Source organism: Microtus oregoni, unplaced genomic scaffold (genome assembly GCF_018167655.1).
Source record: "Microtus oregoni isolate MIOR12 unplaced genomic scaffold, Mior012 000000F_ref0000247, whole genome shotgun sequence".
In the NCBI taxonomy this organism is placed as follows: domain Eukaryota; kingdom Metazoa; phylum Chordata; class Mammalia; order Rodentia; family Cricetidae; genus Microtus; species Microtus oregoni.
In genome coordinates this window covers 3,106,059-3,250,237 of record NW_024543059.1, presented here as the reverse complement: position 1 = coordinate 3,250,237, position 144,179 = coordinate 3,106,059, and the positions used below count along the sequence as shown (strand labels likewise).

At 45.3% G+C, this 144,179-nt stretch overlaps 3 protein-coding genes across 10 annotated transcripts in view; all 3 read left to right on the top strand.

Moving 5' to 3' along the window:
• Positions 1-41,250, top strand: part of LOC121459150 (teneurin-4) — a 667,715-nt gene extending 626,465 nt beyond the window's left edge. For all 8 annotated transcript variants that reach the window (XM_041669301.1, XM_041669124.1, XM_041669214.1 and 5 more), the window contains 9 exons: positions 298-530; positions 4,513-4,667; positions 10,230-11,107; positions 19,478-19,650; positions 22,687-22,922; positions 26,353-26,649; positions 28,056-29,670; positions 32,923-33,065; positions 35,736-41,250. In XM_041669301.1, the coding sequence (XP_041525235.1) occupies positions 298-530; positions 4,513-4,667; positions 10,230-11,107; positions 19,478-19,650; positions 22,687-22,922; positions 26,353-26,649; positions 28,056-29,670; positions 32,923-33,065; positions 35,736-36,494 (4,489 nt within the window). In that variant the 3' untranslated portion in view covers positions 36,495-41,250. The remainder of the gene's footprint in view (positions 1-297; positions 531-4,512; positions 4,668-10,229; positions 11,108-19,477; positions 19,651-22,686; positions 22,923-26,352; positions 26,650-28,055; positions 29,671-32,922; positions 33,066-35,735) is intronic.
• A 24,968-nt stretch (positions 41,251-66,218) lies between these two features.
• On the top strand, positions 66,219-66,997 carry LOC121449222 (glutathione S-transferase P). The gene has a single exon (XM_041653523.1). The coding sequence runs from the start codon at positions 66,286-66,288 to the stop codon at positions 66,916-66,918; it is 633 nt and encodes a 210-aa protein (XP_041509457.1). The 5' UTR covers positions 66,219-66,285; the 3' UTR covers positions 66,919-66,997.
• A 1,976-nt stretch (positions 66,998-68,973) lies between these two features.
• Positions 68,974-143,917, top strand: LOC121449067 (probable asparagine--tRNA ligase, mitochondrial). The gene is made up of 14 exons (XM_041653273.1): positions 68,974-69,348; positions 73,418-73,527; positions 74,621-74,741; positions 76,459-76,599; positions 83,091-83,171; positions 101,085-101,179; positions 117,821-117,953; positions 125,035-125,133; positions 125,239-125,276; positions 128,472-128,538; positions 132,309-132,446; positions 140,319-140,416; positions 142,502-142,528; positions 143,246-143,917. The coding sequence occupies exons 1-14, from the start codon at positions 69,208-69,210 to the stop codon at positions 143,388-143,390; spliced, it is 1,434 nt and encodes a 477-aa protein (XP_041509207.1). The 5' UTR covers positions 68,974-69,207; the 3' UTR covers positions 143,391-143,917.
• Positions 143,918-144,179: the final 262 nt, after the last annotated feature.

The following is a 144,179-nucleotide window of genomic DNA, read 5'->3' as shown; positions in this document are numbered from 1 at the left end:
AGGCCAGGCAAGTGATTTTGCATTTGTAACTGAATGGGGTGGGGGTGGGGGGGGGATCGTTAGGCAGAGCTCTCAGGTGACAAGCAATAAAGACAACATCCCCATAAGAGCATCTTTCCTAGAATCAAATTGGTTGGGGGTTCATGTCGTAGATCCGCCATCCGAGTACTAAGCAGGCCCAACCCTTCTTAGTTTCTGAGGTCAAATGAGGTCTGGCACGCTCAGGGTGGTACGGCCATTTCTAGCTAATGATGGAGAGAAGAAAAGCGCTCACCCTAGCCCTGCCTTCTCTTGCAGCCACAGCCCAGCACACAAATACTACCTGGCTACAGACCCCATGAGCGGGGCCGTCTTCCTGTCTGACACCAACAGCCGGCGGGTCTTCAGGATCAAGTCCACCACAGTGGTGAAGGACCTGGTCAAGAACTCCGAGGTGGTGGCGGGGACTGGGGACCAGTGTCTCCCCTTTGATGACACTCGCTGCGGAGATGGCGGGAAAGCCACAGAAGCCACGCTCACTAATCCCAGGGGTAAGGCCTCACATTTAAAACCATACCATCTGTTTGGTGTTGAATATATATATATATGTGTGTGTGTGTGTGTGTATATATACATATATATGTATATATATACACACATATATATATACATATATATACATATACATATATTCAGTCAAATATATTATATAATATTAATGTCACAATTATAATATATATTTGACTGAATATATATATATGTGTGTGTATATAGATATACTAGGACATGTTCCCACTGCTGGATTATTGTTTTCTAACATGGGTTCTGGGTACTGTAATATATAATGTTACAATTATATATTATATAATATACATGTATAAATAGATTATATGATATTTATTATGTATATAATAGGCAATCATCAACAAGAGGCCTCGGAGACAGAGAGTGCACAGGGGAACTGTGGTAATTCCACCTGCCGGAATCCACCCCGGTTAACAATGCCTGTCTGTGCTCGTCTTTTTTTCTGAATGTCTGTGCACACTAGTCAGTGCAGTCAAAGAAGAAGAAACCACATCAAGCACACTATCCAGTAGGCTGCTTTTGTCTAAACGACACAACGTGACTTCTCCAGGACAGTAAGCAGCCTCCTGGCTACTCATTTTTCGCAGCCGCGTTGGGTTCTTACACACCGATGCCCCATCCCTTGCAGGCTTTCTCAGTTACTGCCACACGAAGGCACTGTCCTGTGCCTTCCTTGCATGGACGTAGACTCAGTCTCTAATTCTCCAGTTTTCAATGATTTAACAAGTGCGCAGAGCTTTGTGGGACACCGCAAAGCTCACTGGAGCAGAATAAATGAATCTTGGATGGGAAGTACTCTGATAGGAGCAAGGAGACACAGGCCCTGAGATGTAAGAAGGAAGGGCTATGTTTGGGGCTCTAAGCTGAGAGACCTGTATGCCTGGAGACTCAGGAGGCCTGACAGGAGAGACACCATCATTGCCAGCGAGCGTCCTCCAGAAGAGCTTTTAAGATGTTGCAAACAAGATAGCCAGAAACTTCCAGCCTCTAGACCCTCAGGCCCACTCAGGAAAATGAGGGTAATAATACCCTCTGTGCCTACCTCCTAAGACTGTTCCGGGGTCAAAGTTGATACATTTCACATGCCCCCTGTAAAACTGTTAGAAATGGTTACATTGTTAAGGAGCACCAGGTTTCAAGGTCTGGTTTCAAATCAAAGCAGTAGACTTCAGAAAACTCGAGTATGCAAATTCAGGCTTTGCCGTCCAGTAACACACGTCCAGTAACTGTGTGATGTCGGGGGAGTTGTTGAACCTCTCTGAACCTCATTTGTCTCCTTATTACAAGGTCATAATCCAACTTAAATGTCAGGAATATAAATGTCTACTAGGGACAGCTGGGTGCACAGGAAACATAACAGCAGAGGAGATCCCCATTACTGCCATTATAGTGTGTTATGTAATCACGCAGATGCGCCGGGATAGCATCATGACAGGTTGTCTCCCTAACTAATGGAATAGTCAGGTGACAACTGCAGGGGAAGTATTGTGTCATCAACGGTTAAATTCCCTCTTAGTTGAGACTTCTTAGTAAGGAGTAAGCAGCAGAGAACAGGCCCAGGTTTGCACAAGATTCTTCTCTGATACTAGACGGCTCTCAGCAGAGTCTTCTACCCTTTCCAACCTCAGTTTCCCGGTTTGTAAATAAGCAGGAAAGTTCCATCTTTCCAAATCTTACCCTGTCAGATGCAGCACCCTAGTCTCTCAGAATTGAAACGGTTTCTTGCCGAGAGGTTTTTCTCCTCTCCTGGCGTTTCTCCGTTGTTCTGAACGCCTGCAGTCCCCTCCCTCACCCACCCAGATGGAGTGGTGGCACCATTGCCCGAAAGCCTGTAATTAGGCCAGATAGGAGTGACAGGGATGCAGCAATCCGCAGTCACATCGCAACAGGGAGGAGGAAAGATGTCCGTCTATTTAGCACAACAAAAGGAGAAAAATATGAAGTAATTAATCAGGGGACAGATCACTTCTATTAGCCTGTGCGGCTGACTTCGTAAACAAGAAACCCAATTGTTCGTGGAGCGCTCATCAGTCCTGGCAGAGGGAAGGGAGAGACGGGGCATAGCCAGGCAGACAAGCAGACTCATGCCCCGCTGCCGAAGGAAGGAAATTAATTGCCATTCCAGGCAGGACCACAGCAAAGGCTTCCAGCCCTGAAGCTGTCTGCACATGGGTGTCGAGTCCTCTTCCAGCCTCCCAGACCTTTACAGAGGGATGGGATGAGCATTCTGGCCGTCACTCAGATACCCCTGGAGGCCTTAACCCATCCTGCCGGCCTGGAAGAGACACAAGGACCTGAGAGCCCACCTAGGCCCTGGAAGCACACAGTATTGGCTGCTGGTTCCCGGTCACAATGGTCACTGATGAATATTGGGAACTAGCAATTCCAAGTCAGTTGTGCCTCCAACTGTGTGTGTGTGTGTGTGTGTGTGTGTGTGTGTGTGTGTGTGTGAAGAGGAACACAGGGATGGCTCACCAGGGCCGTGGGGCTTGGGTTCCGATACTAGAAGGTCTTCACTTTACCAACTGAGGTCTCTCCTTGGTCTCCAGTCAGAAGCTGTCATCCCATACAGCCACGAGGAGACCCAAGAGTCAGGAGGGAAATCACAAAATCAGGAGCCTCAGAGCTCACCCTGCCCTCTCCCAAGGCCTCCTCTAACCCCTCCTCACATTGGCTGGCCAAAAGAAAACAGAGCCAATCACCCTTTATGTCACCACTGCCCTCCTGGGTCTGTCATTTCCCACGGTACTGCATGTGGTTCTGACCCAGACCTGTGCCTCCATTTCAAAACCCATCTCCCCTCACTGTCTACATGGGTGGCAGATGCCGCCCAGGAACTTTGGATGCACACATGAGCCATTGTCCCTGCCATCTCCTGAGTGGTGTTGCCAGATGTGAGGCCAAGTAGAAGCTCTCCAGGTGACTATGAAATGAATCCCTGGCCAGAAGGAGCCAACTCCTGAGTGACCTTCTGACGGTTTTGTACCATCGTTACCATCACCCAGGGTGTCCTTCGGGAACGCAAACCTCATGTGAGATCTCAAGCAGCCTGCTGGGGTGCCACAGGCTCCTTAGAAGTTCTCAGGCAGGCCTGAGGCAGAAATGCGGGCTGCAAACAGCCCTTTGATCTAACAAGTAAGAAAACAGATGCCAGGCGCTCCAGTGACTTGGTCACAGAGACCTGGGAAGGGTGGTCAGGTGAAAGGGAGGGTGCTGAGTGACAGCCTGGACACACACACACACGAGATCCATGACTGTGTTTGCAGGACTTCAGAAAGAGGTTCCTTTAAATAATTTCCAGGGAGGCTGGCAAAGGTCTTCCTTGACGTTTCTGTTAGTAGCCAAGTGAAAGAAGAAACCTCTCTTGTGGCAGCAAAGCGGGAAGCCAGAACCTGAGGTCTGGGACACTAGATTTTAATCCCTCGCTCATGGGACACTCAAAGCCTTGACACCGTCACTGCACCCTGTTCATCTGTGGAGGGGGCTGGAGGGGCCGGGGATGTAGCTCAGTTGATAGAGAGCTTGCCTCAAGCACACAGAGCCCTAGGTTCAAGCCCCAGCCCTGCATAACACTGGTCATGCTATATAATCCCAGCAGTCTTGGAAGGTAGAGACAGGAGTTCCAAAGTTCCATCTTCTCTATATCTGGAACTCAAGACCAACCTGGGCTATAGGACGTCCTGTCTGAAAGAAATAATAACAATTTTAGATTCTTTTTCTTAAAATTTAAAAGTAAACAAACCTAAGTGATAAACGACATGGTAAATAACAAAAGGGAGCTGAAGGGACTGGGGTGTAGCTCAGTGCTCTGGTGCTGACCTCCGTGTACGAGACCCTTGCAGAGGGACAGAGAGCTGGATGGGAGAAGATGCCAGATCCCAAAGCTGTCTACTGCACGGCTCCTTCTCATCTCCAGTGCTGACCCCTGCCTGGCCTTCTCCACCCTAGGAATTACAGTGGACAAGTTTGGGCTCATTTACTTCGTGGATGGCACAATGATCCGACGTGTCGATCAGAACGGGATCATCTCCACCTTGCTGGGCTCCAATGACCTCACCTCCGCCAGGCCCCTCAGCTGCGACTCTGTCATGGATATTTCTCAGGTGAGAAGACTTTGTGTGCTGGGACCCTGTGTGCTGTGTGTCTTTCCTATCATCTGTCACCAGATGACAACTCCTCTTGCCTTTAAATGGGTCTTACTTGGTTCAGGGCCTGTGCTGAGTTCCCAGAGTTCAAAGACAAGGAAGAAACTACACCAGCCTAACTGCCCTGAGAGTTCACCATTAGGTCTAACAAGTATGTGGCTGGATTCGGTACTCAGAGGACAGTGATAGAATCCTTCCAGGGCCAGCGGACCAGGGTGGACCTAAACTCATAGCCCTGAACCTCCTCTTTGACACCATGTACAGACAGACACCTGTTTATTTTCTGGACCATAAGCTGCACGAGGACAGGAATTCAGCCTGCCGTCTCCTCTACTTAACCAAGGTGCCTGGTATACCGTCAGAGCCCAGCCCGTATTTGTGGGACAGCTGGCTAAACCCTAGCTGTACCACTCAACAGGTCCCTAGCTACCCCAAGCTCTGGTGCGTGTATGAGTTTGTGAGATCTTTTGAACCTCATTTCTCCTAACCATATACCGAAGTGATTGACATCAGCACAGCATGGGATCAACAATGCTCATCACTTGAGATGTAATGATTGGAAAGTATCGTAGCATCCACTTTCAGTAAAGAGGGGGTGTGGGTACCAGGTTTGGACCAGGGATTTGCAGGATGACAAAAAAAAAAAAAAAAAAAAAAAAAAAAAAACAGAGATGGTATATGCAAAGATGTTACCAGGCCTCGTGTGGTCAAAGGACACTGGAAATCTGGGGATGCAGCTCAGTTGATAGAATATTGCTTGCTTGGCATTCACAAGGCCCCAAGTTCAATCCCTAGGTCCATGTAAGTTAGATATGGTGGCACACTCCTGTAATCCCACTTCTGAGACATAAGGTTGGAGAACCAAAGTTCAAACTCATTTTTAGCTTACATTCAAAGTCAGCCTGAGATACATGAGACCCTCAAAAACATTGGAGGATTGAATGCCAAAGCAGAGGGCACTTTGGAGGGAGCTGAGATAGGAAGAATGGCCTATAGCCACTGAGAGAAGAACCTCATACTATAGGGATTTGGGCCTCAGAAGGTAGACATCAGGAATCCCAATGGTGACTGGTTATCCAGTATATCCTCTGATGATTTGGCAAGGGCCAGGTTCTTTACTGCCAGGCCCTGGATCAGAGCTTGGCTTGAGTTCAATTGGTGAGCAACCATCCTGCTAACATTATCGGAGCCTAGGGAATATAAAGAAGCTGATGGTGGCCTCTCCCAGCCTGGCTTGCCGTGCCTTCCTCTGTTATTAACACCCATCTCTGAACACCTTCTCCAAGCCCCGTGACCACACCATTGGCAGTCCCAGCACCCACATCCCCTCCCAGCCCAATGCTGGTGCAGTGTCCGTGTGCCAGCTTCCACGATGATGCCTTCCAGAGAAGAATCTGTTCCCTGCCACTGTCTTTGCAATTTGGCAGGCTTCGCCCTGCTGGCTTGAGAGTTTCTCTCTCCAGTCTGTGAGCAAGCTAGAATTACCCAGAAGGAAGCCGCCAAAACCTAAGGATGTGCAGACAAGTATTTTCGCCTCTCTAAATGGGCCCTCAACCAGCCAGCACAGGGTGCCCAAACATTTTCAATCCACACACCGGAAGGTTGTTTAGATTTAGATACAGGCACTGCCCGGCACTCACACCAAAAGCTCTGGAAGGCAGCTGGCATGTTGAAGGGGAGAAAAACAGAAAAGCCACATCCTGAGAAATCACGGAGTAAAATCTCTACTCCTGGTCCTTGCTGCCTTTGTCTGAATGTAGGAACTGGATTTTTTTTTCTTAACACGGGCATCTGTTTTTACACACACATATGGGAGGCGGCATTTGTTTTCAGGGACCCCTCTAGTGACAACACCCAGCTCGCTGGCTTTCCTGTGGGGACCAAGAAGGAGAGCCACAGAAACCATGACCAAAGCCTACAGAGCAGATAGGCATGGAATGTGGGAGGAGACACGCTGCGGGAGGGCATGCGGTAGACAAGCAGACACCACAGGCCTGGAGGCTGATTCTCAGCTACCCAGGTAGAATCACCACCGCTCCATACGGTAGAGCCAAAATGAGAACTTACCATGTGCCGGGTACTCACTCTGCTGGAAATGAGCTGAGTACAGCTTCTCTTTTCTCCTTTATTTGTCACCATCATCCCTGGGATAGAATGAGGGAAACTGAGGCTGAGCGAAAGGAAATGCCTTTATAAACAGAGCCCTGCCCTGGGTTTCATCAAGGATGGGGAATGAATCTTTCTAAAGAGATCGTGAACATAATTGCCTAGCACAGGGCCACCAGCTGGTAATAGGATGTAAATATTCCACGAAACTCTATAAAGAACTTCCCTCTCTATGTTCTCATTCGCCACAGCTCCTCTGGATAATGTTGATTGCTCTGATATGGGAAAAGAAGTTCGGGGTCTCAGAAACTTGAGTGAGGTGACCTGACCCATTAGTGACTGTGGAGGGGAACAGGAAGTGAGGTGCCCTGCGCCATCCCTCCTTCCCTGCGCACCGTTTGTAGACATTCACTGAGTTATTCCTGTGACAACACATTTGCATACGCTCATCGCTCTGTGGCAAAGCAGTGGCCTCGAGACATCTTGATGGAGATGCAGAGTGCCCAGGACAGCTGGGAAAGGGAGCTCCCTCCACCCCAGGTCCCTTGAACATAGGCTCCTGAGGGCCGCAGGAGCTCTGAGGTTCAGGCCTAACATTTTGGTGATGGGGATTGAAGCTGTGGCGGCATTATCATTAGCCAGAGGAGAGAGGGGAACACATGGGGTCTGGTCCAGTCCGTCAGAGCCCAGAGCAGCTGAGAGCAGGGATCCCCTTTCCCAGGCACACGGTCACATAAACACAGAAAATGCTAAACTGCTCTGCTTGCCTGTTCCTTTCTTCTGTCCCCCGCCCCGCCTCTACTCCTCCCCCCCCCACCCATCTTTTCATCATAACGACAGGCAGAAAGGTCTCTGCAAGGAAGTCCCCAAGGTGCCACAGGACCAGAGGGCATAAAATATTTAGCGGCCAGTGTTGACAAGGAATGGGTTTTAGGAAATTGAAAAGTCTCCTGTCACTTTAAAGCAAACTGTGTGTTCTTGATGTAGCTGAAAGCTGGCAGGACCATGCCCCAGAGAGCACTGGATGGGAGGCGGGGGCAATTGCTCTGCGGGGTCTGTAGCTCTCCTGCTCTGCAGACAGGGGCTGGGGCCAGTGAGGAGCAAGAGACTTTTTGACCCATCCTGAGAAGGACTCTAAGCTAAGGGGACAGAGAGAGGCAAACTCACAAACTGGTTTAGAGGTTTTATTGTTGTTTGCTTGGTTGTTTTTTTGGTTTTTATTTTGGTATTGTTGTTTTACATTTGCCGACAACCACATAGACACTGTAGCAACTTTTTTAAAAAAAAAATTAAAGTAAAAAGAATACTGGCATCATCCTTGATCCCAGAATGGTTAATATGTTGGTATGTTTCCTTTGAGCTTTATACCTCCTCTTTGTCTGTAAAGTAACTTCTGCATTTCCCCTAGCTGGTTTCCGTCTATTCCTGTAGCTCTGTAGTCTGCTCTTTCTATTTAGCAGGTAAGCAAACACTTCCCCCACTTCATGCCATAGCCACCTAGAGAGAGCAGTACCGCTCACCCTGTGGGTTGTGACCCCTTCGAGGTCACACATCAAATATCCTGCATGTCAGATATCCAAATTTCAATTCGTAACAGTAGCAACATGAAGTTATGAAGTAGCAACAAAGTAATTCTATGGTTGAGGGGTGAACGCAGCATAAAGAACTACAAGGGAGGGTTGCAGCACTAGGAAGGCTGAGAACCATTGACCTACAGCATCATGGGAAAAGATTATTCACAGGTTTCTAAATTACAAGCCAAGTAAATGTGCTATCATTATTTAGCTAGTTCTTGTTTTTTGGGCACCTGAGTTGGTTCTGTTTGGTTTGGGGTTTTTGTTGTTTTGTTTTGTTGCCATTATTAAAATGGCCATGATTTAAGCAAAAAAGAAAAGAAAAGAAAAGTTGGGTGGTGGTGGCACACTCCTAGGGAGGTAGAGACAGGCGGAGCTCTGTGAGTTCGAGACCAGCTTGATCTATAAGAGATAGTTCGAGGACAGGCTCCAAAGCTACACAGAGAAACCCTGTCTTAAAAAAGAAAAAAAAAGAAGAAAAAGAAACCACTATAAACACTACTAGCATGCAAGAGAAAATTCCTAGAAGAGAGACTTTCTAATTACATTATTCACATTGTTTGAATAAGCCCCGAATCAGAACATTGATTGTCAAGGGCTTGCAGGAAGCCCAGGAATTTCAAAATGATGGGTCTTCAGGTAGAGCTGGAAAGCCAGCTGCAAGAAGCACAGGTCAATATTTCCAGAATTCGTGCAGCGTGGCTGGGCCTCTTGGGGACATTATTGGCCAAGGGCTTCCCTTGGCCAGCCCTTCCCAGTGTGATACATGCAACAGTCCTTGGAGTAAAACTGCTCACCCCAAACCCTGATGGCTGCAGTCACCTAGGCACCCACTCGAGGCTCCAGCCTGGGGGGGGGGGGGTGGAGAGAGAGAGAGAGAGAGAGAGAGAGAGAGAGAGAGAGACTGACTCAATGTGAGTCTCCAGGCTCTGAGCCTATGTCCCACTACAAGTCTCATTAATCCCTTCTATATGACCTGCTCTCTGAAGTCCTAGAGACACCCCCTCCCCCATGTCAATCAGTCTTTGCTGAGCTCCAGTGTGAACTCGGTCCTCAGGGATTGGTTCAGATTCAGTAGGTGTGGGCAAGCTTGTCATTCTGCGTTTCTGACCAGCTGCAAGGGGGTGCCAACCAGCACTGCTGGTCTGATTATTTCCCTTTAAGAGAAGAACCCAGATATGGTTCCCAGCTCAAGAAATAATCACCTAGGAAGTCACTTTTAAACAACCCCAGTGCGCAGGCCAGCTACACCAAGGACCCGACTGATCTGACTGCTCAGAACATTTCCTACAATCTTGGTCGATAGCACAAATAGGGGGCCAAAATTGAAAACCACTAGTCTAGAATCCTGTGTCAGATGGGCATGGATGTTCTGGCTTTACATCCCCCAAGCCTAACTTTGTGTTAGTCACCTTCATGCGTGAGCCATGTCAGCATCTCATGGAGATCTTTTGAAACCCCCCAAGCAACTCCCATGTCAGCCTCCAGACTCCCATCCTCTTCTCCCTCCTGCATCCATTATCCATCATACGAGTCCGAGCACTTACTGTGTGTCAGGAGGTACAGTGGTCACCCCTATTCTCCCAATATGAATTTTGAAGCTAAGAAAAGCAAAGTAACCTGCCAAAGGTCATGAGTGGATGGGTCTAGGTTCAGAACTAAGCCTGTCCGACTCCAGAGTCTACATCTCGAGGCTGTGGGCCCCTTCTTCTGTTTCTGCCCTGCTGGATCAAACTGAATATAAACACCCTTGGGACACAGTCGTGGGTTATTGGGAGTTTGGGGGTGATGATTAGTGAGCGTCCTGGCGTCATTTGAGTGTCCATGTCTTCATTGTCAGGTTCGCCTGGAGTGGCCCACGGACTTAGCCATCAACCCAATGGACAACTCCCTCTACGTCCTTGACAACAACGTGGTCCTGCAAATCTCCGAAAACCACCAGGTGCGCATTGTCGCCGGGAGGCCCATGCACTGCCAGGTCCCTGGCATCGACCACTTCCTGCTGAGCAAGGTGGCCATCCACGCCACCCTGGAGTCAGCCACGGCTTTAGCTGTCTCGCACAACGGGGTCCTGTACATCGCCGAGACAGATGAGAAAAAGATCAACCGCATCAGGCAGGTCACCACGAGCGGTGAGATCTCCTTGGTCGCCGGTGCCCCCAGCGGCTGCGACTGTAAAAACGATGCCAACTGTGATTGCTTCTCTGGCGATGATGGCTACGCCAAGGATGCCAAGCTGAACACCCCCTCTTCCTTGGCTGTGTGTGCTGACGGGGAGCTCTACGTGGCTGACCTTGGAAACATCCGGATCCGATTCATCCGGAAGAACAAGCCTTTCCTCAACACCCAGAACATGTACGAGCTGTCCTCCCCCATCGACCAGGAGCTGTACCTCTTTGACACCAGCGGTAAACATCTGTACACCCAGAGCCTGCCAACGGGAGACTACCTGTACAACTTCACCTACACAGGGGACGGTGACATCACACACATCACCGACAACAACGGCAACATGGTGAACGTCCGCCGGGATTCTACCGGAATGCCCCTCTGGCTGGTAGTCCCAGATGGCCAGGTCTACTGGGTGACCATGGGCACCAACAGTGCACTCAGAAGCGTCACCACGCAAGGACACGAGCTGGCTATGATGACGTACCATGGCAACTCCGGCCTCTTGGCGACCAAGAGCAATGAAAACGGGTGGACTACGTTTTACGAGTAAGTATCAAGATGGGGCTGTGTTCTATGGGATGCACTGTAAGAGTGAAGATGAATGATTTGGGGGAATGTACTTTTTATGGATTTCCTTTTAATTCAGATTGGGACTGAAGACCCTTACTGGTGATGGTTTGTTCTGCATGGTCGTGCTCTGAGTAATTTATCCTAAAAGGGAAATGGTAGATTATGCACGGTCATGTTCTGAATGATTTATCCTAAAAGGGAAATGGTTTGGACTCATAGACATGGCCTTCAATCCCAGCTCTACCATGGCCTTAATCTCACTAGGTGTCACTTTCCATACCTGTAAAATGGATACAGTAGACCACAGCAACATGATGTCAACCTAAACTACTTCATGTGTTAATATTTTCATATAAACAGGAAGGTAAGGATAAAGGGAACGCCCCAAATGAATGAATTTTCTACATAATTGAGGTTCCATTTTTTTTTTTAATTTTGGATGAACTTAGGGCATTCATTACACTCTCCCTTCTCAAACATATAAACATCGCCTGGCCTTTCTTTTAGGAAGTCAAGGTCATCAAGGAATGGTAACAGTTGTAGGTCATGCTGTGCTACAGAATTAACTTCCAGGAGTGGGGACACAGAGCCCTTCACCCCTAAATGAACCAAATGATTTTGAGCATTTGTTTATGGGCTTCTGTAAGCAATGGGTGTGCTCTGACTGTCTCCCTCCTCACCGCAGTGATGCATTTGTGCTCTACTTTCGGGTGTAATACGGTGTTCACTTCAAGTACCTGCTTCCTCCTCTCCATACGAGATAGGCATCTCAAAGCAGTGCGGCCAGAGGGGCAGAAGTGCAGCTCACGACAGTCCCAGGCAAATTATTCACCTCACATACATGTAGACGACGGATGTGCTGTTTTAATGAATGGGTCTTGTAACATCTCTTTTTCAATATGAGATTTTTTTTTAAGTTTCTCTTCTTTGTCATGTTTGAGACAACTGAGCCTGCAGAATATGTCAGCATGAGACAGGCCGTGGGAGCTGGCAGAGAACTTGGTCTTGTTGAACATCAGCTCTGTGCTAGAAACCGAGTCATTGAGCTAATCCTCACGGCAGCGGGGGCGACAGGTAGTATTTTCTCCTTTACAAAGGCGGAGACTGAGGGAGACTAGTTTGCAGGCTGTAATAGAGCAAGAACACTACAGTGGACCCCGTGTTGGGAGGGGGCTATAATTGATTTTTAAATATAATTTATACTAAAAAAAATGTCATAGCCCCATATACAAAGTTCACCAGCTAAATTCCTTTCTCCAAACAGGGGCCTTGTTAATTGCAAAAAAAAAAAAAAAAAGACAAAGATCCAGGAAAATAGCAATTATCTTGATTAGCTCATTGAAATGGAAATACACTAAATAATTCAATTTCCCCCATTGCCTGGTAGAAACCCCTTATACATTATTTAGCCAATACAGGGGTTTCTTTGTCAGAGCAAATCTGTTCACGCAATTAGTTCCCAAGGTCACTCCCTTTATCAAATCCCAAACTGAATGCAAACACATCACTGCTGTGTGTCAGACCCTTTCCCCCAATATCTGTACAGCACCTCGAGTTTGCAAGCCCCTGGGCCTGACACAGAAATGCATTGACAAGGGTCTCCCCAGTCAGTAAGAATTACCATCTGCGTGTTCCTTTCACCTATGAACACACCAGGCTCAAAGAAAGTGCATGATAAGCTTCGAGTCATGCAGTCGGTATAAAGCCAGAGCATAGTGGGTGCTCCTCCTGCAGCTCTGCATCTCCTGGCATTCATGAAGCTGAGGCAGCCTGGGCTACATGCACAGTGAGTTCCAAGCCAGAGCTGTGCTACATAGTGAGACCCTGTCTCCAGAAGAGAAGCAAGCAAGGAAGCTGACAGAATGAGGCTAGTTCCAAAGTTGACTCTCTGGGTGGGAATAAGCCACAAACTCCCCCATGTCCTGTAGGAGAAAGTGGCTCCAGCCTCCCACAGTGCCCATGACAGCTCCTCTTATAACTACACCAGCAGTAAATATGTGGGTTCCTTACTAATTCTTTAAATTCATTTCTGCTTCAAGTTTAGGGCTTGCCACCTCATAGGTGCTTAGTAAATATTTTATGAATGAAATGTTGACTCAGGAGGGGAAGGGAGATAAAGAAGGCACACACGCTGCCGTGAGAATACTAGATGCAGATCCTGGCTCCGGCATTATCGGTGCACCTGGCGGGACGCAGAATTCAATTCATACAGTTCAAATAAAATACTTGGCTTTTGGTCTGCGCCTGAGAGATATGAGAGCTAAAAAGAGCATCCTTCCCAACTTTACAATGAAAATAAGCCCGACAAGAGACAAATATATGTGTTTTCTTCAAATTCCTTCCCGGGGGTCTCAGGGCAAGCAACTGGCCCAAATCCAAGAACTCAACCCACAGAAAAGGACCACGTCTGTGCTCTGGCTTGCCTGGGTAGACATGGCCAAACACTGGAGTAGAAGTTTAGCCAGAGCTGCAGAAATTAATGTGGGAAGTGCATGTCTTCTTCATGATCCTCCTGACCCCTGCAAACTACAACAGGGGTTTCTACATATATATGCATGCACACGCGCGTGCGCACACACACACACATGCACACACACATACAGAAAATCTTAAGGAACCCACTCTCACAATTGACATGATGGAGGGGCCCAGCAGCTGCTAAGGGGAATCATAGTACCAGCCCACTCCACCCATGCCTTTCTCACCCTATCCCCAATAAGGAGCAAGGGGAAAGGGCATCCGCACATTCTCCTCAGACACTGGTGAAAATCCACTCAGCTCAATGGGAGACAAAGGAGGGGAGGATGGAATAACCGCTGCCGAGAGAAGGGTGGGGCTGGGTCTCCAGTCCAGGACTGCCACCTAAGAAGACCAGGAGCACGGAACAGCTCGGGCACCCTCGGGCACCTCCCCGGAAGCCCTGTCAGAACCATAGAGAATGCGCCCCTACCACCACAACTGCCTGAAATCTTGAAGCAAAAGCAAGCAAATACGGTAGAGGAAAGGATAGGGAGCAGGCCAGCACACGGAAGGAGACACCCCTCTAAGGCAGTACATAGGAAGAACCCAAGGCTGAAGGGGCAGTGACTTAGAGGCAGGGAAAAAGAGTAAATAACAGCTCTGGCAAAGCATTTTCTCAATCAAGGTACTGCTGAGAAGTTGGTGCCTGCAATGCACCAAGGCTAACCATACGGTGAACTTCGAAGCCAGCCCTACTCCTAAGGCTATGACCTCACACCCCCACACTCACCTCTGTCTCCTCTGTGTTACACAAGATGTCACGTTTTCCAGCTGATAGTGCAAAGAGACGAGAGAAAGCAAAAAAAACATAGCCATCAGACCCCCACATCCAGATATGACAGCAATGTTGAAAACCCCTTTCAGGGAATTTAAAACAACTGTAATTACATTAACAGCTCTAATGGAAAAGGTGGGCCGCGGGGCAAGATCAGATGGACGGTTTCAGCTGAGATGTGGGAAAAAAAGAATCAAATGGAAATGCTAAAACTGAGAACCACGGCCACAGAGATGAAGGATGCCTCTGATGGGCTCAGGGCTCTTGATGACAGCGTGACACAGTTGGGTCAATGGAAATTACCCAGACGGACACACAAAGAAGAAAAGATAAACCCACGGAGCGGGGCGTTCAGGAGCCAGGAGAGAATATCAAATGGCCAAATGTGCATGTCATAGAAGTCGAGAAAAGAGAGAATAGGCAGAAGAAATGCTTGAGCGAATAATGACTGATAATTAATAGTGGGCCACCGTCCAAAGACGCTCAGAGAGTGACAGGCCAAATACGCATGCACACACACACATACACAGGCGGAAACTTCTAAGCATATCACATTCAAACTATTGAAACGTAGAGAAAGGGGAATTTTCTGAAGACAGCCTAAAGACGGGGGAAAGATGGGATATTTTATAGGAGGGGGAAAAATGATAAAAAAAAAAAAAACAATCACAGCAAATTCTCACCAGAAACCCTGCAAACTAGAAGACAGGAATGCAAAAAGGAAAGTAAAACTAATATCTGACCACTAAGACGTGATTCCAAAAATGTGTTTAGATGAAGGCATCTAGAGGGACTGGTAAAGATAAGGGATCACAACAAGGAGCTGAGACCCACGGGCACTAAGAAGAATGAACAGCCATTACCAGCCTCCAGGCTAAGGGGGACATAGGACAAGTCACTGAAGCTGTAGCCTCGGTCAGAGACACCCCTCCAAAGAAGATGTGGTTGGCCAGCTGGGAAAGGGACCACAGGAGATAGTGAAGGAAACCATGTCCTGATCTCAGCTCTTTCCCATGCCCACCGCTGACTTAACCCCAATGAAGCAAACCAGCAGGGTGCCCAGTGTGCAATCTAAAGCCGCCAGCCTCTCAGGGAACAAAGAACGTCAAAGGGCAGGTCTCGCAGTCACCAACTGGCTCCATGTTCCATGGAAGAGGGAGAGCCAGGATTCCATCCCTGCTGGACGTGACTCCTAAGTGTTCTGTCCCATGCTGAGACACCTGGCCTTAGAACAGCATCCGTGAGCTTATAAAGTCTGCAGCTCTTATGGATCTCAGGAATCCGGAAGGCTAGAATTCATTGTTTGAACTCAGTCTTGCGGTAAATACTCAGTGTAAGTCATGACTGCAAAACCCAGAAAGTTCTCTGGCTCTGCCAGAACACAGGACCTGAGGAATGCCCGGTGATGTGATGTCATCCATTGCCGTGACTCGAAGCCGAGGGAACTACTGTTATAGCTGGCTTTGAACTCTAATTCTTTACCAACGGCACAGTGACCAGATCCTTTGCTGGTGACACTGGTATTTAGGACAATTACAGATGAAAGCCTTGAAAATCAACATCTTCGTTATCCAACCGAAAAGTCAAGATCAGCAAACGTTAAGTATCTCAGAGATAACTTGGCATATCCCCACCCCCACTTGCTGCACGTAGCGAGCTGCTAGCAGTGGAGTCCATGGTGTGAAGAAAGCCTTGGAGCACGTGTGAAGGTACCCTTTCACGGTCCTCTTCTGAAAGCCAAGTTCGCAGCAGCTCCATGAATCTTTTATGTGTCTTCTTTCACCATGCTGTAAAGATGCTTCGGAAAACTGGCGTGAAGAAAAGTCAGCGGAAAAGAAACCCTGGCAAGCCAATCATCTGGCCCTCTTTACCTCCCCCCTCCCAACGGGGACCTGGCTCTGCAGCAAAGTGAGCTGCAGCCGGAGCCAAGCAGAACCTCTTGACCCACTTGAGACTTCCAAACAGGATTCCATTTCCCCACTTTAAAGAAGAGATGAACACAAAGGTTTTTTTTTTTTTCCTTATCTGAAACAGCATCACTTTTATGGAAAGTTTGTCCAAAAAAAAAAAAAAAAAAAAAAACACAGTCTTTACGGTCAAGCAGACCTGATTTTGAATCTGCATCCTTCTATGACCTGTGTCCTTTTAGGCAAGACGATCATCCTCTCTGACCTCCGTCACTGTCATTCGTAAGACGACAATAACAATCCCTACCCTGAAAGATGCTAATAAACATGATGCTTGATACCACCTGAAAAGCACTCGGAACATTAACAAGCTCTTCTTTCTTCATATAGAAGGGGATATAAAGTAGATGACGGTTCTTAATCAGACCCCAAAAAATCAACAAAAATCGCCAGCATTCCCTTATTCAGTCAGTGAGCATCGCAGAGCAGAATCTCCATGCTCAGTCTCTTCCAGGCACTGAGAAACCGACAAGGCCCCTGTCCTCAAGGATCTTAAATTCTAATGTCAGGAGGCAGGTAAACAAGATAACAAAAATAGTGACAAGAACACAGAACAGTAATGAAGTAGAGAAGGGGGTGTCTGTTTTACAAACAGTCCCTGACTGTTTGTTAGTGTATTTGAACTGAAGCACACCAGATGTTGAAAGGAACTAGCTGGGCTTGTACTCAAAGGCAGCCATCAACCTCTGCAAACAGAAGAGCACCCCAGCACAACCTGGGCATGGGATGTTTGGAGCAGAAGCACAGAGACTCCAAGGAAGCTCAGAAGAGCAAGCTCAAAGAGACACAGGAAGGAGTCGGGTCACGTAGCCAACCTTCATTCACTTTATTAAGTACTCCAAGTTGTGGGCATTCAGCCAGGACAAGCTGAATCCCTCCCTTCAGGGGCCAACATTCCACGGAGGACAGTCCTAGGATATGGAAGGCCCTGCTGAGACGTTCAGAAGTTCACGTCTACTGCGTATTTGTGAGATGAGCATTAGTATGGTCAGCCATGGCGAAGGAAGCATAGCTGCCACAGTTACACCATGAGCCTGCCTGTGTTACTACTGGCTGTGGTCAGACAGAGCCGAGTGTGGGCCTCCAGGCTCACCTCTGTCAAGGGTAGAGACAGGACCCCTGCTCAGACTGTTCCATCTCTCCTGTTTATAGAAGAAAACATACCAGTGCTTCGGGAGTGTCTGTCATAGAAAGCACGACTGTCAGGCCAGAGAGATGACACACACCTGTCATCCGTCACCTGTAAGGTGGAGGCGGAGAGGTCACCCCCCAGCTGCACAGTCAGCTCAAAGCCAGCCTAGGCTACACCAGATAAAGGTGGAGGCGGAAAGGTCACCCCCACCCCAGCTGCACAGTCAGCTCAAAGCCAGCCTAGGCTACACCAGACACAGTCTCAAAATAACACACCAAATCAACAAACAAACAAAAGCCATGATAAGCAGAATTAAGACAATGTCTCAACATCACCCAAACAGACCCGGCGCCCAAAGCAACCACTTGGAGCTGGAGCTGTCTTTCCCTGGTGTCTCTCCCATGCCACAGTGACTCTCAGCAGGTCCATGGGGTCGTGCAGAGGCAGCCCACAGGGCAGAGGGCTCAGGGCCCGGATCGTGGGGGGCTCCAGTTCTCCCCACGATGTGAAAGGTAGAATACTCGGATAGGATAATCGCAGGTATTGATCAAGAGGCCGGGGGATCGATTTCTCAATCCATTGGCATTTCTCAAGCTCTGGGAGACACTGAAATTAATGACTAGGAGACCAAAATTTATAAATTGGCTGTTCCATTTGATGTTCATTGAATTAAGACATTCAGTCCTTCTAATGGAATATGTGAAGAGTGGAAATTACTGGGTTTGGGCTGTGGCGTGTAAAATGAAAACCAGATCTTGAAGGCACAGGACCTTTTCATTGTATCTTCCTCTGGCTCGATTTAATTATGCATTACAATCTACCTTCCATAATAATTGCAATTGTCCACCTGCTGCAAAGCCGCCTTCTGTTTGGAGATGAACACTCGGGGGAGAAGCCTGGGGAGAGGGCTGAAGTACAACTTAATGAGAGCGGTTGCTTCTAGATCTGTGCTTCCAGCAGAAGTTTACCGTGCACCTACTGTGTGCCCACGTCTGCCAAGTCCTGCAGGAGGCAGTGTGTGAATGAACCATGGTCTCTTCTCCCCATGCCCACTGTATTCATTTATTTGTTACTTTCCAACCGTTTCTGACTTTCCCAAATGATGCTGAGGCAGGGATGAACTGAGAGCCAGTGCCCCTGCATCACAGCGGTGGCAGATGACAGGATCCAGGCCGTGTGACTAGAGCTGTCTTGACCTGCAGCGCTCAGTCATGGTCCCAGGAGGGAGCCGACTCGTACCCCAGCCTCCCCAAACACTCTAGCAGGAAGCAAGGCCTTTCCATGCTGGCTGCAGACAGGCAAGGCTATCCTTTCCGCCACATGGGCTCCGGAAAGAAAGATTCAGATAAGTGATGTCTTTTCCTGCTGGATAGCAGCAGGGGAGGTCGCACCTAGGAAACCCCGCCAAGCCCTGGACAAGGAGAAGTTGGAGACTGGGGAGTAGATCTGACCAGAAAGAAAGGGCAGACCGTGCAAAGCCACTGCCTGAACATGGCTCGCACACATTCTGCTCTGATAATCACAACAACGGGTGTTCAACACTGACACGGAAGAGAGACAGGTTTGATTGGTTTTACATACCCACGTCACAGCCCATCCCTGAGGGCAGCCAGGGCAGGAACCTGGAGGTAAGAGCTCAAGCAGAGCCCACTGAGGGATGCTTCTTCCTGGCTGGGTCCCTCCGCCTAGCACAGAGAGCTTTCTTATGCAGCTCATGCCCACCTGCCTAGGGATGGTGCCACCCACAGAGGACTGGGGCCTCCTAGCTCCATTAGCACTTAAGAAAACACTCCCACAGGCATGGTCACAGGCCAGTCTGATCAAGACAATCTTTTCATTGACGTATCCTCTTCCCAGGTGACTCTAAGTTAGGGTCAGTGTGACAGCTGAGGTCAACCATGACACGTCCCATCCTCTTGCCCGTCACTAAGTGCCAACCCTTCGGTCTCTAGGTATGACACCTTTGGTCGCCTGACCAACGTGACCTTTCCAACTGGCCAGGTGAGCAGTTTCCGGAGCGACACAGACAGCTCCGTGCACGTGCAGGTAGAGACCTCCAGCAAGGATGATGTCACCATAACCACCAACCTGTCTGCCTCGGGTGCCTTCTACACCCTGTTGCAAGGTAAGTCATCCGGGGCCTGAGGCCTTTAAGACCCAGAGGTGAAGACCAAGACCAAGACTCCCTCTTGGTTTGTCTCCATTCTGCCTTCTCATTTGCCAAGCATGCCAGGCAGAGGCCTGGAAATCCTCTCCCAGAAACTTGGGGGAGGGGGCGATTGTCCATTGTCCTGTCCTATTATCTTCAGAACAAAGGGGAGAGAATCCTTTGGCCGCCTCCTCTGCTCTTGTAATGGCTCCCAGATTTTTCCCCTCACGCTAGTGCAAGGGAGGCAGAAGACACAAGTAATCACACCTAACTGTGGTGCGGAGAGATCCTCCCAGAAGCCCAGGAGAGGTCTGTGCCTCCGCCAGGACTCACTCTGAGGGAAAGAGACCCTTCCTTCCATGCATCCGTCAGACCGTCCCAAATATGGCTTGTGACGTCAGCTTCAGGTCAATGACAGTGAGGGAGTCTTGCTGTGAATTCCCTACCCTACCTAGACTGTTCCCAAAGGAAGTAGGGACCCCCACGCACTGAAACTTGGTTGGATTTAAGAAAATTCAGCGTCACTTAGGAAAGCTCCGGCTGCCCTTCCCCTTCCTCCCCTGGCTTGATGCACTCCCAAAGCCTCGACTCAACATCCAATAGCAAAAGAAGCTTTGCACTGGGCATCTGAGATTCAGTTCTAGCTCCGTCTTTGCTACCTGAGTGCCACAGTGCTCACGTTTCTTCTTCGGGGAAAAAAAAGGCATGGTGAATGGGTTCTGGATAGCGTGGAGTCCCTGAGTGAACCTGAGGCACCTGTGCCCGCTGCACAATGCGTGTTCCCGTTGCCATGAACTGGAGAGGGGTCAACTCTTCTTCCCCGAGCCTCAGTTTCTTAATCTTGGAAATGGAGCAGCATTATAAGATCTGCCTCACAGAGTTGCCTAGATACACGACAGACAGAATTTGTAAAGAGACCAGCATGGGCCAGGCACAGGGTACTGCTCAGAAGACACTTGCTGGATTAACTCAGTGATTAGCAAGCCGTTGGATTTACCACAAGGAGGCAAACGTTTCTGCTTTCATTACTGGTTTAGTTACCACACATAGTTTCTCCCTTTCAAAAAGCTGGATGAAAAATAGCAGCCATTAAAGAAAGAGAGATCATGCCCAGGAATTCCTTTCTTTTAGTGAGGAGTTGGAACACATCACAGGGTGTGTGCTATGGCAGAGTTATTGCCAAGAGAAGGTCCCAGACCCCATCCAGTAAGAACCCTGCCCGACCTAGGACAGCAAAGACAATGATTGTTAAGATGTGGGGCCTTCTGGCGAGTTTCTTCCCTCAAGAACTGTTACGTCTGCATACTTTACACTGCTATGTCTACTTTAATAAGATTTTTATGGCTAGGCAACTTTTTAAAATTCGAAAGTGCCACATTTCTCAGGTTAAAAAAGTCCCACCATTTAATCCCAGCTTTTCAGGCGGGGGTGAATCAAAATACAATGTCCAGCATACATGCCTAGAACCCCAACTCCAGAAACATCGGAACATGAAAAGCACACCCTAGAATACAGGGACGAGCGGTACCTATTTTCTGCCTGGCACCCCTGCAGGTTGCCCGTCTGTTCTGTGTCCCAGACTCGGATGCTCAGCCTGGCCGCCATCTCAGGAGCCTCTCCTTGTCAGAAATCTGTTTCACTCTCATCTCAGGTCTGAACTACGAGAAATAATGAGAAGGAGCTGCTAATGAGTGGCATCCTTGGGCCGGCACAGCCCACACTAACCAGGACCGCGTGTGGGCTGGACCTCCCCGCACGCTGGTCCATCCAGAGTCAACCGTAATGGACGCATGTGCATTCAGCGAGGAGACGCTTTACGAGATGAATTGACACAGGCTTTCCCACTCTTCAGATGGAAGCAAAATACAGATTGTCGGTGAACGATGCATAGCAACATTGAGGCCGACTGCAGAATCCCTGCAAGCGGTACCGCGTGGAAAGATGGAATGGGGAAGAGAGAAGGAAGGCCTGAGTGGATGTCACCTTAGCGGGGAGATTCAGCAAGGGCTTCCCATGAAAACTATCTTTTTAAAAAGACAGATTGATCTTGTTCCATGTGTATGGGCATTTTGCCTGCAGGTATAAAAGTGCAACACATTCGTGTCTGGTGCCCATGGAAGCCAAAAGAGGGGACCAGATAGGTCCCCTGGAACTGGAACTACAGACTGTTGTGAGCTGCTGTGTGGATGTTGGGAATTGAACCCAAGTCCTCTGCAAGAGCAGCAAATATCTTAACCAGAGATTCGTCTTGCTGTAATCCCCAGCACAATGTTTTTATGGTTTAACATAGCCTGGGACATACCTAATTTAATCCACTGAATACTCACCAAGCACATAGAATAACAATAAAGCTACCTATCATATTTTGAAGACTTCTCAGCTAAAAAAGATATATGACCGCTTGTGTCAGACTTCTTTCACTTAGTGATAATTGATAATATATTTTCTTACAGTTTTATTAGTAGTTGGAAAAACTGAAACAAGCTGGGCAGTTAATCCCAGCACTCGGGAGGCAGAGGCAGGCGGATCTCTGTGAGTTCAAGGCCAGCCTGGTCTATAGAGTAAGTTCCAGGATAGGCTCCAAAGCCCATCACAGAGAAATCGGTCTCCAAAAACCAAAAAGAAAATAACAACAACAACAACAAAAAAAGCAAGCTAAAACAAATTAAACGTCTATCTGGTATTATTAAATAAATTGTATTGCCATTTAATGGAAGACTGTAGTTATTATGAAAAATATTTATTAAAAATATTTAATGGCATGATATGAGGCATTGGATGATGGAAAACTCCACAGTAACCATTTGACTCTGTAAATGCATTAGGAAATATTGTAAATTCTACAGATATACAAAATATTTCCGATGGTTTTGAGTAGTGGGCTTATGCATAGTCTCCTAGTTTTTCTCAGTGGTGATGCATTGCTTCTATAGTTGCGGGGGGCACATTTTGACCCCCGTCCCAGCCTCTGCCTTCCCTCATCTTAAGCGTCTTTGCTCTCCTCTCCTTCAGACCAAGTCCGGAACAGCTACTACATCGGGGCTGATGGCTCCCTGCGGCTACTGCTAGCCAACGGCATGGAAGTGGCCCTGCAGACCGAGCCACACCTGCTGGCTGGCACCGTCAACCCCACTGTGGGCAAGAGGAACGTCACACTGCCCATCGACAATGGCCTCAACCTGGTGGAATGGCGGCAGCGCAAGGAGCAGGCTCGCGGGCAGGTCACAGTCTTCGGGCGCCGTCTGCGGGTGAGCATAATTTTGCAGGCACCAATCTGGTGGGTGGGGGGGGTGGGGTTCAGAGAAGCAAATTCCATTTTTAAGACTCTCCCCAAAACCTCAGTTTCCTCATCTGCCGTAGGGAGAGCTGAGACCATGAACCACATGTAACAAAGGACTGTGGGACATCCTTTTCGGTTTTGATGGGTTCGGGAACATGGCTGACTTTGTGGTTGAGCCTACACTGAGTTTCCAGCTTATTTTCTTCTGTGGACTGAACGTGGGCATGTCAGTCATCTTAGAGCTCCAGTGTCAGTCCCTGGGAGATAAAACCTATTTTACGTGCCATTCCAAGGACCAGAAGTGACATGCACAGTGTCTCACAGAGGGCTTGGCACAGCACACATCAGGGATCAGTAACTTCTGCAGCTTATGTCATTATTGCTAGGATGTTGTTACTGCCCACCCACCCCCCACCCCCCATTTCAAAATGTAAAGGGTTAAAGGGCAAAGAGCATCAATGCAGGAACTCAATAGCTGAGCACTTGTCTGCTGGGTCCTTAGCATGGGAACAAAGAAGAGACCAGGGCTAAGGGAGCCTGGGGCTTTGGGTCAGTGGTTGAGTGTTTACCCAGCAGATTGCGCAGCAAAGCACAGTACAAAGCAGAAGACAAGGGCTGTACAAAGGGACAGCTGGTGACCTGGACCTGGCTCTCTGCCCAGCACCTCGTTGAACACAGGTGCTCAGGAGACAGCTGCTGAGCCGCAGTGAACCACAGAAACATCCACACAGCAACACTGAACTCTCGATTCCAACAACCAAGAAAGCTAAGACCTTCCCATCTTCAACGTGGGGCAAAGTCCAGAAAACAAGTGACTGTTTCAGATTCATGTGATTAGGTGTTGTAGATCCTGGGAAAGAGACCCATGTCAGAAGCAGCAATGGTGGAGTGACTTATCCAATAGCAAAACCCAGAGCCACAAAAGCCAGGTTTCCTTTGCACCCTCAAGGGCTAGCTAGCTAATGTGGAAACCTGCCCCCTACTAGTTCCTGGCTGTCTTTGTTCCTGACACCATCTGTGGTCTCACTAAACACTCATCTGCTTTCTCAAGAGCCCTTCAATGCACCTCTGAGGCAGCGAGCCAAAGGGGAAGTTTGACCTAGGTTGGATTCCCGCTGGGCCTCTTGTGTAGCCTCCAGCAACTGCTCTGAGCCTAAACATCCTCAGCAGCCGTGGGACGCTGGTGCATTCAAGGTACCTAGCTAGCCCAGGGCTGCAGATCCCAGGTGCTCAGGAAAGGGCAGTGATTAGGGCTCTTAGGAGTGCCTCTCTACCATGTGAACAGGACCAGAAGTTTCCCAGGCTTTTAATTGGTCCCTCTCCCAGCCGGAGATAGATGATACTCTAGTCCGGTGGCCACGTCTCTGCTGCCTCCCAAAATAAATGGCCACCCACAGTGGCGGTGTGTGGAATGAGAATGTTAGCCGGGTGTACCTCTCCATAATGGGGCTCATTTTTTATACAGCTGGGAGGTTGTTTTTAATAAAGAAAGATGTAAAATAATCTCATTGCCGCCGCTGCCAAGCACAGGAAACACAAGGTGCTTCCCCCCATGAACTGTTCAACTCGGTTTTATTAATTTTGTCACAGAGGTACAGATCCCCTTCTCCACTAGCGTCCTCGGGTATGGGGGAGGCTGTCTAGGTGGCACCAACCCTGAGGGTATAAAAGAACCTCCCAAAACATGCTTTTTAAATGTGCCCATCGCTGTTGGCAGTGTGGCCCCCTCTTCTCGCGTACCCTCTCTGCAAAGAACACGGGATGAGCTTCCGGCGCCTCTGATTTTTCATGGGAATTGTCTGCCACACAGTTTTTGCTTCTGCAATTGTGTTTGATTACCCTAGGGAAGGCAAGCTTATTATAACCAGGCCATTCACAGCTACAGCCGTCTCCGCGGCATCATTATAAATCCTGATTTTCGGGGCCTTGACATTTGTACAGGGAGACTGGGGGAAGACACACACATATCTCTCCTTCCTCTAGGACTAACCATGGTCATGTGCTGTCATTTAGTGGAAATAATTATAGCCATTTATCCAGCGCCTTCTATGCACCTACTTGTCCACGGGTGCTTATTCATAGTCTAGAGTCTAGCGGGAGACTCAGAGAAGTAAAGGTACTTGGGCAAGGTCACACAGGAAAGCTGGTCTCCTCCTCGAGGTTGGAATTCCAACCTTAACCCTGACCCCTGCCTACACCCAAACCCTCTTCTAAATGCACAGATCCCAAAACGACCTTTGACTTCCTCAAGCCACTCATGCATTTTACATCGTGTGACCTAAAAACCTGAGCCCCTTAGGTCTTCCTGCTTGTCAGACTTACTAAACGACAAGTAGAAGAGACAGCAAAGGTGCCCCCTGTGCCCTGTTGGGCCAGCACCCCTCCCTAGCCCCACCAGTAAACATTAGCTTTGAAGAACCTGTGAACATTTGGGGACAGACATGGTGGTACCGTTTGTAATCCTGGCGCTGGGAAGGCAGAGAGGATAGGCCCCTGAGGTTCACTGGGCAGCCAGCCTAGCCTAAATAGAAAGTTCCAGGTTCCTGTGTATCCCAACTCGAACACACAAACACATACAGAGTTCCAACGTGCAGCTTCCTTTATGGAAGTCTATACTTCCGACTCACAAAGGAAGCTGAGCTAGCGGCAGCCTCACAGACCCCAGGGAGACTACGCTGGGGCTCCTGACCCTGGAGGCAAAAGCAAAGTCCTCTAACAGAGTTAGAACTAGTTCCGACTATAATGAACTATGAGGAGAAAAACACAGGAGGTGTGAATGCCCCTGCCTCCCAGCCACCTCTGAGGAGAAACAGATGCCTTGACTGTGGGCAAAAACAGGAGAGACCCAAATCATAGCAAGTAGAGGGCCCCAGGAATGCCAGGACTTGCTCAGAAAGCCTTCAAGTATCTACTGCACCAGCGAGAGTCAAGTCCACAGATCTGCAGCTTCCCTGCGCTCGGTGACCTCGGAATCCAACACAGCACAGCGTCTGGCTCATAGCAGACAGATCAGGTGTTGATTTGCTGGGCTCACTTGGCAGTTCCGATTTTAGGAGCTAAGAAGGATCTGACTTCCTCCTCCTCCCCTTCTTCTTCTTTTAAATAAGTTCCCATTAATGTATCACATGATAAGATCATGTGTCTTCTACAGCCACAGATGCTGTATGCTCATTACCCATGTTGTCTTTATTCCTACAAGAGGCCAAGAAGTACATTTTTTTTTCCTGTTGTGCAGATAAGGAAACCTCAAAGAGCTCACAGATGGCAGAGTGAGGTTTGATGCCCACAACCCCCGGTGCTGCCTTCTTTTCTCAGGAACTCGACACAGTTGTTGGCCCTCAGGGCCACATCGTCCATGCCCACACCCAGAGCCCCTCTCTTTCTTGTCCCTTTCCCAGGTTCACAACCGAAACCTCCTGTCTCTGGACTTTGACCGTGTCACACGCACAGAGAAGATCTACGATGACCACCGCAAGTTCACCCTCCGGATCCTGTACGACCAGGCAGGGAGGCCAAGCCTCTGGTCGCCTAGCAGCAGGCTGAATGGGGTTAATGTGACCTACTCCCCTGGGGGTCACATTGCCGGAATCCAAAGGGGCATCATGTCTGAGAGGATGGAATATGATCAGGCAGGGCGCATCACGTCCCGGATCTTTGCAGATGGGAAGATGTGGAGCTACACATACTTAGAGAAGGTGGGTGTCTGCCTCCCTTCTTCCATGGCCTTGCCACATAGAAGGCTGATCATTGTGGCTTTATTTTTTATGATGGTACCACTACGCTACCCAAGGTGTGCTTGAACTCCTGGGCTCCTCCACGGATCCTCCTGTCTTGGCCTGCTGAGCAACTGAAGGCATTCTCTAGGGCACCTGCTTTCCTCATTGCCTGTGTGCACATCTGCCTCTGTGCCAGCATCACCCCTTTTCTAGGTACCCCAGTTTACCAAGCCTTGCCTGATGACCTCAGAGGAATGAATCTGACTGTTGAGGTTTCCAAAAGGGGAGATGTGCATTTTCTAAGGGGAAAGGGGGTCCCAGGAGGAAAACGGGTTTAGTGCAGTGAGGAAAAGGTCCTAAGCCAGGAAAACACAGAAGTCGTGCTGATGGAGAACAGGAGGCCCGCCCACCATATTGGATGATAATGTAGGACCTTCCTAGAGTGGCTCACGAGGATGCTCACACAGGACCAGTTCCTGCTTCCAGAACCATCACACAGTGTGCAGCCTCATCCTGGATATCCAAGCCTGGAGGTCACCTCAGAGGCACAGCAAACTCAATCCCCTGCTGCTAATCCTGGGTGCGGGCCTAGCAGATCCCTTCCACTTTGGGTCAGGATTCACTTCCCCCAGAAACTAGGAATAAAAACATGACATAAATTCTACATGTGTTTGGGTAAATTTTTAAATTACCTAAATTCAGAAGTTGATCTCATATAGGGAAGAGGGAGTGGTAGGTTTTCCGTTTGGTTTATTTGGGGGAGGGGCTTGTTTTGTTTTATATTTGTCTTTCAAGACAGGGTTTCTCTGTGTAGCCCTGGTTTTCCTGGAACTCTGTCTATAAACCAGGCTGGATCTGCCTCCCGAGTGTTGGGATTGAAGGCATCTGCTGCCACCACCCAGCTGGTAGATTTGATAGTTAGACGTAGACTTGTTACCTTGTTACAAGCTCAGGGAAGCCTCAGAAGTTGCTTAGCAGGCAAAGGCTTTAAGACCATCAGGCTGTGTTGTAATGTTCCTTCTCCCTTGGATAGAAAGACTGAGGTCAAAAAGTCTGGGTCAGGGAAGGCAGTTACAAATACTGCAGGGCAGAGTATTGCGGTCTCGCACCCCATGGCATGCAGAAGTGATCTGATCCATACTGGACAAAAAACAGACTACTTGCTCACAAGAGGAAAGCAAATGGCCTGTGTGGACCCTGCAAGGCCAAAGGCTGAGCAAAAGCCCGGCCACAGTGCCTCTCTAACTGCTGGCAGCATCCCACGGTGCACATGCAAGAAGGCTCTGCCACTTTGCTCGCTCTCATTCCTTACCTCTATGTTGTGGGTACTTGGGTTGTCATTCCTTCCACCACCCCCTTCATCTCTGACTGTCTTCTCCCCCCAGTCCATGGTGCTTCACCTCCACAGCCAGAGGCAGTACATCTTCGAGTTTGACAAGAACGACCGCCTCTCTTCCGTGACCATGCCCAACGTAGCCAGGCAGACGCTGGAAACCATCCGCTCGGTGGGCTACTACAGAAACATCTACCAGCCCCCGGAAGGCAACGCCTCCGTCATTCAGGACTTCACCGAGGACGGGCACCTACTGCACACCTTCTACCTGGGCACTGGCCGCAGGGTGGTCTACAAGTACGGCAAGCTGTCGAAGCTGGCCGAGACTCTGTATGACACCACCAAGGTGAGCTTCACCTACGACGAAACGGCGGGCATGCTGAAGACCGTCAACCTCCAGAGCGAGGGCTTTACCTGCACGATCCGCTACCGTCAGATCGGGCCCCTCATCGACCGCCAGATCTTCCGGTTCACAGAGGAAGGCATGGTCAACGCCCGTTTCGATTACAACTACGACAACAGCTTCCGCGTGACCAGCATGCAGGCTGTGATCAACGAGACCCCACTGCCCATCGATCTGTACCGCTATGATGATGTGTCAGGGAAGACGGAACAGTTTGGGAAGTTTGGTGTCATCTACTACGACATCAACCAGATCATCACCACAGCCGTCATGACCCACACCAAGCATTTCGACGCTTACGGCAGGATGAAGGAAGTACAGTACGAAATCTTCCGGTCCCTCATGTACTGGATGACCGTCCAGTACGACAACATGGGGCGGGTAGTGAAGAAGGAGCTGAAGGTGGGACCCTACGCCAACACCACCCGTTACTCGTACGAGTACGATGCCGACGGCCAGCTGCAGACAGTCTCCATCAACGACAAGCCTCTCTGGCGCTACAGCTATGACCTCAATGGGAACCTGCACCTGCTGAGCCCCGGGAACAGCGCCCGGCTCACGCCACTACGGTACGACCTCCGTGACCGTATCACGAGGCTGGGTGATGTGCAGTACAAGGTGGATGAGGACGGCTTCCTGAGGCAGCGGGGTGGGGATGTCTTCGAATACAATTCGGCGGGCCTGCTCATCAAAGCCTACAACCGGGCCAGTGGCTGGAGTGTCAGGTACCGCTACGACGGCCTGGGGCGGCGCGTGTCCAGCAAGAGCAGCCACAGTCATCACCTGCAGTTCTTCTACGCGGACCTGACCAACCCCACCAAGGTCACCCACCTCTACAACCACTCCAGCTCCGAGATCACATCCCTCTACTACGACCTGCAAGGACACCTCTTCGCCATGGAGCTGAGCAGCGGCGACGAGTTTTACATCGCCTGCGACAACATCGGGACCCCTCTCGCGGTCTTCAGTGGAACCGGCCTGATGATAAAGCAGATCCTCTACACAGCCTACGGGGAGATCTACATGGACACAAACCCCAACTTCCAGATCATCATCGGCTACCACGGCGGCCTCTACGACCCACTCACCAAGCTCGTCCACATGGGCCGGCGCGATTACGATGTGCTGGCCGGACGCTGGACGAGCCCAGACCATGACCTCTGGAAACGCCTGAGTAGCAGCAGCATTGTGCCTTTTCACCTCTACATGTTCAAGAACAACAACCCCATCAGCAACTCTCAGGACATCAAGTGCTTCATGACAGGTGAGGGCTGGGGTACCCCCAGGTCAGGACCTACCCCGTTGCTCTGGTAAAGAGCAGGTGTGGGGTGGCGGGAGACACTGACTGCTTCTAGTGGCATTGGTCCCCAAAGTCTATTTAAAGAAACACTAGTTTGGAAACTACTTTGGAAATAATGGATCCAGCATCAAACAGAGTTGACAGGACCACATTCTTAACTTTTCCTAATATACTTCGGTTTGTGGAGGTTACGAGGTTCTGTAGTGAGAAGAGCTCTTTAGTATACCTACCTATAACTTTTCTAAATTGTTTTACCAAAAAACCCCAATGTCTCAGCCAAGCGGTGGTGGCACACACCTTAACCCCAACACTCAGCTATAGTCTAGTAAGGTCATGTGACCTTACTGGGTCATGTGACAATGGAGCGCTTTGGGGTTGAGGACAGAATGAGCTGATTGGCTCGTCCTGGATCACATGGTCCACTGCTCCATCAGTGCCTGCTCCCCTCTCCCTCCCAACAAAGAAAGAAGGTAGAGCTAGGTCTTGGGGAGGCAACCCTAAAATGCCCACCACAGGTGTATCTCACAGGTCATCAGGACAAGTCTTTCCCAAAACCCCTGGAGTGAGGAAGTTAAGGACAGGCAAATTAACCCTCCCCTCCCGCAAAGACCCAAACTTGTGGGGAGGCCAGCCTTGGAACTCTGTGGGTCAGCCTTCAAATGCTTAGCCTTCTTTGAACTCAAGTACATTCTGTGAAGCACGAAAGTCACACCCACGTGAAAGGGATTCAGATCACTTGCATTTTATCCCTCCCTCCTGGCAGCAGTGACTTCTGGGACTGACAGGTAAAGCAGAGCATTTCAATGGAAAGGAGACGCCTGCCCCTCAGGTCGTCAGAGTGCAATTCCCAGTGCTTCAGAAAAGCCTGGTGGGAAAGCTAGCGAATAAATAGATCTCCGACGTTTTCCTGAAAGGCGTGAGAGCAAGCTTCCCATCTTCCATCACTCCTAATTAAAGCCCAGCCCTCTCCTGCATCCCCTGCTTCCCTGGGAATGTGCGCTATTCTGGATAGAAGAGTCCCTCGCAACCACAAATCCCAACGCACAGTCTCAGCCTAGAGCAAGACGGCTTTGTGAGATGTTCTTTCCCCATGTTCTGCTAGTTTTAATTTCCCGAAGATCCATCTGCTGAGACTCATAGAATGAGAGACTTCTGGAATCTCAATGAGGAAAGGGCCATAGAGAAGTCATCCAAGCCCCCTGTTGCAAATAAGAAAATGGGGGTCTTGGGATAGACAAAGGCAGAAAGCCCTCTGTGAGGGAGTACCTGATCTGGAGACTGTGGATTAAACCCAACATTTTAGGCTCCTGCTATACAACAGCTACCTTCAAGTGATATCCTTATCTTCTACTAAGACTTAGTAAAAACCATTCTTGCTTCAGTATGCAGACCCAGGAGAAGTCTCTGAGAAGTAAAGTAAGCTCTCCAAGTTCATTGTTTGTACACTAAGAAACCCTTCTGTGACCTGCATAGCAAGGATAAAGGGGGAACTTAAACCTGGGTTTAATGGGCCTGGGAAAACAGAAAACAACAGAAAAGGCAAAAACAGATGTGAGGTGCTTAGGCAGGAGAGAAACACGGGTTGCTACAAAGTTGCAAAAACACACTTGCCTGTTGACCCCCACAGGTCACTCCCACTCAGCAGCTGCGGTGGGTGGGGACTATCACTTCCTCCTTGGCAGGCTCATCCCTGGACCTCTCAACAGAGATATGTCTCCACTGGAAAGAAAACAAAAGAACCCGGCTCTGGAGCTGGCCACAAAACCCTGTCCACCTCTCCCCCTGTCAGTTTGGATTCTGAGTCCCTCCGATGAGAGCTTTAGCGTCTTCAGCTGCCCCCTCCGGAAGAAGGCTGAGCTGCATTGCAACACAGACTACCTCCAGCAAGGCTCAGATAACCTCCCTCCGGCCACCCCAGGCTCTGTCGTTTCTAGTCCTTCCTCAGCATTTATGAAGTCCTCTCTGCTTCGTCCTCACTGCCCCCTCTCAGGCACCTCTCCTTGTGTGGCCATCTTTGCCTGGAGTACAACCTCCACCTCCAAGGATGCCAGACAAGCCATGGTTTTCTCGTTAGGCTTCAATGACATGCCTTCATCATGTCTGATTTTAATCATATTTAAGAGATCTATGGGCCCAGTCCTCATCTCCCTTTGGGGTCATAAGTGTTCAAGGGGAGGTTCTATGATGACATAGCATCTGCCAGCACCGTGGGCCTTCTGCCGCATGATAGCCTGCCTCGACCCCTATCTAAGGTCATGCATGGCTTTTGCAGTTCTTTATTTGGTTGGTTAGTTGGATGGATTTTTGTTTTCATCCTTGGTTTTGCTTTGCTTTATTTTTAAATAGATCTCATGTAGCCCAGGCTAGCCACAAACTCACTATGTAGCCAAGGATGGCCTTCAACTTCTGTTCTTCCCGCCTCTGCCTCTTGGGCGCAGGAAAGACGGACACCAGTTTATGTAGTGCTGGAGACTGAACCCAGGACTTCATGCAGGCTAGGCGAGCACTCTACCAGCTGAAGTATACCCCAACCTGGGATCACAGGTTTCTGAGTCCATGCTTCAGTGAGCCTAATGCTCACCGAAATACCTTATCAATAACTCTCAACTCCAAGGAATATGATTAACCATCTTAGAGAATAGCAGGCTGAGGCCCTGGGAGGTTGAGAGACTTCCTAGTGCTGTCAGAAATAAGACAGGTAGCCCGCAGGAGAGCTCTTTGATCCTCTCACTAACCAACCTCATGCCTGCAGGCATGATGGCCCCCAGGTTCTAATGGCTACAAAGAGGGTGGATAGAGAAGGGGCAGCTTTTTTCACACACGAATGTTTCCACTTTGCAAGTCAGCCATGAAAATCCTTTCTCTGTCTCACTGACCTTTGCACGGGTTTCCTATTGACGCTGGGGGTGAGGATGGGCCAGGGAGAGCGTCATCCGTCCGCAGCTACCTCTGGGTGAGCAGATGAGCGTGAGAGAGGGAAAGAGCTACCTGGAGTGTGGGTTCTGCCTAGGTTTCCTCTCTCCTGGATCTACCTGTCGGAGGACAATTATGGGCACAAGCCTGGGAAAGGGATGGCTGGGGGGGAGGGGGACCAGCCGTACATTTGCTTTTACGACTAGGACATCATTTTCCAGTGTGTGTGGCAGTCAGCTCTGTAACCAGTCACTTCCCACTCACGCTCGCTCACGAGGCATATTTCTGCTTCTCTCCACCCAGATGTCAACAGCTGGCTGCTCACCTTTGGATTCCAGCTACACAACGTGATACCTGGCTATCCCAAACCAGACACCGATGCCATGGAGCCGTCCTACGAGCTCGTGCACACACAGATGAAAACTCAGGAATGGGACAACAGCAAGGTAACGCCCCACATGACAGCCACACCTCAGGCCATTCCGGGCAGGATGGAAACTGAGGTAGCACCTTCATGGTTCCTGCCGGACAGCTTTCAGAAAACAGCAAATCCGTGGCTAAGCAGGCCCCAGGGACCCAGCTGTAGCAGCTCATGGACACCACAGGCTGCATAAAGGGAGTTTTGTGTGAGCCACCAAGTTCAGAGTGCCGTAAAAAATAATAAGCCTTTGTCCACCGTGCAGGAAGAAGCGCTAGCCGAGAGGGCTGAATGCAGATGTGGTGTTTTCTAAGCACCTGCTGCACCTGCACTGAGTGATGCTCTACTTAAGCTAGCTCACAAATGCACCATGCTGTTATTCTCCTCATTGTCCAGGTTTAATGCATGAGACGATTCAAACCCAGATTTGTCCACTTTGGGTCACCTGTCTGACATGACTAGGCTCTAGGAGAGAAAGAGAAAAAAAAATCTTCCTTTTATGACCAGATTTCAAAGGCTTGGGATTATAAGGCTGGGAAGACCTTTTACAACAGTCCCATCTCGCCTGCTTCTCACTTCATGCATTGCTTGTCCCAAACTCGTCCTCCGTTCATAAATCCTGTACCAGGAACAGAGTCTGTGCCTGGCTCTGTACTGCAACCCATGGAATGCAGGGGTAGATCAGTAGGTAGGCCAAGTCTTCTAGGGGATGCGAGTCCAGGGACAGAAAACTCTGGGGAGAAGCAGCAATACCACAGAGCATGGTCCTGGGCTTGGAAAATTTCCTGGTCTCCCCTCCAACCCCTCCCCTTTTCCTCTGTCTCCTGCTTCCCCTACCTTGGCACACATGGGGTGTGTGTGTGTGTGTGTGTGTGTGTGTGTGTGTGTGTGTATACATACAGTCACCTTTTGGACAGAAATATTGTGTTTTTGTGTGTCCCTTGCTGAATCTGAAGCTCACAGATTCAGACAAGCTGACCAAAAGAACCATGATCTCCCTCTCTCTGTCCCGAGTGTCGGGGCTACAGATGTATGTCCGCCTCCATCCTCAGCTCTCTACCGAGGTCCTCATGCATGTGGGGTCAGCTCTGCTAACTGAGCCAGCCCACCAGTACCATGTTCCTGTTTCTTGTTCTAGACTAATTCTTTTAGGCTCATCTTAGTTGCCGCCTCCCAATCCTGTGGATGAGTCTGATCAAGTGGTTTGCTCTGTCCAACTTTCCGTTTCTTTCTTACTCCTTTTCTAGATGATGAAACACAGCAGGTTAAGTTACACGTCTCAATTAGTGCCCAGCATACAGGCTAGCACACTGTCGGTGCTTCTGTGGTACCATAACTGACCCATGGAAAGAGCCCATTTTATAAATAAGGAGGCTAGGCTCAGAGAAAGCTTACCCAAGGATGTTCAGCTGGGGAATGACAGAAGATAACATGAACCTGTGTCTGTCTGTCTGGCCATAGAGCCCCTCCTCTTTCTGTGCTAGCCTGTACCAGACCTTACTACCCCAGCCCCTGCGTGCAGATGTCCCAGCATCTGCTGTCCCCAAGGCTGATTCCAGCCACACAGCGCTTCCTCCCCCACCAGGTTCCTTCTGTGCTCCCCAGAGTCCCTGTCTGACTGCCTGTTTGCCAACCTTGCCTGTCAATGAATTATTGATTTCTGCCCTTGGCAAGCATTGAAGATCTTTGTTGTTGAGCACTCTGGCTTTTGTGAAACTCTAGGAAATAATTGTTCACAGACAGGGTTCAATTAATTATAAAGAGGACTTAATTTCAACGGGAGGCTGATGGGGCTGTTTCAAAAGCCTGTGCCCTGAGTTGCTGATAAAGCCCTGAAGCCCTGAGCACAGTTTCACTGAGCTCCTTAAGATGGTACCCCAGGTCAACAGGGTCCAACCTGACCCCACATAGCCACATGCAGAGATACTTGAGGAGGCACTATGGGACAGAGACTGTCCCTCAAATATTTGGACAATGCAGGTGCAGAGCAATAGAACAAAGTGAGAGGCCTGAGACAATTTCTGGTTGTCCTAACATCGTGTCTTTCTTACTATCCCTCCGCTAACGTCACCCTCCACGTTCTTTAAGTCCTAACTCGGGCTTGGCCCTCCCCTTGGAACCCTCCCTTCTCCCTCTCTTCTCCATCATTAGCTTGAGCATCTTCTGAGCCTTGATTGCTTCTCACTGCAGCTGCCCTTGACTCCCCTACTCTGTCTCAAAAAAAAAGTGACCTTGAAACAATAAGAGTATCTACTAGAGGGCTCAAGCAGGGTGTTGAGTGGTAAACTTGAGCTTGAAGATCAAGAACTATTACTGTATCTATTAGCTATTATGTCTTCTAAATCACCAGTCATTCATTACATGTGGTCGCAACATTGTTGTCATGTCCATCTGTGTCCATGAAACAGTGAGTTCTCTGAGGGCAACAGTGACGTCCAGTTCATTTTGTATCTTCATTGCTCAGAAAGGGACCTGGCCAGAGCAGCTTCTTCGGAACTGGCCCAGAATAGAAGGGTGTGGGAATGAATGGATGAAGGATGGCTGGGTATTCTGATGGTCAGCACCATCAAGACAGATGCGACAAACTACCTGGAGGTTCCATATAACCGTTTGCCCTGATTCTTGGTGCTCTCAGGAGTTTGATTTTCCTCTTATCTTATTCTCTTCCTCTCTCTTTTTCATGACCCTGCCCCATCAGTCTATCCTTGGGGTACAATGTGAAGTCCAGAAGCAACTCAAGGCCTTCGTTACCTTAGAACGCTTTGACCAGCTTTATGGCTCCACCATCACCAGCTGCCAGCAGGCCCCAGAGACAAAGAAGTTTGCCTCCAATGGTTCCATCTTTGGCAAGGGGGTCAAGTTTGCCTTGAAAGATGGCCGCGTAACCACAGACATCATCAGCGTGGCCAATGAGGACGGGCGGAGGATTGCGGCCATCTTGAACAATGCCCACTATCTAGAGAACCTTCACTTCACCATTGACGGGGTGGACACCCACTACTTTGTGAAACCAGGACCTTCGGAAGGCGACCTGGCCATCCTGGGCCTCAGTGGGGGGCGGCGAACTCTGGAGAACGGGGTCAACGTCACGGTGTCCCAGATCAACACCATGCTCAGTGGCAGGACTAGACGCTACACTGACATCCAGCTGCAATACAGGGCACTGTGCCTGAACACCCGCTACGGGACAACCGTGGATGAGGAGAAGGCGCGGGTGCTGGAGCTGGCCAGGCAGAGAGCTGTACGCCAGGCTTGGGCCCGGGAGCAGCAAAGACTGCGGGAAGGAGAGGAAGGCCTGCGGGCCTGGACAGAGGGGGAGAGGCAGCAGGTGCTGAACACAGGGCGGGTGCAGGGCTATGACGGCTTCTTTGTCACCTCCGTCGAGCAGTACCCAGAACTGTCGGACAGCGCCAACAATATCCACTTCATGAGACAGAGCGAGATGGGCCGAAGGTGACAGAGAGGGCCAAGGCCCGGACTTCTTGCCAAAGACAGCTATCCTTCTGTGTCCGTATACCTGACTGTGTTGTACTTAACAAAAAAAAAAACAAAAACTTTTTTTTAACAAGTGCAGAAAACAAAACAGAAAGATAATGGTTGCATTGTTAATTCATGCAACTTTTTTTTTTTTAAAGAAAAACACAAATTTGGCCTTCACACATTTTTTTTTTTTGCAAAGAATGGAAGTTATTTTTCCTGTAGTGTGACCACAATGATGACTTGATTGTCTTTTGTTCCCCTTTTCCCTGAGGAATTTTCCCTGTTGTTTGGGGTACATTTCTCCTCTCTTTGGGGTACACATCGCCTTGGGTGTGTCCTCACCCATCCCTAGGTACCCAGTGTGATGTGAGACACGAGTGTCTGTGCTAACTTGTCTCATGTGTAACCCTTTCTTCTTTGACTGGAGTTGGGTGGAAGTGAGGGGTGCAGAGAGGAACGGGCTTGTGGGACCTCAGGAACTTTGGTTAGGCTCCCACAGAAAGTGGTGAGCTTCTCTCCACCATGCTTTGTATCTCCTGAGGGCCCACATCATGCTCTGGGAAGGTCCATGGTGTCGTTCAGCCAGCACCTCGCCAGGCCACCCCAGACTCCCGCCCCAGCATTGTATTTTGATGCTAAATGAACACCCCCACTCTCCCTTTTGCAAGTCTCTAGTGTAGCTGTCAGTGCCACCCCCACCCCCATAACAAAACAGAGAAGGTGTCTCCTAGGTTCTCTCCCCAGTCTGGTGATATAACATCCTGGGGCTGCGAGCCCCATCCTTCCCAAGAGACGAGAGCACCAGGATGTCGGTGAGTGGTTGACCTTCCACGATGCCCCTCGCTCATCTTCCTCCTCTCTCCCAAAGTCAGACTTAAGAACCAGCACCGCGCAGCAAGCCCTCAAAGTCCAGGGAAGGCAAGGAAGCCCTGTCCCTTCCAGTGCTCAGCTGCTGCCACTGAGAATCAGGAGTGTGGCAAGAGATGCCCGGTGGCCTTTGATCCTGGAAAGATGCATAGGAAATGCAAAGTCAGCCAAAGAAAGGAGTCAGCAAAGGCATGAGCCAGGGATCCTTCTAGCTGGCTCCTGGCCTCTTTTCTGCCTCCCCTCTACGGTCTATTCCCAGAGGCTCCAGAGTCCCAGAGCCTGGATTTCAGGAAACCCCTTCTGCAGAGTTTCTTCACTAGAGAACCCCAACCAGGATTGGTTTTGGTTTGGGTTTTAAATAAGAGGAAAGAGATTGTTTGGTATGGCTTGTCGGTGTCCTGAAGCCCCACTGGGATCAGGGATGGTGGTGCCAAAGGCTGGTGCCCGCGGATCCCAAAGGCCAGGCTAGCATTGTTCCCGTGGAGACCTCTGCACATAGCTAGCACATGTCATCTTGAAGAGGCTAGGCACAGGCACAGCCAGTGTTGAGGGGCTGCCCAGAGGGAGGCAGCAGCCAGCAGGCCAGGGGAGGTATGAGCTCACTGGAGAATTCCTTTTGTGGTCTGTCTGCCTGGATCCCATGGTCATTAGCACTCACAGGAGGCTCTGGGAGATGGGGGCAGGGGAGTGGGGAGCCAAATGCTTCCTTTTGAGCTGGGCTTCTTAGAAAATGGGACTTTTATGGGTTACATTTACATTAAGTGTGGAAAATGAATTCTGAGTCTAAGCTATTCCCCATGGAAACCTTGTTGGACTGATAAGCTCATGGCACCTTTATAGCCTTATGGAGTCTTCAGAAACATGACATGAGTTAATGAAACCGAGAAGGTCTCTTACTGCATGAGAATCGGAGCCATGTGGAGTCTGGGTTCTGCCTGGCAGAGGGAGGCACCCAAAGCTTCTCCAGGAGGGGAGATCTCGCCTTACCTTGTCCCACTGGGATTAGAGGATGTGTTTCGCTAAGTGCTCTTCCTGATTCAAAAAAAAATGCCACACTGCTGCCACAGTGTGTCCCGGCCCGCCCTGTCCATTGGTGACCACAGTATGTCAGGGCCTGCCCTGTCCACTGGTCACCACAGTGTGTCCCAGCCCGCCCTGTCCACTGGTCACCACAGTATGTCATGGCCTGCCCTGTCCACTGGTCACCACAGTGTGTCCCGGCCCGCCCTGTCCATTGGTCACCACAGTATGTCATGGCCTGCCCTGTCCACTGGTCACCACAGTGTGTCCCGGCCCGCTCTGTCCATTGGTGACCACAGTATGTCATGGCCTGCCCTGTCCACTGGTCACCACAGTGTGTCCCGGCCCGCCCTGTCCATTGGTGACCACAGTATGTCTTGGCCTGCCCTGTCCACTGGTCACCACAGTGTGTCCCGGCCCGCCCTGTCCACTGGTTGTTCATTACCTCTGGATGAGAGCTCTGCCAGGTTAGATCCGATGCTCCCTCAGGTCCACTGTACCCAGCGTGAGCTGCTAATGGGGACTGGTATGATTGTTCTTGGATGGGATAGAAAATAGTTTGACCTGAAAAACCACAATTCTTTTCGTATCCAAAAGACTTAACGCCTCTCAAAATGTACTTTTGCTGTAAGGATCCTTTGGGCAGAGTTGCCCTGTGAGTTGGCCTAGTTGATCTATCCCAGACTGGCTGCCTGACATTGGCTAAGATCTGCTGGGGACATTTACTTGTAAGCCAGAGACAGCATGTGACCCAAGGGAACCATCTCCTTGTACCTATCCAGCCTGTCTTCCTCCCCCACTGCCTTCCTCCCTCAAAGAAGAGCAGTAAACAAGATGAATCACTGGGGGTTCTTTTTAAAAACAAAACAAAACAAAGGAATGACCCAGTATTCTTCCTGGGTTCCATCCCAGAAAGAGTACCTAGCTTCTACAAGGGAAACAAGCATCCTGAGCTACAAAGGAATTAATTCAGCAGCAGGCTTGACAAACACACGCCTCTACTTTATGCTGGGCACTCTGGCCTGGGCCCCTTTAAGTTGGATTCCACCTCCCAGGTGTGTTTGGAGGCCTATGCCACAGCTCCTTTCGCCTATGTCGGAGGTTCTGAGTATTAAATGTCTTCCTAGACAGCACCTGTCTTTTGGGCACCAACTACATCTGTCTACTTGATAGAGTGACCAGGTCTTCCTCTCTGGTTCACACTTGCGATTCTAAAGGGTGGTAGCTTCTGAACCTCTAAGATCTGTTTCAAGTAGTCCGTGCCTCCTCTACCCTCCATAGCTACCAACCTCAGTCCCTCCTCCATGACCTTAACCAAGACTTTCTCAATCCCCAATTTTGTCTTCTATACCCCAAAATCCACCCCCCCCTTACAACCATCTCCCAGACAAGCATCACTGGAGGGTACAGAGGCAATATTGACTCCGTGGTAAACCACACCTTAGCCTCTGACACTGGGCTCAGAATCGCTGGTGGAGAATTAGCCCAAGGTCCACGCTGGTGCCTGACTCTCCTGAGGGATACGAGGTCTGACAGACACCCTAGGAAGGTAGTGGAGATGGAGACTGGACAAGTGCCTGCAGATAACAGAGAGGGCACTGGGCGGGGCTTGGATGACGGAGAAGCCTAAGAGAGCTGAGTTACCTGGGCAGGGCTTTCTAGGCACAGAGCAAGGGAAGAAGAAGGAGCCTTTCAGCTGTGACTTCTCAGCTGCTGCCTTTCCAGGCAAGGTTTGCAATGTGACATCTTAGAATACCAGTAGCTTTGCCATTTGCAGCCCTGGCATTTCTGGTGGCCTCTTGGTGAGAGCAGTGACACCAGGTTTTGTACCCGGGAAGATGAGCTTGCTGGATTTCAGCAGGTTGCTAGGCTTTGGGACTCGATCACCCATCACACAAAGATGAGAATTCTCTTCATCCTTCACAGCGACCACCCAGCCTAAGAGGTGGCTCCCGATCCTGGGGATGGGAGGTCCCTGAAAGACCCAGCATCTCCTTTCTCCTGGGATCCTCATCAGGACTAAAAGCCCTCCATGTGAGGCATGTCATCCCCAGCTAGGTCCAAACCATTGTCTCTATTTTGTGAGAGGTGAAGGATGTGGGGGGGGGGGGGAAGCACTCTGCCGTGCAAGGCCTTTTTATTTAGCCTTCCCAGAACAGCAAACTCATTTTAAAGACTCATTGCTCAGGTGACAGAGAGAAACTTTAACCTCTCCAACCTTTTCATTCTCAAAAACCAGCCTTGTGTACTTGACTGCCCTGAACAGTGGTGCGCTCTGAGATGTCTCGGTGTTGTGGAAGATCCAAGGCAGGAAGGCTTGGGGTGGGGAACCTCGTGTTCCATTTGGGAGGCCCTGGCGGGGCCCTGTGTTGTGTTTCTTACCCTCTGGGGAATGCCAAAGGCACAAGACTGGGCTACTTCCTGGTCCCTAAGAAAAATGTGATTGATCCTAAGGGCAGACATTTGAGGGATAACTGCCCATGGGCAGGCTCGGCTGTCCCAGCAGAAACAGACCCGCAGATGTCTGGGGGTCCCCGGCAGCTCTGATCCACTCACCACCAGAACCCCACTGTTCTAAACGTGCCCGTTGTTCCGAGGACCTCTGAACCCGCAGCTCTGGCAAGCTGCCTCTGGATGACTGACACTGGAGACTCTGGCCTTACCATGTGGAAATGTTTTCCTGAGATCTGGAACTAATTTTGAGAAGTTTTTTTTCTCAACACTTTTGTGTTTCTAACATTGTATTCTTGACTGTGTAAATACCAACAAGGCTGTAAATAAATGCAGATGTAGATACCTTCTAGAAAAAGGGGGGGAAAGCATAAAAAAAGAAAACCAGAAGTGATCCCGTGTAGCCTTCGTTGACAAATAAAAGACTATTTTGTGTTTAAAGGTGTGCGGTGGCCTTTGTTGGGAGACGGTGGCGGTTACCGGGAGGGCTGGACAACCCCACCATAATTCTGGAGTCCCTAGCAGGTCCTGCCTGCCATGGTCAGAGATTTCCAGAGGGGCACAGAAAGTCCGAGGTGACTTTACTGAAAGATGAGGTTACTACAGAAACCCCTCACCTCAGGTAGAGCCCATTCGCCACCCAGGCCATGTCCTGTCCTGGTTTCCACATTCAGTGGTTTCAAAGACACCTGGCCCTGTTCACCACCAGACACAGGACCTGCCATGTGGACACTGCACCCTACAAATGAACAGGTGCATGTTCAGCTGAGACATGATTATCATCATTTAGTGCAACTTAGAAGGTGAAAACTCCTTTAACCATGAGTGTGTTTCCCCTGCGGTCATCTTTGCAATCTCGCGGAGTTCCCATGGCGGTTCATGGGTCCTTCTGCCCATTCACCCTCACACTTAAACTGTGTGCAGGGATGAGAGTCAGGGATGAAAGCGGGTTGGGAAGAAGAGGTTATCTAGTAAGCCCTGCTCCCTGGCGTACATGGCAAACCTTATGAAAATTCGAACCACTATCCTTCTAGGCCAGAAATGTCACACCACTCCCGCTGGCCTCAGGGTTGGTCCACACCAAGGACTCGGGAAACGAAGCATCAAGCTGGAGGCCCCTTTCTTCCTCCCACCCAGGCCGGATGGGAACTGCACCGCAGAGGGGCAGGCGACATCCATGGTGAAGACCCTCCACTGTGAGTCAGATGGGTGTAAAGGGGGGCCCCTGGCGGCGGGAGCTGGTCTTCAGTGGGTCATTTAATCACTCTGAGCCCCAGATCTTACATCTACATGAGAGGCGGTGACACAGACCTCTTGGTACTTGGTAGTTCTTGTATTGCTTAAAGAAAAGGTCGTGCAAAGTAGCACACTGCTCAGAACGCCAGGAGCCCCCTCTCCCCAGCCAGCCCAGCCAACCCAGCGCCCCACCTTAGCTACTGTCCGAAGCTTAGCACTCTTCACACTATACGGATGCTTCTCAAACTTGGTCTTGCAGTTTATGAAAATATAGCCCCTCTCGCCTTCCCCTGAATTACTGAGTAAGCAGGCCTGGGGTGCAGCCCCAGGCTGTGCAGTTCCAGCAGGTTCCCAGGTGTTGCTGCTTTGAGAACAGTGGCTATGCTACCCTTGAAGCATAGTACACAACAGGGTGCTTAACGCATGTAGCGCTTCAAATGCCCCAAGTGGGGCAGCCTCACTCTGCCCTCTGGGCCACTCTCCCTTCATGTGTGACACCACAGGCTGGCCTGAGAACTCGGACCACCCGGCCAAGCCCCCAGACTATCACACCTGTCAGGCTTCCACGCTCAGGCTTCACATCCAGCTGAAGACCATTCTGTAAATCCTTCTGAAGCTCATCCCTCTCTCAGAAGTTTCTCCCAGGACATCCCGTTAGCCTGACTTCAGAGGTTCAAGATGGGGTTGCATTTAGGAAAAATCTTCCCCCAGGGTCAATCAAGACTAAGTCTCTTCTTCTGAGAATCTTCAGTGTCCCAAACAGGAATTCGGCTCCCCACCTATCTAAGGTCAGCCTCTCTTTTCTCAGCTGCCCTGGAGAGCCACCCACTTCTGGTCTCTGTACCCTTAAGAGGAAATGTCTAGGGCCGCTCACGAAGACTCTGTGGTGTTGACTGTTGAAATGAATGCACAGCCTCCATTCCTTTCTCCAGAGAGGCTAGTAGAGTCCTGTGTCCTGACAAATGTCCATCGGTTAGCAATGCGTGCAGCCAGGGGAGCAGGACAGACTACCTTCAGTTAGCAGTGGACAGGACCCCATCTGGTTTCACTCACCCGTTTTCCCCAGCATCGGGCACAGGAGATGTGCATAGATATCAGTTAGATATCAGTGTGCACAACTCTGATTTTGTACGGCCTTCCCTGGGTCTCTGGACTTCTCCCCTCCATGACTTAACTGACCCTATTGTGCCCCAAAAGCACACAGGAGCTAATCCCCACTGAGCAAGTGCCACTCAACTCTTAGGCCCAAGGTCTGCCCCAGGGTCCCTGACTTCTGGGGACAAACAGTATGTCTTAATGGGGAGGTCTCAGTAGACAGAGTGGGCATTGCCTCAAGACCAGGAGCTGCCTACACTCATCTTTCCTGAACCCACAACCATCGGTGATAGGTGGTGCTGCAGATGAGCTCATGTTGCTGGAGCTTCACGATTTGTGTTTAGTGGTGGAATCAGAACGTGAATCTGGGATCGCCTAAGACCACATTCTAAACTACTTATCTTAGTACTAAGGTTGGGGAACCAAGAGATTTCCTAAGTGAAGGGCTTCAAACACTGAAGACACCGGGAGCTGGACCTCTCAGGTCCCCATCAGCAGATACAGGCTTGCCTGAGATTATACTGCATTCCTCTGCCTGGAGCCAGCCACAGGGACAGGGCCAGTGCAACCCTGCAGAGAACTCCGAGCTTAGAAGGGCCCCACTCTTAGCTCAGTGTTCTTCTGGCTCTGTCTTGAATTCTTTTTCCTTTTTCTCTTTTTTAAGGGAGGGTACCCTTTATTCTCATCTTATGTTGGGTTATCCAAGTCACGTGACCAGGCGTGTCTGTATTGCTTATTCAGTGTTAATAGTCTCCCAGCATTCTAGGACATTCTCAAGACCCTGAGACAAAGTGGGCACTGGATTTCCGCAGGAGGGACGGGGCGGTGGGCAAGAATGTCCTCACGTGTGTTGGGTTGGGACTGACTAAGCTCAGCCAAGGTCTTTGCACAAGTGAACCCAGAAAAGTGTCACTTGGTGATAAACCTCTTGGGCTACCAAAGTGCGAGGAGGGGTGTAAGGAAAGTGGGTTCTAAAGAAGCTGAGAGACAGCTCTTCCTGTGGGGGCGTGGTCACAGGAGGCTTCCAGGAGACCCTGGCTGAGTCAAAAGAGAAAGGTGGTATAGGAGGTCCTTCTGCATTTGTGTTGATTTCATTGGTTGAATAAAGAAGCTGCCTTGGCATTTTGATAGGGCAACCCTTAGGTGGGTGGAGTAGACAGAACAGAATTCTGGGAGGAAGAAGGCAGGCAGAGAGCCGCCCGCTATGGAAGCCGCCAGGTCAGGCATGCTGAATCTTTCCCGGTAAGCCACGGCCTCATGGTGACATACAGATTATTAGAAATGGGTTGAATCAAGATGTGAGAGTTAGCCAATAAGAGGCTAGAGCTAATGGGCCAGGCAGTGATTTAATTAATAGAGATTTCCGTGTGATTATTTTGGGCATAAACTAACCCGGTGGCCAGGACGACCAAGCAGCCTGCCAGCCCAGGTGTAAGCCCGCACCTCCCTTCTTACTACAGAAAGGAACGAAAAGGAGCATCTTCGGCCAATGGCGCGGTGGGGCAAAGGTACCAATGCATGCTGGGAGACATAATCTCATGAGTGAGGTGGTGGAGGGACCTGATAGTGGAATAGAAGAGGTGAATAGAAAGCAAGCAACTACATCCTCTCGACCTCCCCTTCTCTCCTAGTGTCTTCCCCTGCTTGTTTCCGAAGCCAAACCCCATCCCCACCCCGAGTCTCACTAGATGGCTGGAATGTATTTAGATGAGGTCTCTGATCCTCTCTTGGTGATGTTTGCCAGCTCTCCTGCTGACAGGCTAATAGTTACACCCACCATCTCTTCACGCCCATAGCACCACCTAGTGGTCATCTCTCACACTTTGTGGAAAAGCTGCCTAACACCAGGCTCCTGTCGAGTTCCTTCACTTTCCGGTGTCCGGGAGACCTTCCGTCAGACAACTGACAGCCAGCCATGTACACGTTGACCTAAATGGCTTCTCCGATTCTCTCTCTTAGCTTTCTGTATGCCTCTGACCTAGGAAGAGAAGAGAACTCCTTTCTACTGTGTGATCAGGCAGGACATGGCTTCCCATAACAAAATATAGGACTCAAGCCTTCGAGATTTCTCAGCGACTAAATGTCCTTGCTGCAAAGCCTGGTGATTTGAGTTCCAGCCTCAGGATCCACATGATGGGAGGAGAGAAGTCAGTACTAAAAACTGTCCCTTAAACGCCATGCCCACGTGCACACAATCAAATGAATATATATATATATATATATATATATATATATATATATATATACACACACATGCATACATGCATAGTTTTTTTTTTACATACATAGTTTTTAAAACAAGCAAGATGAGCTCCTCGTGGTCCTAGGTTCCACTTGCATCTGAACAATGACTCTCAGAAGCTGTCTCAAAACCACAATAGGCTCTAGTTAGGGTCCCTTCCTCTTTCACCTTGGTGTTTTCTGACCCTTGAGCCGCCCTCTGTGATGATACTCCCTCTGTGGTAAACTTGCCATCCCAACAGCAACTCTCATGCCGTCACCTGCAGAAGCCACTGCTGAGCCTGGGGCTGGAAGAAGGTACACAATGCAGAGTCCCTGACTCACGTAGCTTGGGGACCTACCCTGGGCACCTCAAACTATCAATGACAGTGATGAGGAAAAGAAAGAACTTCTCTTCCTGAGATGCTGCTGCCAGTGTGGCAGGCAAGCATGCCAGGCCCTTGGCAGATCTTCTCTGGATGCATTTTGCAATCACATTTAGTCTTCCTCAGGGTAAGGCAAGTTTCAGAACGCAGTCAACATGGTCGGGGCACCTATGACGCATCAGGCATTTTCTCAGCACCCTAAGTACATCTGCTCGTTTAACCCTGGCCACAGGGTACTCAGAAGTGCCATCGGTATCCCCAGTCTTCACGCAGAGATATTGAAGTGTATTGGAAAAGGCACACAGCTAGCAGATGGAACAAGTAAGATTGGAGCCTAGGCAATCCAGTTCCAGGGGTTAGCATGCTGTTGTTAGCCGGGCTACCTGACCGGGAGGCTACTAGCAAAAGCGAACCGAATAACCATGGTGTGTTTACTTAGTCGCTTAGTAAACGTTCCCAGGGAGGTACCTGATGTCAGGTATAGTTTACCTCTTGTCTGGGGAGGAAGGGAGCTGAGCCAGACCACACTTGGACACAGGTGGTGCATGATGGGGTGGAATGCCCTGGGACTCTGGTGACCAGACGCAAGATCCAGACACAGCTAAGTCAGGAAATGCTTGAACACTGGTCCAGCTGTCTCTAAGAACGACCTCTGCCCGGCAGCTGAATTCTAAACAAACTTTTTATGCTTAAAGGCCCTACCAACTCTAACCCCTAGCTTCACGCCGCCTACCTAGGGAGAGGGAAGCAGGCTGGCTGCCATGGGTCATCAGGCAGTTCTTAATACAAAAACAAGTCCAGCATCTTGTGGTTCCCAGACTCCACATAGACTGGCCTGATCTGCCATCTAGTGGTCAATATGTGCATTACACTAGGTACTGGTGGCATTGTGTCTTTCGGCACACCTAAGAAGGAGTCCTCGGATCCTTATGCAGCTTTAAAAAGGAGATGTCTTTAGATATAAGCTTCTTTTACGTATCTCACCTCTTAATTTAGAAACTCTTTTTTTTTCTTCAGGGATATACACGTTTTTCTGCCTTGGTTGAACATAGTAGGTGCTGGCATAATGCCAGCCTTGAAGGCACTGGCTTTGGCTTCAGGTTGTCTGTTATCTCCTGGGCTCTGTCACAGGTCTAGACTTTGAACTATCCAGTTCCTATAAATGGCAGTTAATTTAGAGGTGAAATGGAAAGAAAATAAGTTCTACTGGGCAATGGTTATGAGAACTAGAGGAAGTCTTAGCCAGCTAGAGTGATCTGCAGTCCAGCCTGGCTAAAGAGCTGGAGGATCCTGCTGTGTGCAGGCATTCTTCCAGGAGTTTATTAAGCTCCTGCTGTGTGCAGGCATTCTTACAGGAGTTTATTAAGCTCCTACTATGTGCAGGCATTCTTCCAGGAGTTTATTAAGCTTCTGCTGTGTGCAGGCACTCTTCAGGAGTTTATTAAGTTCCTACTATGTGCAGGCATTCTTCCAGGAGTTTATTAAGCTCCTGCTGTGTGCAGGCACTCTTCAGGAGTTTATTAAGCTCCTACTATGTGCAGGCATTCTTCCAGGAGTTTATTAAGCTCCTGCTGTGTGCAGGCATTCTTACAGAAGTTTATTAAGCTCCTATTATGTGCAGGCATCTTTCCAGCCAGTTATGCTCAGAGACTAAAACATAAAAACCCCTGCCTCTGTGGGACTTACATCCTTGCGAATAAAAAAGGAGACAAGCCAAAAAAATAAAAGTAAAAAAATAAAAAGAAGATGTCGCCAATGCTTTACAAATGAGGTGACTGGGATGGGATTCTGAAAGTTGGCTTGATGTAGTAATAATTTTCATCTCCCATTTGCCAGGCAGCGCTAAGCCTGACTCAGAGTCATCCCATGCAGACCATGGGGACAGTTACTTCTCCTCCCTCCTACCTGTTCTATTTTGGAAGCCTATTCTGTAATTTCCCCTTACGTTGGATGCTGTTTATCTGTTATAGACACCTTGAAGGGACGCTGCAGAACATCATCCAGCCTGAATCTGATGTTTCTTCAGAGGGTCACTTCCTATGTCCTTGGACCCCATGTTTCCTATAAGTTCCTCAGGCTTGTCTCAACAATCGCAGCAATCAGGTCTGGCTGTTGTAAGCAAGCCTAGTCCGTCTGTCAGTATCTGACAGTATGACGTATCTGACAGAGCGTTTGCCAGTCCTGCTCCTGGGGGCGGTACCATGCTGACTTCCTGGGTTTCTTTTCCATTTATCGCTTGCCATTGTTCTTTTCTTCTTTTTTATTTAGTCTTCGTTCGTATAGGACAGCCTCACTGCCGTTTCCCCTCCCTCCTCTCCTCCTAGTCCCTCGCCTCCACCACCCTGCCAGATCCACCCCTGTGTTTCCCTTCAGAAGAGGGCAGGCCTCCCAGGGATAGCAACCGAACATGGGGCAATGCAATTGCTCTCGGAAGAACCTTCAGGCTCTGATACCAGGAAGGGAGCAGCAGTAGAACTTGATAGGATGTACAGAGCAGAGTCACGCACACTCTGAAAGCATATCTAAGCAGGCAGATTGGGGATGTGGACATGAGCCTAGAGTCTCACTGAGTTGGCACTGAGCATACTTCTTTTTCTCTATTGGAGATCCCACAGCCTCTGCTCAGGAGAACCTGAGTATCCAGAGGCGAGTGTCCAGGAGAACGGACTATTCTGTGTGAAAGGAATGGTAAAGGGACCTTCTAGAAGGGCCAGACTTGACTTCAGAGGCCCACAGATACACAGTTCGATGTAGGGTATGTGGCTAGTTTTGTGTCAACACAAGCTAGAGTCATCTGAGAGGAGGGAGCCTTGATTTGGAAAATGCCTCCGTAAGATTGGGCTTTAGGGCATTTTCTTAATCAGTGATAGATGGGAGAGGGCCCAGCCCATTATGAGTGGGGCCATTCTGGTGGTGAAAGCAGGCCGAGCAAACCATGTGGAGCAAGCCAATGAGCAGCACTCCTCTATGACTTCTGTGTCAGCTCCTCCTCCAGGGTCATGCCCTGCTTGAGTGGCTGTTCTGACCTCCTTCAGTGATGTAGAACGTATAAGCCAAACAAGCCCTTTCTTTCCTCCTCAGCTTCCTCTGGCCACACATCAATAGGTACACACAGGAAAACAGTGCATGGCTGACGGGGAGCCATGACTCCAATGACTGTGTCAGGACATCCAACATTTCTAAGTGCTGAAGGGACAGAAAGGACAGCTCATGACTCTGAGTGTCATGAAAAGAACCTTCAGGAAAGAGGATAAAATTAAAATTCTCAGACAAAGTGAACTAAGGGATCTCTCCTGGGTGCCTGCTCTCCCAGAGCTGCTGAGGGAGGTTCTTCAGACGGTGGACATGAATCTAGGAAGAAACTTGGCAACCTCGGGAATCAAAAGAGGGACAGCAGAAGTGGTAGTCATTTCAGTAAACATAATAAATTATGTTTAAGTTCTTTAAAATAAGTTTCGCTGTCGAGAGTGGACAGGTCAGCACTGAGGGATGGATTTCCAGTAAAAGAACAGAAGGGACCTGCATAGCATATTTGTACATTGCTATAGAAAGAACAAGGTATTGTTTCTGAGCAAAGCAGGAAAGACATCGGCGTCGAGTCCTGAGGCAATGACCAGAAAACAAAGACACGGTGAAAGCATGATGAACTCTTAACAGCTCAAAAAAAAAAAAAAATCCAAAAGAAATCAAGAAAACAAAGAGAAAAATACTACAGTAAAAAGCCCAAATGTAAATATGTCAGTGATTACTTCAGACACAAACTGGTGTAAGCACATCAAAATAAAAGAGATGTTAGCAAGCTTTACGGAAAAAGATAGGACCCAAACTATGCCTTGCGAAGTAGTCACTTCGAGCCCAAAGATACGCATAGGTTAAAAGTGAAATGATGGGAGAAGATATACCATGAAAACAGTAATCAAAAGCAAGCCGGCATGACTGCACAGACATCAAACAAAGCCGACTTCAAAGCCAGGCACGAATTACCATGATAAAAGAATCACTCCACCAGGAAGACATAATGTACTTAATTGTGCATGCATTGAAAGCAGTTCAGAATGCACAAGGAAAAACCTGACAGAAATGAAAGAAGACAGAGACAGATCCACAGTTGTAATTGGCGACATCAACATGTGTAGCTTTGTTAGTCAGCGGTAGAATTTGCGAGCAGAAAATCAGCGAGGTTGTCAAACAGCACTGCCAACCGCCAACCAGCCAGATGTGATCAACTCGGTGCTTGTCAATCATCACCAACCAGCTAGACCTGCTAGACCCAATGCCCTGCCAACCATCAACCAACTAGAGTGGATTGACTCGACGCTCTGCCAACCGTCATCAACCAGCCAGATCTGGTTGACTCTGTGCTCAGTGCCTGTCCTTTCCCAAAACATGTGGGACGGTCACCACCCAATTCCATTACCTGACTCACAGAATAAAATCCCGCAAGCTTACTGTATCTGAAGCAGAGTATGGGCTCAAGTCAGTAAGTCTTCCACCCTTAAAGAAGTGGAGAGTAAGGGCAGAAGAAACCTAAGGCGAGCAGAGAGGAGATGATAAAGAGATGGATTAAACGGACAAACAAGGCCATACCCTAAAAATATGGATAGAATTTAATAAGCAAAGAGAGGGAGAAGACATCAGTACAAGGAATGAAATGAGGACCATGACCACAGATTCAACAAAAATATTCAGAGAATAATTAGAGAACACTACGAACAACTTTATACACACAAGCCCTACAACTTCCGTGAGATAGACCCATTCTTTGGACACCACAAACCATGACCCAAACTCACCCAAGAGAAAGTGGATCATTTGGATAGTATTATAGTATTTGAATTGAATCCACGGTTTTAATGAAGTTTGTAGAGAAGACATATCCAGGTTTAGGTATTGTCACTAATGGATTCTTTAAACCTTTACATTAATAGAAGGAATGAGTTGTTGGGTGTCATGGCACACGCTTGGAGTCAATGCACTCGGGAGGCTGAGGCAGGGAGATCTCCAGTTTGAAACCAATTTAGGCTGTATAGCAAGACTGTCTCACAGAAAGAGAATCAGCCATGCATAGTGGGACGTATATAATCCCACACTTTAAGCCAACCTGGTCTATATACTAAGATCCAAGCCAGTCTGAGCTACAAAGTAGCTATTCACTTTGATGAATAAAAACCTATCTCAGACAACAAAAGAGGATGGAGTACTTCCTAGCTCACTCTCTAAACCAATATTACCTTGATAGCAAAATAAAACACGGATATCACAAAAAGAAAACTATAAACCAAATCCCTCATAAATAGACATACAAAAGTCCTCAGAGGAATATTAGCAATATTTCACTGTAATAATAGGGAAAAATAATCTGCTACAACTAAGGATCCATGCCAGGAGTTGAAGGAGTTCATGACTGTGTGTGCTCTTTCTGTTTGTTTGTTTGAGTTGTTCATCTGATTTGGTTGGGTTTTTGATTTTTGTTTGTTTGTTTGTTTGTTTGGGTTTTTCTTACTGATTTTCTTTTTTTTATTTTGCTTTTGTTTGGTTGGTTAGTTTTTTGTTGTTGTTTTTCCTTGGGTTTTGTTTTTTCTTTTAGAGAAAGGTCTTGAAGTTGGGTGGTTAGGGAAGTGGACAGGATCTGGGAAGAGCTGAAAAAGAAGACAACATATGATCAAAATATACTATGTGAAAAAATAAAAAATTAGGAGCAATAATAACCCCCTTCTTTCCCAAGTTTCATGCAGCCAGGGTATTTTATCCCAGCGACAGAAATGAAACTAGAACAGATTCCATGAGGAAAGGTCTATATGCATGCCTAATCCTTAATTCCCCTGTCACCAAATTTCCAATCATGTCCCTCCCAAGTCTCTAACCATCCAACCAAACCATCAACCACAGCCTACAGCTCTCTATAGAGTCTCATGTCTGGTCATTCCATGCAAAAGTCACACCATGTCTAGCCAGTAGGGGGCTTTTCTTTCATGGACATCCTTCCTGATGGTCCACACAAAGAGGGATATCACACAGTCACTGAGATGCTTGTGTGTCTTGAGGAAACAAGAAAATAGCCGTAAATCAGGCCTGAATTTTCTTTCTCTGTCTGTCAAAGAATTGGAGGGAACAACCCCTGAGGCCATAGGAACAGCTGGGGGTAAGAAGGTCTTGTAGCAGCCATAGAAACTGTGAGCGTGTGGGCAACTTCTTTGTGTAACTTAGCCTGTGGAGTCAACGCAAGCCTAGTCACGTGTGCTACCTCCATTTGACACTGCTGGGTACACCCCGCCTTCTGGATTGATACTGCTGGGTACACCCCGCCTTCTGGATTGATACTGCTGGGTACACCCCGCCTTCTGGATTGATACTGCTGGGTACACCCCGCTTTCTGGATTGATACTGCTGGGTACACCCCGCTTTCTGGCTTGATACTGCTGGGTACACCCCGCCTTCTGGATTGATACTGCTGGGTACATCCCGCCTTCTGGATTGATACTGCTGGGTACACCCCGCTTTCTGGATTGATACGGCTGGGTACGCCCCGCTTTCTGGATTGATACTGCTGGGTACACCCCGCCTTCTTGATTGATACTGCTGGGTACACCCCGCTTTCTGGCTTGATACTGCTGGGTACACCCCGCTTTCTGGATTGATACTGCTGGGTACACCCCGCCTTCTTGATTGATACTGCTGGGTACACCCCGCCTTCTGGATTGATGATACTGCTGGGTACACCCCGCTTTCTGGATTGATACTGCTGGGTACACCCCGCTTTCTGGATTGATGGTGCAACTAATCCTTGGTGTATGACAGGCAGCTCAGGGTGGATGGCATGTTGGTGCCCCATGGCTAGCATTCAATCTCGGTGGCCTTGTAGCAAGCCACGACTATTTTATAAAAATGAAAACGACCATCATAGAAGACATTAGTACTTTGCTTTAGAACCCAAAAGGACTCTTCCTTGGTTTCACCATCGACTCCAAACAGCAGCTCTGTTTGCCATCGGAGTTTTGGGCACCACGGATATATTGTGGCATATGGTCCAGAGAGCAGAGTGGCCTTGGCCTAGTATAAAGAAGACTCTTAGTGTAGCCTGTGTTCAAAAATAGCAGCAGGTTTTCCATGTAACATATGGAATAAGCGTGGAAATTGAGACAGGTCACTTCCAAAACCCAAAGGAGCCTACTATGTAGCATATCTTTTTTATAACTGTGAGAGAAACCCTATGCATCATCTTACCCTGCACCCCAGGAAGGATATCTTCCCCCACATCAAAGGAGTATTAGAAACTTCACCAAGATCCCTGGATTTTTAAAAATTTACTTTCATTTTATGTATATGGGTGTTTTACCTGTATGTAAATGTGCGTGTGCATGCGTGCGTGCGTGCGTGCGTGTGTGTGTGTGTGTGTTGTGTGAACAGTGCCCAAAGAGGTCAGAGGAGGACATCAGATCCCCTGGAACTGGAGTTACAGATGGTTGTGAAACATCACGTGGGAGCTGGGGACAGAACATTTCTTGCAAGAAATGTTCTTAACCACTGAGCCATGTCTCTGGTCCCAAAGCCCTGAATTTTTATCAAAACTTTCTCCATATTCAGACACATATCTTAACCAATAAGCCTGAAGTTCTTTCTACTTCCTGTCCAGTCGTAAAGAGATAGAATGGCGGGACCAGTGTGGCGTTCTGAAGAAGGGAAAGGAGCTGGTGACCCCTGCATACTAATATATGACACAGGGCTAGGAAATTGGTACATGCTTAGGGAGGGACTGTTGAGGGTGTATCGCTAGCTTTGCCAGCTGAAGGAAAACTGCCTCTTGAAGTTTTCATTAGCAGAAAAAAAAACAGGAAATTGGATTTGCTAATTTCAATTGCTGTGCTAATTTATTTGATGAAGCCACACCTGGGATAACACCTGCTGTTAGAAATGTCACCTGTCTACACTTGGGACAATTTCCTCTTGTTCTCTAGGTTCTGTGTCCTGAACAGGCAGATTAGATCACTGGAATGGGAAGGGAATGGGGGACACCAACCCCAAACCTTTGAGACCCTTGATGCTGACACTGAACTCTGCCGATCTTCCTGGGATAAAGCACTGTCTTGCGGAGGGTGGGGGCGGGGGCTGTCATTTTCCTAGGAAGGGGCAACTCAACTAGGCCAATGAGTTCTGTTCCTCGCCAAGGTTAGAAAGCCAGTGTGGAGAGCCTGTCAGTTGCTCGGTGTATGTAAAACTCCATAATTGCCGTAGCCCTTTCTCTGCGGACCACAGTGAAGTTTGGGGTTCAGAGACATCGTGCTGTAGTATCCAAGGGTTCTGCTATCTGCTCCCTCAGTCTCGTCACTCAGAGAGAAGGCTGTGTGAACGCTGGGGGCAAAGCCTGATGAAATACTAATCACACAAATGTTTAGTAGTATCTTTCTTAAGGGTACCCAGTCTTCCCTTCATCCATGGGGTTCTAGAAGTCTCAAGTTTGAGAACCGATTGGGGGTCATGATCCTCTTTTTATGATTCAGATTTAAGTTTTTTTCTTAGAGTCTTCTGGTTTATGAAAATTCAGGTAGGAATTAAGTAGGAATTCTGGCTAATGCAATCTAACTCTGATGGCTGTCTGATGGCCACCATGGCAACCACTCTTACCCTTCTTTGGATGTTCGAAGATTTATCTTGCCAAGCCAAGATAAATCTTCGAATTTAATAGAATATGATAATGCCCAAGTGCCTACCGCTACAAGGCAAGTTACTTGTAAACAACAGAGTTAAGCGTTAAAAGACAGCCTGGCTTCTAAACGCACATCATTGGGACCAAGAAGACACCAACATACATTTGCTCAGTGCTTCCCGCCCTTTGCTGATGGCTCCCATCCATCCAGAGAACCTCAGCAAATTCTCAGGCTTTTGGCCGAGCAGAGGGCCCATTGGTTTGTCAGCATCTTCTTGCTTCCCTTGGGCTATTCATAATAATTTCCTCCAACTGCTTCCTAGACGCCCAGCCCATGAAGCTCTTCGCCTTTACGTATTTTCTCTTTGTCACCAGATTCAGAACTAAAACCATAAAACGGCAGGTAATGTTTGCTCTGGGTCTAAAGCTCTGCTTTTTCTCCTGCCGAAAGCTTACTTTTTATTTGACTTTGAGAGAGAGAGAAAGAGAGACAGAGAGACAGAGAGACAGAGGCAGAGACAGACAGAGAAAGATAAGACAGAGGGGGAGAGAGAGAGAGAGAGAGCTCTAGACGGCTTGGGGGGGATCAGACCACTTTGCCTTCAGAGTTCCTTCCATGATGCTAATATTTTAAAACTATCAAACCAGAGAGGGCAGATTTTTTTATGCACGTTTACAGATAGGATCTTTGCGATACGTTAAAGCTAAATGTCAGGACTGGATAATGTCAACATTAGTCAGAATGGCCAGTTAAACACTGAAATCACACAGGAACTGCTCGAGTCCCTCACATTCCAGAGGTAATGTCACATTAGCAGATGTCAACGTTAGCAGTGTTAGCTAACTCAACACGTAACTGTCAGCGCAGATGGCGGAGGTCGGCTGGTCAGCGTTGATATTAATCACACTTTGGACAGTAGACAGACAATCTATACACACTCGGTTTCACCAGGGGAGAAAGCTGATTTTATCTTCTTCCATTGCTGTTGAAGCCCTGACCATATTTCTTGATATGAATTTATTGATCAAGTTCCACCTCCACCTTGTACATACTTCTCTGTTTAAAATTTGCGGTCATCTATTCCAATTACTTGTCTTAAAAAAAAAAAACCAGCATGGAAGATACTTGAGGGATTACAGTTTGCTAATATCTCCAGGCCGCCAATGAAATAAGCCAGGGGTTTGGGATAAAGTAGGCTTGGATTTAAATCACAGACCAAGAATGTGCAGTGTCATCCTGAATAAATTTCTTAATATATATTCGTATATATGTTACACATATGTCTATATAATATACGTCTATATATGTAAAGATAGAAATAAATAAAATAAATTTGAAAATGAGCCTGATCTCTAAAGCAGAGACTTTTGTGCCTACAAGGAAGTATTGGTTAACACTGGATGATGTATTATGTTGGATCTGTGGTCATAAACAACAGATTCTATATCATTAAATTCTTCCATTATAAGCAACAGAAATAAGCTCTAACTAATGAGGAAAAACAGCCATAGAAATTAAATGGATAATGTTGGTTTAGATCTTAGGTCAAGGAGAAATTTATATAAAGGATATTATTGGGATAATTGGTACAGTTTGAAAAAATAGAATGTGTATCATAAAATAGTATTAATATTAAACTTTCTAAATTTTTTTCATTGAATTGGAATTATATAAAAGGAAGTCCCCAAAAATATAAGGGCAGTCTGGCTGCAACGTCTATCACCCACCCATCACCAGAGCTGATCCAGCTGAACTGGGCAGGCATTCTCTTTCTCTCTTGCCACCGCATGTGTGTCCCTTAGATGTCCCCCACAGAGGACAATAAAGGTGAACGGTGTATGTAATAGTTACCTTTCTTCCGCTGGGATCAAACAGAATGGCCAAAGCAACATGTAGAAGATAGGGTTCATTTGGGCTCATGATCCCAGGAACATGGGTCCATAATGGGGAGTTGGAGGCACAGTGGCTGGACCTGAACGCTGAGAAGGCACATCTTAAAACTCTAAGCAGGAAACCGAGGGAGTGAACAGAATGTCTTGTGGCTTTGAAACCTCGAAGTTTACTGCCAGTGGCTTATTTCCCCCCGCAAGGCCGCACTGCCTAAATCTGCCTGAACATTACCACCAACTCAAGACAAAGTATTCAACTCTCTGAGCCTATGGGGACATTCTCGTTCAAACCACCACAGGGTACAAGTTATCCTCTCCTGCTAGGACCTCAAGAGAAAGCTCTCAAGAGAAAGTCACAACTCTTAAAAAATAAACAGAATGTGGAAACAAAGGAGCATAATACATGAAGCTCACAAATAGATCAGGAAAAAAAAACTATTCATTGACACATATGTATTCTATACATATATTCTAATAAATATTCTAGCATGCATTTATACACATATGAAGACAGAAATCATTAAAATACAAAACTAAGTAAGGAGTATGGGAATTCTTTCAACTGTTTGTGTAACTCCATATTTTAAGCAATGTACATTTTTCAAAAAATTTAAAAAGGGAAAAGGAGTAATTTATAAAAAGTGTCATCAATCTCTCAAGAACAAACTTGGAAACCCGATAAACACTAGAGCAGGGATCGCTCCATGATCGGAATGCTCCTCCTTATTTTCACTAGTTCTGCATGGCTCCTACGCCGGAGACACCTATTCATCGGGGCAAGAGATAGAATCTACGGGAATTTCCAGAATATTTAATGACTCTCTCTCTCTCTCTCTCTCTCTCTCTCTCTCTCTCTCTAAGCCTACAGCAATGCCTGCATGTTTTCAAGTAGGCACTTGAAAACAAGTTTGAATACATGCTTATACTTGTGGACATAGTAAGTACCTAAGAAGCCCATGCAAGGAATCTTAGTTCCCTTTGCTGGGTCAGTAGGATACCCCAGCCAATAGACGGTCTCTTTGGCTCTTGAAAGTTAAGAATACTCATTATACATTCCATTTTTTTCCTCTCTGAATTTATTTTAATTATATTTTAAACTAACAACTGCATATATTAATAACATAATGGTTGATGAATATTTATGTTGTAGAATGACTAAATCAAGACAATTAACGTATCACCCCATATTTATCTTTTGAGTTGAAAATGTCTCGGGAATTTCTATGGATACAATACATTATTGCTTTTTAAAATTATTTTACCTTAGGAGTATTTTGCCTGAGTGTATGTCTGCATACCATGTGTGAGACAGGTCTTGTGGAAATCAGAAGAGGGTGTTGAATCCCCTGAACTGGAGAGTTACAGATGGCTGTGAGTCACAGGGTGGATGCTGAGAATCCAACCCAGGTCGTCTGGGAAAGCAGGCAATGCTCCTTTGGATGTATACCCACAGCAAACTTTTTGAAACATCTGGTAATTCACAATTTTTAATTTTTTGGTAGAGACTACCTTCCAGAACAGCCATAATAATTTATAATCCCATCATTAACTTGCCAGTATCCTTTTTTTCTATATCCTTAACAATCTTGCTAATTTTTGCCTTTCCAATAAAAGCCATTTTAGCATATATAAAGTGATTGTTCATCAAGGCTTTTATTCTCATTCATGCCCCAATGTTTACTGATGTCAGGTGTTGGATAGTTAGTTAGTTAAGCTTAACATATTCAGCCACTTCTATGTCTTCTTCTGGAAAAACTGTCTATTCCAGTTTTTTGCACATATAAGTCAGGTTGTTTTCTGATTACTGAATTGAGCATCTTACACATTACAGCTTCTTAAATATAAGGGTTTCAAATGGTCTACTCTGTGCTTTGATCATTTGCTATGGAGATGCTTTTAACTCGGGAGAACTCCTTTTGTCTGCATTTGCCTTTGTTGCCTTGTGTTTTCTATCAATGTTGAAAAGAAAACAGAAACAAAATCCATTGCCCGGAATGTTGTGATGGAGCCTTTTTCTAGATTTTAGTAGAACATTTTTGCAGTTTCAGGAGCTCTCAATATGGCTCCGTGGCCAGCAGTGCTGTTGCTCTTGCAGAGGGCTGGAGTTCAGGTCCCAGTACCTACATCGGATGTTCCCAAAACCCCTATCAGATGGCTCCAGCTCAGGGCACCCAGTGCCCTTTTCTGGCCTCCATGGGCATTGGCATACAAGTGCTCATATACACAACACATACAAATATGTTGCTTGTTTGTTTTTTTTAGACTGTGTGTGTGTGTGTGTGTGTGTGTGTGTGTGTGTGTGTGTGTGTAAGGCCAGAGAGAATATTGGAACCCTTAGAGCTGGAGTTAGTAGGCAACTCTGAAACAACCAATGAGAATATTGGAAATTGAACCTGGATCCTCTGTAAGAGCAGCAGTCTTAGTTTATTTGAAATAATAAATAGTTGTAAATATTTTCTCATTTTATTTGGTTGTCAGTGACTTCGCTATATGCTAGATGGGCTACCCTTCATGTTTACCCTCCCTGGGGTTTGTAGACTCTTGAATCTGCAGTTCAGTGTCTTTCATTGGTTTTAGAAAACTCTTGTCAAACATTACTGTGTGTCTTGGTTTCCTTCTGAATTTTCAAGAATACCAAGTTGTTTTTTTTTTTTTTCACCTTGTATGTTTCGCCCATATGTTTGCCGAGTGGACCAACAAGGCAGAGTTCCCAGATGATAAAGTTCCATAGCCAAACAGGGGCACCCCTTAAAAAGCCATCTGCTTTTAGATGTCATGAGTTGGAATGCTCTAATATGGAACTCTATACAGAAAAAAATTCTGAGAAACCCAGGTCCTAGCTGTACATGGCAATGTACCGATAATTTGACAAAGGATAATCATTTTGAAGGCATAATAATTAAGATTCCCAGAGTCCTTACACAATAAGTAAAGCATTCCATGTATCTCCTAAAATGGAATGCTCAAAGCAATCGGTAGGAAGACACAATGAGCAGGCAGCAACACAGCGCTCAGTGGTTTCTTGGGGCGTCCTCTGTAACATGCTGTTTTCTTCCTCTTCCTCCTTCTCCTCCTCCTTCTTTTAAAAGGGCATAAAAGTAATTTTTCTCCGATGAGTTAATTTTTTAAAGATTTACTAACTTTTCTTTTCATGTGTATGTATGAGTGCCTGTATGAGTATATATGAGCACCCGTATGTAGGAGCCCGTGGAGGCCAGGAGGCATCAGATCCCCTCGAACTCGATTTAAAAGCAGTTTCAAGCTACTTGTTGTGGATGCTGGTAACTCTTCAAGGGCAGTAACTGCTACTAACCGAGTAACCGAGCCATCTCTCCAGCCCCACAATAAGTTCAAGTTTTTTTGAGATTTGAAAATGTTTTAAAAATTTTATGTGTATGAGTGTTTGCCTGAATTCATTGTTCCACCTGCATTCAGGGTCTGCAGAGGCCTGAAAAGGGCATCAGATAGCCAATGATTGGAATTACAGAGGCTTGTAAGGCCCAGTGTGGGTGCTGGGAATTGAACCCAGGTCCTCTGCAAGAACACAAAGGATCTTAACCACTAAGCCACCTCTCCACTAAGCTCACACAGTTATCTGCTCCATGTATACTAAGGGTGAGTGCTGACAGCCTGGGTTCTAGGAAGACCATGCTTCCAAATTCTCCAACCTAAGCGCAGCGCTTCCTCAGATTTAGAACTAGAGACTTCATTATTTACATTACTAGAGTTGAGCAGACACCACGCGAGCAGCAATCCACAGGGTAATTGGGGAACTTCCCTAAGGGACGAGGCCTTTCCCAACAGTTCACAGACCCTACAGTCAGAAACAAAGTCATCCCAAGAGTGGAGAAATGGGAGCAGTCTTCCGAACCTGTGGACAACACCTGGGTGCCTGATTAGAGAAAATAGGTCGCTAATAAAGCATTAATCCCTACAACATTATGAACATGTGTAGAATGTACTCTTTCTGAAGCATATCTTTTTTGTTCATATTTTGAGAAATTTTGGGGGAAAAAATTGTCCTTTCTTTTCAATTTCACCCTATCAATGGAAAAAGCTGCAAAATGCAGGTATAATAGTAAAAAGACTTCCAAGACACGGCGGGGTTCTCATTACAGATCTGCGTATGAGGTGAGACATATTTTCAAAAGCTACTTGCAACCTTTGAAGTTCTGCACAATTCAAAGGAAAATATGAAGACGAGAGGATCGGCTCAGATTTTGTTATCTGCTGTGTACAATTTTACTTCTCTGAATTATATTATTTTTCTGGTTTGAAGTTTTAGAAGTTAATCATGCACAAAAAATATTTGCAAACAGCCAGAACCAGCAACATCCCAAGCTTTGCAGGCTGCTCCAAGGAGATCATCATAGAGACAAACGTTAGCCATACAACAAGGAACACAAGAACATAAGGAAATAGGCATTTCATTTAAAGAAAAAAAAAGAAACTACTTTCAAAGAATGACGGATAAAACAACAAAAGATGTTGGTCTTACATTTTCAGGAAAAGTGTAAAGAATCTTAATAATATTGCTTAAAAACTGAATATTATTTCCAAAGCAAGGGATAAGATCCATGTCGAGGCTGGCTACCCCCCAGCCCCTATGGCACAGCTTGCCATTGGAAAGGCAAGCCACACTGTTGAAGATGCTTGCCATTCATTGAACTGAGGCAGTTCATATATCCAAAGACACACCTTAGATCTGCATAGCTCTAATAAGAAAACCAGCAAGACTAAATGAAACTGCTCAATAGAAAATGGGCAAAATACTTAGTCACTTCATCCAAGAGTGTTCAGCAAAAATAAACACAGCAGTGGATGCAAGAACAAAGATCATGGGAATGCAAATTTAAACTTAAAGTACTAGGAAGGAATAAGTAAGAACTGGGTCTCCACCTTTACTGACACAGATTCATCAAAAAGTCTGACAGAGGTCAGAGAGGTGGCTCAGAAGTTAAGAGCACTTGCTGCTCTTTCGGAAGGCCGGGGTTTGGTACCTGACACCCTAACACCCATATCCTCACAACCACCTGTAACTCCAATTCCAGAGGAACGGACATCGTCATCAGGCCTCTAGGGACTCTGCAAACACGATGTGTATGTATAGACAAGCAGGCATATACATATGCACATAATTTATTTTTAAGTCTGAGGATGGAGTTGGGAATGTATCTCAGTGGTAGAGCATTTACCTAATATGTGTAGACCCCAAGTTTTACCCCAAGTGCTCTCTCTCTCTCTCTCTCTCTCTCTCACACACACACACACACACACACACACACACACACACACTGATACGTCAAGAGGATGTGAAGTAAGACAAAGTTTGGAAGGTGACATTTGGAAAAAGCTGTTTCTTTCTTTTGTTTGTTTGTTTTTGTTTTTTGTTTTTTGTTTTTCAAGATAGGATTTCTCTGTAGCTTTGGAGCCTGTCCTAGAACTCACTCTTGTAGACCAGGCTGGCCTCAAACTCACGGCGATCCTCCTGCCTCTGCCTCCCAAGTGCTGGGATTAAAGGCATGCTCCACTATTGCCCGGCTGGAAATCACAGGCAAAGATTTAAAATCCTATACTATAGTAGTTTCACTCTTGGATATTACTCTCAGGTTAACTGATGCACATTTATAGTGAGTTATATATACCAAAACATTTGTAACAAGCAATCTTACTCTGAAGATCTATGATGGAGAAGCAAACTAAATGTCGATCAGTAAAATGGATACAAAAATCTAGTTATTGCTACGGCATAGGGGTGGGTTGTCCCTCAAGGGTTCACGAGCTGGAGGCTTGACTGCCAATGTGCAGTGGCATGAAAGGATGGGTCCTAGTGGGTGATGGTTAGGTGAGGAAGGGTGCTATGAGAAGGGGTTAACCCTGCTTTAATAGAGTGAGCTCATTCTCTAAAGTGACATATTCTTTTCTGGTTTGAAGCTTGAGGTTCATCATACACAAAAATATTTACACACAGCCAGAACCAGCCTTGAGCAATGAACAGAGGAATTTCAAACTCTAAGTTTCTTCCCTGAAGCTCGGCATATAGACTACCACCAATGGCAACAATCCACCATGGGCCCCAACTCTCTCTGACTTCCTCAGGCACCATGCAGCCTCCATCCTCACACATCCCACAGTGATGCCGCCCACCGTGGTGTGGCATAATCCAAGGAGATCTCCCCAGAGTTGGAATAGACGGACTCGCTCGACCGTGGGGTTTCAGCCTCCCTGACTGTGAGATAAATAGACCTCTTTCCAGAAGACATTACTCAGGATCGTGGGGCGTTTGTTTGTTTGTTTGTTTGTTCAAATACCCGAAAATGGGCTCATGCGGTTACATTGACTAAATGAGATGATGCTCGTCATGAAAAAGTACGTGCAAGCTTTAGTACTGCTCTCTTTCCTTGGGGTGTCTTCTAGGACCCCAGGGAATTCCCGAAGCCAAATAGCATCTCAAACCTCATATATAGCACGGATTCTTTTTGTATATGTATGTGGCATGCATGCATGTGTGTATGTATGTTTACATATATACATAGACATATGTGCGTATGTCTTTCTCAGTCACTCTCTGTCATATTTTGAGGTAGGGTTTCTCACTTGAACCAAGAGCTTTCTACTCTGGCTAGTCTGGTTAGCCAGCTTGCTTTGGGGATTCCTCATCTCTGACTTCTGATGCACTGGAATCACAGGCTGGTTGCCACACCTACATGGATTTTGCGTGGGTTCTGGGGATCCATGCACATCACCTGTTGAGTCATCTTCCCAGCCTTCTACTGTGACTTTTACCTCGGTAAGTGAAATGGCTACCTAGTGGACTAACAGACAGATGGCATATATACCAGGATGGACATACAGAACAAAGAGACACCCCACGTGCTAGGGCACAGACTATGTGACAGTTCGTGGTGTTCCTCAGAATGGGATCCTATTTAAAGCCTTCGAAGTGTTTCTGCAATTTTCTGTTTAACATATTTGGACTGTGGCTGACCACAGGTCGACCTAAAATTATAGAGAACAAAATTGAAGATGAATGGGGAAAACTAGCGTAGCTCGAGGCAATGGTATAGCTGGGCCTCACGGAAACAATGTTGAGTGAACAAGTCACACACGGAGTAATACATTCTGCAAGATTCTATCTGCATGAGTTCAAATGTAGAGAAAGTACAATTATAATGTTTAGGCTGCATATACTTAGATTATTAAACTATAAAGAAAATTTAGAAGCGAAAAAGATTCCGTAATTAGCGGCCCCCGTGGGCAGGAAAGCCGTGTTGGCAAGGTGAAGTAGCTGGAATTCTGGGCAAGGCTCTTTACCTTGACCCACATCGTGTTGACACAAGTTTCATTTTTATAAATAGTCCTTAACTGCACATTTATGTTTTATGCATTTTTCTTTTATTCATGGAATAATAAAAGCATTTTAAACCTCCTTTCGACCTCAGCAGTGAAAACCTAGGCAATTATTTTACAATTTACCCCCAAATAATAAGGCATAAAATTGATCAGCTTCACACACTGACCTATTTGCAGTAGACATTATGTTCCACGTCCACCTCCAATTCAGGAAATGCAAGTTTCGCCGGTTAGTCAGCTAATTAATAAGTGTCTAGGATTCACTGGACAAAATCAGAATTAGCAGCAGTCTGTCTATCCCAGTTATGGGTTTCCTTATCTGCAATATTACATGTGACGATGCTTTAGGATAATATCCCTCCAGTGTGGTGATGCAGACCTTTAGTCCCAGCACTTGGGAAGCAGAGTTGGAGGCCAGTCTATTCTACAGAGTGAGTTCCAGGGCAGCCCAGGGCTACACAGGATAACTATATCCCTTACATAGTAAGATTTTGCTGAACCTCACAGCCAAGGTTAATAATGAACCTTAAGGTCACTTACGATTGCTATCGCACTGTGTTTTCAGCCTGTTTGCTTAACACGACCTTAAGAGAACAGTATAACAGCCAACCTTATTTGCCTTATATTTCTTATGTAATCAGCTTTACAACCCAAGTTAATGCACAGCTGTAATCTTCAGTTATGGGCTCTTCCATGGCCCTGACCAATGAGTTATGTCGTAATAATCATTTGCCGAAAACAGCAAATGGGATGAAATTGGCCTTATAAAGTGAGCATCCACTAGAAATATTGGACACAACATACACTGCTTGATAAACAATGATGTTTGTAATATTGTTTGTTGTCTGGGTTAGTAGGGTCAGTTGGAGTCAGTGACTTAATCCCTTGTAAAACTGAATTTAAAAACGTCGCAGCCCTCATTCCTTCTCCATATGATACTTCCTTGTGCCTTTCAGTAAACACGGAACAAAGCCCTTTGCTGGGCACGCACACAGACACGTTCGACAGTAAACACGGAACAAAGCCCTTGGCTGAGCACGCACACAGACACGTTCGACAGTCTTCTAGCAGGCACAGATTCAGACCCACACAAGACAACAGAAGACCGGGGGAGAGGGAAGCGGGGAATTCAAATCTGGGTTATATCGCACCACGCACAAGGCCTCAGTAACTTCTTTTCCTTATGCAGCCCATTATTGGGGACTCTGAGTTTATAATTAATGCTTTCAAACTGGCCATAAGAATGTCCTGCTTTCTGTGGGGACACTCGCCTCAGATCGGGCACCATGAACAAAGCAGAGAGTCAACCCAAGCACAGCTTAGTGAGTCACTGAGAGTACCCACCCCAACACCCTCCTTCTTTCATCTCCAACCCTCCAAATTGAGAGTTCGAGTGACTTCCTGAAAGTTCCATCATGGGTCATAGAGCTAAGCCTTAAGCAAGGACTTCTGATTGCCGGGCTCATGGTTTGTTCATCATGCTACTGAAAAAAAAATAGGAGTTACATTGAAATAGAATTTTGATGAAGAGGAAAAAAAGAAGCAAAACACAAACTTCGGAAACACCGACACACTCTTCCCCTCATGATAAATATTAGAACGTCTAATTAGAGGAACTGTAAAACTCTGGGAACTTCCAGAGCATGCCGGAGGGCACGGAAATCAGATTGTCAGCTCAGAAAACAATTTGCACAGCCTTGTGAGGTTCAACATGAGTATGCTTTGGCTATAACACATGGACAATTATTTAAATGTGTCTAGTGTATTTACTGAAGTACTTTTTAAATGAAAGTCATATCTAGGCTCATGAGACATGAGCCTTCTTACTTTGCAATATTCTCCTTAAGAAGAATACATTACATACATGAGTAAACTCCAGCCTAGAACAAAAGGAATTTTAAGAAGTTCCTGCCTTAAGTTAGCTACAATGCGTTATATAGAACCTTATTAAAACCTTCCCATAAAGGGGCTGGAAGATGGCGTGGTGGTGAAGAGTACCAGCCCCTCTTCTAGAGGACCTGGGTTCGATTTCCAGCACCAAATGGCAACTCATGACGGTCTGTAACTTCAGCTCCAGGAGATACAATACCCTATTCCAGTCTCTGGGGACACTAGGTACATATGTGGTACACAGATATACACACAGGCAAAACACCCATACATTTTATTAAGTAAAAAAAAAAAAGTTCCGAGAGCTCCAGAATAGTGCTGGCAGCATTCACTGAACAGACCCAAAGTCTCAGAGATTAACACTGCCGTTTCATTTCTGCTTCTCACGATGGGCCACTTCGGGAACTTCTAGAATCAGAGAAGGTCTATTAGACAGGCTATGATAACACGTCTTCTTATGTTGTAGGAAAACAGTTCACGGGAGTTCAATCACTAGAGTAACACAATGAGTCAGAGCACGGGCTGGAACAGGACGGCTAAGTAAGTTGGTGTCTGGTACAAAAGCCCTCCAAGCTTTCGTTCCTTCTAACCTCGGGGTGGGCAAGGGCTATGATGACGATGGAGTTAATACAAGAAGTATTCTTGCTGGCGTCCACACCCAAGATCCGTTACCGTCTACGCAGCTCGGAATTCGTGCCTCCGTCTACGCAGCAGCCATGCCGCCGTACACCATTGTCTACTTCCCAGTTCGAGGGCGCTGTGAGGCCATGCGCATACTACTGGCTGACCAGGACCAGAGCTGGAAGGAGGAGGTGGTGTCCATAGATACTTGGATGAAAGGCTTGCTCAAGTCCACCTGTCTGTATGGGCAGCTCCCCAAGTTTCAGGATGGAGACCTTACCCTGTACCAATCTAATGCCATCTTGAGGCACTTGGGCCGATCCCTTGGGCTTTATGGAAAAGATCAGAAGGAGGCTGCCCTGGTGGATATGGTGAATGATGGGGTGGAAGACCTTCGCCTGAAATACATCACCCTCATCTACACCAAATATGAGGAAGGGAAGGATGACTATGTGAAGGCCCTGCCTGGACACCTGAAACCTTTCGAGACCCTGCTGTCCCAGAACCAAGGAGGCAAAGCCTTCATCGTGGGTGACCAGATCTCCTTCGCCGATTACAACTTGCTAGATCTGCTGCTGATCCACCAGGTCCTGGCCCCTGGCTGCCTGGACAACTTCCCCCTGCTCAGTGCCTATGTGGCACGCCTCAGTGCCCGGCCCAAGATCAAGGCCTTCCTGTCCTCCCCTGACCATTTGAACCGTCCCATCAATGGCAACGGCAAGCAGTAATGTAGGGAGAGACCGGAGCTGCCTGTCCTCCTTTCCCCAGCACTAATAAAGTTTGTAAGACTTTAAAAAAAAAAAAAAAGAAGTATTCTTGACCTAGAAGAGCCATTCTGACACACTCTACCCATCATCACGGCTAACATGGGACGATACTCGTGTTGGAAATGTCATTCTTGCTACTCCCTGGAAAGGGATGCATCTAAAGTTGCAGTATGAATCCAAACACTGAAGACAAATCAGACTAGAAGATGATATGATTTGATGCAGGAAAAGATACAGGAAGAGGCTGGATGTCAGCAGGGGGCAGGCAGGGAAGGATCACCTTATGCTGTACGCTTGATTAACCACTGCTAGTTTTCCATTTCACCCACTGGGTTCCCTTTTCCTTGAGATACTGAACAAGGGTCCTCTGCTCAGAATTTTCTAACTAAGGGAATTTCTAATTCCTCTGGCTTACGTAGAGGAAGACTGTCTCCCTGAGTCTCAGACTACAGTTCTTAAAATCCAGCATAGTGAAGAGGAAGAGGAAAGGTGAGACAGAAAACTGATGTGAAGAGGAAATGAGCCTGCTGGTTGTCAGGGGTCTTTGTCTGTCCCACCAGCGAGCTCCCCCCAAAGATGACACAGATACTTTTTATTAATTATGATAGCTCAGCCTTAGCTTGGTCTTGTTCCACTTGCTCTTATGACTTAAATCAACCAGCTTTTATTAATCTACGTCTTACCCTGTGGCTTTCCACCTTTCTTTCGTTCTGTATGTCCAACTCTCTCCATGTCTGTCAGCGTCTCCTCTGCACCTTTATTATCTCCTCCTACTTCCTCTCTCTGCCTGCCACCTCCTGCCTAGCTATGAGCCATTCAGCTCCTTATTAAACCAATCAGCAATATACCTTCACACAGTGTACAAATGGCCCACAACTACTGGCTGCTGGTTTTGCTTTTTTTATTTTGCCGGCTGGGATATCCAATGCAAATTTATAAATAAAAAATACATTTCCATAATATGGAAGGCTACAAATTTCTCTTTTTTTTCCTTTCTCGAGGTTCTAGAAGTGCCCCCAAAGTACTTTTACTGGAGATATTTTCAAGTCTGTCTAGGGAAGAATTTTACAATTCTTTCAAGGCCATTCGCCCTCCCAGCAGCTTCTGACATTCTCTTTTGGCAAAATTCTAACCTTCCTCAAAACTCAGCCAAATTATCTCTTTGCCAATCCACTTGCCACACACATAATTATGTGTGTGCTTGCTGGTTTACACAGTAATGATCTCTCTCTCTCTCTCTCTCTTCCCCATCATCATCATCTTTAGATCATGAGCTCCTCGATGGACAGGACTACAGTTTTCTTTTCCCCACAAGACACCGTATAGCCGGATAGTTTAGAGCATTCTGGGTTTAAATCTGACACTTGTATTAAGCTGGTTGGATGACCCGTTCCTGTTATCGGTAAAACCGGCGTAACATCAGTGGGAACTGTAATTCGCCTTTACCTTGATCTCTTACTGTTTAACTAGATAAAGGCATTATCATGCATTTTGCTGAGTTATGCAATTTTTTTGTTTTTGTTTTTTTTGTTTTGTTTTGTTTTGGTTTGGTTTTGGTTTTTCGAGACAGGGTTTCTCTGTGGCTTTGGAGCCTGTCCTGAAACTAGCTCTTGTAGACCAGGCTGGTCTCGAACTCACAGAGATCCGCCTGCCTCTGCCTCCCAAGTGCTGGGATTAAAGGCGTGCGCCACCACCGCCCGGCGAGTTATGCAAAATTTAATTTTTGCGTAGACTTAAAATACAGCCGAATATATGAAAAGGTCCTGGTTTTCAGGACAAACAAAAGCAAGCGAAAGAAGGGAAAGACTTGAAGATTCTGACAGGCAATGCTTGAGTCTCTTCTTTCTCAGCAAGGGTGTGTTATGACATCTGATACCACACAACCATGACTTCAGCAGGCACCCGCCCACCTCGGCTCTTGCCCCACGGTGGGCGTGCCAGCTCCGGAACACAATCACGCATGCTCAGCCTCAGACCACACCTAGCGTGATGACGTAAGGGCACGCCCGGGGTGACGTAGCCCAGTGCAGCGTGCTTTTACTCTGGCTGCGCTCTCCGGTAGTCCCGGCGCTGCTGTGCGCCGTCAGCACCGTGCTCCACGGTCGTTGCACCTTCCGGGCTTTTGGGAGCAGGACGCCGAGAAGAGGGCCTGCAGGGACGGCCCAGGGCTGGGGAGGAAGAGCCACGCGAGCGCCTGACCTGCGCGGGTGAAGAGGGCTGCTCCGGTGGACCGGCCGTCCCGGCCACGGCATGCTCGGGGCCCGGCACCTCCTGGGCGCCCTGCGCCTCTGCTCCTCCGTTTCTTGCCCCAGGCCCCGCGCGTCTGTGAGACTGCGCGTGCGGGACGCCCTCGGGGTGCAGGACGCGAGTGGGGAGCGCGTCACTGTGCAGGTGGGTGTGTGGGAAGGCGGCTGCTGGAGCTTGCTGGGCCCGGCCTCTAGCTTCACTCTGCACGGTCCTCTCGGACCCAGTGTGGGCAGAGCAGAGTGGGAAATGAAGGCATCGCCAGTGGCCAGACTTCTCGGCGACCGTCCTGTGACCGTTTGCAAGTCGTTCTGTCGATTAGGAGTGCGACAAAGAGTTTGTCTGACACCGAGGCGTTGCCTGTAAACTTGTCTTTCGGGCAGAAAAGTTTAAGCGAACACGCCCCCCTTTTCTACCTTTATCTTGTTATAGTCTGGGATGTCTTGGCCTGGTTGTTTGAGAGCAGAATCCTGTCTTCCCGTTTTCCTGTTCACCTGGCTGGTAGGAAACACTAGTTCCAAGTGTGTCAACCATCTTCATTGCAACGCGATGTTGTCACCTACCAAGTTCATAATTGAGCCACCCAGTTACAAAAACAAACAAACAAACCACCCCACTCCACCCCCATTTAAAAAGGTCTCAAAATTTACCATTTGTCTTGGGCTACGCTCATAGCTGTCCAGAGTTACAGCTTCGTGTGGTCCTTACACATGGGAGCCCATGCTTCATCTTTTAGCGACCGTGGCTCTTAATCCAAGGCTTCCACGGAGAAAGAGTGGGATGTTGTAGTCCGACTAACTCAGGGCTGCAGTTGCCTTGTTACCTTGTTAGTTATGAGCATGCCACTGCAGTGCTCCCAGCCTCAGTTTCCTCTTATGAAAACGGAGATAATACTGGTCTCTATTTCGGAGAGTTCTGAAAATTAAACGTGATAATGGGTACAGGCTATTTAGACCAGAGGCCTCTGGGTTAATGTTAGCTGCTGTTGTTTCTCCTGATAGCATCTGCAGCAACTTTGCTGAGTTCCTCAAAGGGACAGAATAAACCTGGGGGTTCAGCAGTTCTTGACTTGCTAAAACACACCGATTGGTCTCTCTTAATATTCTTGATGTTGACCAGTGTGACCAAGCTGTTTCTCCTTTCATTTATTTTGGTTTTATACTTGTTCCGTGATCCAAATCAAAGTTATCAAAGCCATTTGCTGTATTTATTCATCGATTCATTTGACATGCATTAATGATGTCTTTTGTGTAATGATCCAAAGAAGATTCAAAAACGAACTGAACCTACTGGCCAAGCAACAGGCTTTTTTTTTCCCTTCAGTGCTTAGCCGTCTAATGAGGAAACTGCCCGCCACGGAGCACTTGAAATAGGGTCCGAGTGCGTGGCGATGTGTTGTATGTGTAAAATACATAATAACGTTGAAGAGTAAAGAAATATAAAAATAATCTGAATATACTTTTATATTGATTACATGTAAATGGCATTTGGAGCATAATTGGTTAAATAACATGTTACTCATTACCTATTTTTGTTATTTTTTTGCTTGTTTGTTTGTTTTCAAAACAGAGTTTCTCTGTAGCTTTGGAGCCTGTCCTGGCACTAGCTCTTGTAGACCAGGCTGGCCTCGAATTCACAGAGATCCACCTGCCTCTGCCTCCTGAGTGCTGGGATTAAAGGCGTGCGCCACCATCGCCCGGTTCAATATCTATTTTTGCTTTTAATGTAGGAACAAATCTTTTCAAAGATTTAGTTTGTATTTATGTATATGTACATAAATACATATGTACACATGCATTTTTTATGCCATGTACGTAGGAGTACCTGTGGAGAGCCATAGAGGTGTCAGAACCCCCGGAGCTGGAGTTACAAGCAACTGTAAGCTTCCTCGGATGATACTATGAACCAAACTTGGGTCCTCTACAAAAGCAGGAAGTGTTCTTAACCTTGGAGTCATCTCTCTGGCTCTATTTTTTTTTTATTGTGTAGCTCACATGTTTTTGTTAGCCCTAGTTTACAGCAGTGCAGTGATTACTAGCGGTGTAAACAAAGAGCCGTAAGGAAACAGGGAGGGCGTTCCTGAGCCCTGTGGGGGTCGAGAAGATGTCACCCGCATACGGGGTGTCCTAGGGGATGGTATCCCCAGGTATAGTAACCGATGGCTGGGAAATAGCAGCAGGATGTGTTCCCAGGCAGAAGATGGGGAGACTGTAGCATTCCAGGAAAGCTTGAGGATAAGAATGTGAACTTCAAAATAAGAGTTGTATTTGAGTTCCAAGTGTGCTGCCTGATAGTTGGGACCTGGGTTATCTTTGACATTTTGTCCCTAAGTCTGCTCATTTCACAAATGGTAATAGTCACTGCACTTAGCTATTTTAAGGATCGGTTAGCATAATACAGAGAGTTAATTTAGGGCAGAAGCACATTAAACGTGTTTGCCGTTTACTCTCCAATAAGTAAAAATTAGAGCCTGGTGCTTCGGAAATGACCGTGGGCTGAGAATGAGTGAGGTGGAATTGCCTTGCCCGTGAAGCCGACGTGGTTTACACTTCATGCTGCGCAGCTTTGGCCAAAGATCAAGCACTTCCTAGTTACGCAGGTGTAGATTCAAACTTGGAGAATAGTTCATCAGCGGCTTGACTTTCAATAAGTCATTTAACATCCTGGAGCCACCGTTTGCTTGTTTGTAAAAGAGGTATGATAATCGTCAGGACTTTTATAATAAGGAGATGAGGCAGTATATGAAAGAGGGAAACGGGTTTTTAACATAATACATGTTCAGTAGGTAGTGGATATTCTCTGACTTAAAACGTATGTCGGAGAGACGGCTTAGCGGTTATGAGTGCTTGTCACCCTTCTGGAGAACCAGAGTTTCCCCCAGAGCAGCTGAGTTCATTGGCAGAGTCTAAATTAGGAGACTCACAACCCACCTGTGAGTTCAGCTCCCGGGGAAAGCGGATCAAAGGTCAAGTGTATCTTTGAGCGTCTTTGGAAACATTGTTCCCTGTTAACTAGTAGCTGGTTAAACTCAAGTTAGGTGTGTAACTGTTACTATGTTAGTAAGCCTCTTGAGTTAGTAAGCATTTGTGCTAGCATGTACCTGTCCTTTAAGGTAAGACTGTCTTTGGAATTGATGTGTGGCTGTGTGTTCCTAATGAGACTCTCTTTTTATCATGTATTTTTACTTGTTCGGCGTTAGTTTCTGTTCCTGCTGCAGAGCAAATAATACCCAGTCTTTGCTGTGGCAAAGATCACATTTGGAAAATGCTTAAGAGGCTGTTTTTGATAATAATAGTTTCAATTTTTTCAAATGTATTGATTAACGTACAAAGAACTAATTTACTGGGGCTGGAGAGATGGCTCAGTGCTTAAGGGTATGTATTGCTCTTCCAGAGGAAAAGGGTTTGATTCCCAGTACCCACGTCAGACTGCTCATAACTGCGTGAAACTCCAGTTCTAGGAGATTTAACACCTTCTCCTGGTAACCCTGTACAGATGGCATATACAGACACACACATAATTTTTAGTCTAATAAAAGCCCATAAGAATCAAAAAGAAATAGGTTTCTTTGTGACATTTTCAAATATATATATATATAGAGAGAGAGAGAGAGACAGACAGACAGACAGACAGACACGCAGACTAGCTACATAGTTGAAGTTGGCCTCAAACTCAGGATCCTCCTGCCTTAGCTTCCCAAGTATTGGGATCACAGGTGTATGCTATTATATTAAGCTTCATGAGACTTTTTTAAGTAACTTTTTTTTGTATGGTAGTTTGTCAGTAGAACAAAATCCCATATGGTATTTCTAGTGTAGTGATCTCTCTGAGAATTTCGCAGGAGAAAGGCACCAACTTGAGAATTTTTTTTCTTTTTTTTTTTTGTAATTGAGGCGTGAGGAATGGCTTTGGGAAGCCAATATTAAGGACCCTGTTTATGCTACTCAGGCCCATCATCTTAGTGAAATGCATCCATTTAAGATGAGGAGCTCTGTTAACAAAGGGGGGCCATAAAATAATATCTCACTGTGATAAGAGTCATGTAGAAAACTGTCTGCACATCCAGGTCAGTCCAAAGCAGGCCATGCTCCGCATTTGGCGTGCCGAGGCAAGATGATGGACATCGTTCTTCTCTCATTTAATTGTTTTTGAATGTGTAATGAAAATGTAGAAGTGTTCGGTTTTCAAGCTTACGTTGAAGAATCCTTCTTTGCAGGGATGGGTCCGCTCCCTGAGGTCCCAGAAGGAAGTTCTGTTCCTGCATGTCAATGACGGATCCTCTCTGGAAAGCCTTCAGGTTGTTGCCGATTCAAGCTTTGACAGCAGGCGAGTTTGATTTTTTTATATATATATATATTTTTTTCCTTGTTCTTTAGAGAGTTCTTCAATTTTTTTTTTTTTTTTTTTTTGCTTTTCTCGTGTTCTCCACTTCCCTAGCCGAGTGTTTCCTTTGCCACCTGAATGATCTTTCTGAGCAAATCTGTGAAAGATTGCTCTGAGGAAAAATCCAAATAAACTTGGAATCAAGAGCCTTTGAGCTCTGATGTCTTCCCGTGCTGATATCTTCCGCCTGTGTTTTTCCTCCAGTCATTTTAAAACTACCTGCACCTCCCTTAACCTGCTGTCTTCCAGACCGCGCACATGTTGGCCCCTCTGCTGAAAGAGATACAAAGAGATACCGTCTCCTTTGTAGTTGTGGTTTAACATCAGCTGACCTCTGTGTCCCATGACTGTGACAGGTGCTTCTCTGCACCCATGGTAGCCTGTGCCCATCTGTCATAGCATGGATACCATTGTTTGGAAATTAACTGTATTCTTATTCGACTCCTTTGACTCTTAGCTCTTTGAGGTCAGGAACGATGTATTCAGTTTCTGTCCTGAGCTTCTGTCATGATGGTAGAAAATAGCCAATAATTATTGAATAAATGGAAGGAACTTTTGCGGTCTCATTCATCAGATATTAAAACTAATGCCCTTTTGTAACCTCTCTGGAGGTCTTATTGGCTAACTCATATATTAATTTAACCCATTTCTATTCATCTGTACATCACCACGTGGCTGTGGCTTACTGGGTAAAGTTCGTAAAGTTCTCAGCGTCTATCTCTGGCGGCTCCATGGCATTTCGCTGACTCCGTCCTTCTTTCTCCCAACATTCAGTTCTGTCTTCCCTGCCTACCTAAGTTCTGCCCTGCTATTGGTCCAAAGAAGTTTCTTTATTCATTAATGGTAATCCCACATCATCTACTCGTTCCCATTTCAACCCGGAATTTATTTTTAGAGTCCTGGTACAAGAGAGCATCTGCAGATGATTTAACTTAACTATAGATAAATATTTTTGGCATTATACTTCAGTAAGATTTTGATTGAAATGTAGGTGATATGTGGTATCTTTTCTGATCGTAGTTTTTTGTTACTATAGAGAATTGACTTTTGGGAGTTCCGTGCAAGTCCAAGGGCAGCTGGTCAAAAGTCTATCCAAAAGGCAGAACGTGGAACTGAAAGCAGAAAAAATTGAGGTTATTGGAAGTTGTGAAGCCAAGGTATGTTTACTGATAATCTGGGGGACTGTTTACGTCTATGGAGAAGATGGTACTTAGAACAGTTTCATTTGTAACTTCCCTGATCACTGAACAGACCGCTGAGCCTAGTGTGAAGTAGCACTATAACAATCCCTTCAACTTCCGGGAGCCATGTATTAATATAACTGTGCATTTCTGTGGGACCTGTCAGATCTGAAGTTTATCTTCTAGCATTTGAAATCTTGTTTTTGCTATAATTTTAAATACTTAATGAGCAAAATTATTGTCCCTCGGCTTCTGTTGTTTTCATACTTTTGTTTAGTGTTATTTATTTATTTTAAACTCCTCTCGTTCCTGATCCCAAATCTAAGACCTCCAGCATGTAAATAGATGGTATCCCCCACCCCCTGCCCTAGTGCTGCCGAGAATCATACCCCACACCCTGCTTTGAGTAAGTGGTACATCCCTAGCCCCGTCTGAGTGTTACTTAACGTTTACAGACGTGAGAGAATCCTGAATCTCTACTAATGGGGCCACAGTTTGCCTTTAGTAAATACGGTACTTGTTTCCGTACAACATAAAAAGAAATATTTACCCAGGATGTAAAGAAGAGAGGAGTCTAGAAGCAGTCCACCCGTGCTGTCCTTTTTCAACTCTGCTGCTACCATTTCAGGTTCTGTTTGTAAAGAGGTGTGTCTTCTCAATGTCTAACGTGAGTGTGGCCAGGCCGGAGATATTTCCAGTTAGAGCCACACTTTCCTCTAATGTTTTCCAAAACTTCTGTGCTAAATGAAAGAAAGTTGTTGTGTCTCCCTCATGCTGTTCGATACCAACAATAGTTGATACTCAATAAACAACCCTAATTGATTGTGCTTGTGGCTTCACGACATCAGGGAGAGCTAAATACCAACTGTGTGTGTGTGTGATGTTAGGAAAAGCCGTTTATGTCTGTAACGTTTTGAACTCATGTACCCAAGTGGATTATTTGAATAGTCACATGCTAATCTCTCTAGTTGTAAGAAACTGACCACAAATGGATAGAAATAACAGGCGAGTCTCTGTGGCTTTAAGTAATTTAGCTACTAAGTAGTGAAGCTGGCATCCCCCTAACTCTGGTTTACCTGGTAGAAGGAATTGGCTTACAATCCATTCTGTTAAGAAATAAAAAAGGTCTGGCTCAATGAATGAAGGTGCTGATCTCCAAGCTTGATGACCCCAAGTTTTATTCCTGGAACCTGCGTGGTGGAAGGAGAGAACCAATTCCAAGTTGTGCTCTTACCTCTGAATGGTGTGCTGTGTGTGTGTGTGCGTGTGTGTGTGTGTGTGTGCGCGCGCGCGCGTGTGTGTGTAGTGTGTGCCTGGGTGTGTGTGTGGTGTGTGGTGCGTGCCTGTGTGTGTGTGCCTGCATGTGTGTGTGCTGTGTGTGTGTGGTGTGTGCCTGCGTGTGTGTGTGTGTGCATGCATATGTGTGCAAATGGTGTTTGTGTGCACACAAAATATACATATGTGGGTGCGTGCACAGGTGTGTGTTTGTGTGCACATGAAAATACATGTAATTAATAGTTTTTGTTTTTTTTAACTTGTTTTTGTTTTTATTAATAAAGAAGGAAGACATCTTAGTTTTGCCCCCAGAACACTACTGTTTTAAGAAATACTCTGGAAACTGGTTCACAAATGACTTTTGTTGTTTGTTTGGTAGCTTTTTTTCCCTTCTTAACGTCCCCTGTACTTTTGGCAGGCGTTCCCTATAAAGTACAAGGAGCGGCATCCCCTGGAGTACCTGAGACAGTACCCTCACCTGCGGTGTAGGACGAACACTCTGGGTTCCATACTGCGGGTCCGCAGTGAAGCCATGGCTGCTATTCATTCCTACTTTAAGGTAAGGTGCTCTGCTTCCGTGTGTGTGTGTGTGTGTGTGCGCGCGTGTGTGAGTGCACGAGTATGCACACATACATGTGTGTGTTTTAATGTACAATTTGAATCATTGTCAGCCTGAAGCATTTTCCTGAAAGATCTTATTTGTTGTAAACATTTTTTATTTTATAAGGAATTAGATGTCACAGACATGTCTGTCTAACTTTATCTTTTCCCTTTTGTCCTTTTCTTGTGTGTGACTTAATAGCGTTATAGAGGAGTAGCTTGCATAGCACACTGCAGATTGAAAGTGTGTGGTCTGATGAGTTTCACATGACTGTACCCCTGAAGGCGTCACCACATGAATGTAGTCAATGCATCTACGATCCTGAAAGTGCGTATGTATTATCTCTTAGGTCACTTTCAGTTTTTAAGTCACTTTCTGTGGAGATAGAATTGCAGGTTGATAGACTTCTATCTCTCTGTGTATGGGTGTTTTGCATGCACGTATGTAAATATACTGTGTGCATGCCTGGTGCCTATGGAAGCCAGAAGAGGGTGTCAGATGACCCTGGGACTGGAGTTGCAGACCGCTGTGAGCCACATGTGGGTGCCGGGAATCAAACCCTGGGTCCTCTGGAAGGGCAGGCAGTGCTCTTAGCCACTGAGCCACGAAGTCTTACTAAACAGGCAAGGCTTCTCTTGAAGTGACATGTAACCCAGGCGGCCGCAAACTCAAGCTCTTCTTGCCCCAGCCTCCCAAGTCCTTGTGTTGCAGATGAAGTCCAGATTGTTTAAGGTTGTCACTATGTCTTCTCCTTGTTCTCTCTGCGCTGAAAATCCTGCTTAGCTATTTACCATTCCACTTTTTATTACACCAATCAGAGTGATAATCTTCACAGTGTACAGAAAGATGGTTCCTCAACAGTTTTTGCTTGTCATGTCTGGAACAGTGCTCAGGGTAGTGATCACTACTCCTAATGGTCTAGGCAAAGCCTCCCTGAGTGTCTGCCTAGTACCTTATGACTTGTAAGATTTCTCAGTCTCTCACCAGTGGGAGCATGAAGCCAGCATGCAAACACCGGTCCCTGTCTCCTCTAGCCTCTTTGTATTATTCCGTCCTCAGCCTTGGGCAGTTCTGTACCTGAACCTGCTGCTTTAGGCTCTAGTCTCCTCTCTTCTTGCGTGTCTGCTACTCCGGCCATGACTTGTGGAGACTCCTGGGCCCCACCTTCCTTCCTCCTTCCTGCGCTGTGTCCAGAAGGACCTCACTGTCTCACCATGCTTGTTTCTCATAACCCACAGGTCGCCCATGGCCTTGGTTCACGGTTTCATAAGGTTGTCCAGTTTTTACTGTTTGTTTTGTGCTTGTTCAGATAAGAGGGTAAATCTAATCTCTGCTTCCGTATTTAGTCGTCAGTGGGAGGGCACCAAAGGGCAGTTGTGATTCAGAAGATACGGCCCATGCTGTTTTCCCACGTCACTACTTGAGCCTGCGTTAGCGCACAGAAGCAGTGCAACGCCGGTCTCCTGGGTGCGCCCGAATGCAGGTGGTTTCTTTCAGCCTGTTCTCGTCACCGGGAGACGGTATGATTTTTGGAAAGGTCTGCTTTTCTGAAAGACCACCCAACAGCATTGTAGATTGAAGGCACATAGCTTTGATTAAACAAGAAAAATAAATTATAGTATGCAGTTTTACCCCATTAGAGTTTGAAAGAGTCCATTTACCCGTGATCCCACAGATTTCTTTCATATGAAGAATTTTTAGTAGTACTTGACACACAGATACAGAGTCTCTTTAGGGCTAAAAAGAAAAGGTTTGGTTTTGTTTCCTTCCTGACTTTCAACAGAGAAAAGGGATCTGCTTTAATTCTTTTCTCTTTTTAAGTTTTTTTTCATTTTTTTAAAATTGATTTTATTGAGCTATACATTTTTCTCCTCTCCACTCCCTTCCTCCCCCGCCCCTTCTACCCTCACCCATGGCCCCCATGCTCCCAGTTTACTCAGGAGAACTTGGTTTTTTTTCTCCTTCTTATGTAGAACCATGTATGTCTCTCTTAGGGGCCTCTTTGTTGTCTAGGTTTTCTGGGATTGTGAATTGTAGGCTGTTTTTTCTTTGCTTTATGTCTAAAAGTCACTTATGAGTGTACATATTATATTTGTCTTTCTGGGTCTGGGTTACCTCACTCAATATGGTTTTTTTTTCTTAAATCCACCCATTTGCCTGCAGATTTCAAGAGGTTATTATTATTTTTTTTTTTACTGCTGAGTAGTACTCCATTGTGTAAATACACCACATTTTCTTTATCCATTCCTCTGTTGAGGGGCATGTAGGTTGTTTCCAGGTTCTTCTAGCTATGACAAAAAATACTGCTATGAACATAGTTGAGCACATGTCCTTGTGGTATGATTGAGCTTCTTTTGGGTATATACCCAAAAGTGGTATTTCTGGGACCTGACGTAGATTGTTTCCTAATTTTCAGGGTTAGTGAAGATCTTTTCCCATTCTGTAGGCTGATGTTTTGTCTTGTTGACCATGTCCTTTGCTTTACAGAAACTTCTCAGTTTCAGGAGGTCCCATTTATTAATTGTTTTTCTCAGTGTCTGTGCTGCTGGGGTTATATTTAGGAAGTGGTCTCCTGTGCCAATGCGTTCAAGTGTACTTCCCACTTTCTCTTCTATGAGGTTCAGTGTGGTTCAACCTGCTTTTATTCTGAAATAGTTTTATACGTTTCGCCACTAGATGGCGGTATTGTCAATCCATTGACAAGTAAATTTTACCTCCATTTATGTATTTATTTCAAGCTTTTACAAATATGAAAACAATTTAAAATATAAAGCAAAGTATAAAACCTGAAATAAGAAAATAATCAAGATGAAGTAAAAATTATAAACATTTATGTGTTTGATAATAATTTTAGCATTAATGCAGTGGTTATAAAATAAAGATACTTTTTAAAAAGGACAAATTTACTTTTTAGTTTTTTTAAAACACATCCTTTATGTGTATGGGTGTTTTGTATGGAGGTATGTCTGGGCCACACATGCATTCCAGGGCCGGTGTAAGCCAGAGAGGACTTCAGATCCCTGGGAACTGGAATTAATAGGTAATTGTGAACCACCATAGGTGCTGTGACTCGAACCCAGGTCCTTTGGAAGAATCAGCATGCTCTTAACGCTGAACCATCTCTCCAGCCTCTTTTAAATTTTTTTTTCCCTTTGGATTTTTCGAGATAGGGTTTCTCCGTAGCTTTTGATTCCTGTCCTGGAACTAGCTCTTGTAGACCAGGCTGGCCTTGAACTCACAGAGATCCGCCTGCCTCTGCCTCCCGAGTGCTGCTCTTTTAAATTTTTAATCATATTTAAAAATATAATGCCAGCTGGGCAATGGTAGCACACGCCTTTAATCCCAGCACTCGGGAGGCAGAGGCAGGTGGATTTCTGTGAGTTCGAGAACAACCTGGTCTATAGGTGCCAGTTCCGGGACAGGCTCCAAAAGCTATAGGGAAACCCTGTCTCAAAAAGCCAATATATATATATATATATATATATATATATATATATATCTCCCATGTTTCATTCTGTGGTGTCTTCTTATGTATGTGAAAATTGGGATTGTTACTAGAACCAGAGTGTGGTGGTTCATAACTAATCCCAGTCCTCCGGAGTCGGAGGCAGGAGGATTGTCATAAGTTAGAGTTAGTGATTTCCACTTCAGTCAGGACTACATTGTAAGACTGTGTCTCAAGAATCAACAAAAAGTCTATTGTTGCACTTACGATTAACAGTTACATATTACCTAGTATTTGCTATTGTTTCTTCGGTTTATTACTGTAGGCTCCTTAAAAGATGTTCAAATTTTCATAAATTCCAGACCTATGAAACATTTATTAATATGGTAAAGATGGGATTTTGGTAGTATTTTAAGCTAGGGTATTATGATAGCGTAGCGCTATCTTTTGGTTTGAATATAAAAAATATTTTTGGTAGTGGATGGGGCTGTAGCTCTATTGGTAGAGTACGCAGGGCGTGGTGGAGTGTATGCCTGAAATCCATTCATGAGCTGGAGACAGGAAAATCAGGAGTTCAAGTCATCTTCCACTACATTAGCAAATTTGAGACAAGCCTGGGTTACATGAGACTCTAGCTTTAAACGTGAAAATTAAAAGCATGGATTTTACATACTTACACAATCACAGTGAGCGTAACTTGATTTGCTCATAGATTACTCTTGTTGTGTTCTAAACCTCAGCTCAGACTCCTCAAGGATAAACCCTTTAGAAGAGCCAAGTTCCTCACACAGCTGAAGTTTCTCTGGGTTTATCTAGAATGGAATATGTTATTTCCTTGTCCCCCTCAAGTCCACAACAGACAAGACTGTCTCTCTAAGTTTCAGGGGTGTCCCCCTCTGACGGTGCCTCCAGAGCCTGCAGCCGAACACGGTAGTCTCTGGCCCGGCCTGCAGCCGCTAGCAGTGTAAAACAGGGTGTTAGTGAAACACAGGCTTTCTTGTTCCCTCTTCCTGTCACTCTTGTTGCCGGTGGCGTGCCAGTGATTGGAATTCCTCTCTCGTTTCTGCCTTGGTTGATGAGGATTAAATAATAGCAGCTACTTTAGTTTTGTGTAAAGAAAAATGTGGTCCTGTTAGTCTTCTACCGTGGGGGTTGGTATGTGAGGGCTACGCTTGGGGCACTGAGAACCTTGTAACGTACCTGGTTCTGAAATGTGCGTCAATATCCGGGGGGTGGTCGGTGAGATTTCTGAAACCAGCGAAACGTTTGCTCATTTTAGGCCTTTCTCCGGCTGTTCCATCTCTTCCTAGGGGTCCTTTTGCTATGGGACGGCCTCAGTGGTAGCTCAGGGAGGCAGCCATAGTCTCATCCGCGTCTTCCTCTCCTACCCTGATTTTTTTTCCCCAGACTTTCTTACTCTGCCTTTTTTGTTCTTCCTTCACGTGTTCTCCTTTCAGCCTTTGATGATGTTGTGGACTTTGATAAGCTTTGATAGCAGCATTTAAATTTAAAAAGCCGATGGCCTCTTGGCAGAGTTGATGTTTTGAGTTTGTTTCTGAAGTCTATTATTTCCCTCCCATCAGCAGTGCTGTTTCAGGCAGTCCTGCACCAGACCCAGGGCTGGCAACTGTCGTCATGTTTCTTCTTTCCACCCTCGTTTCCTTTGGATTTTTCACTTCCCTTCTTTGTTTACTGTGCTCATGCTTCGTTGCCTGCATTCATGTGGAATAAATGATTCATGTCCAGAATTCTTAGCTCATACAAAGTAAGTTTTATGCAGTAACCGTATTGACTGAATCTCATTGGTCCTTCGTAACGTGCCGTGTGCAGCCCCTCTCGGCCTGCTGCTTTCAGGTTAGGTGCATATTGGAGTACTCTCTGGGAGTCGTAATTTGTAGTTTGACTGTTTAACCAGTCTTTATCTGGTTTTGTCAATTAAATAATTTCTTTTGCGGTCAGAACGCTTGAATTCAGAGAGGGTCATACTTGGAAGGTCGCCCTCTGATTATGCCTAAAGATGTTTTTATAGTCTACCAGTGATAGGCAGAACCTAGCAGGGATGCAAATGTATAAATTTATCGTATTGATTTCAAGGCTGAGATTCTGCATTAAGTATATAGCTTTCTGCCTGTGTGCTGTAAATTCACTTTCAGCTACCTGCGCTCCTGTCCTGCCACATCTATTGTGAACCTGACCTTTTGCCTACATGCATAGTCAAAATGAAAGAAGCATAATCTTGAAGCTGATGGGTTATTTCAATCCTGCTGGCAGCAGCTTTTGTGGTTCACTAATGGAAAAGTCGCAGACTTTTGATCAGAAGGACTGCCGTTGGCGCCTCAGTGATGGATGGGCTCGCTGCTGCTCAGAGTACTCTTCAGGCAAAGGAAGTACACTCAATGCCTGTGTCATGTGCAGCGCGTCGTGCGGTTGCTGGCGGACAGAGACGTCTCCCTCTTCCCATTTCCTTCTTTAGTTCCTGTTTATCCGCCTCTGTTTTCTCCTTTTTGATGGCTCATTTCTGCCAAGGTTTCATTTCAAGATAACTTCGTATTGTTCACTTAGCGTTCCGTGAGCAGTGTGGGCAGCATCACCCCACACTAGCCAGGGTGAACGTGTGCTCCTTGGATCTTCCTCAGTATACTAGGGACGTGGGCCAAAGAAATAGTGTTAGAGAGACAGAGAGAGAGAGAGTAAGGGCTTCTGTTCCATCCCCGGCTCAGCTGCTGATGAGTTGTCTAACTTGGAAATTCATGAACTCTCTGGGACAGGGTCTGCTTATTTTTTAAATGAAGTAGTTAGACAAGATACATATGAGTCTGTTCCATATTTAACATTTTGTGTGCTTCTATGCATAATAAAACATTCAGCTGGCCAGGTGCAATGATGTATGGAGGCTGAGACAGGAGGATCAGGAATTCAAGGTTTGCCTAGGAAATAGTAGAACACAGCAGGCCTTCTTGGAATTGCTTCATGTGCAAACCTAGTAAGTTTTCCTCTCTTACAGGACAATGGCTTCGTGCACATTCACACCCCCATCATCACGTCCAACGACTGTGAGGGTGCTGGAGAGCTTTTCCAAGTGGAGGTAAGCTGTATCCCCCTTATTGCTGCCTAACACTTTTCTCTAAGGATTTGCTTGAAATTTAATGATGCGTTTGTGGACTGAAGACCATGGCTGGCGCCTGAAGTTGTCAATAGTAATCCTTGAAAAACATTCACACTGCTCTGATCACTTCCATTTCCCGCTGAGCCAGCCCCATGATTCTACTGTAACTAGAAAGGATGAATTTTAATTTAGCATTCTGTTTACTTTTTCATGGAGCATATATGTCATTGAAATCAGAAGGAAGACTTTGGAGGAGGAAAGCAGGGCTGGGGAATGGCAGGGAAGAGAAGGGCTGTAAATAAGAACAAAGTATAATAACATGGATCTATGAAATGTCACAGTCACACCCATTTCTGTGTATGCTAATCAAAAAATTAATGGTTAAACAAAATAGGAAAGTGTGCATGTAAAGAAACCAGATTTGTAAAGTAGATTCTTCCTGAGACGCTTTGTTGTCTCTCGATCTATAGTTTACTTTTGAGTGTATTTCCCCGACACACTCCCCTACCTTCTCCTCCTCTGCTCCCCCATTTTCCCTTGTGTTCCCTTGCACGTTTCTGCTTCTGCTTCCCAGTCACATATACATACCTGATTTTATGCATTTATATAAAATCCGGAAACCAATAACAGGAGCAAATGTGATATTTGTCTTTCTTAGGTAGACTTATCATGAAAGCTTTGCTTGCATCCATTTTTTTCTGCAAATGGCATCTTTGTTCTTTATGGGCTGGGAAATTAGCTCACTTGCTAGGATTCTCGCCAGAGCCTCAGTTGGGTTCAGTTCCCAGCGTCTCAATCAGGGTGTGGTGCTGTTAGTACTTCCAGCACTGGGAGGTGGAAGCCGTAGGATCAGAAGTCTTGGTGACCTTCAGCTGCATGGCAAGTTCAGAACTAGCCTGGGTTACGTGCAATCTGTCCTAACGAACTTGCACTGGGCATATATGCCACGTTTGATGGTTCTGCTACGCGGCCGTTGAGTTGCAGTAAACACCAGTGTGCAGACATTTCCCCGAGGCTGACTTGAGGTCTCTCGGGTAAATACCTAGGAATGATATATTTAGGTTATGTGGTAGATTCGGTTTTGATGTTTTTGAGGAACTTTTGTAGGGATTTCCTTCGTGGCCAGACGAGTTCACACTGTAAACAGCAGGGTGTGAAGGTTCTCTTTTGTCCTCATCCTCGACAGCATGGCTTGTTGCTTCTTAGGGACTGCCATTCTGATGGGGGAGGTGGAATCTCCGTGTAGTTTTAATCTGTATTACTAGGCTAGCGAGGATGAACTTGGGTTTCATGTGCTTATTGGCCGTTTTTACTTCACCTTTTCAGAACCGTCTTGTCTGTTGGTCTCATTAGACCTCTTGTCAATTGGGGCAGTGGGTTTGAACGAGGATGCCCTCTCCCCTCCCCCAGCCCATAAATTTGAGTACTTGGTTAGGAGGGAATGGCGCTGTTTGAAGGATCAGGAAGTGTGGCCTTGTTACCGGAAGTGTGTCACTGGGACTGGGCTTTGAAGTTTCTAGGGTCCGAGCCAGGCCGTGTCTCTCTCTTGTGCTGCTGGCACACCAGATGTAGAACTCTCAGCCACTTCTCCAGTACCATGTCTGCCTGAGTGACACCATGCTCACCGCCGTGAAGATAACGGACTAAAAAATGCTTTCTTTTATAAGAGTTGCCTTGGTCATGGTGTCTCTTCACAGCTAGAACACTGACTAAGACAGTTGGGTTGATTCTTGGTACTTTGTTGTTGTTGTTTAGTTCTTTGTGTATTCTAGGTATTAATCTTTTATTGGATGTGTAGATAGCAAGGCCTTTCTCCCATTCCAAGGAGAATCTTCACACAGTTGTATCTTTTGCTGTACAGAAGCTTTCTAATTTCATGAGCTCTCCCTTGTCAGATGCTAGCATAATTTCCTGAGCTACTAGAAAGTCCTGGCCTATGCCTGTATCTTGAAGTGTTTTCTGTACTTATTTCTCTTAATAGTTTCAGACTTTCCGTCTTACATGAGGGTCTCCTGTCCATTTGGAGTAGATTTTTATACAGGGTATTCAGGTCCATCCTTCTGCATGTGGATATCCAATGTTCCTAGTGCCATATGTCAAAGAAGCTGTATTTTTTCCAGTGGATAATTTTGTTGGCCATTTTTGTTAAAAAGCAAATGGTAGTAGTTGTGAAGGCTTAATATCTAAATTCTCTATTTTATTCCATTGATCTGTGTATCTATCCTTTGCCAGTTCTATGCTGATATTATTAGTTAATACCATGGCTCTAAAACATAACTTGAAATTACGTAAGATGAGTGATACTTGTAACAGCATTCGTATGTGTAGAGGTACACTGTGTGTACATAGTTGTGTGGGAGTTCACGTGTGTGCATGTGGAGGCCAGAGGTCAGCAGCAGGTCTCTTCTTCCATCTCTTTCTGGTTGATTTTTTTCAGACAAGGTCTCTTGCTAAGCCTGGAGCTCATCGATTTGACTAGGCTTCCAGCTGGCCAGTGAGTTCCAGTGCTGAGGGTGCAGATGTATGCACTGCCCCTCGCTTGTATGTAGGTTCTGGATACCCAGACTCAGACCCCTCTACTGCACAGCAGACACATCGGTAACCAGCCGTCTTTCTCTCTGTATACCCAGACTCAGGCCCTCATACTGCACAGCAGACACATCGGTAACCAGCCGTCTTTCTCTCTGGGTACCCAGACTCAGACCCCATACTGCACATTAGACACGTCTGTAACCAGCCATCTTTCTCTGTATACCCAGCCTCAGACCCCATACTGCACAGCAGACACATCGGTAACCAGCCAGCCGTCTTTCTCTCTGTTCAGGCTTGCTTGGCTGTCTGGCATCTTTTGTGCTTCTTTAGGAATCTCAAGAGTATTTTATCTATTTTAGTATAATGGCATTGGGATTTCTATGAGAATTTCATTGGTTCTATAGATTGATTTTGGTAAAATAGCCATTTTCACAATGTTACTTCTTCCAATCAATGAATGTGGGAATCTTTCTACCTTCTGGTGTGTAAGTTTTCATTGTCATCTTTAGTTTCCTTAGGTTTACTCCAAGGGTTTTTGCTTGTTTTTGCATTTTAAGGCAATTGCAAACAACATTGTTTCCCTGATTTAGTTTTCAATATTTGTCATTGATATATATAGGAAGGCTTCAGGTTTCTGTATCTTAGTTTTGTAGCCTGCCTCTTGGCTGAGAGTGTTCACCATATCCAAGAGTTGTCTGGTGGTCATTAGGGTCTGTGGTGATTAAAATGAGAAATGTCTCCCAAATGTACCCTTAGGCCCAGGTGTCCCCTCCCCAGAGGGCGGGACTCTCTGGAGAAGTATGGGAGGTGAGGCCCTGCTGGAGGACGTATGTCACTGGGGGTGGGCTTTGGGAGAGAGAGCTTTCTCTGTGCTGTGGGAAAAGATGTGACCTCTCACCTTCCTCCTCGTGCTGCCCTGCTGCCGTGCTTTCTCATCACAGTGGATTCTCGGCCCTCTGCAGTCATGAGCCCAATAAACTCTTTCTCGTCACAGTGGATTCTCGGCCCTCTGCAATCATGAGCCCAATAAACTCTTTCTCCCATCAATCATTTTTTTTTTTTTGGTCATAGTGTTTTATCACCGCAATGAAAGTAACTAATACAGTTCTGATGTATAGAATCATGTCATCTGCAAATAAGGATGCTGTAGCCTCTTCTTATTTAGATCTTCTTTTGCTTTTTTTCCCCCTCTTGTCTCATTGTTCTGTTTAAGATGTGAAGATCTTTAGTTTATTTTTGAAAGATTTATTTTTATCTCACGTGTATGAGTGTTGCCTTCATGTATGTGTGTGTACCTCCTGTGTCGCCAAACAAGAGCTCCAGATACCGGAACTGGACTTACAGATCCACGTGAGCTCTCATGTAGGTGCTGTCAGCTAAACCTGCCTTCTCTGCAAGAGCCGTGAGCGCTCTTAACCTCTGAGCTTCCTCTCTCCAGCCCCGAGTTCTTCTGAGAGTGGTATGTGCCAGACACTGTGATCCTGCCCACACTGCAGGTAGAAATCATGATACATTATCAGAACAGGCCATGCTTGTGTCTACATTCATGTAATTCCAGCACTCGATGACTAAAGCAGGAGCATTGTGTATTTCGGGCATAACAAGACCCGGTCCCAGATACAGTGAAGAAGTGGAATCCTCACCCAGCTTCTCACACGCGGGCGGTTGAGAGCCATGCATTTGCTGGCTTAGCTGTCACACATGATGACTCAGTGGGGACAGACACGGAGAACTGTGTGTCGTTGCATCACATTTGTGTTCCTGGTGTTTATTTACTGACTTTTTTGTGCCCAAAAGATGCTTTATTGTACGTTTAATTCTGCCAACTGACAAGATCTGTGCTTTCTGACTCCTAGCAGTTCTTCCTCTTTAACGTTATCAGAGAGGTCACTGTAAGACACCATCTTCACCTGTTGACGTCATTATTAAAAAATAAGAATCAAATGATTTCCTTGATACAAAAGGTGAAGAAATCTTGATGATAATTAACTTTCTGGTTTGTTGTTGTTGATTTGTTTGTTTGTTTTTGAGACAGGGTTTCTCTGTGTAGCTCTGACCATATTCCCTATGAAGACCAAGCTGGCCTCGAACTCGCCACCTGCCCCTGCCTCTTGAGTGCTGGGATTAAATGCATGCGCCACCACCACCCGGCTATAATTAGCTTTTTTGGAAAAAGCAAAATAAAAATGACTTGAGAGTCAAGGGAAGTATAGTGTTCTGTAATGCCAGTACTTGAAAAAAAAAAAAAAAGACTTGTTGAACATTTGAAATGGAAGAGTTAGCATCTGTATGTATGAATTCAAAGAAGGCAGCAAATAAAAAAGACAAGAGTTGATTTTTAAAAAATGGTCTTCTAGTTGTTCTTCTCCTTTTCTTAGTATTCTGAATGTAAACTGAAAAAATACCCATCTTAAATACACATCATAAACCCTTAATCTAAACCACTTAATGGTTTCAAAGGTGCAGATTAAAAGAACCGGTACAAATAAGAAGGGAACTTTTAGAGGAACTGAGACAAGTTGGAAGCTGTCCTGAACTTCAGTGGCACATATGGAGATAACCCATTGGCTACCAGGGAAATCTCTCAGGCAGATCTGGTAGATTCCATCGTGTGCTTTCTGACCTGTAAATAACTCAAGAAGGCAGATCACCAGGTGAGTCAGACTAAGAAGAGGAGAATATATTTCTAAAGCTGAACAGTGAGAAGTGTTCTGTGATCATGTATGTTATTTCAGGACCAGACATGGGAACTTTACATGGTGGAATCAGCCCTGACTGTCGAGTCCCCCAAAGACTTGCGCTCTAGCTGACTGCTGCTGTAGGCCCGCAGTCCGTCCAGCAGGCCGGGTCTCACCAGTCTGTCTACTTGTGCTGCCTCCATTACTTGCAGAAGTTCAGCTGCTGAGGCGTAACCTGCAGACCTGTTGTCTGGAAGAAGAACCCCAGGCCCACCTTATGTCACTCTGTCCTTCAGGATCCGTTGTCAGTCTCCTCCTAGCTGCGTCTTCAAGCTCATGGTGCAAATCTTGGTGTCTACTTTAAAAAAAGGAGTGGAGTTTGCTATTTAAATCCTTGCCTTTTTTTAATGAGCGCCCTTTATACCCCGGCCCCACTGCCCTTGACAATATTGAAGTATTCCTAAGCATTTAAAGATAATAATACATAGTACACACTGGTTTGAGGGCAATCAAAGTAAGAATGTGTACCCCGGTCCTCGTGGAGAAGTGGGTGCCTGCCACCCTGTTGTAGTTTATTTCTTCTGTCATCTCTATTGCCTGTACGAAAGTTTTAAGACGGCGTGTTTGTTAAGATTTGGGGACAGCAACATACATATGTAAGAAGCTGTGTTCAAGGCATTCATTTGCTATTCCGCACACATTGGATGCCATCTGTGTTCAAGATGCTGTGCTAAATATCGCAGAGGAGCTGATGATGCAGTTGAGGCTCTGGCCCGTGCACTGGTGCGTTGGCAGGAAGCGATGAAGGAAGGAGCATGCTTCTTTATTCATCCTTGATATTTATTTTATACTATTTGTTTGTATCTTTTTCCTGTTTGGTCCCAACTGAATTCAAAATCGTATTTGATCTTCACAATGTTGGAGCATCCGGGGATGGTCCCCAGTTTAGGATGAATCTGTTTGGAATGTTTCAGCTGCAAAAAGTGATAAGCGTTTAACCAAAATGTAACTTTGGTTTTTCCTTGCTGGGAATTAAACCTAAGCCCTGAACACGCTAAAGAGAAGCACTCTAACCAGTAAACCCTCAGCCCAGAAATCGTGTTCTGAAATTTCGTCTTTTTCTGGGCTAATCGTATGTGACAGGAATGTTTTCTCATGCTGCTAGGGCAGTGACGAACGAGCCACAGCTACAGTCAGCTCCGTGCTCCTCGAGGTACACCAACACTTCAATGTGGTATGTCGCCAAGCCATAACTTTCAAGTGTTTTCAGTATTTAATATTTTCAGTTGATGAGGGACTTACCAGGATGCAGTCCCACCTTAACTCCAGAAGCATCTGTGGTTTGTCTCTGAAAAGATAAAAGAGATTAAGGTATGAATTTGGGGCTGTGGCATACTAAAAGTAGGTCAGAGAATGAGGTGAAACTGTGGTGTTTCTACAGTTGAGGTCACGGTGTTACCGACTATAGGTGATAGGGAATCTCAGGCAAAATTAGGCCAGTATTGATTAAGAAGATAGAAGAAGCTCCAGGGTCTAAAGAGAGTCCTTGGGCATCTTGCAGAAGATCCAGGCTCAGCTCCAGTACCCACATGGTAGCTCACAACTGCCCATAACTCCAGCTCCTGTTTCTGGCCTTTGTGGTTGTCTGCATGCAGGTGGCGTGCGTACGCTTCAGACACAAGTAAATGAAAAATAAATCTTAAGGAAGTTCTTAGATGACCGCGTGACTCAGCTGCCTCAGGAAGGCATTCGGGGGAAGGAACAGGGCAAGAAGACTTAGAGAAGTGAACAGAGTAAACACAGGAGAAGGTGCCTATCGATGAATTACATAGATAGAGATGGATAGCTTGAGGGATGAGGAAAAAGAGCAGGGTGTGTGTGTGTGTTGTTTTTAAATGGCGTGTGTGTTTAAATGTTTTATTGTGACTGGGAATGCAGCTGAGTTGGAGAATTTGTTTAGCAAACACAGAGTTTTGGGCTCAGTTTGGATGGAGGCAGGAGAATCAGAGTTTAAAGTCATCCTCACAATATAGCAAGTTTGAGGACAGACTGAGCCACATGAGAACTGTCTCAAACAAAGTAGGAGCACTTTTTAGACATGCTTCACATACCATTAAATTTGCTGACTTAAAAATAGTTGCAGTGTTTAGTGTCTTAGCTGAGCTTTCCAGTCAGTTACCGTGTTTTCGTATGAGGACATCTTTATCACCTCAGAAACAAACCCAGAGCTGCTCAGCAGCCTTTCTCATCACTCTACTTTGTTCAGATTTGCGTTTTCCGTGAACTCATAAAACTTAGTCTATTTGTTGTGGCGTGTGAGGTTCATCCATGTTGCAGCATGAAGCGGTCCTTAGGTTTCTATATCCAGTACGTCCTCCAGTGTGTGAGTGTCCCATGAAGCGGTCCTTAGGTTTCTATATCCAGTACGTCCTCCAGTGTGTGAGTGTCCCATGGTATGTTTATCCCTCTATCATTTGATGAATTCTCTTACTTTCTATTCTGTGGGAAGTATGAGTAATAATAAAGAGAGGATTGGTGCAAGTCTTTTGTGGGGATGAACATCACATATCTCTCAGATTTGGTAACTTTCTAGTCAACATTTCAAACCCCGTCGCAGTATTTTCTTTCCAAGGTGGCTGTACTGTTCTGTAGGCACCAGCTCTGTGAAGAGGGCTCCAGTTCCACTCTCCTTCCGTACGTGCTCTATGTTCAGTCTCTTTGGTGATAGTTCTCCTGGGGTGTGGAGTGCTGTCTCATTGTGGATTTAATTTTTATTGTCTTAATTACTAAGGATAGTGAGTGGCTTTTCTCACGTGTATTGAATATTTGTATATAGAAACATTTTAAATACATTTTAAAATTGTATGTGTTTGTCATTTGGTAGTCAGTTGAGTTGTAGGGGTTCTTTTACATATCCTAGAGATGTCCCGCCCCAGCAGCAGGAAGACCTTATTACTGTACCTTGGGGGTACAGCTTGAATATGCGCACAGGATACAGACTTGGCACTTGCTAACTTGGGCAGGGCTGTCTTTGGTTGCCTCTTCCCCTGACCACAGGCTCATTGCTTTATTATTTTTAACCAAGTCGTGGGCTATAAATTTATAAATTGCATCTCAAAATAATTCAATCAAATTCAGGCTCCTATATGAGGATCTTTCTCTTGGCCAGCATGTAAATTTGTTCTGACCTCTGAAGGACTGTTCCCAGCCAGCTTCCCCATCTTCCCAGCACGCTAACAGATCTCTGCCGTTTAGCCTTATCCTCGGTGAATCTGCCAGTCTCCAGTTGCCTCTTGCTGCAATCACTGCCCTTGCGGAGAGGAGAGCGCGCTTCTGCGTGAACTTTCCCTTACACTGCTGCGCAGCAGCGCCTTTGGGGACAGATCTGGACTGGTGCTATCTGACCTGCTTCTCTGCAGAGACAAGATCTTGGAGCTGGGCGGGGCTCTGGTGCTAGAGGCAGAAACAAAGATGACCCTGAATAGCTTCCTCGTTCAGACAGGGAGTCCTGGGGGGGGGGGGGGGGAGCAGCTCCAGGTGTCCTGGGTTTACCTCACCTGGCCTGGAGTCCACATTCCACCTGGGTGGAACCTACAGGGCAAACAGTCTAGGTCAGTGGTTCTCAAACTGTGGACCGGACCACAGAGTATCAGATCAGGTATTTACATTACAAATGGTAGCAAAATTATAATTATAAAGTAGCAATGAAATAATTTTAAAGTTGGGGGTCATCACAACATGAGAAACTGTATTAAAGGGTCTCGGCATTAGGAAGGTTAGAACCTCCAGTCTAGCTAGAGTTTCTGCTGTGAAGAGAGGTGAACGGGCGTGATCTCTAATATAAACACTATAGGCTCCTCATACTAATTTTTGGTAAATTGTTTTTAAATAGATCTTTCTTTGTTTGCTACACATTCTTGAAACTGTTTCCAGAGAAACCTTAATGGTTGCTTTATTATTTCTTTTAATAATATTTACCAGTTTCACCGAGGAGTGGATTGAAAGAGTTTCCCACAATCGTTCAAGAAGGGACAGACTTTTCCCTAGGACAGATCTAGGAAGAGAGACCCACAATAAAGTTTATTCCAGACGTAAACTTTGCTCTCCTGTATTTGAAATGTGATCCTACACCTGTGTGTAGTTAATCTCGTCCTGACCAGAGCACAAAGAAACATTTTTTTTTTTAATGTGTAATTTTAAGACACGGTTTCATGCATCCCAGGCTGCTGTCTGTTCCAGAATATTATCACATGCGCCTTAGCACATTGGAGTTACTCTGTACTGGTGGAGTTTCACCATTACCAGTAGAATATGCCAGTATACCAGAGTATGCCAGTATTCAGTGAGGACTGCTATATTCTCGTTTGTTTTTCAACAAGTGAATGGAGCTGTAGCGCTGTATTAGTTACCTCTGTATTGCTTTAGAAGATGCAACTTAAAGAAGAAAGGGTTTGCTTTAGCTTCCATTTCCAGAGGGACGGCATCCATCAGGCACGGTGGCCGGAGCTGGTTGTTCACGGTTTCATCCACACACAGGAAGTGGGGGGGGGGATGTACTTCCTCCCAAAGGTTCCATAGCCTTCCCAAATAGCGCCTCAAACTGGGGGCAGAGTGTTCAAATAAGCCTATGCAGAACTGCTCTTACTCAAATCTCTACACTTACAGGAATGACATGTGGAAAAGACATATATCTTGCATTAGGATTGATAATTTGCCATTATTTATTTCTGAAGTGCATTTGGCACTGCCCTGGTTAGTGTGGAATGCAGCGTGACCATCCATGGCTTCAGCCTGTGCTTCGTTGTTTGACATTTTGTTGGATTTCCAACCTGGGACAAATGGCTGAGGTTCTGGCAGCTGGCCGCCAGGCTCTTCCTGCATCCCTCAGTCCCTGCTCTAAACTTCTCCAGCCCAGGGGCTGGGCTGGCCTTCCCTACGTAATCAACCATTTGGTTACCTGGTCTTTCTCATCTACCCTTTACCCTCCTTGCCTCTTGGTCTGGCTCTCCTGTCTCTGCACACCCCCATGGCTCCAAGTCGTGTCCACTGGGCTCTCCAGATGTCCCTGCCTCTGGCTGTGCTCTGCCCCGCATATCTGTCCCTGCCTCTGGCTATCTCTCCTGCACATCTGTCCCTGCCTCTGGCTGTCCTCCCCCCCCCCCCCTCCGCACATCTGTAACATAATAAATTTTCTCCTCCACACACCTAGGAGCAGTCATGTCCTTTCCTTTTTCTTTTTTTCCCATTCACATTGTTTCCCCCCCCTTTAAAAGGGGGGGGATGCTGGAGAGATGGCTCAACGGTTAAGCGCACTGACTGCTCTTCCAGAGGATCCCGGTTCAATTCTCAGCACCCACATGGCAGCTCACAACTGCCTGTAGCTTCAGCTCCCTGGAAGCTGACACCTTTATACCAATGCACATAAAATAAAGTTAAAATTTTAAAAAGCAGCTTTTTTTAAATCTCCAGTCTATCTAACCTTAAGGGTGACAGGTCCTTATTTCTTTTATTCTTGTTCTTTCTCAGATGCTCAACAGGAAAAAGAGTTTGCAAACAGTGGGAACTCAAAACTTCCTTTCCTACGCAACAAACCGCTGCTAGGATGGACCCTGTCTCAGAGCTGGGCACGGTGTGCTGGAATGCAGATAGACCTTCTTTTAAAGGAAGATTATTTTTTCTTTAGAAGTTCAGTGTGTACCAGGATACACATCTACAGCAGCTGAAAAGTGTGCAGCGACACTGGACACGCTGGGAGTGGGGAGATAGCCAGGTCCTGTTAATTCACGCCCTACAGAGTGCCATGCAGTTTGTGCTGCTCCTGGTTCCCGGGATTCCATTTTTATTTCTGCAGTGCACTCTGAGGACTTGTTAGGACAATTGCTTTAGCAGTTCTAGCAGCCAGTGTTCAAGACAAGGTTTGATAGGAAACGAACGTTCCCCATTACCAAACTGCAAATCCCTGGAGACTGGATAGCAAAGTTTGTCCTTTTGTTTTATGTGATCGGAATGCTATACTTTGATGCTGGGGAGATGGAGTAGTTGGTAAGTCGCTTGCTACACAGGCATAAAGGCCTGAGTTCAGATCCTCAGCACCCATGTAAAAACTGAGTGTGCCAGTATACCTGTAACCCAAATGCAGGTGCTAATAAAGGCAGGGAGATCCTGAGGGCTTCCTGGGCTCCAGCTTGCCATGCAGTGAGCTCCAGTACACTGAGACAGCTGTCTCAAAAATTAAGGTGGGGAGGTGATTGAGGAAGACACAGTGTCAGCGTGCACAGCACACACACACACACACACACACACACATACACACACACACACACACACACACACACACACACATCAATGCACCACACAGGTGGAGATGGGGGAGAAGTCTATACTTTGGAATGTGTTTCAATACCATACCATACTTGACGTTGCAGATTGAAATAAGCGTGGCAGCAGGATGCAGTCTTGACTTTTTAGGCCTTTCAGGTTTCTGTGGCATGCTTCTTATTTACCCATTTTATTCTCCCCTTTTCCATCCTGGGATTCTGAGTAACAGAAGCAAGCGTGAGGATGGCATGGGAGTCCTTGGTTGGCTGCAGAGGTTAAGTAAACACTCATCACTGACTGCGTTCTTTCCAGTGCCGGCTCACTGCACTGGCTCTCCCGTGCTGGCTCACTGCACTCCCTCTCCAGTGCCTGCTCACTGCACTGGCTCTCCTGTGCCTGCTCACTGCATTCCCTCTCCTGTGTAGGCTCACTGCGCTCTCTCTCCAGTGCTGGCTCACTGCGCTCTCTCTCCTGTGTGGGCTCACTGCGCTCTCTCTCCAGTGCAGGCTCACTGCACTCCCTCTCCTGTGCTGGCTCACTGCACTCCCTCTCCTGTGCTGGCTCACTGCGCTCCCTCTCCTGTGCTGGCTCACTGCGCTGGCTCTCCAGTACTGGCTCACTGCGCTCCCTCTCCAGTACTGGCTCACTGCATTCCCTCTCCTGTGCTGGCTCACTGCGCTCCCTCTCCAGTACTGGCTCACTGCGCTCCCTCTCCAGTGCTGGCTCACTGCGCTCCCTCTCCAGTGCTGGCTCACTGCGCTGGCTCTCCAGTGCTGGCTCACTGCACTCTCTCCAGTGCTGGCTCACTGCGCTGGCTCTCCAGTGCTGGCTCACTGTGCTGGCTCTCCAGTACTGGCTCACTGCACTCCCTCTCCAGTGCTGGCTCACTGCGCTCACTCTCCCCCTCCCCTCCGCACAGCTTACATGGAGACAGCTGACTTGTGTGGGTTTTTCTATTTCATTCCCTCGAGACGGAAATTACTCAGCTATATTTGCTCTGCTGTGAGAACAGGTAACTGGGAGGTAGTTCAAAATATTTGTTTCATATTTTCTTGGAAATCCTTAAAGAAGCAGAGGACTGTACACCTTGATTTTTTTAAAAAAGAAACAGAACATTGATTGTACGCATTTTAAAATGTTTGGTTATTCTTGGTTTTCTGTCTCTTTGTACACTATTTTTTAGCTTCTAGTGGCAGAATAAACTCGCGAAGTTCTTTTGTTTTTCCTGTTGTATGTGATAAAGGCTAAGTTAAACCGTATCGCTCCAATAACTTTTATATGACTGGAAAAGGTTGATTGGGCCACAGAATAGCGTGGGAAGAACTTTTTAAAAATCATTTGTTGTGTTAGTTTTATATATTTTTGCCCAAAGGTCTTGTCCACATAAAGTCTTACACTGGCACTCAGTCTGTAAAGTAGATTAAAAAGCAGTCGATATTAATTAGGTGGCTGATGGCCTGAACCACGCGGTTGATCGTTCCTGTGAGTAAAGGACAGAGGAGCCTGGGATATTGTGGAGAAAGGTTCCCTCATGAAATACTTTGACTTTGATACAGGGCTAACCGTTCCTACAGGTTAATAACTTTTTATTCTAGAAAACATTATCCTAGTCCAGTAGGAAGGTCTTGAGGCATCTCCTGTGATAGTGCCCACTTCAGGATCTGTCCTGAAAGACCTGCCTGAGGCTCTTCTTGAGCCGGTCTTTCCTGAAATTCACCCGTGACTTGCCTGGTATCTTTGGTTTCTTGTTGTTCGAGTTTTTGTTTTTACCAGATTTCCATATAAGAAAATCTATCATGAATGTTCCTCCCCACTAGCGAAGGTCTTTCACTGTTGGGCTCCATGTTTCCAGGTGTGTGTGTGTGTCACTGGGGGTGGGCTTTGAGGTTTCAAAAGCCCACAGCATTCCGAATTAGCTTGTTCACTGGCAGGCTTGCCTGTGCCTCCCCTCCCCCACCTGCTATTCCAGGCTATTCCTTCTGCCATGCTCCCTGACATGAGGGTCAAGGGCTCTAGGCCACTAAAACAGCGAGCCTTCTGTAAGCTGCTTGGTCATGGTATCTTAGCACAGGAATAGAAAGCCAACAAGACAAGTCTCTTGTAGTTTGGGCTCTCTGAGCACTCACTCCATAGCCAAGATTGGCCCAACAGTCATACTTCTTAGCTTCCTCAGGGGACTACCATTGCCCACGAAGTCCTTTGTTGACTAAAACATAGCTGTGAGGTGTGCGACTTAGTTGAAACAGCCAAACAAGTCTTTTTAGATGACCTTCTTTTACTTTAGAAGTGGGTTAAAGTTCGTACTATCTGGGACTGATTACTGAAGAGTGTTCTGTTCTCTGGGTGTACGGCGGCTTATTCACCTGCTTTTTTTTCTAATTTATGTATGTATGTATGTTTTTTCAAGACATGGTTTCTCTGTAGCTTTGGTACCTGTCCTGGAACTAGCTCTTATAGCCCAGATTCTCCTCGAACTCATAGAAATCCTCCTGCTTCTGCCTCCCTAGTGCTGGGATTAAAGGCGTGCGGCACCACCGCCTGGCTTTATTCACCTTCTAAAAGATGTCTCAGTTGCTTCCCAGTTCTGGCAGCTATGAATAATGCTGCTGTAAACATCCCTATACAATTTTCTTTTCAATACGGACATAAGCTTTCAGCTCTTTTGGATAAATACAAAGGGACACAGACAGGCACTGATTCATGGTGTATGTTTGTTTTGTAAGAAATTAGGTGTGTTACAAACGAAGTAGCTGTACCGTTTTGCCTTCCCATCAATGGTCACCGAGCGTCTGCCGTTTCCCATCTTCCCCATCGTTCAGTGCTGTCAGTGTTCTGGATTTTGACCTTTGCCCTAGGCTCGTGATAATCTTGATGGGCTTTTCAGGGTATGTGACTGGCATCCTGCCGTGACTCATTTTCTGTGGATCACACGCCTCATCCACTCCCACCCTGGGCTAGGAAAATGAGCAGCAGTCTGTGACCCAGAATTCCTTAGTATACCTGCAGAAGCCAGAGCCCGGGGAGAGGTTTAAGTTCCTTGGAGACAGCATACCATTGTGTGACTCAATAAGGATTTCGTCAGTATCCAGACACACTCACTTTCAAAAAATGCTACTTAAGGGTCTTTGTTTGGTTGTTTTTTTTTAACATTTATCTGTCTGTCTGTTGTGTGTGTGCCTGTGCTCACAGGAGTCACTTTTCCTTTCACCGTGTGGGTTCCAGGAATTGAGCTCAGATTGTCACACTCAGCGGCAGATGTGTTATATGCAGAGCCATCTCTCTGCACCCCACCTCCACCCCAGCCCTGAATTGAAAATTCTGTATTACGAACATTCTGCTTGGTTGAGTTAACACATAAAATTAAAAAAAAAAAAAGGGCTTCCTTGGGGACCTTGTCTCTGTCTCACCAATGTGTCCAGCATTTAGCCTGGTGCCTAGCACATCCTGTAACAACGTTCCTTCAGTAGAACCCTGAATTGACATGGGACCTGGTCCTGTGCAAAAGTACCTGTAATTGAGGCAGTACACAAGTTCAGTCTGCAGTGGCAAGAACAGGAAGAAAATCTCCATACGGAATAAAGTGAGTAAAAATGCCTGAGTAACTAAACATCAAGACAAAGAATAAAATTCTTAGATCAGATTGGTATGGAGGGGCTAGGAGATGACCCAGGTGCTGAGAGTGCTTTAAGCTCTTGCACAGGTTCAGTTCCCAGCACCACATTACAGCTTCCCACCCTCCATTACTCCAGTTCCAGGGACTCAGTCGCTTATCTGGCCTCCAAGGGCACCAGGCACACACACAGTGCACATATACGCGTGCAGGCAAACCAGATAGACCGAGGGGACGTAGGGCAAAACTAAAATCTACTGGTCTAAAAAAAAAAAAAAAGTATAAACAAGGTAGCAATAAAATGACTCCTACTCATAGGTCAGTCATCATCATCAGAGGAACTTCCTCCTGCAGCTCATGGACGCACAGACGAAGACCCGTGGTCAGAAAGTACACACAGAGAGTTATGCCCTTGGAACAATCAGCTGCAAGTAAACTGTCTCCATCAAATCCCTCTCCTCAGCTCAGGGAGCCCTGAAGACGAGGAGACAGAGTATATAAAGAGGGGATGGGGGACACCAGGAGAACAGGGCCCTTTCAGTCAACATGCAAAGCTCATGCGAACTCACAGAGATTGAGGCTGCATGCACAAGGCCTGCATGGGTCTGCACCGGTTCCTGCAGCATTGTGGGGTGCAACCCCTGTGGGGGTCAGATGGCCTTGTCACGGGTTTACATATCACATATTTACATTAGGATCCATAACAGTAGCAAAATTACAGTTATGAAGTAGCAATGAAAGTAATTTTGTGGTTGGGGGTCACCACAGCATGAGGAACAGTATTAAAGGGTTGCAGCGTGAGGGAGGTTGAGAACCACTGAATTATGGCTTCCAGTTTAGTGTTTTTATGGGATCCCTGAGTGTGCGAATGAGTGGGCCGCTGTTTCTTGTGCCTTCTCTTGTTTTTTTCTTCTGTTTATTTTGTCCAATTCCAGTATGTTAGTTTGTGTTTTATTTTATTCCATTTTTTAATTGTTATTTTCCCTTAGAACCCTGTTCGTTTTCTAATGAGACAGAAAGGGTGGGTGAGGAGGTGGGGAGGGACTAGGAGAAATAGAGGGAGGGGAAACTGTAATCAGATTATATTACATGAGGAAAAAAATCTAGTTTCAATAAAAGGGAAAAAATGAATATTTAGAAGATAGTTAGATAACGTGCATTTAGTAGAACAACAGTCGTGGGTTCCCTGCTCGGTCTGTGAACTCCCAGCCATGGACTTTTACTAGGTTTACAATACAGGCACGAATTCCCCGATTTGGAACAGGCATCAGATCAGAAAATATTTGACTGTTCCCAGTTTGAACATATCTGGGGTGGAAGGGTACGTATACATAGCCCCAAATTCCCCACAGTGCGCATCCTGAGCTTTGTTGTGTGAGTTGTTTTGTTGAAGTGCTAATGATCAAACTGGCCTTTGCACTTTGAATGTGTGTGTGTGTGTGTGTGTGTGTGTGTGTATGTATGTCACTGAATTTTCGCCTGTACTTGATGTAACTTTTTAATAATATATTTTAACTTAATATAACTTTGTTATTTTTAGCAGTCTAATGTTTGTCAAGTTTTCTTAGCATGCCTTATTTGTATTTTGCTTTTTTAAATTTCTTGCTCAGTTTGAGAACCTCTGCACATCTATCTTAGCCATTTAACCATGCTTTTTCTGTAAATCTACTTTCCTATTTACAGCAGATTATTTTCTTTCTTGTTTTCTTGGCAGGAGAGAGGCTTTATTCTGCCCATTAATCACTTACTAATTTTAAAGATTTGTTTTTATTTTTCATTAATGTGTGCGTGCGTAGGTCTGTGTGGATATAGGCCATGTATGCGTCTGATGCCCACAGAGGCCAGAAGGCATGGGATCCCTGGAAGCAGATGTTACAGATGGTTGTAACTTCGTCTGATCGGGCTGTCTGATGTTGCTTCTGGGACCCAGTGCAAGTCCTTTCTATCGTAGCCACAAGCCATCCCCCTGCCACTAGCACTGGCTGATTTCCTCGGCTGCAAATACTGTTTTCTTCATCCAGCGTCCCTCATTAGCTTGTCAGTCTGTGATTTATTAAATAAAATTCTTTAACTTTGGTGTTCTCAGACTCACCTATCAGTATGCCAGCTACTAGTAATGGAATTGTTTAGAATTATAAATTTAAGATTGCAATCCTAAGCCTTAAATTCATAACCCGGAGGGGGGGTAGTTTTTGAACTTGTGAGATTCAGAATTGCTGTTTTGTTTGTTTGGGTTTTTTTTTTTTTTTCACCCTTGCGGCCAGACTTTGCTTTATTTCCCAGGTCCCCTAAACTCATGGGTATGCAGCATCCTCTCGCCTCAGCCTTGGGTAGCTGGAAACAGATGTGGGCTGCCCCACCTTGTGAATGATTGCATGAGTCCATTCTCCATATGTGCTTATAGAATTGACCCCCCAAATTATGGTTCCTCATGTTGTGGTGAACCCCAACCACAAAATTATTTTGGTTGCTACTTTACAACTGTAATTTTGCTATTGTTACGAATCATTATGTAGGTATCTGTTCTGTGTTTTCCTATGGTTTTAGGCAGCCCCTGTGAAAGGGTTACTGTGTTCTGAAATTATTTGGTAAGCTCCTTTGCTGTCAGTGCCTGCATAGGTGTGTTGCGTTAGGTACATGCAGTCCTTGCACAGGCTTAACTGCAATGTTGTTTTCAGCTGTGGATCGTGTGTGGTTGGAAAAAGCAACCAAGATGCATAATTGATTTTCATGGCTTGTGTTTTTTATTTACAGCCTTCAAGCAAAATGAAGGTGCCTGAGGAGAATTTCTTCAATGTTCCTGCTTTCTTAACTGTCTCGGGACAGCTTCACCTAGAAGTGATGTCAGGGTACAGAATTTTATTTTATTTTTCTTGTGTATGCTGATTGTGATTGGGTGCCAAAGGAAACAGTGTGCTCAAACCTAAAAGCTGAAATTCTTCTATCATTAGTGTAGCAAAAGTAGATTTAATGGACAGTTTGAAAAATGTCCAAGAGAGGAGCTAGAGAGATGGCTCAGTAGGTAAGAGTTCTTGTTGTCTTGAAGAGGACCTGGGTTTGGTTCCCAGCACCCACGTGGTGGCTCCCAACTGCGTGTTGAGTTCCAGGGGGTCAGATATCCTCTTCTGACCTCTGAGAGTACCAAGCGTGCACACAGTACATGTACACACATGCAGGCAAAGCATGTACTCATAAAACAAATCAATAAATATAAAAAGGAAAGGAAAAGGAAATGTCCAAATGCTTTCTGAGTAACATCACATTTAGACTTCTGTTTTTAATAAGAAGTTTAATGGTAAAATGTGAAGTTGTAATTTTTTTGTATTCCTTATTATTCTTGCTTAAATCCTAACCATGTAATCTAAATTTCAATATAAATGACGATGCTCACAGTTTATGCCTAAATTAGATACTAGCTCATTTCACTTGGAGGAAAAACAAACAAACCAACCCAAAAAACGTAGGCTGTACGGTGGTGGTGCACACCTTTAATCTCAGCTCTCTGGAGGCAGAGGCAGGAGGATCTCCGTGAGGGTAAGGCCAGCCTGGTTTACAGAGTAAATTCCAGGACTGGTTCCAAAGCTACACAGAGAAACCCTGTCTCGAGAAACAAAATAAAATAGAAACCAGTTTTGCTCAGTATTTAATGCATTCCTGCGTGCCTGTGTCCAGAAGAAGGCATGGGGTCCCATAGAACTGGAGCTGCAGGCAATCGTGAGCTGCCCCTGGGAACTGAACTTAGGTCCTCTGTAAGGGCAGCAAGCACTCCTACCCACTGAGCCCTCTCTCCCAACCACCAGCAGGTAATTTTAAAAAGGGAAGTTAACACACGGGACTGTGAATATACTACCAAGAGTTTTATGTTAAATTGAGTAAATTTGTACGACTGTCAGACCTCTGGAAAGTCTGTGTATTCCTCTGGGCCCAACTTCTACTCCCTTTCTTAAAGAAAAGATCGGACAACAAGCTCTTTAGAGTTCTTCCTTAGTCTCCTATCTGTGGTTCTCTAACTGCTTTCTGTCTTTTCTTTTTCTTTCTTTCTATTTTTAGTGGGGGTAGGGGGGTGAGACAGGGTTTCTCTGTGTACCTCTGGCTGTCCTGAAACTCACTAGGTAGACCAGGCTGGCCTTGAACTTAAAGATCTGCCAGCCTCTCCCTCCCAAGTGCTGGGACTAAAGGCGTGGGCCACCACCACCCAGCCATAGATAGTTTTAACAACTGGCCAATTAAGAATTCTGTATTATTACAAACTACTTGGTGTCCTGCATACCAATAGACCAATAAACCCTAACTTCTGGTGTCATCTCATAACTGAAAGAAATTGTTTGTTTCTGTAGAGGACAAAATGTACAAATTGGTATGTAATTCGACATACTCCAGGATATTTCTTTCGCAGTAAAGAAATAATGCAAGTGCCTTCTCCTCGGTGTGTCCTTTGCACTGGTCCTTATTCCTATATTGCATTGAAAAGACGTTACTTTTTAAAAGCTGTTTACCTATTAGCCTATATCCAAGGTATAGATAAGCTTTATAAATAACCTTTTGTACGAGGCACATGCCTGCAACCAGCGTTTAGGAGGAGAAAGGACCAGTAGTTCAAAGTCAGCCTCAGCTACCGAACGAGTTTCAGGCCTCAAACCACATGTGTATGGGACGTGTTTACCAGGCATTTATTTCTGTATTATAAGACCATGTAGTAAACAAGCCTCTTTCTCAGGACAGTGACCTATAAAATACAGTGTACAATGAAACTTGATGAGGATTAATTGGTGAAATACTAGGTCCTTAATTTATAATCCGTGTGTCTGATAATGTCATGCAAATGTTGCTGGTCTAATATGCATCGTTCTGGAACTGTTAATATGCAGCACATCGTGTCTCATGATTCACTCTGATAAGAAATGTTTAGTGTTCTTTCTCTTAACTTTGGATTTTGCTAAGTTTTATTTAAACGACTGACCATTAAAGGCACGAATGTGGTTAAATGTAGAAGGCTAACATTTTCCAAAGAACCTCTGTGAGTCTGATGGGTTTATGACTCTGTTTGCAAGGCTCTTCATGTTTTAAGTAGGTGCTCTGCTTTGGATTGTTTTCTGGGTGTATAGACAAGTGGTTACAGTCCCCACCTCCGCCCTTGCCGCTCCCCGGATCCCCCATTACCAGGCTAGGGCGCAGAGTTAGCCAGTGACTGTTAGGCAGAGTGCAGGCTTTATGTGGGTTTTCCTGGTTTCCCTATGATACCCTCTTTTTCCAGGGTCCAGCTCAAGATATCTGAAATACAGTTGTCTTCTTCCCAAGTCTTTCCCAGGTTTTGTCTGTGTGGCCTGTAGACTGTCACCTGATCTCGGTTCCTCTCCAGATGAGTCCTGGCTAGGGTGGTTTTCTGAGAGAAGGCTGCTCTCGTTACATCGCTGAGGGAGTCTGTGTCTCTGCATGGGGACGCTGACTGCACTGTTTCTAGAGTAGTGGAGGTCAGACCTGGAAGGTTTGTGCGCTTTGTTTAGTCTGTCATTTTGACATCAGAATGGACTCAGGTACATCTAGCTTACAGTTTGAGTTCCTCGATATCGCTTTATCTACTTAGTTACTTAAACCACTTTAGGTAATTAAGGTAATTAAGTAATTACAGAAAACTCCGCACAGATCCGGTCTCGTGTCCTGTAAGTACTTTCATGTCATCTGGTAGTACAGGATGTCTTAGAGGGTTTCCCTTTGTTTATGTTTGTTCACCATTTCTATTCTTGTCCCTCCCTTTGATGAATCCACACTGACACGTCACTATCTCGTAGAGTGCGCAGTAAACACAAGAGTCATGCACATATTCTTAGGGCTGTACATTTTGACCCCCGTGCCCACCATTACTATGTAGAGAATAGCTGCCCTGCTGTGGACGCTCTCCTGTGAGTGTGCACTGTGTTTTCATGGTTCCTGACTGCATGGGCGGAGGAGTGTGCACTGAGGTGCCTCTGTGTCTTCGTCACTGGCTACCTCATTCCCTTTTAATGTTGAGCCATTGTGTAGTTCCTGTGTAGTACTGTTTATCCGTTCACCCACTGAAGGACATCTCTTTATTGTTTCCAAGACCGTACGCATTTCCCAGGCTTTCTTCCCACACTCACACACTTGAAATACATGTTTTGAATAGCAACTTTTACATTTTTATTACTCTGTGTGTGTGTGTGTGTGTGTGTGTGTGAGAGAGAGAGAGAGAGAGAGAGAGAGAGAGAGAGAGAGAGAGAAGAGAAGAGAAGAGGAGAGGAGAGGAGAGGAGTAACGGTTAGAAAGCTGCTCTGTGCCATCGTTTCTCTCCCTGCAACTTTCCGTGGGTCCTAGGGATGGCGCTCAGTTAACCAGGCTTGTGCAGCCAGCACCTTCAACAGTCTTGCCTGCCTGCAGCTGGCATTCTTTATTTTTTTTCCTTTAGCCTTTCTTCTTTTAATATTTTTAAAAAATAGTGTCTAATATCTTCATAATCAAAAAAAATCTGTTTCCGTTTTGATGGGGAAATCAGCTTGGACATTGCCCCGATTCCATTCAGCATGAGTCTGTGATGGACATGAGCTTTCCTCAGGTCGTTTCTTCATGTTCTCCAGTGAGCTCCTAAGCCGTGCTCTGCCCCCCTCCCCAGGTGAGGCGGATGGCATTGGAACAGGACCTAGCTGAGGTCCCCTTGTAACGGAGTGTGGACCTGTCTTCCCATCTGCTTGTTGGACTTCTTTGGTCTTCATCCACATGAAACTTTCCTTAACTTTATAACTTCTGTGCATTTAGTCGACTCAGTGTTTACTGAAAGCTGTGTGGTAAGCACAAGATCTAGGTTCATGGCTGCAGAGATATACAGATATTTATTACCCCATAAACGCTTTTGAGCAAGATGTGCATTAAATAATGAGTCATAAGTATGGTAGCCATTATTTTAAAAGATTGTCCTAAGCACAAGAGCAGCTGCCAAGGGAATTTCACCTTGTCTGGGTTAAATTTAGAGGTAATGTTATCTCCGTGTTTACATGAAAATAAGTCTTAAAATGGCACCCATATTTAATGGTTATGACTTTTGTATTTGATATAATGCTTCACGTTTGTATTCTTGAAGCCACAGAAGTCCAGTTATTGTAGAACATTTATCATATATAATCTTTAGTTTGCTGTCCCTGTTTCTCCATGTGGCTCTGGAATATCTTCCGTTGTGATGGATTTGTTATTGAATGAGTTATTTTGGCAGAATCATTAAAAGCTAGAAAACTGTGTAGCTTCTCTGTCTAATCAACTTCCAGATACTTAGAATCTATTGTTAGACTTCATATGAAGAAGTTACAGCTTTGTGTCCTGTCTCTAGGAGAATTGCCAGGATAATGAAGACTGGGGTAGACTAACCAAGTAGTTGAAGATTCTGTGTGTATTTAACATGGGGAAGACAGAGGAGGGGTGTTTTATAGGTGTTAAAATCTGCTTTGTGGGCTGCTTATCAGATCACTGTGTGCAGATAATTAAATTATATATTTTTAAGAACAACTTTCTTGACATAACTCAACATACACGATTCATGGCTTTAGGCTAGGGAAATGGCTCAGTCAATGAAGTATTTGCCATCCAGGCACACAGACATGGAGCTTACTGTTCATGAAATGCAATACCTGTCGGTGTTGTCTAGAAGCAGCCACTGATCGGCTAACTAGAGAGACATCAAATTAATCCTTAGTAATTCGGCCCGTGTGGACAGTGATTAGATCTATAAAAAGCAAAGCAAATACTGTTACGTCTTCAATTACTGTATGATCTCGTCCCGATTGCTCGGGGAGCTTTAATTACTTCTTTAGGAGGAAGAAAACCTGTGTGTGTGTGGGGTGTGTGTGTGTGTGTGTGTGTGTGTGTGTGTGGTGTGTATCTGGTGAATGTAAGCTACATTGGGAACAGAGAGCTTTTACCATTTTGAAATGTTTTTCCTCACTCCTTCCCCTCTGAAAGTAACAGTGGCTATCCGTGTATTCAACCATGGCTCAGTATTCACCTAAGCAGTAGGTAACTGTTGGACATCAGGGAGGATGTTGAGTATGGAGAGGGCTCCTAAGATATTCTCATCCCTGCCAAAAGCGCTGGGCCTGTCAATCAAATAAATGGTCCTGTTAGCTGAAGTAAATGCAGTCAGAGAGAGTTAAGTTGGAATTCTGTCATCTTTACATACTTACGGTGTAAGCTCAGTGTCGGTCTCCACTTTATAAAACAAATTATGATAACTTCCTTTTAGAGCCGTTGTGAAAATCCAAACACTTGCCACAGTGTAGGCCCTGACTTGTTAGTGCGCTGCTGGTGGTAGTATTGGCAGCTGGGTCCTCGCTGGCAGACAGATAAAGTAGTGTGACCGGGCAGAATCGCCTGACAGGTCATTTTCAAGTTGTTTTCCAGCAGAATAGACTGGAGTTCCCAGAAGCAAGAGAGTTGGGATAGAGAGTGGGTCCGCCTGAATTCAGGGCTCTCAAGACAGGTCAGGTAAAACCAGACCGGAGCCTGGAATGAAGGACTGGATCACACTCAGATACACTGAAGCCTGAAGAGCACATCAGAGCTAAGACGGGAATTGAGAGCAGATGAGACTACAGTGTACTAGTGCAGTGCTCAGTGTGTTGACTGTAGGACGGAATATTCTGGATTCTTGGTTTTTTTCCTTCAAACAGGATCATTTCTGTGCCCATCTGGAATTTCCCAGGCATGCCTGACATGTCTTTTATTTCTGTAACTGAAGCACAATCAGAATGTAAATAATTAGAACGTAATACAGCATAAATTATCCCCTCTCTCCAGACACGTCTAGGTGGGGTTAAGCTGTTAACAGGCTCCACGGTTGTCTTTGCAGTTTATGTATGTATGGTAAACTAGTAACAAAATTCACCATCTTAACCAAAATACATTGGCAGTGTTACACATCCATCCCCACATGCCACAAGTGTACTGAATGTACCATTTGTTTGAGGAGATAGCACATACACACATTAAACATTTTTAAACACACACACACATGTCTTGGTGTAAATGTGTGTGCGTGTGTGTATGTACGTATGTATGAGGTGTGTGTGTGATAAGTGCAACTCATAGGCCCCCTTGCAGAAGTCATATTATCCCTTGAAAATTTCATAATTTATCTAATGACATTATTGGGAAGTGGTGGAGATAAAGGTAAGGTTGGATTGGAAGTAGCAGGGCTCAGAGCAGGGGTCTTCTAGAAGGCTTTCTCACCCTTGGCCCCTTCCTGTCCATCTCTCTGGTTTCGAACTGCCATGTGAACAAATCTGTGGGATATTATGACATGGAGAGTGGACAGCCTTGTCTTGTTCCTGATTTCAGTGGAATCGTTTTGAGATTCTCTCCATTTAGTTTGATGTTGGCTGTTGGCTTGCTGTATATTGCCTTTATTATGTTTAGGTATGTTCCTTGTATCCCTGCTCTCTCCAAGACCTTTATCATGAATGGGTGTTGGATTTTGTCGAAGACTTTTCCAGCATCTAATGTGATGATCATGGTTTTTTATTTTTTGGTTTGTCTATACGGTGGATTACATTGACAGGTTTTTGTATGTTGAGCCATCCCTGCATCTCTGGGATGAAGCTGATTTGATCATGGTGGGTGATGGTTCTGATGTGTTCTTGGATTTGGTTTGCCAGTATTTTATTGAGTATTTTTGCATCAATGTTCATGAGGGAGATTGGTCTGTAATTCTCTTTTGTTGTTGTTGTTGTGTATATTTGTATGGTTTGGGTATGGGGTAACTGTAGCCTTGTGAAAAGAGGTTGTTGTTGTGTGTATTTGTGTGGTTTGGGTATGGGGTAACTGTAGCCTTATGAAAAGAGGTTGTTGTTGTGTGTATTTGTGTGGTTTGGGTATGGGGTAACTGTAGCCTTGTGAAAAGAGCTCAGCAGTGTTCCTGCTGTTTCTAGTGTGTGGAACAATTTGGGGAGTGTTAGTATTAGCTCTTTTTTGAAATTCTGGTTGAATTCTGCACTGAAACCGTCTGACCCTGGCCTTTTTTTGGTTGGGAGACATTTTTTAATGACTGCTTCTATTTCCTTAAGGATAATAGGTCTATTTAAATTATTTATGTGGTCTTAATTTAACTTTGGTAAGGGGTACCTTTCCAGAAAATGGTCCATTTCTTTTAGATTTTCCAGTTATGTGGAATATAAATTTTTGAAGAATGACCTGATGATTCTTTGGATTTCCTCAGTGTCTATTGTTATGGCCCCCTTTTCATTTCTGATTTTGTTGATTTGGATATTCTCCCTCTGCCTCTCTGTTAGTTTGGATCAGGATTTGTTAATCTTACTGATTTCCTCAAAGAACCAACTCTTTGTTTAATTGATTCTCTGTATTGTTCTTTTTGTTTCTATTTTATTGTTTTCAGCCCTGAGTTTGATTATTTCCTGCTGTCTACTCATGGGTGAATTTGTTCCTTTTTGTTCTAGAGTTTTCAGGTATTCTGTTAACTCACTAGTGTGAGCTTTCTCCACTTTGTTTATGTACCCACTTAGTGCTGTGAACTTTTCTCTTAGCTCTGTTTTTATGATGCTAAATTTGGGTATGCTGTCCTCTGATTTTCATTGAAATCTAGGAAATCTTTAATTTATTTCTTTATTTCTTCCTTGACACGGTGGTAATTCAGAAGAGAATTGTTCAGTTTCCATGAGTTTATAGGCTTTCTGTAGTTTGTATTATTGTTGAATTCTTACTTTAATCCATGGTGATCTGATATTTATTTTATTACAATTTTTTTTTAATCTGTTGAGGTAAACTTTGGAGAAGGTTCCATGAGGTGCTCAGAAGAAGGTATATTCTTTTGTGTTTGGATGAAATGTTCTATAGATGTCTGTTAAGTCCAACTGAGTCATAACATCTGTTAGTTCCCTTATTTCTGTGTTAATTTTCTGTCTGGCAGACCTGTCCATTAGTGAGAGATTAATAGAAATGGGTAAATTTAAAATGTAAGGGCTAGCTAGAAATATACTTGAGTCATTGACCAAACAGTATTGTAATTAATATAGTTTTTGTGTGATTATTTGGGTCTGGGCAGCCGGGAAACGAACATGCAGTCTCTGACTACAGAAGAAAATAGTAACTAAAATCTTGGAAAATCTGCCATAAAAATACATTTAAAAACTTTGCCAGACAGAAAAGATGTATGCCTTTAATCCCAGCACTCATAGAGAGGCAGGTGAGTCACTGTGAGCTAGTTCCAGGATAGCCAGGGTGGAGGGGGACCTTGGAATATGAGGTCAGAGATATGATTTAGCAGTTAAGAGCATGTACTGCTCATAAAGAGAACCCAGGTGTGATTCCCAGCATTCCTGCCCAGTGGCGTATAGCTGCCTGTTACTCGAGCTCTAGGGAGATCCAATACTGCTGGCCTCTGCAGATACTAGCTCTCATACACACTCATGGACACACATGTGTATATAATTAAAAAATAAAAATAACTGGGTGGTGGTACACACCTTTAATCCCAGCACTTGGGAGGCAGAGGCAAGCAGATCACTGTGAGTTCAAGACCATCTTGGTCTACAGAGTGAGTTTCAGGATAGCCAGGCCTACACAGAGACCCTGTCTTGAAAAAGGAAGGGAAGGAGGGAGGATGGAAGGAAGAAAGGAAAAAGAAAAGAAATAAAAATAAATCTTTTAAAATCTTGGAATATGCTAGGTGGTGGTGATGCATGCCTTTAATCTCAGGAAACAGAGACAGATGGATCTCTGTGAGTTCAAGGCCAGCCTGTGAGTTCCAGGGCAGGCTCCAAACCCTGTCTTGAAAAACCAAAAAAAAAAAAAAAAAAAAAAAAAAAACCAAGAAATTAAAAGTAAAATTAAAAATTAAAAAATCTTGAAATACTATCTGTTGATATACTGAAACAGTTTAACTGATATATATATATAATATTACCATGTAATAAATATGAATTTTTATCTTAATTTAAAACTTTTGGTATGTTTCCTTAAAAATCAAAACTTACTTTTTTCTGCACAGTCTTGATGAATTACTGAAATAATTAAATTGCTTCTGTATATGTTATTTAACTGAAACCTACACTGACAAACTGAAGGAGGGATGGGGCAGGTCGAATATCTAAACAGCTTTAGAAACCCGCCAACCAGCTGTCTGCCGTAACTGGTCTCTCTCACACGGCCAGCTGTCTGACGTAACTGGTCTCTTTCGCGCGGCCAGCCACGGTTCATTCCAGGTCAGTTGTTACAAAGCAGGTTCTGTCCAAATCAGGATTTACGGTCATCCTAAAGCAAATGACTGTGAATACATTAAACATCTGTTTTCACTAGTATTATCTCTTTTAAGGGAATTATTTCACAGAGGGCGTGGTGGACCCTAGTAGAAATGCAAGAAACTGGAGCTAGAGAAGTGGTTCGGGGGCTGAGAGCATCTGCTGTTCCTGTAGAGGACCCCAGTCAGTTCCCAGCACCCACATGGTGGCTCTGTAATTCCAGCTCCTGAGGATCCCGGTGCCCTCTGAGCTCTGGGCACCAGGTCCAGTGTGGTGCACATACGTGCAGAAAAGGAGTCTTTAAGACCAGGACAGTGAGGACTTCATCTTTTACTCCTTTACAGACGCTAATGAAGAATCTTGTTCATTTCTTTTCTTCTGTCTCATGAACGAAACCTAATAACAAGTTTGCACAGATATTGGTTAATTTTGTTTGCGTTTCTCTTGACACCGCCACCTGCTCTATCTCCTGTGATATATTGTGTCCTGAAAAAAAAAAACAAATGAAGGAAGAAAACACAATGTTTTACCATTTGAGACAGGTGACTAGAATAGAGAAGCAGATGTGGAGTTAAATCTCTACAGTTTGGAGCGTATGCAAACCCCTAGTGAGCCGTATTTCACGTTTAAAAGGCAGGGTTAGCGCCTGCCAATTATGATTAGAATTATGATAGAAATGTTTTTGATGTTCTTGAAAATTCCTTTGTTGAGACTAATTTTTTTTATGGAACATTTTATTTGCTTGCTTGTTTTTTGAAGCAGGGTGTAGCCTTGGCTATCCTAGAACTAGCTCTGTAGACCAGGCTGGCCTCAAACTCACAGAAGAGGCAGACTTGATTCCTGAGTCCTGGGGCTAAAGGTGGGCGCCGCCACCACCCCATTTCTGGGACACTTATTTATTAATTTTGCTTAGCTTTTTCAGCGGTATAATTATTCTGGGCATTGCTCCTTGTTGTACTTCAGGACACTAGGAAAGTTCAGTGGAAAAAACCTGAACTCCGGGTCATTTTTATCTGTGTCTGTTTTGCGTGTTCCCAGTTGGACAGCCAGGCTCTTTGGAGAGTCTCATCTTCAGCGACATGGACAAGGTGGTTCATGGTTTGTACAGTTTTAAAAAACACTTGTATTTGAAAGTTAACAAAAGCTGCAAGCATGCTCTACTAAATAATCCTTGGGTTCCACCAATACCTTTCTGAGGGAAAGCCGTCCTTTCAGGGACTATGAGTCTGTGCTCTGTAAAGCAGTCACTGAGAGAGGGGAAGAGCCAAAGGTTGGCATGGAAGACCAGGGCTGCGGGAGACAATAACCTGCTCTGGCTAGACCCTGGAGCAAGTTAAGAAGTTTTTCCTCAGTAGTTGGTCATCTTCGGGCTGTGCTGAGGTTTCAACAGTCCGTTCCGATGCTAGACAGACTTACCGCGGTGATGGACTCTTCTGTGCTGTGTTGTCCAGTGTGGACGCCACCAGCCATGGTTGTGGTTTGCACTTTAAGGTTGACTGGTGAGATTGCCGTACTTCAAAGAACTAAATTTCTGTTAATTTTATTTAATTGTCACTACATGTAAGTAGCCATAGTGGTTGGTAGCTGTATGTGGAACAAGGAAGATCTGTTTGACACCCTGTGTGCCTGAAGTCATTCCCTGTTTGGAGCTTTCTCTAGCCTCGGGTGACTGTATAGATATCAGTACCTGATTTGTTGGATTAAAGGGACAATGGGGAGAAGGGAGAGTTGGAAGCTCATGGACTCAGTGGTGGCCTGGTGGTCCTTTGGGCTCTGATGCTGGTACTTTTATTATAATTTTATCACTTTTATTTTCTGCATTAGCTTGTTCATTTTGACTCCTTTTGGTATCTAAATATTGTATAGTCACAAATTTAAACTTTTAAAATAAATGCACAGGGACAACGTGTGTGTGTGTGTGTGTGTGTGTGTGTGTGTGTGTCTCCTGCTGCCCCTTCCCAGAGAGACCCATCTGCCTATGAACCCGCCTTGTTACCTCGTCTCTCTGGACCTATGGATTGGAGCATGATTATCCTTTATCTTACAGCTAATATCCACTTATGAGTGAGTGCACACCGTGAATGTTAGTATCTAATAAACAGGCAGAATAAGTGGCCTGTGAAAAGAAGAGACAGAGTAGGAGAAAGCCAAAGAGAGCACAGTGAGTTATTTCAGGAAATGGAGGCCATTATCCTTTATCAAGGCTTGCAGGGAAGGCTCTTAATGTCCTGGCTGCTGCTGCCTCCTTGACCTCACCCCTGCCAGTCACCCTGCACCGGCCTGCTTTTGCTTGTAGTGTGCATCAGGCTCTTCCCTCTCACACAGCCTAAGTGCCTCGTGTGTCCGTTGCCGGGATGTCCTTTTCAACCCGTGTCGGGGAGGAGTAGCGAGTACTGGAGCTCTTCTACTGTTGTCGCCAGGAGTTTCTTGTATAAAATTAAATTTTGCTTGGGCCTCAAATTCAATTCTAAGTAAAATATTAAAGGCGAGTTAAAATGAATCTTTTTTATGACATTGGTTTATCGTGTTTGTGTCTGTTTCTGTGCACATGCAGGCACATACATGCACGCACCCGTACACACACGTGGAGTTCAGAGGACAGGTTACGGGTGTTGGCTCTCTTCTGCCGTGTGGGTCCTGGGGGTTAAATTCAGGCTCGCCCCTCCACCCACACAGCCATCTCACTTGCCACAGAAGGACCTGAATTCCAGAAAGCCTGTGGCATATGGAGATGATGAGGTCACCTGTCAGTCATAGGTGGCAAATGCATTACAGTATTAATAAAGCATTGGGCACAGAATAGTAACAGACTATGTTTTTGCATTGCTGAAAGTTAACTTCGATCCTTGTGCCTGTTTTTAACTTTACTTTCGGCTCAGTGAGCGGTCCTGGCTGCCCTTACACTTGCTCCGTCGCTCCGGCAGACCTTGATTTTGTACTTTCTTGCCTTGACTTCCACAGTTGCTGGGTTGACAGGCAGGCATTAAGGAGCTGACGGTCACTTTGTCCACCAAATACAACCAGACGGGTGAGATCAGGCCCTTCCTGAGTGATGGAGGAAAGACTTCGCCTGTACAGTGCAGGTGACACGGAGGCTGGGGAGTACCTGGGTGCCGACCGACTATTGCCCTGTCACGGTGATTAAGTCTCAGGCCAAAGAACAGAAAGTCCTGTATTTTCCCTAGCTGTGGAGCTTCGTTCTTCAAAAAGAATAAATGGTCACACATTCAGTGACCGTTTTATTGTTAATCTGCTTAGCAGCTTGGGGCTTCAGAAACCTGAGGGGGGAGTGCCTCTGTAGAGCCTTCTCTGTAATTGCACTTTTTCCCCAAAAAGCCATTTTTGTGGCTATCTTGATTGATGTGTATTGAATGTACTTTTGTTATCTTAAGATCTACTCGAAGCTCATGACTTTCCTTATATAGCTCTCATCTCTCCATAATTTGGCACAGAAATGGTTTTTAGGGCTGGATGTTTTCTGCTGGTCCCCTCTTGCAGCAGGGCCGACCTTTCACCTGATTCCGTGGCTTATTTTAGGAACAGCCTTGTTCTCTGCTTTTATTTTAAATGTTGGTTGGTTTAAGCTTTGCTACACTTGTTCTCACCAAAAGGCCAAAAAGCTGTGTTTAAGCCTTGCTGCAAAAGGCTTCGTGACTGTGGAAGGCTTAAGATAAAAGGGGGAAAATGGAATAAATTAAAATGAATGCTTTCATGTAGATCCAGAAACAAAGTTATTGCAAAACACACTACAAATCCATACCAAGCCTTCCCTCCTGTGAGAGTCTGAAGGCCACGGCTGACTCACTTACTACAGTTATAACTGGTAATGTGTTATTCTTGCTTATGAATGACAACATCAGCTCTGCTTCTGACACAAGCTGCTCATAGAGGCGGTACAGCTGCTACTTAACCGAGCTGTCTTTGACAAGGGAGAACGTACTATACATTTTTCTTGTCTAATTTTCTGAGCTGAAAAATGTTTATTGAATAGCAGAGTTTTTATTATTGTCAGACTGTAGTGGAACAGAATATCTGGACCTGTAGTGTAACTGTATATCTGGACCTTTGTGTAACTGTATATCTGAACCTGTAGTGTAACTGTATATCTGAACCTGTAGTGTAACTGTATATCTGGACCTGTAGTGTAACTGTATATCTGGACCTGTAGTGTAACTGTATATCTGAACCTGAGTGCAGCCCCACCACCCATCAGACTGTGACTCTGAGACTTAGGGGAAAGCTTCTTAACCTCTGTGAACTTCATTCAGTTTCTTGTTCTGGAAGACAAGCAGTAATACATATACATGTACATATACATATGTATAAACAGGCAATAATACATGTATATATGTATGAATAAGCAATAATACATATATACATATAAGCAAGCAGTAATATATAAACATGTACATATGCATATGTATGAACAAGCAATAATACATATATATGTACACATACTAACAAGATATATATGTATATATAAGCAAGCAATAATGCATGTGTATATATAAACAAGCAGTAATACATGTGCATATATATAAATAGTAATACATAAACATGTACATATAGATAAACAAGCAATGATATGTGTATATATGTATAAACAAGCAATAATATATAACATGTACATCTGTATATACAAATGAGCCAACTCCAAAGAGTTAACTGTAAGGTTCTTTTAATTCCTAACCCATGAAGATCACTCTCTAATGGTGGCCTCTACCATTACTAGTTAATGTCACTATTTTATAGAACATTGGGTGCCCATGTAGTGTGGCCATTATTTTATGGCTTAAACTACCTAAAAGTCGGATGCTGAATTAGGGTTCCCCCCCATATACCTTCTAACATATTTTATCTTTCTGTTAATTCAGAGTGTTATTGTCACGTTTCTAGCTTAGGGTGTTAACTTAAATCTTGACTATCTTCATCAGAACCTGATTTTTATTCCAATTAAAAATTCTAAGGCCGGGCATACAGTTCAGTTTGTAGAATCTGTGTCCATCAAGCACAGAACTCTGAGCACTGCATTAACTGGACCTGGTGCTGCATGCTGTTACCATTATCCCAGCACCGGGGTGGTAGAGGCAGGACAATCAGAAGTTAAAAGTTATCCTCAGCTATGTAAGGAGTTTGAGACCAACCTAGGATGTATAAGCCCTTATACATGAATAACTAAACAACTATTGCTGCGTATCCCATAGCATCCTTTATAGAATTGCCACAGGAGTGGCAATTGGTCTTATAACGTGAATTTGGAGTTCTGATTAAAAACCAGTTTTGTTTGTACCTAATTCTTTAATAGAAATAACATATATTTTAAGTAACAAATCTTTCCTTATGTTTCAGAACTTCCAAAGTAAATTTTAGCTGTGCTGTGTATTTATTGAAAAATTTCAGTACGATACACTTGAATGCTAACATTTATGTTTATACAGTGTATCCTTCTGAGGCATACAAAATTACCATTTTTAAAAAGTAGATACTTTTGGCAGCCCTTGTGGGAGAGCATAGCCCTAAACTGGAAACTCAGCCTGTACTGTTAAGATTTATGCTCGAAACAGATCAGAATCATTTGACCCTTGAATACTATCTCAGCATCCACTGTAGATGCTAAGACGCAGCCTGAGAAAGTATCTGAGTGTTTTCTCTTTGCCTCCCCGGTTGATGCCGAGGGAGCCTGTCATCATCATTAGTGCTCATTCATGTGAACACCTGTGTTAACCAGGCACTGCAGACGCAGACATGAATAAAACATGACTCCTGTTCTGGAAAAATTTATAGTTTTCTGCAGGGGAGGGGATATTTAAAAACCTAATTGCTTATCAAACTGAAGCATTTTATATAATAATATATGGATAAAGTGTTACAGTAACATACAGGAGGGATAATGAGTTGGGGGCGGGGTGATAAAATTTCAAGAATGAAATGATATTTAGGGCAGATTTTGAAGGTTGGGTGAGAGTTTGTGTCCAGAGAAGAAGAAGGATACTCTGTGCAGAGACATAGGCTCAGAATATGCTAGGTAAGGAGAATGTCTTCAGAGAGCTGCTGAAAAAGCTTCATGAGGAGAGAATAGGAGTTTGAATTTTACCCGTTTGGCAATAGTCATTGAAGGTTTTTAAATCTGACTGACATAATCAGATTCGACTTTGAGAACTCAGTAGTTTGGAATCACAGGACGGCGGGAAGCAAACACCAGTCAAAAAATGTATTTGTGCTGACGGTGGTGGCACATGCCTTTAATCCCAACACTCCGGAGGGAGGGAGGCAGAGGTTGAAAATAGCATACTAATCAATGGGTATAAACATAAATATTTATGAGATAATTTAAAAACACATCTGTTTAACAAAACAATAGTAGATTCCGCCTTAGGGCCTATGCCCTTCCAAAACCATGGGCTTTTGGCCAGGTTTACAATATCAAGCATAAATTCACTCTGTGGAGCAGACCTGAAGTCAGTCAGAAAGCAGTTGGTTACCCCCATGACCCCCACCCCACTACTGAACCAGTGGTCAGTCGCCTCTTGCCCCGCAGATCAGTATTGTAAAGTTCAGGGTCCACTGATGTCTCCTCCCCGCATGGCTTGGTTTTGCTGTGTCCTTCAGCTAACGTGTGCTGTGCCTTTGACAGTAAGGTCTTACAGACTGATTTGATGGCAGCCAAGAGCAGTGGCAATAACCTGTGTTGTCTGGGGGCCCTCTGGGGCCTCCTAGGTCACCAGCTCAAAGGGAGGCTTCCCATGCCTGCTACTGAAATTTTCATTTAAAAACCTATGTCTACCAGAGGGTGTTACATTTTCATGACATCCTATCTTTGTGTATTTAAAAACTAAGTTGAGTACACCGTATCCACATGAAATTCTGCTTTTCATTGTTACCAACTCATTTGTGTTCCTTGAGCTGTGTCTTTGATTGCTGTGTTTTTGTCCCCTTGTTCTTGGCGGCCATCACCCGGAGTTGCTGATTTTAAGGCAGCCACAGTAGAGTGCACCCAGAAGTGGTTACATTTCTATATTTAGAAAACCATAGAGTTTCTAAAGCAGTTGCAGATTCCTCTGGGATAAAATGGTTTCTATAAATGTAACATTTTTAATGAAACTATTATTGTCCCCCATTAGAGAAATGGAGCAGATAATGTATGTGGGTCTGTGGGCACAACATGCAAAACATGTTTTCAATACTTACAATTAATCATGTGTGCTCTATTTTTATGTTCTTAATCTTGAATTGCAGAGCTTTTGCCCAAGTATTTACCTTTGGCCCAACATTCCGAGCCGAGAATTCTCAGAGCCGGAGACACCTGGCTGAATTTTATATGGTTGAAGCAGAGATTGCTTTTATTGACAGCCTTCAGGATCTCATGCAGGTAGGTATACAGTTTGTCGTTTTCAGAAATCTCTGACATTACAGTGCTTCTGCATTATAGAGATTTATAGGGTGAAGAAAATAGTGATCTATTTAATATACCTTAATTCTTACTTCACAGAGCAGTTGAGAATTGGGCAAGTGGTGTGTGTGTGTGTGTGTGTGAGTCTGGGTGTGTCTGAGTGATACTTAGCATAAATAATTAACTTACTATTTTAAATTTTCTATCAATGATATTTGGTTACTCATAGTTTACTGTTTAATTTAGTAATTCATATTAGCTTTACTTTCTATTCAGTGTATATCTTATACTCCTAAAGCATAGGCAGTACAGATAGGGCGGGGTCATGACCTTATATGACCCCTTCTTTTTCTGGTCAACTCTTTAACAGATTTATTGCCAGCAGAGTTCTTTTTCTTTTCTTTTTACCTTTCTTTTTGGTTTTTCGATACAGGGTTTCTCTGTAGCTTTGGAGCCTGTCCTGGAACTAGCTCTGTAGACCAGGCTGGCCTCGAACTCACAGAGATCCTTCTGCCTCTGCCTCCCGAGTGCTGGGATTAAAGGCCTGCGCCACCACGAACTAGTAGTTCTTTTCTTTTTTAATCATCTGCATGAGAGGAGGGGGGAGGGAGGGAGGGGGAGGAGAGGAGAGGAGAGAAGAGGAGAATATAAGGATGACTATTCAGACAGGACAGTGCCGTGGGTCCCCTGGATCTCAAGTCATAGGCAGTTGTAAGCCAACCCATCATGGGTGCTGAGAACTGAACCTGGGTTCTCAGTAATAACACCTGAGCCATCTCTCTAACCCAGGGTTTGGTTTTGAAGATTTATTTATTTTGTATGTATGAATGTTTTACCTGTACGTATGTATATGCACCACACAAAGAAGTGTGCCTGGTACTGCAGAAGCCAGAATAGGTGTCAGAGCTTCTGAACCTAGAGTTGTAAACAGTTGTGAGCTACCGTGTGGGTACCAAGAGTCAAACCCAGGCAAGAATGGTAAGTGCTCTCAACTGCTGAGCCATCTCTCCAGCAACCGCAGCTAGAGGGTTTTTGTTTTGTTTTGTTTCTTTTTTCTTTTTTCTGTTTTTTTAATGTTTTTAAATTAATTTATTTATTTAAAAAAACCTTTTTTCTCATCTAACATACCAAAATCAGTTCTCACTGCCCCCTCTCCTCCCTCTCCCTCTTCCTCCCCTCATCCACTTCTCATGGAGGGTAAGGCTTCCCATGAGAAGTCACCAAAGTCTAGCACATTGCTTTGTGGCAGGACCAGGCCTCCTCACTATATCTAGGCTGAGCAAGAGTGTAGACAGTTTCTGTCCTGCCCGGTCCTGCAGCCGTTCAGTCCCAAAGACACACACAGGATTTTATTAATTATAAACTGTTTGACCTATTAGTTCAGGCTTATTAACTAACTCTTACAACTTAAATTAACCCATAATTTTTGTCTATGTTTAGCCACATGGCTTGGTACCTTACTCAGTGAGGCATTCTCATATTTCTTCCTCTGTATCAGGGGAGCCACTGCAAACTGAGCCTTTCCTCTTCCCAGAATTCTCCTAGTCTGGTCACCCCACCTATACTTTCTGCCTGGCTTCTGTCCAATCAGCGTTTTATTAAACCAATACAAGTGACAAATCTTTACAGGGATCAAGAGCGTTATCCCACAGCACAAGGTATCCCAGCAAAGAGAATGGGCTCCAGGAAGCCAATACAAGCAGTAATAAATCCTGGTCTTACTGCCGGTGGTGGCCCCGCAGTCTGCCCCAGCCATGAGAACCGTGTCTGTGAGGAAAGGGTTGGAAAAGCTTTGAGTAGGGGGTAACGTTGAACTGTGATACATTTAGAGAGACCGCTACCTTTTCTATGAGGAAGTTAAGAGCTAGAAATAACTTTCCTTTAGGAGAGAGGGGGGTGGGCTTTTGTGTGTCTTCCTATTTACTAGGTATTTCTCATGGTTAGTTAGCCTCAAAGAGACAGCCCTGAGCAAGGCGTAGCCTTTGGGCTGACAGTTCCTGGAGAGTCCATAAGCAGTTCACGTTGCCAGGCAGCATACTTGGCCACGTGCTGTACTGCCTTCCACTGACTTCTTTAGATCAGCTTCGCCCAGGGGACCTTGCTGTGTATCCCAGTAGGTGGTGATAGGGTAATTACTCCTGGATGTAATGGCGAAAGACAGAGGTGCCATTTAACATCCCATCACTCACAGAATTAATTCTCTTCCCCAGAAGAATTATCTAGTTAATAGTACCTCTGGAGCAAGTCTGCTGCTTGTGCTCTGAGCTCTGAGCCTTAAAAGACAGTGTACCGTCCTTAGGAGCTCTATTTGAGCCCACCACCGGGTGTTTTCTCTTCTCTTGGTAATGAAAGCAGCCACTCCCAGACCTCCCCATATCTGCATTTCCATTGCCTCAGCATGCACGCCAAAGGGAAGAGTTATAAAAATGACATGCAAATTATTTGACACATGATAGGATTGCAAAATACCTTTATTTCCTCAAGTTTCTTTCATAAGAACATTGAGAAATGGATATGTAAACACCACTTTAGGAAATGTAAGTGGAATTCAGTTCCGGATTTTCACACAGGGGTGAAGGCACTTGCTGCTAAGCCCATAGTTGTTTGATCCCTGGGCCCCACATGGTGGGAGACAAGGCCGTATTCTCACTGACCTCCACACAGCTACCATAGTTGCACAAAATGAATCAAAAATGTCACGATGAGGCAGGAGATGGCTCTGTGGTTAAGAACAGTGGCTACTTCTCTGAAGGACCTGGGTTTGACTCCCAGCACCAGCATGGGAGCTTATAACCATCTTTATCTCCATTTCCAGAGGATCTGATGCCTTCTGGCTTCCCTAGGCCTCAGGCATGCTCGTGTGTGCAGTCATGCATACAAACAGAACACCCATACAGCTAAAGTAAAAATAAATCTTCAAAAAAATATAACAAAATTTAAAGCATATTTGAACTGTATCATTGTTCCATTCTGTTTTTCTCTCATTCATTTATTAGCTATTGCTGTGATTGTTTATAAATATTTTAGCTGATGCATTTGTTTTTTGTTTTTGAAAACAGATTCTCTCTGTAACTACCCTGGCTATTCTGGAACTTACTTTGTAGACCAGGCTGGCCTCGAACTCCCAGAGATCCGCCTGCCTCTGCCTCCCTAGTGCTGGGATTAAAGATGTGTGCCACCATGCCCAGCCGCTAGTGGATTTTAAGCACTAATGATAAATGTCCGAGAATAATGGGAACCAGAACGGTGGTCATTTTATCCAGAGCGCTACTACCTAAGAAACTCTTGCTGGTGTTATTTCATATTGTTTTCACAATAGTCTGGGCGCACTAGGCAAGGCCGGACGATACCAGAGAGATGAGCGGTTTTGTGTCCAGTGGCTTTAGGTGAAGTGGGTCTGGGAGCGGAGGCAACCCTGCTGACGCTCTGAGAAGCACGCAGTGGATTCCTGTGACAGTGCTGATTTATGTCTGTTTTATTAGCATCATACTCATCTGAACTTTAAGTTTTAAGGCATGTGTCCACCTCTGTTACTATGACTACAGTCAAAATACAGAACAATTCTGACATTACGAAACAACTCCAGCTTGCTGCAGCCTTCCTTCCCAACCCCTCCCACTGTCAACTGCTGGCCTTCCCTGTCTTTCTTAAGTAATCTGCCCTTTGCAGAGGGCCCTGTGAACTTTAGTGATGTACTGTGTTCCTGACTCTGTCTCCTGCCGCTCAGCATACTGTGTGTCAGATGCACCTCATGGTTCACCATTCCTGTTGGAGAACATTTGATATAGTTCAGGCTTTGAAAGAAATGGGGGGAAAGTTGCTATAAACCTTCAGGTGCAGGTTCTGTGTGAACATCACTTTCATCGCTCTTAGGTGAGATCCCCCAGGAGTGAGGTTTTATCAAGAACCTGTCTGGTGTACAGTGACTCTACTGTTCTGCATTCCTACAGGGTATATGCAAAAGCCAGTTTGTCTGCTTATCACCAGTACTTAGTCAGAGATGTGTTTGTGTACGTGAGTCTGTGAGAGAGACCACTCACACACACACACGCATGTGGTCACACAGAGAATGAATGAATTTCTGAATCTATTAGCTGTGCACCAGCATCATACTGTGGTTTTATTTTGTATTTCCCCAATCTCTTGAGGCTCTCTATGATAAACATCCTTTCCTCTGCCGATTAGCCATTACTTTCTAGTCTTTGGTCAAGTTGTTTGTTTTCTTATTGTTGAGCTTTGATCCGTTTTAGTTTTTTGAGACAGGGCATCAATATGTAGCCCTGACTGGCCTTGAGCTCAGAGCTCTGCCCCCTTTCACCTCCTGAGTGCTGGGAAGATGTGAATTATGACAGCTGGCCCTTTGTTGTTGAGTTTTGAAATTTCTTTATCTTCAAATATAAATTCATTTTTCAGATACGTAAGTTGCAAATATTTCTCCTGATTTTGGTGGCTTGTCTTTTCTCTCTCTTAACAATATCATACATGGAAAAAAAAAAGGTTTTCTCTTTGGTGATCATTAACTTGCTGGTTTAAGATGCCAGCACACATCTCCAATCCTTGACTTGGAAGGCAGAGTCAGGAAGATTGCAAGATCCAGGCAAGCCTGAACCACAAAGTGAGGCTGGTTAAGAAAAGATAAAACAAAATTACCATAAAAATCTCAAAAATAAAAGTATCCATGGTTCAGAGGATACGATTGTGGGCACCTTTAATCCCTCTCTTGGGAAGCAGAGGCAAGCAGAGCTCTGTGAGTCTGAGGCCATCCTAGTCTCCATAGAAAGCAGGGCAGCCAGGACTACATAGGAAGACCCTGTCTCGAAAGAGAAGGAACACTCGGGTAAGCGTTCTCTTGTGTGATCGCACAGGAAGACCTCTGACGAGTCGTGTGTCAGTGCTGACTCCTGGAACCAGTAACAGCTGGAGCTGGGGGAGAATGAGGTTTAAGAGCCGGTAAGATGGCTCAGAGTAGATAAGAGCCCTTGGCCGTGTGAGCCTGATGACCTGAGCTCAGTCCTGGGAACCCACGCTAAAGAGAGAACCAGCTTGTGGAAGGTGTCCTCGGAGCTGGCCCCGCGCCGTGGTGCATGCCTGCTGACACCCACACAGCTAAGTATAATAATAAACTCAAATATTCAAAGAGAATATTTAGGTTTGGGCAGCAGATTTGCTAGTTACTCAACAGTGAAACTCAGCATATATTGTTGAATGACGTGGCCAATTAGAATATAAATCCTAAAGGCAGAAAAAAGTAATCTTATCCTCCTCTTTTTCTTCCTTTAGAGGAAATAGATATCTATAAGACATCTAGCCTGACCTGCAAAGTAACACTTCTTCAAAAAGACAAAGCAAGAATTACTCTAAAAATAAAATCTCAAAATAAATAAATAAATAAAAGTTTCCAGAGTTCACAGGATGTGGTGACATACGTCATTTCTTCTGTCCTATTCGGTGCATTTAAGTTTTGACTTGGAATGTTATAAAAGAAAGAATTTTTCCTTCATGAATTATGAGTAATTAATTACCAATGACCACTTTAGTAAACTTCTGAAACGCCTTGTACTCACCCTTCACCATAGTTTCTGGTTTTATCAGATGTACTTTTAGAAGTCAGTCTGAAAGTCAGACTCTAGGGAAGGAAGCAGAGGTTTCCATCTTCAGGTTAAATTTACTGCTCAGCAGACAGCAACTTAACAACCCAGGTGGTCACGGTCTTGGGTTCTTCCACAGAACAAAGGACCACCCAGGCCGCTGCTCTTTGCCCTCCTACTGTGTGTGGGCTGTGTTGCATAATTGAGGGTATGACCTTGTAAGTCGTCCAGACGCTGGTGTGTCTTTACCTCACTGCTGTGCTGGAAGGTGACACCAGCTACAAGTGCAGGACCTTTAACCACTGCTGTTCCTTTTCCAGTCCCCAGACTCCACTCCCGCCTCCATTGCATTGCTCTCCCCTTCTTTCCCTTTTAGAATTTGAACAATCTCTGTGTGGTGCTTTCCGGCTTTTGGTCTTTTGAAACAGGAATCTCAAATGTCCTAGAGTGATCTTGAAGTCTTGGTCCTGCCTCCACCTCCCGAGGACTAGGATTCTAGAAGTGTTGCTACCACACTGCCCCATCTCCTGGTTGATACAGTACCAGGGAGCCAGGCAGCACTCCCCACTAAGCTGTATACCCAGCCCTATTTATATCAGTGGTTATGTCTTTACAATAGCTAAATATCTCTCCTGTCCTCAGATTGCAAAGCCCTTGGAAAATTTTGGATTGGTTTTATCTATTTCCTCCAACTTTTTCTTTACCCTTATTTTATTTTTGGATTCTACTCCCCAAATTCGTCATCATTGCTGCTTACAGACTTTGAAGCTGCAACTTCTGGCTGGGTGTGGTGGCACACTAATAATCCCAGTACTCTCTGTGAGCTTGAGGCCAGCCTGATCTGCATAGAGAGTTCTAGACCAGCCAGGGCTACACAGTGAGAACTAGTCTCCAAGAAATAAACTTAGTAAACAAACAAATAAATAATTTGGGAAATATTTTCCATTCTAGTTACTGCCTCCTTCTAAGGGAAACATGTCTCCTATTAGTCTTCCAGGGATATCATGGTATAATTAATCCTCATATACTAATCTATATTTTTTATTTTAACATGCAGAAATACATACAGTTACTGTTTAGATATGTGTTGTTGCTTCTCAAATTTTTGAGTTTCCTTTCATTTACCATTGACTGACACAGCTAGGCAAAAAGTTCTCTCTCAACCAAATCTAATAACATATTAGATCCAGGTCCTAAGCTAATACACAGAATATTTCATATTTCTCACAACAATCCAACGAGGGAGGTGTTGTGATAGTCTCAATTCTGTAAATGAATTTATCAATGAGTAAAGAGACATCAGTCAGTGATAGCTGTGCATGTGACAGCCCATTTCAGTGCCAGTATTGATCCAAATTGCTGTAGTACATTCAGGGATTAACAGGCGTAATGGATTGTAGTTGCTGGACGTGGAAGGATGGTCTCTCAGGCCCTGAGCCCTAAGGGTTTTCATTCTGTCTCTGTGCTCCTAGGTGATGGAAGAACTCTTCAAGGCCACCACGGAGATGGTTCTCGCAAACTGTCCTGAAGACGTCGCACTGTGTCACAGGTTCATAGCTCCTGGCCAGAAGGTAACACGTTTGTGAACAAGGCCAGCTTCATCGCTCTTTATGTATATTAATTATATAGCATGAATATAATTACATTTAAATTTTGTTCTTTTTTGTCTTCTCAAGGACAGACTAGAACATATGCTGAAAAACAACTTTCTAATGTAAGTAGAAATCACAGTTTTCCTGGGCTTTGCTCTATTTGACCATTGTATCACACTGAGTTATAGTTTTTGTTTAATTATCTCTGTGTTTACCAAACCAGATTTGAGGAAAGACCCATATTCTAATTCTCTTTTATTGCTCTTATACTTAATTAGTATAGATAGCCCATGTATTGTTAATAAATGGATCCTAGAAGATAGATGAATATAGTAATTATGATCTGTATTACTGAAATTCATACCTCGTACAGTAATTCCTTGGTATCCCTGGATCCCATGTATACTAAAGTCTGAATGGTTGAAACCCTATATAAAATGGCATACTATTTACATATAATACACAATACCATGGTGAATATAGGAGATAGTTTAATTAGAACCCCAAACACAAGTAAATCACCATGACTCCCCCCCCCACACTCCCAAAAGCACTTTGGAAACATTTTGGAAAGGCCAAGAAATATTCTCTATGCATATCAAGACACATACTGAGTAGAGAGACTTTGAGAAGCCCATTAAGGATATCTCATGTCAGCTGTAATCTGAGCTTGAAAGCGATACTTTAAATTAAGAGGGAGTGGAGGGAGGGATAGAGAAGATCGTTATCCCTAGAAGAAATATTGGAGTCATTATTTCTTCATATTGAAACAGTAGCATAACAGCTGTATGAAAACCACTGCTTCTTAATATTCTCAGAGCTGGAAGATCATTCAAAGTAACTGATGGACTAGAACAGCTGTCTAAGGACAGAGCTTCAGACAGAATATCTTACATAGACGATAGTGTCTAAATGTTCTTACAACATTGCAAAGATTAACCGTGCGTTCTCATGAAGTTGAAGCAATTGGCATTACTAAAGAGTCGAGTTGGAAGGACTCAGCACCCGTTATCTTTTGTTCTGATGGGACACATGAAAATGCAAGTATTAGATACCATCTTAGGCATCGGAAGCGCTGGCTGAGCCAACAGATCAGCTTTGTACCTTATAGGAGAGGTCGTTCCTGTTCTCGCTTAAGCTTCGGCTTCCCTTCTGCAGACGCAGTTCAACTTTCACGTTATTTTTGCCCCCGCAACCAAGTGCCACTATTTCCTTAGAAATACACCGAGTGGGCACTCAGCAAAGTCTGTCACTCAGAACATGCCTGGCTGTACTTGCATCATAAAGTTGTTTTCTAGTTAGTTCGTGTAGGTCCAAAATTCAGAGCCTAAGTTTGTGCTTGGTAGGTTGAGCTCAGAGTCCTCCAGAGAATTTTGTAGATTTTTTTTAATCATCCAGAATACTGTTGTAGTTTTTTTTTCCCGATAATTTGTAAGGAAACTGGCGTGTTCACATGCTACTGGTGTGTTAGTATGCTGTTGGTATGTGGACACTTTTATGGCCTTTTGAAAGGGAGGCCAGTAAATTTGGCAGTATGCTTCAGAATACATAAAAAGTTACAAGTTTTGATCCAATAATCCGTTCTCACGTGTAAAATCAGTATGTAAGAATTATTGTCATTTGCATTGGACAGGGATGTGTAGAAACATCTGAAAAGCTGTTGGTGAGTAAAGTAAATAGGTACATGCATAATTGGAATGTTACGTTTAATTCAGAAGCTGAAATTCTTTGACTGTGGCTGTAGCTCGGCTAGTGGAGAGCGTCTCTGTCACGCGTGAAGACTGCCATGTTCAGTCCTCAGCATCACATACAGCTGTGTGTGGTGGCACATGTTTGTTTTCCCAGTGCTCAGGAAGTAGAGGCAGGAGGATCAGGAATTCGGGGTCACCCTCAGCTACATAGTGTATTCGAAGCTGGCCCTGGCTACATGAGACCTGTCTAATAAAACAAGTTCTTCATCACAAGGCAAAGATCTGTAATATACAATGTTGAGTTAAAGGAGAGTGTGTATGATATATGTTCTGATATTTACTAAAATAGATATTGTAAATACATATTTATATCTTCTGAAAGGATGCACAAGAAAGTGGTAACCATGAATGCAGTATAGTGAGTACAGGAGGTGCTGGGAAGATTTCTTGGTAGATCAGAGCACTCGCTGTTCTTGCAAAGGACTCTGCTCCGATTCTGAGCACCCTCACGGTGGCTCATAACCTGTAACTCCAGTTCCAGAGGCTCAAACACCCTGTGGCTTCGATGGACACCAGGCACACATGCGATATACATACATACACATGTGACTGTGGAGCAGGATGGGAGATGCATGTGCTTTTGTCTTTCCTTGTCTCTCTCCCTTTCTCCCTTCTTTTCTTCCTTTCCTTCCTCCTGGGCTCCGCAGTCCTCCCGTCTCAGCGGCTAGGTGTCCGTCCACATGCAGCCGTGTTTTTCCATGTTAGGCAGGAGAGTTCCTTACGGGGGAAACCAGAGCTAGTTTTCAGCAGTCTCCGAATGCTTAGAACATGTGACCAAGACTTCTGCCGAGGTTGAAGAACTGCTCATGATCAGACTGCCATTCTTACTGCCTTTCCTGGGCCCTTTCCCCGTGTTTCAGATGCTCTAGGCACCCTGACCTTTCTGTTCCTTCAGAGGGACACACTGTTCCTCACTGAAGGCCCCGTTCTTGGTATATTTTTGTCTAGAGTATTCCACCCAGTTGTTTATATGGTTCATTTTTTTTCATTTTCTGATGCAGGTTTCTATCCAAATGTCACCAACCCAGTGGGCCTTCCCTGAATACGTTGTCTGCAGTGGTACCCAGACACACCCCTTCTGTGTTTCTTCATAATGGCTACTGGGCACTGCTATCTGCTTACCTTTGTACACACACACACACACACACATCTTGACTCTAAGAAGGCAGGGGCTCTATTTTTGTCTATAATGTCTCCAGCACCGAGAATAATGCTTAGCATCTAGTAGCTGTGACATATTTGTTCGCCCGATGAATAAGTGACAGCTTCTAGAAAAATCTTTTGTTCTCGGAGCCTCTGTATTTCCTAACTTTTAGTAGAGTATTGGTGGGGCACGGATGTTGAGAAATCGCATTCTGACATGACTTCATGCACCTTGCATACTGAGCAGCCGCTTCTCTTCACGCGGACCACATACTCCTGGGACAGATCAGCCTAGATCTCCGATTACTTAGTGCTCATTTATGACCTCACCAATTATATTGGAACTTTTTCTAGTCTAAAATGGCCTGGTATAGAGTAGTCCCACTCTGCTAACCTTTCTCCACTTCTGCTTTGTTTTCCCAGCATTTCTTACACGGAGGCAGTTGAGATCCTAAAGCAAGCATCCCAGAACTTCACCTTTACACCCAAGGTATTATATGGAGTGTGTGTGCATGTGTGTGCGCGCGTGTGTGTGAGTGTGTTTCCCTGTTGTCTTTAGCTTCACTAAATAACTTTATTCTCGGTAACGTAAATATTTGTGGATCTATGCATAGGCTTTATGAGTCTCTGTTAGCCATGCTCGAGAGTAAGTCATTTTGAGTTGAGTCTCACTGTGTTGCTCTGGCTGACCAGGAACTCGGTATGTAGACCAAGCTAGCCTAGAACTCAGAAAAGTCTGTTTTTATTTTTTGGAATAACTTAAGAAGTATTAGCATTAGCGTTCTTTGAAAGCCTGGTTGGATTCTACACTAAAGCCATCTGGCCCTGGGCTTTTTTGGTTGGGAATATTTTAATGACTGCTTCTGTTTCACTGGGGTTCTAAGTATTTTTACATTGCTTTTCTGCTCTTTATTTAACTTTGGTAAGTATCAAGAGAATTATCCATTTCTTTCAGATTTCCAGTTTGGTAGAGAGCTTTAAGTATATCCTTATTCTCTGGATTTCCTAAGTGTCTCGTGTTCTGTCCCTCTTTTCATTTCTAATTTTGTTAATTTGGATATTCCTTCTCTGTCTTTTAGTTAATTTGGATAAGGGTTTGTCAGTTTTCCTTATTTTCTCAAAGAGCTGTCTCTTTGTTTCATTGATTCTTTGTATTATTTTTATTTGTTTGTTTCTATTTCCTTGATTACAACCCTGAGTTTGATTATTTCTTGCTATCTATGTCTTTTGTGTCTGATTTCCTTTTTTGTTGTTGTTGTTGTTCTAGAGCTTTGAGATATGCTGTTAAGTTACTATTGTGTGACCTCTGAGATAAGTTATCTCTGAGATTAATTTACTACTATGAGATTTGACTGTGTGAGATGAAACCCATGCCCAACACTGCTTGGGTTACCAAAACCCTGAGACTAGATAGTCCAGGGACATAGGGTGAATCCAAGTATTGCTGGTCTCTATAAGAAACCTAAACAGACTTCTAATGTCATTCTGCTATACTCACAGATCAGCGCCTGTTCTTCTCCAACTTTTTTATATAGGTCTTAGCGCTATGAGCTTGCCTCTTTAGAACATTATGTCCCATGTATTTATTTTAATTCAGTTCTAGAAAACTTTTAATTTCTTTCTAGACCCCTTGTTCTTTCAGTCAAGAGTTGTTCTGTCTCCACGAGTTTGTAAGCTTTCCTTTGTTTCTGTTGTTGTTGGTATCCGTCTTTAATCCATGGTGTTTAGCTAGGATACAAGGCATTATTTTCAATTTTCTTGTACATGTTGAGACTTTGTTTTGTGTCTGAATATATGGACAGTTTTGGAGAAAGTTCATGAGGTACAGAGAAGAAGGTACATGCTTTTGCATTTGGGTGTACTGTTCTGTAAATGTCTGTTAAGTCTATTTAGCATATAATGTCAGTTAGCGCTGGTGTTTCTCTGTTTTTGTTGAGATGACTTGTCTACTGTCAAGAGTAGGGCACTTAAATCTCCCAGTGTCAATGTGTGAGTGCCAATATGTAATTTAAGGTGTAATAGTGATTCTTACACGAACTCTGGTGCCCTTGTCTTTAGTGCATAGATGTAAGAATTGTAATGTCCTCTTGGTAAACTTTTCCTCTGGTGAGTATGTCGTGTCCATTCCTGTCTCTTCTGATTACTGTTGATTTGAAATATATTTTTGTCAGATATTAAAATGACTTCACCAGCTCGGTTTTTTAGGACAATTTTCTTGGAGTATCTTTTCCCGTCCTTTTACTCTGAGGCGATATCTATTCTTGATGTTGATGTGTGTCTCTTGGGTGCAGCAGAGGGATGGGTCCTGTTTTCACATCCATTCTCCTAATCTGTGTCTTTTTATTGTAGAATTGAGACCATTAATGTTGAGAGAGATCAATAATTGATGTTTGTTGATTCCTGTTTTGTTTTAGTTTTGGTGGTTTTATTTATTTTGTGTGTGTGTGTGTGTGTGTGTTTCACCTATTTTGAGTTGCTGGTTTGGAATTATTGCTCCATGTGTTTTCTGGAGTGTAGTCAATCTCTTTAGGTGGAATTTTCCTTCTAGCACATTCTCTACAGATAGATTTATAGATAGATATTACTTAAATTTAGTTTTTGGCATGGTCTTATTTTCTCCATCTTTTATGATTAAAAGTTTTTCTGGGAATAGTAGTCTGAGCTGGCATCTGTGGTCTCTTGAGTCTGCCTGACATCTGTCCGGGTCCTTCCAGCTTCTAGAGTCTCAGTTCTTAGACCAGACTGGCCTTGAACTCAGAGATTTCCGTGCCTTTGCCTCCTACCGCTAGAATTAAAGGTGTGCGCACCACTGCCCAACTGAGTAGTGTTTTCTTATTCTTTCATTTTTCTCCATCCACATTCCTTTAGTACATACAATGTAACTCCTGTATATTGCTTTTTTTTAATTGCCAGTAGATATTTTGATTGATACTATTTCCTTTCTCTGTTAGTGACATGCTTATTCAGGTTTGTCTTCCAGTTAAGCCGTCTGTATGCTCATTTGGTGCAGACTTGCGCCTCTTGTCCATCTGTAGCTGAGGGGACCCCTGTGCTTTCTGTAGCTGATCAAACATCTAAGAATTCAGACTGAGCACAAACTCATACTAACTTCACAGGAAAAAGCCAATAAAAAAATAAAACAAATAAATATCTTTGGTTGGAGAGTTGTAATGTGTTTCACTTTTTATTATAAAATCAAGGACAATTTTGTAATTTTTGTTTATGTATAACTATTGCATGTAGGCCAGACTATTAAGTAGGAGAAATTACACTTCAGAAAATGAATCTAAAATAGTTTCCCCTAATTAAGCATCCTGTTTAAACTGTTTGTGTGGAGTTGTGGGGGTACTGGTAAACATGGGAACAGTAAGTAGCATGGTGTGCGACCTTTGTCTTTGAACGGCCTGTCTCCTAGTTCCACCTCCAGTTGTTAGATGTGCCTTAGTTTCAACAGTAGCTTCAGCTGCTCTGTGGCCGTCCTTTAGTTCCTGAGGAAGGATCTTAGCAGTCCCGCTTGTCTCCAGTTTCCTGGGTCACGAGGACGGCCTTGAACTGCTGATCCTGCCTCTGGGATTATGGGTGCTGGCGTTTTAGGTGGGCACCACCAACCAGCGCTTGTTGGTTTTATAATAATTAGTTGTGTAATTTCTTTTTTCATATCAAGCTTCATGAAGAGTGATACCCTTTTGTTTTGTTTTGTTTTTTCTTACTACTGTGTCCACCATTTAATATTGGCCCCGGAATTTCATAGTCACAGCAGTGTTTACTAAATAAATAGACCGAATAGTATTATTACATACTCTATATGAATTGGCTCTTTCATTAAAATAGAAATTCGCCGAGAAAAGCCGTCTTGCTGAAGATAGGCTTAGTATTAGAAATACTATCACCCGTCCTTTAATTTCCTGATACTTAGGAACAGTAACGAGGGGAGAAACTTTAAGCAGTATTAATAAAAACCATAATTCTGCATCCGTTTTATCCCTTTGGAAAGTATTTTGTTTTCCTGCCTGTGCCGCACTTGCTGAACGCTGTCCCCTGAGATGGGGCCCAGAAACAATAGTGTTTGTCTGCTAGGTTCGGCTTTCATCTTCCCAGGCCTTTGACCGCTCTTCTTAGCAAGTCTCTCCCTTTCGTTTAGTCAGCTGTGGCCTTGGCAGACAGCTGCACACATCGTCCAGCCCCAGGGAGAGAAAGCCTTGGCACCGGGACGGGTTGTGTGTGTGCATGTGTCATCCTGTGTCCTTGTGTCTCATACAGTGGGGTGAGGATCTGCACACGGAACACGAGAAGCACCTGGTGAGACACTGCGGCGGTACGCCAGTCTTTGTCGTTAACTACCCGTCCGCACTCAAGCCTTTCTACATGCGGGATAACGAAGATGGCCCTCGGCATACGGTAAGAAGAGCCCCCATACTGTTCCAGACTGTACCCAGTCTTCCCACAGAACTCAGTGTTCTGTAAACATACTTCTCATTCTTCTCACAGGGGGTTCTCCCTTTAGTGGAGCCAAATGCAAGTGGCTTTCTTTTGCTGTTGTTTGGATAACTGCACTCAGGAAGTGGGCTAGAACACTGAATAACACTGGGCCAATGTCAAGTTCAGTATTGATGAGGAGGCTCCTGGAAGAGAAGCTTGCTGGACCTCAGATAATGCCACTGGCGTGATAAGGCAGAAGAACGGTCAGCTTAGCGTTCTTTTGTCTGCGCTATATATAGAACCTGCAAGGGAAGGCCATGGAGGGATGGAGGAGCTCTTAGCTGACTGCCTGTCGCAGGCCCCATCTGTCTTCCCTAGCTGCCTCTATCGGTTCTCTGATCTGTTCGGCCCCTTTTAACCTCTGTTCTTCTTTATGCTCTATTTCTAATTGATTTTACTCCTAATTTACTTTCTCTCTTCTCGTTCTACTCACACGCTGAGCTCTAAGAATATACTGTTGACTTATGAATTTCCCAAATCACTGTATGTGCAATATCATTTGTTATAAGTCTATGAGACAAATATATTTATCTCAGAATAGGTCAAAAACCTAAATTTTGCTATCCCGTATCTTACCTCATGTAGAAAATGAAGATTATACCCTACCAATAAACCAGACACCGCCACTTTAGGAATACATACGCACCTGTCTGGAAGTTTCCTGTTTCTCTTATAAGATGGTATTAGACACATTCTGCCATCTTGTCTGAATCCTAGAGCTGTTTGCCAAGAAACTTGTGTTCTCTGTTTACAAATTAAAACCGTCACACAACAGTAACTGAGCTCTCCTGTCCCTACCGCACGGCTGCGCTGTGTGCTCTTCCATGCCATGTCCAGAAATGTTGTACTTTTTTGGGTATTACATTCTGCCTTCTGGGTAAAGATTTCCTCGGGTTACCCTGCCGTACTGAGCCGTCTTACCTGACTCTGCAGAACACGTAAAGAAATGGTGAATGCATAGCAATGTGTTTATTTTTCGTAGTCCAAATGTAACTTTCTCAGGCTAGACTCTTCCTCAAGGTTGACCTTTGTTTATTTATGTTTTTCACTTTTTGCATCAACCAAGTTTCCTGCCCCTTGGTCTTTACCCCTGACATTTTTCTTCTCCTGTCATTGCTGCACCAGCCCTGTTGGTTCAGTGGTGATCTCCACATATTAAGCCCACAGTCTTTGAGAAGTCTTTTTCAGAAGTCTTTGAATGGATCTGAATGCATGATTCAGCACTGTCAGCTTCTTGTTCTTAGAATCCTCTTATCCCTTGGCTTCGTGGCATCATGTCTTCCGCTTCCACTGGTTACTCTAATTAGTCTCCTGTGCAGACTGGTTTTGGAATTCCTTAAGTCTAAATCTTGCATCTTCTTTCCTTTGACAGGTGACTTCATATGTCCCAATAGCTTATCGTTTATTCTCAGATAACTCAGAAATTCCATTTAAAGAAGTCTACTCGAGGCACAGCCCTCGCCCTGTCTGCCTGTCCTCTGTACAGCACACCTGCTGCCCCGTCTGCCGTTGTACATCCGTGCGGGCTCTGCCTGTCCTCTGTACAGCACACCCACCCTGCCACACCTGCCACCGTCTGCCATTGCACCTCCTCCTAACTTACTGCCCTATGCGTGCTTTATTCTCGAACAGTCTTCCCACCTAAATGATTTTGCTTGTTCCCCAGATTATCTATTTCTCAAAAGAACCTTCTCTAACCCATTATAATCTTTTAAATTTCAGACCTAGCATTATTTTTTTTAGTTTAATGTAACTATCTATTCATTATTTGAAAATTTCATGTATATATATGTGTGTATATATATATAAAATGAAAATACAATACATTTATTTTCAGAGGTGACACTCCTAGGGGAAAAATATCTGCCCCCCCAACAACCCTTGCTGCCAATCATGTGTCAGGTGTGGGTGGAGCTTCCTGAGCCCTCCCCCACCTGTGTTGGGAGGCTGTCACACCCAGGAGACATTTCACAGCAGTCTCCCCACCCTCAGCTCTCACCTACTTCCCACCTCCTCCATGGCGGTGGCCAAGTGTGTCTGACTTGTCCTGCTCAGGCTGAGCGCTCCGGAGATGCTTGCTCAACTCTCACCTACTTCCCACCTCCTCCATGGCGGTAGCCGAGTGTGTCTGACTTGTCCTGCTCAGGCTGAGCGCTCTGGAGATGCTTGCTCTCTGCACTTTGACCACTCGTGAGCACCTGTATCAACCACTGAACTCTGCAGAGAAGCTTCTCTGGTGAGGGCTAAAGGCCGCACTTATCTCTGATTATCAAGTAATACTCAGGAGACGGTTTTATCCCTTCAGCAGCGTCACAGGAGCAGTTCCTCCAGCTCCTCAGCTACAAGTCCTTGGCCGGTTTATATCGAGTCCTTTCCTGTGGAGCAGGCCTTAAACCCAAGGAGAAAGTGATCGGTTACCCCAAAACAGTCAGACCTGTTTTTAACAATGAGCGTATGTTGCCAGACTCTTCATTACGAGCTGCTAATTCTTAATCCATGTTGACTTAACACACTTGTAATGTTCTACTCACATGGGTAACTATGTCATCGGTGACTTTCCTTTGTCTAGAGCACCTGCAGATCTCTTTTGTGCAGCGGGACACCTGTGCCTAGCTTAAGGCCGAGGACATAGCAAGTATCTGTTCTGTGTAGGGATAGGTGATTGGACGGATGGAGACCTCCAAAGATTTAGACACAGAGCGAACATAAAGCCATGGTAACTTGATTTGTTAGGGAAGGCGTGGATAAGAACTTTTACCGTAAAGCTCCTGAATGATGGCAATGATAAAAAGGAAATATAAGGTCCCAGAATTATATACGCTTGGGTTCAAGATACAGCTCTGTGTGCTGTACATTATGTGACTGAGCGGAGTGGGCCGGTGCATACCTTTAATCCCTGCACCAGGGAGACAGAGCTAGATGGACATCTATAGTTCAAGGCCACACTCCCTACAGGGTGAGTTCCAGAACAGCCAGAGCTACATAGTCAGATGCTGTCTCAACAAGACAAATATGATCATAGACAAGCCACTGAACCTCTGAATTTTAAACTAAACAGTGCATATTTATGGCCGTTGTTGGTTCTTGGGAGTTAAGCACCAACCCATCTGAACAGTTGCAGTTTAGGTCTTTCAGAGAGTTTCTGTCAGGGTTCTCTAGCAGGCTTCCTCAGACCACCAGGCCCCAAACGTGATGCAGAGACTATTAGTTATAAATGCTTGTCCTGAGCTTATGCTTGTCCCACCAGCTCTTATAACTTAAATTATATAAATTATATTATTTCTCTTCATCTGTGTTTTCCTCAGGGCTTTTGACTTTTCTTTCATTCTGTGTGTCCTACTCCACGTCTGGCCAGTCAGCACCCTCGTTTTCTCCCCTGTCCTTTTCTCTCCTGTTATTCTCTCTGCCTGCCAGCTCCACCAGGACCTCTCCTGCCTAGCTATTGGCCATTCAGCCTTTCGTTAGACCAATTGTGTGTCTTAAGCAGGCGAGGTGAAACAGCAACACATCCTTCCATAACTAAACAATTGCAGCATAAACAAAGTCACCGTCCGCAGCAGGGTCTGTGGGGAACTGAGATCACTCTCTGGGTCTGAGGATGGGTCACGAGTGGGAAGTGGGACGCGCTCCTCAACTAGCAGGCAGCTAGTGAGTCTGACGTTGCTCCTCGTCCTTCTAACCTGTGAAAAGATACCACAGTGTTCAGTGTTCCCGCGAGCGGTTAGGCTGTAACTGAGTCCTTAAAAGGCAGATCTGTCTCATATTTCCTTTTTGCCTTTGTAAATTCTAATACTTTAATCCCAGCATTTGGGAGGCAGAGGCAGGCAGATCTCTGAGTTCGAGGCCAGCCTGGTCTACAGAGCTAGTTCCAGGACACAGAAACCCTGACTCAAAAAAACAAATAGCATTTATATTAGCAATGTAGGTTGGTCTTTTGTTAGTTTGTTTTGTTTCTAACCTGTAAAAAGTACCTGTTTCTACTCCTAAAAAACCTTGGATAGTAAATACACAAACCTTGGGGCATGCATTACATGAATAAACACTGTAATTCTTTCAGTGGACTAATTACAGGTGTGGAGTAGGTTTGCAGCAGTCTATACAAGGGAGTTCTCCAAGTTAGCATTAAATGTCAACTTCATAGCTCCCGGTTATCTGGGAAGTCTCCATGAGGAGATTGCTTCCATCAAATTGGCCTTTAGGCGTGTCTATAGGGCATTTCTTGACTTTAATTGATATAGGCAAGCCCAGTCCACTATACAGTGCCATCTCTAAGCAAGAGATCCTAGACTGTTTAAGAAAGCTAGCTGGACTAGAGAGATGGCTCGGTGGTTAAGAGCACTGGCTGCTCTCTCAGAGGACCCATGTTCAATTCCCAACAACTCTTAAGTGTCTGTAACTCCAGTCCTAGGGGATCCAGTGCCCTTTTGGTAGCATCTGTGGATCAAATCTTCATTCAGACCCTTGGGAGACACAGATCATACTCGATCCCCTATAGCACTACTGGACCTTGTATAATGGGTGTAACATGAGAATAGAAATCCAATCGAGAGGTAGTTCATGAATCTTTTTGGCTGAGACTAAGGAGCTCCATCATGACAGCTTGTACGTCAGACCAGCAGACAGGGTGACGACGGCAATGTCAGCATGATGAGTTCCACAAAGACAGTTATCAGTGAGAGGAGCCAAGCCCCAGAACTCTGTGCTGTGTGGTGCTGTTTACAGGGAGCTTAGAATAACAGCTTCAGCCTGTGTGATCATAGTCAAGAAAAATGTAATTCTCTGTAGGGATGATAACCAAGAGGGCACAGGCAGGACTTAAAGAAGTAAGTTCACTTTTTCACTGCAGAGGGTTCGTGAAAGGCAGAACTGACATCTCTAAAACTGTTCAGTCATCTCTGCAAACTGAGCTCTGCAGATGTTAGAGGTCCCACCGAGATGGCTCAGCGGGTAAAGGTCCTTGCCACAAGCCTGAGAGCCTGAGTGGGAGGAAGAACAAACCCCAGCTTCGTTATTCTCTGAGCCTCACAATGCACGTGCGTGCATGCGTACACACATACACACACACACGCACACACACACTCGCACGCACGCACACACACACATACACACCCACGCACGCACACACATACACACACGCACGCACACACACACACTCGCACACACACGCACACACACACACGCACACACACATACGCACACACACACGCGCACACATACGCACACACACACGCGCACACACACACACACACACCTGTTCTCAAGAACTCCTGATGGGCCGTGGTGAGGGAATTGAACAGGAAGGCAGACAACTAAGGGTGAGTCATGTGTGACTACCACAGAGTCAGACTTTAATCCTAAGGTGGTGTCTACAGAAATGGTTTCCTTTCTCCGAGAGGAAGACCTGGATAGCTTGTGTGTCTGTGTGGCTCCCAGCTGATCTCTGCTGGCTGGCTGGGAGTTTAGAACTCCCAAGGAAGAAAGAAATGTGGTAATTACCTTGGCCCTGAGGGAATGGGAATGTATTTTGAGACAAGGTGAGAATTACAGTTCTTTGAAACCATTAGTATCTTTGTAAGCTATAAAATATTGTCCATTTAGCAAGCACAAGTAATGAGATTGACTGAGGATTAACACAAGAGTACAGTTTTCAGTGTTGCCCCCACGGGCCCATCTGCATCCCCTGGCTCTGGCATCAGAGGTTTTTCCCTTCTCTACGGTCGGGGGTAACGGAAGTATCAGAAGAAAGTCACCTATCAAAGGCTTTGTTCCCGTTTATCCTGCTTTTTAATTGGAAACCTAAGCCTTATTTTGAGTACATTGATTGGGATCAAGAGTCAGAGTCAGAAGGGAACATCATAAATAGAAGCCAGGGTTTGCTTGGCTTGAATACCAACACGGACTGTTTCCAGACAGCGTGTGCTGCAGCTGTGTGACGTAAGCAGAATCCACACTCACACCCAGTAGAAGATGGGCCAGGAGCATTCTGGGCCGAAAGATGCTCAGAGAGTTAGGGAAATGTGCAAAAGAACGTGATGCAGCCTTTGGTACTCCCCTAGCAGAGGGATTAAAGGGCAGAACTGAAGTCTTTCCACTACTAAAATGTCAAGGCTGCAGATTCATACAAAAAGGTTCAAACTCGGTCGTCTTTGAATTGAGACATTTCTCTCTACAACTGGCAAATTTTTAAGTGAAATATATTTATTTATAAAACATTTTCTATTCATTTTACATACCAGTCTCAGTTCCCACACCCTCCCCTCCTCCTGCTCCCCCACCTTCCACCCACCCCACCCCCATCCACTTTTCAGAGAGGGCAAGGCTTCCCATGGGGAGTCAACAAAGTCTGACACTTCACTTTGAGGCAGGACCAAGGCCCTCCCCCTTATATCTATATCTAAGCTGAGCAAGGTATCCCTCCAAAAAGACTGTGCTCCAAGATGCCAGTTCAAGCACTCGGGATAAATCCTGATCCCACTGCCATGGCCCCACAGACTGCCCCAGCCACACAACTGTCACACATATTCAGTGGGCCCAGTTTGGTCCTGATATTCAGGTTCCCCCGCTGTCAGTCCGGAGTCAGTGAGCTCCCACTAGCTCAGGTCAGGTTTTTCTGTGGGTGTCCCCATCGTGGTCTTGACCCCTTTGCTCATATTATTGCTCCCCACTCTCTTTAACTGGACTGTGGGAGCTCAGCCCAGTGCCCGGCTGTTGATCTCCGCTTCTGCTGGATGTAGGTTCTATGATGACACTTGAGATACTTATCAATCTGATTACAGGGGAAGGCCAGTTCAGGCCTGCTCTCCTCCAGTCCTTAGGGTCTTACCTGGGGTTATCCTTGTGGATTCCTGGGAATTTCCCTAGTGGCAACTGGCAAATCTTTAATGAGATGTTTAGCTCCAGTTTCTAATCCCTTATTATTCTTCAGAACCACCAGATCTACACCAGCACTATGCGTTCTGGTCCTTTGAACCTTTTTTTTTTTTTTTTTTTTTTTTTTTTTTGGTTTTTTTGAGACAGGGTTTCCCTGTGGTTTTGGAACTAGCTCTTGTAGACCAGGCTGGCCTCGAACTCACAGAGATCCGCCTGCCTCTGCCTCCCAAGTGCTGGGATTAAAGGTGTGAGTCACCACCACCCGGCTCCTTTTTTTTTTCTTTAAAGTAGAAATGATTGTTAATACAGAGGATGTTCAAAATTGAAGGTCACGGGCTGAATTTTGCCTGTGATTTGATAAATTCCTAGGAAAAAAGACTAACCCAGTATAGCATTGAGTGCTCCTGGCCATTCCTTTGCTGGTCAGCGTAGTCAGGATGAAGCTTAGAAACAGGAACAAGTAAATACGCTTTTAGCCACATAAGTAAAAGAAACAGATCTTTTCCAAAGGGAATTTTCAAAACTTGCAGCTTCTGATGCTACGCTCTAGCTCAGTGGTCGTCAGCCTTCCTGACGCTGCGCCCCTTTAATACAGCTCCCCATGGTGTGCTGACCCCTCAATCATAAAGTCATTTTGTTGCTATTTCATAATCATAATTTTGCTACTGTTATGAATCATAATGTAAATGTCTGATATGAAGGATATGATATATGACCCCTGTGGTGTCATGACCCACAGGTTGAGAACTGGTTATCCAGCTGATTTAAGACATATTCCCCCAAATGAGATTCTAATAAGCAGTCAAACAGCCAATTTTAAAACTGTTTTAAGAAAACGGTTCGTGTGTTTGAAAACTCGAGTGCTGGAGTCACAGGGAAGTACAGTGATATTCATGACTGGTTGCTTGGTCTCTTCTGTAGGTCGCCGCTGTGGATCTTCTGGTTCCTGGAGTTGGGGAGCTCTTTGGAGGAAGCCTCAGGGAGGAACGGTACCACATCCTCGAGCAGCGACTGGCCAGGTATTGGTCAGACACAAAGGAAACACACTTCAGTACCTGGGGAGGGGCTCCTCACACCCATCCTGAGGAATGTTTCTCTAGCATCTATAAGCATCCCTTCCTTGAAGACTGGATCTATTGGCAGGGGTAGGAGTACGTGCTTATAATCTCACAGAGAGGGCCGAGGCAGGAGAAGGAATTTCACAAGTTGCAGGCTGGCCTGGAAACCCTCTCAAAAACAGAAAGAGAAAAAACACAGCACAACAAAAAAAAACCATGATGGTTCATTCCTGTAGGCCAAGCACTCAGAGGCAGAGGCACAAGGACCATTCTTAAGTTTCTAGCCATCCTGGTTTTCATAATGTGTTCCAGGTCAGACACAATTACATAATATTAAGGCCCTGTCTTAAAATTTTTAAAAAAAGGCAATAAAAGCAAGAGAAATTCCCAGGCCCTTTAAAGCATCTCCTTCGTTTTCTGTTACCTGTGCACTTTTTACTACTGTGGTTTATGACGGTCATGACCCCATTGATCACGAAGACAGCTGAACTAGGAACGGCTGAAGATGAAAGATGCTGAGCTAGCTTTTGTAAGTCTCTCTTAGGCACAAGTCCTCATTCAGCTGCTTGAATAACTTGGTTTAAATTTACTTTCTGAGATCTGTAAAATGGATTCATAGATCACATAAAAATATTTTGGAGATAGAAAGTAAGAAATCATATTTCTAAGTGAACTATCACTCCTGTATGCATGATCTGCCAGAAAACCACAAAGACTTCCTAAACTGACCATGGTTACAAACCTGTTTTCTATGGTTTCCACTTTTGCTGTATCAGACATTGAATTTTTTTTCTCCTTTTATTTTTTATTTTTTGTTTTTATCTTATTTGGTTTTGGTTTTGATTTTTCTGGGTTTTGTCACACTTGGAAAAAAAATTTTGAAAATATCCTGCTGAATTAGCCATTTTTCAGGCCACCTTTTCCTAATGTAGACATGCTTTGGAAGTGGATGCTTTTCCAAGATCCCAACCTGTAAGTCCCTTGAGTGACTTGGTCTTGCCCTCCCACTCCTCTTAGCTGCTGCACTGGATCGGGCTGCAGAAGAAAGGAAGTGAGAGGTGTGGAAGGTGGCCGCTATTGGCTAGACCTCACCTCCCCACTACCACTCGCTGTGAGACAGTCCTGGCGACATTGTCAAAGAATTGGAGATTTCTCTAAAAAATGTTTAGCATAACAGAAATGACACGTGGCAGGAAACCATATCTGCTGAAAGATTAGTCGATCCGAATTCTTCAGTTGTCTCCCTCCAGGAAACCGTGTCTGACTTCGGATACTCTCCAGACTTTTCTTTGCAGTGAAGTAAATGTGTGCTCCTCTGTCTCTCAGATCTGTCTGTGGCTGTAGCTCATGTTTCTGTCCTTAGAAAGTTAGAACTTTGAAGGTCCTTGTCCTTTCAGATGTGATTCTGCTGCCTTTGGAAAGGGCTGAGGGTAATTGTGGTAACCACTAAGCACCTAAAGTGTTACCCGTATTCCCCTAGACAAGAGCTAGATTACATAAGTGTTAGGAAGGCAACCTCAGAATCCCATTGTTGGTTTAAATGTTACGGAATGAACTTCGTGTCCAAGTGCGCATTGTCTGCCTGTCCCTCAGGCTCCTTGAGTGAGCAGCGTTTCTGCTGTTCATACAGGAGTTCAATTAGAAATAAGATTTCTTTCTTTCTATCTCCAAAATATTTTTTATGTAATCTGTGAATTCATATCTCAGAAAGGAAATTAGAACAGTTCTTCAGACAGCTAAAGAAGGACTTGTGCAGGACAGAGAGTGTCTTCAGCCCTTCCTGGTTCAGCCTGTCTGTATTTTATACGGAGAGTCAGCGCGTGTTGGTCCTGTTCTCAGTCTGTAGATTTTATTGCCTCATTGCTTGCTGTTAGTGTTGATTGCCTTGTTATTAATAGACCCCTCTCTAATAGAAAGCCTCACCTCCTCACTTCCATTGTGTATGATTGGAGGACACAGTCTTCACTGTGTTTTCTTGTAAAGGTCCCTGTATGCACAACTGTTTTATTGACGTCGCGATTCTTTTTCTTATTTTCTTCTTTACAGATCAGGACTTGCGGAAGCCTACCAGTGGTAAGGATGTGGCCCCCGTTCTGCATGCATTCTGACTGTTATGTGGGGAAGACTGTTACTCGTATTCCCCTGCCTCTGTGAGCAATGCTAAGAACTGAATGTGAGGCCGGAAAATTGTTTACTCTCTTCCAGTCTGTGAAAAACAGTAAAGCGATGTTTACCACTTAGTTTCTGTTTCAAGTAACGTTCCCATCCTTGTGTTCACTATTCCTCTAATCATCCCGACTCTTAGATGCTGCTGTTATCCTCTGGGAGCAGAGGCAGGCAGAGCTCTGTGAGTTTGAGGCCAGCCTGGTCTACAGAGCGAGGTTCAAGACAGCCAAGGCTACACAGAGAAACCCCGTCTCATGGGGAAAAAAACTAGTATAATATAAGATAGTAAAAACACATCGTTGAGTTGGGAAGTGGAAAGAAAAAGGAGAGCTAGTATATGAGGCAAGATTTCTGTACAGGAACGATGCATCAGTAACTAGAGAAAAGGTCACATGACCAACGCCTGCCCTGCACAGCAGAATCCACTGCCGCTTGTTTGGAACCCTAGGATAGCTAGCTCTCCCTGACGTCTCCATGTTCATGGTCTCTGAGGAATGAAAAGATGGGTGTGCGCCATCTACCGCAGTGACATCCACAACACATGGCTGTAAAATACAAAATTCCTGTCATAACCTTGACCTCATACAGTGCTTCGAAGTCATGATTCTCTGTTTTTAAAAACAGGTACCTGGACCTTCGCCAGTTTGGATCTGTGCCGCATGGAGGCTTTGGGATGGGATTTGAACGCTACTTACAATGCATCCTAGGAGTTGACAATATCAAAGATGTTATCCCTTTTCCAAGATTTACTCATTCGTGCCTTCTGTAGCCGAAAGGAAAAAGACTTGTAAAAACTCTGCCCTTGAATATACATATGGAAGACAGGTGGTGTGTATTTTAGAGACGTGGATTCCAGTGCACATCTCTTGTGCTACGAGGTATAATGTATGGAAACCAGAAATGGCCTTGATTTTCTTAAAGGCCAAAGGCTTTTCGCAGACTGTAATAAACTCTCCCAAGAAGAAACCCTCAGAACAACTGGACTTCCGAGTCTGTTACCTCAGTTAAGAGGGGAAAGAAGTAGCTGGGGCCTGTTGTCCAGCTGCTGGAGGAGCTGGCGCAGGAGAGTGACTTGGGCCTGGAGACATCTCAACAAGAAGAGGGCTGACACTGAAGATAGGGCCTCAGAGTTCCTCCTGGACTCCAGGACAGAATGGTAATGTTTCACCTTGCTTTGGCTTTTATCAGTAGCTCACTTCCCTTTGTATTTTTTTAAAACTACTTGTGGCCAAAAATAAGATAATGTTGGCTCTTCCTCCGCCCCTGCCATCTCAGCCGCAATAAATGTCCACCTATTCTCCATGCTTTACCCAACTCTGTGAAAGGAACATTCTTTTCAGGGTCTGAACTGATTGCTGAAGTTGCTCATCTGGTTTGAAACTTTCCTCATCGGGCAGGGAAGAGACATCAATTTAATAACTGTCGACCTTAGTTATAAAGTTGAGGAGGTAACCTTAATCCTTTAAACTCTTCGGGCACCGGTCTTTTTTGTTTTTTTTTTTGTTTGTTTGTTTTGTTTTTTTTGGTTTGGTTTTTCAAGACAGTGTTTCTCTGTAGA

Excerpts from the sequence above, each read along its gene's own strand:
- LOC121449222 (XM_041653523.1), top strand. The coding sequence starts at position 66,286 with ATGCCGCCGTACACCATTGTCTACTTCCCAGTTCGAGGGCGCTGTGAG.
- LOC121449067 (XM_041653273.1), top strand. The coding sequence starts at position 69,208 with ATGCTCGGGGCCCGGCACCTCCTGGGCGCCCTGCGCCTCTGCTCCTCC. Across the intron at positions 74,742-76,458 it reads TTGGAAGTTGTGAAGCCAAG|GCGTTCCCTATAAAGTACAA; the intron begins GTATGTTTACTG and ends TACTTTTGGCAG. Across the intron at positions 76,600-83,090 it reads CTATTCATTCCTACTTTAAG|GACAATGGCTTCGTGCACAT; the intron begins GTAAGGTGCTCT and ends CCTCTCTTACAG.